Source organism: Rhinolophus hipposideros (assembly GCF_964194185.1).
Source record: "Rhinolophus hipposideros genome assembly, chromosome: 2".
In the NCBI taxonomy this organism is placed as follows: Eukaryota; Metazoa; Chordata; class Mammalia; order Chiroptera; family Rhinolophidae; genus Rhinolophus; species Rhinolophus hipposideros.
The window spans coordinates 105721252-105865430 of record NC_138048.1 but is presented as its reverse complement, the minus strand read 5'-3'; the positions used below and the strand labels follow the sequence as shown (position 1 = coordinate 105865430).

The following is a 144179-nucleotide window of genomic DNA, read 5'->3' as shown; positions in this document are numbered from 1 at the left end:
CAACTGACCTCACCCTCTTCTGTGAAAAACGCTCCCCCAGAGCTGCTTCAGCAGCACACACTCCTGTTCTCCACCCGCTTGCAGACTCTCCGTCTTAGCCTCCTTGGCTGGCCTCTCCCTGTCCTTGCTCCAGCTTTAACCTTGGAGCATGCCCCAGCCGGCCGCCTTGCTATCGACCCTCTCTCAGGATGTCATCTCACCACTTCCCACAACCTCCCGCTGGTGGCTTCCACGTATGCAGCTTCAACCAGACCTCAATGAGAGCAGATTAATCTGCCATTGCCTACCTCACTTCTTCATTTAGAGGTCTCATTAAAACTTACCGCCCCCTGTAAACATCATGCCCCATTAGAGCCAATGTCTACACCCAATGGCTAAAAATAATCATTCATTCCATCCTCACCCTCACTTTCAATCCATCAGCAAGTCTTATCAATTCTTCCTCCAAAATAGACCCCAAATTCTCCCACTTCTTACAGTTCTATCCCCACCATCCTGGTCTAAGACACGATGACATCTCATCTGTATTACTATCATAGTTTGCACTTCTTTAATCCATTCATCCCACAGTAGCCAAACTGAGTTTTTGGGGTTTTTTTAAGTAGTTATTCTTTTTTTTGTTGTTGTTTTTTTACTTTTATTTTAAGTGTGTTTTTACAGGACCCATCAGCTCCAAGTCAAGTAGCTGTTTCAATCTAGTTGTGGAGGGCACAGCTCACACTGGCCCATGAGGGGATCAAACCGGCAACCCTGATGTTATGAGCATTGCGCTCTAACCAACTAAGCTAACTGGTCGCCCCCAAAATGAGTTTTAAAGAAGGAAATCAGATTACTTTACTCCTCTGCTTAAAACCCTTACACTGTCTCCACTGTACCTAAGATAGAGTGCAGAGAACTGCTATGGCCCGTGGGCCAACCACCTGCTGCTCCCACCTCCCGTGGTGCCCCTTCCTCTCAGGCCAGCAATGCAGGTCTCATGGAAGGTCTTAGAACTCTCCAAGCTCTTTCCTGCTTCAGGGCCTCTACACTTTCTCTTCCCTTTACCTGAAACACTCTTCCCTCCACCTTTCCTTCCCATCTTCAGACACAAGTGTCTTGAGTGTCCTCACCAAGAAATGTATCTTAACACTAAGGCACCATCTCTTAAATGCAATAACTATACAAACATGACTCAGTTAAACTCCTCTACCAAATCAAACTCCTATACCACACTCCAATACCAAATTAAAAAGATTAAATTGCATGCAGTAGACTTCAGCACTTTTCTAAACTGTTAATAAAGTGTATGAACTATCTTGTATTTAAATTGACCAAAGCCAGAAAGGTATATCATTAAAAGGGAAGGTGTTTTCCTCCTGTAGAACCCTTAACCAACTGTGCGATCTGCATGTTCCCATTTGAGGAAGGCATTAGCGCTAGGCTTGCATGTGTTAGTCTAAGCATTAAGAAACCTCAGTGTCACTAACTGATGAATGCTGACATACATATAAGCAAGACAGCACACTCATATGCCTCTGAGACTAGCCCATCTCTACACGGTAGGATTTTGAGTTGTTCCTCCCGTACAGGAATTAATTTGGGCTCAGTCATCACAAATCTCTTTTGAAATGAAGCTGGGTACAACAAACAAACAAGTTAAATAAGAATCAAATGAATTCAACAAATGCGTCCTTGTCTTGTATCTACAGAGAGTCCTGAATAAGATTCTTGGTAGAAGTAAGGAATGCAGTGGCCATTGCATAGAGTAAAGCCAGGTGATCACCATTAGACAAAGTCAGGGTATTAGCTGTATTAGCATAATTCTTTATTTAATTGACACAATTACAGTGGTACCTCGGTTTTCATATGTAATCCACGAGTTCTGAAACGTTCGAAAACAGCCAACAGCTAGGCCTCAGGATCTTGCACTCAGCGGAAGCCGTGTGACATGTTCGACTTCTGAGTTGTGTTCGAAAACCGAAGCATTTACTTCCGGGTTTATGGTGTTCATAAACCAAAATGTTCGTCAACGAAGACGTTTGAAAACCAAGGTACTACTGTATATATAATCAAAGATGAAAAAACACCAGAGGGAAAAAATCTGACAAAATTTATCTTGCTCTTGAGTCTAGCTCTTACTTTTTCCCTCTTTATCAGACTAAAAAAGAAAAGTCTAAATTCATTTTAAATAAAAATAATCAAAATAGGGATATATTACTATAAAATTAACCAATATAAGCTATATAAGAAGTCAATTCATAACAAAATAATTTCATAAACACAACCTCAGAAGTCATGTTTTTACATATTTAATTAGCACACTTAAAGTTATTGGAGACAATGATATTTCTTAACAGGTATTATAAAACTTATTTTTTTATTTGTATTTATTTTATTGTATAATTTTATTGTATAAGTATAAAGAAGCAGAAGTTTTAAAAGCATATTTTTAGAACAAGTTTTAGTAAAAACCTTGCATTGTCTCTATGGATTTCATCAGAATAAGAAGTGTGTTCAAATCATGTTAATTTAAATATCGTAATTTATTAAACAGTCTTACATGCTGATTTCATTTATTATGACCTATATTAGGCCCCAATAAGGTGTTCAAGCTTACCTTTGAGCCTGGAGGGGGAGCCAAACCAAGGAATGAATAAATAATATTCTCTTCTTTTGCAGAGAAGAAAGAGTCAAAATCCTTGAAGCAAAGAAAAAAATGTTCAAACCCTTGCACTCTTGTGAACTGCTATATTTACCTAAGTTGATTTCATTATTATTATTCATATTTTGGTAGCTAACACAAAAGGTTACCCTAGTTTGCTTTCCCAAGAATGAGTAATCCCAAAAGTTCAGAAATCTAACCATGAATTTCATTTTTGTTTTTACATACTTTCATTGTACCTATTACAGTGCAATGAGAATTCACATACACACACACACACACACACACACACACACACTGTTCACGCTCAGGAATTGCTGACAAGACCCAGATATATACAGTCAAGTTTTCTCCAAGAGTTTCACATCTTCAGCTGGTTTCCTTATAATTGGACGTGATCAGCAGAGACTAAAACAACACAGGTTTCTCTCCTGTTATTATAGTAGCTTCCAAGGGCCCAGACCCAATTCAGGCCCTTTGGATACCAGGAGCCACAAGATTATGGAGGGCTTAGAGTGGAGCTTGTTTGGGCAAAATGGGAATACTGTGATCTGAAACCTGGTAATAGATTGAAATCTGAAGCTCAGTGAAGCTCCACACCTCCATTCCGGGATCCACCCAGAGGTCAGTCCTTCACCAGGGATGTCCAGCCCTGAACCAACTCTTCAGTAGGGTTGTCAAAAGCTCAGGAGAGTTTCATGTTTTTATCATTAACACATAAAAGACCTTCCCCCAGACTACTTTATTGCTACCAGTCTTTGTCATCAGGGTTGTAACTTCAACAGTGTGACAAAAAGGCTTATGCAGGAACAGGCCTCATACGAACAGGACAATACTCGAACCAATTCGGTTGTGTTACTGCCGACCCTACTCTTCTGGGTGTTACAAAGCTTAAAACCAAATACAGGCTGCTTATATTGGGAGGAACACGTTACACATTCCTGTGAGTTAAACTTATCCAAAGCTTTATTGTTTTCCTGCTTGTCGCCTCAATTTTCTCAGTGATTAATTTCATTCTCTTATATTGAATGCATTTTTTGTACACTGCCTCAAATCTTAGCAGAAACAAATTCCAGGCCTCAATGAGTAACCACAAATAAAATTTTAAAAACGAGCAGTTCAGAGTCAAAAATAGATAAGGAAATAAAAATAGACCATAAGTGAACACCAACAGAAATAACAAAAAGCAGAATCACATATCAGAATCAGATATCAGAATTATCAGGCAGAAAATATAAAATATTTACATTTAATATATTTAAAGAAATGAAAGAGAAGTTGAAAACACAAGACACAAACTAGAGAAAAGAATCAAGCAAATTTGGAAAAGAACCAAAAACTACTCCTAAAAATGAAAATGTAATAACTGAATTGTAAAATCCAACATCTGTGGATTAAATTGCTCATCAGACACATCAGAAGAGAAAATTAGCTAACAGGAAAATTTTTTAAAGAAATTATCTAGAGAGGGAAAAAAGAGATGAAAATGAGGAAGAAATATTATCATAGAAAAACAGTGAGAAGGTCTAAGAAACATAGGTGCTCTGGGAGAAGCTAACAGAGACATTGGGGGAAAACCATACTCAAACATAATGGCTAATAGGTCTCTCGACTTGTTAAAAGATATGAATTCTTAGACTCAGAAAGCTCAGTAGATAATCCTAAACTGGATAAATTAAAACAACTCTATTAGACACATCCTAGAGAAAGATTGTTAAAAGCAGCAAGGGAGAAGATGGGGTAGGGAGGGAGGGAGAGAATGAAACAGGAAGTGGGGGAGAGACAGTTTTCCCACAAAAGAATGGCTTAGATTGACAGCTGTCTTCCCAATTAGCAACACAGAAGTGAGAATAAAGTAAAATGATAATTTCAGCAAGCCTAGAAAAAATCATCATCAACTCAGAAATTTAGACCCAGTGAAACTATTTTTCAAACATGAGAGTGAAATAAAGACATTTGTCTGGAAAATGTCTTTTTTAAGCCAACAAAAGATTAGAGAATTTACCACCAATAGACTTTCATCAGGTGTATTTAGGCAGCAGGGAAATTGTTCCAGGTGGATTACCTAAGACACAAGATGGAATCATGAATAAAGACATTAATAACTATGTGACTAAATCTAATCTAAACAAATGTTGACTAAAACAATAGACATGTCTAATTTGTGGCAGAAGGCCAACAAACTAACATATTGAATAAACCAAATACATGTAAACAGGGAGAGGGTGATTTTAGTTAAAGTCAGTAAAAGCTATTTTAATGTTTGGGACAAGAGTAAAGACACTGATTATCTCTACCAAATTTAAATCAAGTATGCCTGTTAAAATAACTAAAACAACCACTAAAAGAACAGATAACTTCTATAAAGTAAAAAGGGAAATAAAACCAGAAAACAAAGCTTTAGTCAATAAAATAAAGTTGAGAAATCGTGAAAAAAGAAACTGCAAAAGTGGGAATATTAAAAAAAGAACATAAAATAATAGCAGAAACTCCAAATATATCCATAATCCCACTGCATGGGTCCAAAAAATCATATATGGCTCATAAGTGTTTTAGACATAACAATGAAAATACTTGTGAATGAAGTGAGCCTGTGCACCAACTGTTGTAGCATTTCTGTAAATACAAGTTTTGTACATCCTCTCAAAACCAAAAGATAGAAAGAACTAGAAAGCCTCAATAGTCCTTTATTATAAATTCCATTCATTAAATAAATCGGGTCATCAGTGAAACTCCCAGACCAAGCCCAGGGAGTTGCACAGGTAAATTCCAGCACACTTCCTAGGAAGAGATCATTCCAATTCCATACAAACTCTTCCAGGCTGTATTAGTTAGGGTCTAATTAAGAGATAGAAGTCATACAGTAATTTGAACATGAAACGTTTCATATAAAGAATTATTAGCTGTAACAGAGAACTAACTATAAAGGCATAGAGAGAACGCTACAGAACACTCTAGTCCTGGAAGAGTGTGCCTAAGAAAGGAGCAGGTTTAGAAGTGCAGGGACCCTGTCCCAAATCTAGGGTTCAAGCATCACAGGTGTAGTTGCATTCCATGGGTGGTGGAGAATTTCTCTGGGTGCCTTGTCAGAGCTGGTCCTAAGACACTGGGCAAGCTGGAAACACTCTTCTGGTGCCGGTGGGCCAAGGCTGGGGCTAGCACACAGTGGTGGCCAGCTTGGTGCGTGCATTGTCCCAGGCTAGGGCTAAGGTTGCAATCTCGATGAGGGGCTTTATGGTCTGGACATGTGAGGGAGGTAAAGCACCACCGGATATCTAACACACATGTGCGCACACACACACACATGCACACACGTGCGCACACGCACACACATGCACACACACGTGCGTGCAAGCGAGCATACATGAGAACCAGGAAGACGAGTCCATTTCTCCTACAATGCTCCTCCTGCATGCTCTGCTGACAAAGCTTGACACTGAGCTTCCTGCTTAAAGATCGAACTCCATTAGGTAATAACAGTTGGGTTTGGAGCCAAGAGGTAATAATTGATAAATGGCAGGAAAAAAACAGAAAAAGAGGGACTATTCCCCCAACTGATTTAACAAGGCCAGTCAACCTACTCTGGATACCGAAATTAGAAAAGGACAATATGATCTCATTCTCTCTCTTTCATGTACACACGTAAGAATCCTAAGGAAATATTAGCAGGCCAAGCCCAGCAACATATAAACAGTTAATACAATACAACTCATTGGGTTTTCCCAAAAACAAAATGGTAATTTAATACTAGGAAAATATTTAAATAATTTACTTATTCACAGGTTAAAGAAGCAGAACTTTACCTTAATAGGTGCAGAAAAAAATTTTCAATAAAATAAAACACTCATTCATATTTTTTAATGTTTTAGCAAACAAGGAAATTAACCTGATGAAGGGAAGCTACACAAAACTGTAGCAAATATCGGACCAAATAGGAAAATATTGAAAACTTTATCTTTAAGATGAGAAACAAGACAGGCAATGATCCCAGGAAGAGATGAGAAACAAGACAGGCAATGATCCCAGGAAGAGATCATTCCAATTCCACACAAACTCTTCCAGGCTGTATTAGTTAGGGTCTAACTAATAGGCATGCCTATTACCATCATTTCTGTTCAATATGTTCTAACAGCCCTCACCAGTGCAGTAAGTCAGAAAAGACAGGCATTATAAAAGAAGAAACAAGACTGTCCTTAATAAATTTTCATATGTATTATATATATACATATGTATCCCCAAATTGTCTACAGATAAATTATTTTAATTAATAAGCAAGATTGTTGGATACAAATATCAATATTAAATGTTATTTCTATATTAGCAACAATCAGGAAGAAAATATAATTTGAAAAAAAGATAGCATGAAAATATGAAATACCTCCAAAAACAATCTAACAAGATATATATGCATGGAGAAAATTTAAATATTACAGAAATCCTAAATAAATGATGCTATAGATCATATCCTTGGGCTGGACATCTTTATAAAAGAGTACTTGAAAGATGCCCATTTTTCCCAAGCTGATATATAGATGCAATACTTTTTCAATCCAATCCCAGCAGGGGTTTTTGTAGAGCTAAACAAGATAATCCAAAATGAAAAAGGGCTAAGAATAACAAGGAGACGCAGAAAGAGAAGCTCAGCAAGCCTCCTTATACAGCTGTGATCATAAAGACCTTGTGGTATCGTAGCATAAACAGAGGGCCAGATACACCATGTCAAGATAGAGACCCACACACAACACAGAGCTGGTCTTTCAGGTAGGTAGAGAAAGGATGGCCTTTTTAATACATGTGGATGAGACAACTGGATGAAATAACTGGTCATTTTTAAAAATTAAAGTTGTAAAAAAAATAATTGTGACGCTACCTCACACCATGCACTGGAAAAAACCAAAACTAATTTTAGGTCCATTAAAGAAGTAAATGTGAAGTCAAAATTACAAAAATTTTAGAAAACAATATAGGAGAATATCTGTATGATTTCAGGGTAGAGAAGAGTAAAAAGACAAGTCACGAACTGAGAAAAGATCCACAATACATATAATCAACAAAAGATGAGTCTCTTCTATGCTATATAAATAACTTCTATATAAATAACTCTTGGATAGTAACTCCTTATTGGAGGCATCATTTGCAAGTGGCTTCTCTCATTCAGTAGGTTAACTTTTCATTTTGTTGATAGTTTCCTTCAATATGGAAAATCTTTTTAGTTTGATGTTATCCTATTTTTTAATTTTATAATATCCAAAATGTATAAAGAACTCATATAACTGAATAATAAAACCAATCCAATTAAAAACTGGACCGAGGATCTGAATAGACATTTCTTCCAAGAAGACATGCAGATGGCCAACAAACATGAGAAAATACTCAATGTCACTAACCACCAAGGAAATGCAAATTAAAACCACAATGATAGATCACCTCACACCTGTCAAAATAGCTATCATCAACAAAGGATGTGGAGCAAAGGGAACACTTGTGCACTGTTGATGGGAATGTAAATTAGTGCAGCCACTATGTGAAACAGTGTGGAGGTTCCTCAAACAATTAAAAACAGAGCTGCCTTACAAACCAGCAATTCCACTTCTGGATATTTATCCAAAGAGGTCAAAAACACTAATTTGAAAAAATATATGCATCTTGATTTCATTGCATCATTACTTATAATAGCCAAGATATGGAAGCACTCTCGGTGTCCATTGATAGCTGAATGGATAAAGACATGGTACATATATATAAAACAATATTACTCAGCAATAAAAAAGAATGAAATCCTGCCACTTGCAATAACATGGATAAACACCTAAAGGGTATTACGCTAAATGAAATAAATCAGACAGACAAAGACAAGTACCATATGATCTCACTTACATGCAGAATCTAAAAAAGCAAAATAAATGAATAAACAAAACAGAAACAGACCCACAGATATAGAGAACAAGCTGATGGTTGCCAACAGGGAAGGGATAGGGGATGGGAATGTAAAATAAGTGAGAAAAAAACCTCTTTTCCATTGTAAGTAAAAGGCAAACATTCACTAGAAAAATGTTCAAAAGATATACAGAAGAGGACAAAGAGCTACTCGATCTCATTAACAATCAGAGAAATACAATTAAAGCCTAGAGTGAACATTTCACACCCACAAGGTTCACCAAAGTGTCAAAGATGGACAACGCCAAATGTTGGTGAAGACGTGAAACACTGAAAACTCTCACCTGCTACTGTTAGGACCATTCTTTCAAAAATACTTTTTATTACTTATTAAAGCTGATGGCTACAATCTGGCTATTCCCCTCCTACTTACAGAAACCAAGAGAAACTCGCATGACACCAGGAGACCTGTCGAGAACATTCATTTAGCAGCACTGTCTGTAACAGCCAAAACACCAGAAAGCACACTGCTATGGTCTGAATGTGTCCCCCCAAAATTCATAATTCCCAACGACAACAGTATTAGAAGATAAGGTCTCTGGGAGTGAACCCGGAAGAGGTCCTCACCAGAACTCAGTTGTTCCAGGAGACTTCTCAGCCTCCACAACGGTGAGAAACAAATTTCTGTTGCTTATAAACCACCCAGTCTGTGGTATTTTATTATAGCAGCCTGAACGGACTAAGACACACACCGACACACATTCGGGAGCAGTGAAGATGAACAAACTGCGAACAACACGAATCAACATGGATGTGTCTTTAAAACATGTCGGTGAAAGAAGCAAGTCCAATCAGAATGCGTATAGTGTGAGTCCGTTTACACAAAGCTCAAAAATAGGTGAAACAAAACAATGTATTGTTTAGGTACATATACATGGGAGATAAGAGAAAAGAAAGGGAATGGTAAACACAAAATTTACTACAATGGCTGCCTCTGGTACAGAGAAGGTGGGCATGACCAGGGAGAAGCACTCACGGACTTCCCAATTTCTGGTGATGTCATACTTCTACAACTGGGAAGTGTACACATGGTTGTTCATTTTATTATTCCTCTTTAAACTATATATTTTTATCATGTGTAACATATTTCATGATAAATTTTTAATGACATAAAATAGCTTTTCAGTAACATCAGTTGTGAGGAGAGCCCTTGACCTGCCCTCGCTGGGCTTGCAGCCCATCCTCCCTTTCAGCCCTGAGGACCCAGATATGTCATCTGTTCTGCACAGAGCAGCAGGTGTTCAGACTGGCAGGGACACGACGGTCCTCAGAACGACCCTGACATCCAGTCCTCTCAAAGGCCTGGTACACAGAAACCCACTGCTTGTCCCTGAGGTTCCTGTAACCACCACCATCATCAGGTACGCATGTAGGTGACATTTTGAGAATCCTCAGAAATTCCTACAGTACACATTTCAATCGTATGGAAAGACACTGACTGACCATCCAGATTTATGCCAGTTTAAACCCAACAGAGCCTTCAGATCCTTTAAGTCTCCCTTTTCAAATCTGAACCCACAGCCAAAATTATCATTTTTACCTGCTATCTGGAAACAAAGCCCTCTGCCTGATCAATGCACTTTTTGTTAAGTGTGAAAAGCAAATTTTAACAAAGGTATTAGTATGACAAACTACTACTACTTCCCTGAAGGCACAACTTTCTGAAATAACTTTTTTTTATTTTTTAGTTGCAGTTGACATTCAATATGAATTTTATATTACTTTTAAGAAACAATTATTTTGTAAACATAAAATAATTTGTATGCTTGTTTCATTAGATCCATACTTGTAATACAAACTATATTTTAAAAATAGAAGGTTTTTTTCTTACTTGGAAACCCTTTCTTTCTCTTCCACAATTAAAATGAAAATAAATTGCTAGATCACAGCAAAACAGGATAAGAAATGACTTTAAGATTTTATTTTTATAGCAGAAAATAATGGCAGAGCTTTTGCCCTATGCGTTAACATAGGGTGGAAGCCTACATACCTCAACACTGTCTCTACTGTAACTGGCCTCAATCCAAAAAGGCGGTTAAAATAAGCAAAAGTAAAAGATTTAAAATCCTACTCTCATTAGGAAAGTTCTAGAAGAAAACACGAAATTATTTTTTGATAATTTTAGAAAAGCTTTCTATGCAAGAATTTGGGTATAGGAGCCATAAAGAAAAAAGATTAATAAATTTGTCTACACACAAAAAAAATTTTTATTATTTTTACTTTTCAATTATAGTTGGCATTCAATATTATTTTATACTAGTTTCAGCTATACAGTGTAGTGGTTAGACATGTATATAATTTACGAAGAAATTCCCCCTGATTAGTACCCACCTACCACTACACATAGTTATTACAAAATTATTGACTATATTCCCTATGCTGTACTTTACATCCTTGTGACTATCCCAAAAAAAAGAAATTGAGTTCTGCATTCTAAAACACATCACCTTAAAAATTCAAAAGACAAATAAGAAACATGGGAAAATATCTGTAACATCTACAATAGTGAAAGGACTACTTTCCTTCATAAGTAAAGACTTTTACAACAAACATTACCTGTAACCCAATAGAAAAATAGCAAGTCATAGACTAAAGCACAGATAGCTTGTAAACATAGGAAAAGATGTTCAGCTTCACCCAGAAAGACAGAAACCCTAGTCAAATCAGTGAGAATACACTTTTCATCTCACTGGTGGCAAAGATCCACAAGTTTGCATACACAGGGTCATCAAAGTCACAGGGACTAGCCACTCTCAGACTAAGCTGCTGGAGATGTCAACTGGTGCGCAATTCAGGGCCATTTGCCAATATCAAAATGCATATGCGAAATGCATATATGCTTCAACTCAGCACATCTTCTAGGAATGTTTCCTTCATATACATATGCTCATACCGGATAGACATCTGTGTGTATAAAGAGGTTTGTAATATTGGAAGGCTCAAAACAACTTGAATACACCGCATTAGAGGATTGTGCCAATAAATTATGTCACATACAATAGAATGTTTTATAGCCATTAAAATAAGGAGTATGTGCAGCTATGCAAAGATCACTGACATACAGTTAAGTGATAAAAAAAAGGTATGTATAGCACACTCCCATTTTTAAGTAATATACAATTGTTAACATACATAGAAAATTTCTGGAAGGCCAAACAAGAAATTGCCAACATTGGTTGTTCAGAGCAGGACCCGCTACATAATTTGTGGGGCCTTGTGAAAAATAAAAATATGAGATCCTCGTTCAAAATTTGTTATGAATTTCAAGACAGCGACAGCAGAGCATCAACCCAAGTAGAGAGCTCTCTTGAGCATGGGACCCTGTGTGACTTCCCAGATCACAGGCCCCTGAAGCCAGGCCACTTCAGGGCAAGGAACTAGACTGACAGGGGTCTGAAATGAGAGGACAATAATTTTCACTGGAGGCTCTTTTGAACCATTTTAATTTTTCAGAGTGCACATGTATTAATGTTTCAATTACTTTTTAAAATTGTATTAAAAAATAAAATAAAAATTGCCTACCACCACCACCCCCAAAAACCCTTACTCTCCCTTTCCTTATCCAACAAGAGTCACAATTCTTAGAAATGTGGGTCTGGGGAGGTGGAGAGGGTCTGGGGAGGGCAGAAGCGAGGGGTAGAAGGCAGGGACTCTTCCTCACAGAGGAAATCCTCTTTACACTCTGGGAAGCCCCATTTTAAATCCACAGGAGAGTTGGATGGGACCACACATTCCACTAAATATGGAATTACCACACTAAGACTGTTTGAAAATATTCCCAGAGCCACAGGACTTTGAGCCAAGCCTCTGAAAAAAAGCTCACACAGCCATGTAAATTCACACAGCCCTGTACTGGGTCGAAAAGTGGCCCTCACAAATCCATGTCCATCCAGAACTGCAGAAAGCGACCTTATTTGGAAATAGGACAGTTACAGATGTAATTAATTACGATGAGGCCGTGTTAGATTAGGGTGGATTCCAGTGACTTTGTCTTTATAAGAAGGCCATGTGAAGACAAAGAGAGACACACAAGAGAACGCTATGTGAAGATGGAGGCAGAGATGAGAGTCATACGTCTACAAGCCAAGGAACGCTGAAAAGTACTGGCAACCACCAGAAGCTGGGAGAGAGGCCTGGAACACATTCTTCCTCAGAGCCTCCAGAAGAAACCAACCCTGACGACACCTTGATCTGAAACCTCTGGCCCCCAGAACTGTGACACACTCCATTTCTGTTGTTTTAAGCCTCAAAGTTTGTGGTGTTTTGTTACAGCAGACCTAGAAAACTAATGCAAGCCCCCAACACTAAGCAATTCATGTTCCAAATCAGAGTTCCTCAAGTTTTTCTGTAAATGGGCAGATAGTAAATATTTCTGGCTATGTGGGTCCCGTGGTCTCTGTTCCAATTCCTCACTCTGCCACAGTGAGTAACCAGCCACCGGCAGCAGCTGAGTGAGTCAGCACGGATGTGTTCCAATAAAACTTTATTTACTAAAATAGGTGGCTACACGATTTGGCCCTCAAATTATACAGTTTGACACTTGTTTTAGATGAGAAACAAAATAAGAAAAAGAAGCTAACCTAGAGGACCAGCTTTTGTGTAGGAAGAAGAGGTTAAATTACGGTTCCTACCCGACTCCAGCCTTCAGAAACCACACAACACTGATCAATTTCTCCTACCTTCCAGAGCCCTGATTGCTTCATCTGAAAAGTGACCTAGAAGGCTTACAAGGCCCCTAAGATAACTGAGTTCTCATGTTCTAAAGTCCTTTGAGTTTTTAAATGTTACTTTTCAACAACTTGATTTCCTAATTAGAATCTGTAAACTCTGAGGAAAAAGTGATTTTATAGTGAAATAAACTATTAAATGTATAAAGTAAAATTGCTGTTGCAATCAAAATGTCCAGAACAGTTTTTAAACTATTCAGATACATTTACATAAATTTATCTGACATCTGTAGTAAGACTTTACTTCTGCAAATCATTCTTTATAAAAGTGAAAACTTACCGGTGTTTGTGTGGGTGCACATATGCAAAGTAGATTAGAATTCCTTTCCAACTAAATGCATTTTTTGCTTGAACAAGTGACCCGAATTCTTCAAAATAAAATAAAGAACCTGACATAATTCCAAGAACTTCTGAATCATCATTTTATTGTTTCCATCATTTTGTAAATCTTAAATATTGCTTATTCACAATGGATCTACCATTAGCTATTGATTGGTAAACTAGATCATGACCTGAAAATTGTGAACAATTTCAAATGCTGCCTCAAAATTAATCCGCTGTCCACAATTTCTAACAAACACACATGCAGAAGAATTTTTCCAAGAAATCAAACACTCACCCCACAATACTGTTCTTCATTGAAGATCTGGGGAGGCAGAGGAATCCCATTTTGAGGTTTTTTTTCTCCAGGAACATTCTCTCTCATCCACTTCCGATTGTCTTCATCTCCAGCTATATCTAATTCCTTAAAGTCGATTTTATTAGCTTCCAAAAAGCCTACTACTTCTTGCTGTTTCTTCCTAATCTGGTCAAGAGTAGAGATAGAAAACTATTAGACTCGTTTTTTCAACTGTTTGGCTTATAGTTACATAAACTGAATTCTTTCTCCAACTATACAAGACAAATAATTTTGCATAGTGTTTAAACAAGGAAAACAATAAAACATACCTCTTCATCATAAAGGATCGACAGAGTGATTATTTAAATTCTGAAATTTTAATCTCATCTGTTTAAATCATTGTATAATCAACCTAATAACAGACATGCTCTCAGCATAGCTTTTGTGTGAGGTCTTCAAAAGACTTTTAATTATCTGCTAAACTTTAATGCTAAAATAAATAAATAAATAAGAATTGGTTGTAAAGAAAAAAGATGATTGGGAGGAAAGAAAGAAGAGAAAAAAGGCAATTTACTATGAAACTCAAATACCAACTATACCCATACTAAAATGCACTGTGGTCACAGTTATGAAAATAGGAACATGAGTCACACTGAACAAAAGTAGCTTTAGAAATAATACAGGAAATTGAAAGGCCCACATGGAGATTATTGGAAGGGGAAGGACAGAGAAAAAGACTAGAAAAAGCTGATGGATGTTTCTCCCAGCACATAAAAGCGTGATGCAGCAAAATAGCCCTGTTCTCCCACAGATTCCTCCTTTCCTGCTCATAACCAACTCCCAGAGAGAAAGCTCGAGCATCTTCTTCTCTACCCATAGGTCATGTGAATGACTGTATCCCCAACTGCTGTGTTTTGTGAAGATGCCCATCTTTAAAGCTTAGAACTCCTTCTCAGAGACGATTACAACAGCTTTCTCCCTTTGTTCAAAGAACTCACTTCCAGAAATGCGTGATGCCCTCCTTCTCTTACAAACACTAGTCTACAAGTTACAGCAGACTATAGAGCACATTTTTAGAACCTCTGGAAGAAGCTTCCAGAGTGATCGATGGAAAGATCAGTCAACACTTATTTATTGACTCTCTACTTTACACAAGACATCGTGCCAAGCTCTTCATGGGAACAGATTCACAAGCTGCTTATTCGGATGAAAAAAGTGTAAAGAACTCATTTCCACAATCTAGATATAGAACATGCTAAAGATAATAAAGAAGCAAAATATGGTCATTTATTAAAAATAAGATTACATTTTGGGGTGGCTGGATGGTTCAGTGGGTTAGAGTGTGAGCTCTCAACAAGGTTGCCAGTTCAACTCCTGCATAGGATGGTGGGCTGCGCCCCCTGCAACTAAAGATTGAAAATGACGATTGGACTTGGAGCTGAGCTGCGCCCTCCACAACTAGACTGAAGGACAACGACTTGACTTGGAGCTGATGGGCCCTGGAGAAACACACTGTTCTCCAATAAAATTTTTAAAAAGAAAAAAGTAAGACTAAATTTTTAAACAAGCATTTTCTTTGGCATGAAAATATCTAATATCTTAATTTTTAAGTCCTCTGAATAGAATATTACATCATTACAAAAACAAGTCATTAAAAATGGTTTATAAGGTATGAGACCCCTTGTCATTTTCATGTATCTTGTTTATCAGCAGAGGGACTAGACTGAGAATTCCAAATAAATGCTGTGGAAGGTATGTGCTTATCTCATACCTAATGTCTAGATTCAAACCCTCTTTTGGTTAAATCCAATTTTTTTCACAGAGACTTGTATATCAAAAAATAACTACATATATATTTCATTTTTGCCAAAATGAATGATTCTACCAGTGACGTGTGTATAGAGTGTTTAAACCAACGTAGAAACTGCATATTTCTCCACCAATGTGCCTTCCCCGCAACGCTATGCTGGGGTAGCCCTATACCTTTGTCCCTCCTCCAGGAAACTGTACTCCAAATCCCACAGCTTCATGGCTAAATTTCTGAATATTACAAAATACCATCAAACCCGATGGCAGCTTGTTGGACTACATTATTATCTTGATTTATTATGTTTTCTCTACATAATTTCCATAATTATTGTGGTCCATAATTATTTGTGGCACTTTATAAATTACTTACTCCTTTAGCTATTTTCAGAGATAACTTTGCTGTTTCAAAGGATAGAAGTGTCTTCATTTTAAGCAGGCTTACCTTTCATTAAATATTCAGAAGACAACATCCTTTATTCTATCCAAACTCGTCTTCCTTCCTTCTCAATTACCACCCCCCGCCCGGGAGTTGAATCAGCTTGGCCATGGTCCATTGCCATCTCACCAATATTATTTCCATCTCTATTAATCATCCCTCAGGACTTTAGGTGGGATGAAAGAGGGAGTTCATTTTATTCCATTTCTAAATACATGAGAAACATTTCCCAAAGTCCTGACATGTTTCTTCTGTGAGACAAAGAGAGATGCAGAAAACAGGACGGAAAATCTGTTTACTATTATTCTTTACAAGACAAGCAATTGCATCTTCATGATACTGTGTTAAAAACATTTCTCAACCCCACCCAAAGAAAGAGAAAAATCCAGTCTGCTTCTCTGTACTTCCCAAATGCCAGTAACTTAAACCGGGCCAAAGGCATCGCTGCTGGGCTGTTTGGAGCCCTTGAATTCTGCCTGTGGCTGGAGAGGATCTAACGATGGGCCCAGAGGGCAGGTGAGGGGAGCAAGCAGCACAGCTCACCTGGCTGGCATGGCTGCCTTCGCCCACATGGTGATGTCCACCCTGAGCGGGGGGCCTCTCCCCTGCTGTCCTCTCCCTTGTTCTTGGTGGCTCCCTATTCAAGAAGCTCCACTGGACTCCCCAGGTCAAAGTACAGCTCTTCTCCACGTGTCCTCCTGAGCTGACCCCCAGGGACAGGACATCAGCGCCCAGTGGAGCCGCCCCTTTATGGACTGAGGGGGAGTGGCGTGCACAACACCCCAATAGCTCTCACCACAGACACTCGCCCCCAGCCACCTCTCGTCCCTTCTCCCCCTCCAGGGCGCCATGGCCAATGCTGGCCCACAGGCTGTACCGCCTTTCTGAGCAGCCCCTCTGGAGGATGGGGGGGATGGAAGAGGGTCCTTGGGGCCAGTGTCATTGGGAGCCTTTAAGAGTTGTGTTGGCTCAGAGAGCTCTGTTCTCCTGTCCTGTTACACTCACTCAGAAGAAAGTGTTGCTCGCTGTCCTGAAGTCACCGGCCACTATCGGTCACTGCAATGTGTTGGAGAGATCTTTGGATCACTCACTTGACACCTCTTGTTTATTGTCTCATACAGTTAGGAGCCTTTCCAACTGAGGTCACTGTACTGTAATGAAAACCACACTGCCCTGGAGTGAGCAATGACCTGGCTCAGAAGGTCGCTGTCTGAGCAGGGACTCTGCGGTTCAATCGCCTCACCTGCAAATGGACAAAACGCACCCTCCTCACGCGTTTTGGTGAGACGTGAGGAAGGGCGATGCGAGGAGAAGCATTTTGTCCCACAAGCTGAGAACCTGCTCTGTCACACACACAGCAGCACAATTATCTCATCTACCTGTCTGGATTGCCAGGCCAGGTAAGTACTGTGACCACCATTTTAAAATAACAAAGCTCACAGACAATAGTTGAATGGTTACCAGAGGGTAAGGGGGTGGGGGGAGGGAGAAGAGGGTAAGGGGGATCAAATATATGGTGATGGAAGGAGAACTGACTCTGGGTGAACACACAATGGGATTTATAGACGTTGTAATACAAAATTGTACACCTGAAATCTATGTAATTTCACTAACAATTGTCACCCCAATAAATTTAAAAAAATAAAAAATAAGTAAAATAAAATAACAAAGCTGAGGCGCCAGTGAATTAAAGAAGTTTCCAAAGCTTCCACCCAGATCCACCTATTTCAAGAGCCACGTTTTTCCCACTGAATTACCCTCAATCAAGACTGGAGAGAGGACTGAGAAACCAAGGAGCTGTCACTAGGGTCTGTCCCAAAGATTGTGGCTCCAGATGCTGTGTATATTGGAAACAGGAGCACTGTCCTCTCCTCCTTTGTCCCCCAGCCCATGTGGCAATGGTCCGTAGGAAGAGAGGAGGGTCACACAGGCCACCTTCTGCTCCCAGGGTCTCTGCGTCCAAACCCTGCAGTCAAAACCTGAAACCTCGCTTTAGTGTCAACTGTTAAAATACAGATATGATACACAGTGAATGTGTGTGATCCCCATAGATTACAGTTTGTTTTTTCCTTTTGCATTTATTTCATCCACCCAACAGGAGTCACAGTGCCCTTGTTGACTATCGTGTTTCCCTGAAAATAAGACCTAGCCGGACAATCAGCTCTGACGCATCTTTTGAAGCAACAATTAATATAAAACCTAATATTATAATATTAGGTTATAATATAATATATAATATTATATTATATTATAATATATAATATAATACAATAATATTATATTATATTATTTTATACCTGGTCTTATAGTAAAATAAGACCGGGTCTTATATTAATTTTTGCTCCAAAAAACGCATCAGAGCTGAGTCCGGCTAGGTCTTATTTTCAGGGAAATATGGTAGGTCACAGGCAAGAATCCATTTTTAAAGCATACAGACTAAAGAAACGCATAGTAAAGATTTTACAGACCAGCATTGCACATACAGCATAAGTCCTGGCAGCTGCTCTGAGGTTCCCCTGCAAAGAAGCTTCTGGGTGAAATTCTCTTGCCCAGGAAAAATCATTAGCACTGACACCAAAGAAATACTCAGTTCTCATTCTTCAGGATAAGACAGAAATACTTCCATTTATGTGGCTTGGGACAATTCTTCTGAAACCTAATCATCACAGACTGAGATCTACTAATAATTATAACAACCACAATAATATTGATTAATATTAACTAACAATTATAATAACCACTAGTTATGACAATTATAATATTAACTAACCAGAGCTAATAATTACGACATTAACTACTAATTATAATATTTCCTAAGCAATGATTAAGCACTTGACACCAGGCCAGGCACCCACGCATGTTATTTACTAAGTCCTCATGACAACCTGTGAGACAAAGACTATCCTTATCCTCTATGTACAGATAAGGAAATTGAGGCTTAGCAAGGTGACATAACTTTCCCAAGGTCACACAGTTCCACGTGGCACCAAACCACTTGCTTAGGGAACCAGAACCGATCAGTTTTTCCAAGATTCTGGAATGAACCGTGCCCCTCCAGGTCCTCAGGATAACTAAATCAAGGTCCCAAACTTCAGGAAGGTGGGACATGAAACAATCCTAAGAAATCCGGAAGTTATTCCTTGTCTCCGGAAGGATGCATGGGACCACTCCAACCTGGTCTACAGAACATGTAGAAGACAAGCAGGTGAGTGGCAAAAGTTTCCAGCAACGAACATCAACAGCATACTTAGAGCCCACGAAAACCATTTTCCTCAAAAAGTTATTTTTTACGTAAAAAATCCAAAAATGTGTGCTTATTGTAGATCAACTAAAAGTTTCTGAGGTCATCGACAGCCACGAAAGATTTTGCAGAGTTTTTACATTTGGAATTTTTCTTCATCTTCTGCTAAGAGATGTTCTAGAAATCATCGGATGGTTGCTGATCCATTGGGCTCAGAAGGGACACCCAGTCTCTTTTGTCGTTTTCTTCTTGCTCTCTCTGGAAACCGTGAGAACTTTCAGGGCTGCGAGTGGTGGCATTCCAACAAACAACAGTTGGAACTGTCCCCTGGAGCGGCTCACCTAGGCTATCATCATCGCTGGCTGCGTGACGGCTGAAATCCTAGCCGCCACCTGAGGTGGTCCAGAACCTGGATATAAAAGGAAACAGCCCCCTCGCTGGTCTCCAACGCTCAGGATTCATACAACTGTTTTCTCTCCACAGCCTCCCTAACTTAGGGTAAAATGCTGCTCAAAAGTCAGTCCCAGACAAACAGTGCAGGTTCAAGCCTGAAATCAAAACCCGAGTCATCCCTCCAGTCCCCATTTTTTAAGTCAGATCTATTAAAGGCTGGAGTCTGGGCAAGAGAGAACTGACTTCAGAAACTTCGCAGAGGTGGATGGATAATTCCGAGCATGGTCCCAAGGAAATGAAAGCAATGTTAGGGGGGTGGCTTCTAGTGCCTATTTTTGGTCTGTTTGGATTCCTAGAGCGTTTCAAACTGTGGCCTGAGACATGTTTCTTTTTGTCATTGTGACATCATTTTCCTCAAATAATAGTATTACACACGCTAACTTTACACTTGTGGTATGGTTACATTGCATACACAAGTAATTACACCCTGGAGTCATTTTAGTAATCTGGTTTTTCTGTGCTCCAAACATTGTTACACAAAGTGTCATTTATTTGCAACTCTATCTAAATCTTGCAGAATGAATAATGGAAACACTCCACAAAATCTCTGATACTATAATGTAGGCGACACAACACGACACAAATCAGATGTTAAAAATTCTAGGATCACACACGCCCCCTTCCTCATGTCCCCTTTCACAGCCAGCTTACACACTCTATACACTTCTTCAATACCATGAAAACAAACGCAGAAAAGCAAAGGGCACACACACAGGCTCACCGCAGAGCCACGGTTTACTTACTTACACACTCCTCAAAAAGTAATTTAAAGCCAGCGCTGGGCCATACCCGCTCCTTCTACTTCCAAGTCTGAGTTACCAGAAAATTGTGTCGGAAGAAAGCCCACAGATTCCATCAGACACCTACCGCTATGGAACCAGAAGATGTGGCAACAAACACTTTGATAACCATTTTGATAGTCGGAAAGAGGGCTCCCCCTAACACACCCCAGTGAAGGAAGGAACGCAGCGCTAGACAAATCCTGACAGTGACACAGACGAGCTCGTGCCAGGCGGGGCTGGCGGGGCCCCAGGGCTCCTCTGAGCTCCTGCCCCTCCTGCTTCAACTTAAGCTCTGCCTCTCCCAGGAGCGGCCCAGGCATTTTGGGCAGTCCCCTCCATTGGCCCAGGAATATTTGGGGACCTGTCAGGAAAATATTTGATTGGTTGATAAAAGCAGTCCCTGGACCTTTTCCCTTATCACTTTAAATGCCCGACACCAGTCCCTAAAAGGCGAGGCTGCAGGGCGCACCAATCAGATCCCCGCAGAGAGATGCCTGGGGGTGGAGGGAGGTGGGGCGTGGCGGGAGGGGGGGTCGGGGGCGGACGGAGAGCAGTGGAGACGAGAAGGAGGGAAGAGCTCTTGGGAGCTGGAAAAGCCCAGAGCACACCATTCAGGCACAGAGGAGGCTGTGTTTACAGGGCTTCTGGCAAACAAGCAGGAAGCTGCAAAATACTCACAAAGGCCTTTAAATAAATAAAGAGTGGGTTCCTTACTTAAAAATTTTCTGGCAGATTTTTTTTTTAAATCAGTGAGCTGTCATACAACAGGTTCTTTTATGAGTGGCCTGCTCCCAGTTTCTCCCTTTATCATCTGTTTCTCTTAAGAAACATAAACTGACAGGTGCTGGATGCGTAAGGTTTCACTGACACTGGAGACAAGGCAGAGAGACCCGGCTGGCTTGTCAGTACAATGACTTCAACAAGCAAATTATCCTCACTGTTAGAGATGGGGGAAAAATGATCTGTTTGAAACAGGCTCTATCCATCTTATTTATATGGATAATTTGAATTGTGTTTAAAATCTAGTAAGAAGCCCAAATGCTAGGGCCCAACTCTTCTGACCAGTGTGAACATCAAGATCAAGGGCATTCGGGGCAAAGGCCCCTTGGGGGCATATTCAGTTCTCTTGGATAATTGAGTCTCTCTCCTATTTTTAAAGTCCCCAATTCATGGTAGAGGAGGTGGCACCGGCATCTGAAGCAGGGAGGGATCTGTCCAACTTGTCCACCAGCCCCTTCATCAGTCCCAGAGGCCTGGAGACCTGGTACCCTCCCACCCAAGCAGATGCCTTCGATGAGAAAGGACACCCTGTCCCTGGAATGCAGTTCAAATTCATTTACATCAAGAGGGATGACTCAGATGAGTCCCCCACAATGAAACTTAGACATCAGCATGAAAAGCTAACTACTCCCCAAAGAAGGCCCTTGGTGAAGACAATTAATGTTTCTCCAAAGTTATGCTGTGTTTAGGTTTACATAACTTCATGGGTAACCTAAAACGAGAAATAAAGGCATATTTATATTATGTGGAACGATAGTGGTGATGACCATTAGTAACTGCAGTGAGCGGAATAGCATCCCCCAAAAAATTTATGTCCACCCAAAACCTCAGAATGTGACCTTATTTGGAAACAGAGTCTTTGCAGATGAAATTAGTTGAGGATCTTGAGATGAAATCATCCTGGATTTCGGGCAATTGATGTCCTTGTAAGAGGAGAAGACACACGGAGAAAAACACCACATGAACAAAGGCAGAGGTTAGAGACGCTGCCACCAGCCAAGGAACCCCAGGAGCTGGAAGAGAAAGGAAGCATTCTCCCGGAGACGGCAGAGAAAGCAGGCAGAGTTCACACTTCTGGCCTCCAGGACTGTGTGAGAATGAATTTCGGTTGTTTGAAGCCGCCAAATCTGTGGTAATGTGTTACAGCAGCCTTAGAAAACTAATACAGAGAAAAAAGTGCATTATGTTTAGTATGTAGTATGATCGAGGTGACGCCCAGAACAACCAAAAGGCAGTTCTTCAACTGCGGACCGCAAGGGCCTCTCTCCCATATGAGAAGGAAGCACCCTTTTCAAGGCAGAAATAAAGGCTACAGACTGGGGAGAGCTAGGAAAAAAGAGAGGGAGAGATCATTCAGATGGGAAAGAAAGTTCTGAGGAACCTCCATCTTTCAGGTTCCTCCAGTCCTGAGAACCAGGGTTGGGATGGTCCCTTTACAATAAACTATGGATTTTGTTACTCTCCTGGGAGGACCGCCAGCCACGAACCAGCCACCTTTCCATAAATATCAAGTCTAGGGTGATAGTTGATGCTCCCCAACAAAAACAACCACCATCCATCCATCTGATAAGGATAAGTCACTACCGAAGGTTGTAGAAACACAAAGGCCACGAAACTGAGGGTGGACACTCTAAAGGGGGGTGATATAAAGGGAAAGCCTTGCCCTACCCATCCCTACAACGCTGGAATTAAACAGTCTGCTTGGAAATGAGCACTGCCCCTATTACATAAAAACAAATGTAAAAACTATAAAGGGAAACCACGATAAATTTAATTCTACACAAAAATCAAAATACAATGTAAACAAAATTAAAAGGTAATTGACAAACTGGAGGAACTATTTGCAACATACGTCACAGATAGTTTCACAGACAATCAAAACGTCTAAATCATTGTTTTTAATTGGGGAAGTGGAACAGGACTTTACTGGGGAACAGTGTATACTTCCAGGACTTTTTACCAAGTCAAGTTGTTGTCCTTTCAGTCTTAGTTGTGGAGGGCACAGCTCAGCTCCAGGTCCAGGTCCAGTTGCTGTTTTCTAGTTGCAGGCGGCACAGCCCACCATCCCTTGCGGGAGTCGAACCAGCAACCTTGTGGTTGAAAGGATTCACTCCAAGAAACTGGTTGGAACTGAGCAATCCCGGAGCTCAGCAGCAGCTCAGCTCAAGGTGCCGTGTTCAATCTTAGTTCCAGGGGGCGGAGCCCACCATCCCTTGGAGGACTCCAGGTGTTGAACCGGCAGCCTTGTGGTTGAGAGCCCACTGGCCCATGTGGGAATCGAACCGGCAGCCTTCGGAGTTAGGAGCATGGAGCTCTAACCGCCTGAGCCACTGGGCCGGCCCCTAAATCATTTTTTTACAGATGAACACCAAGAGAGAGAAGCAGGCAAAAGGCCAGAAAAGGCAAATCACAAAATAAGTACAAATGGTCACTAAAAATATGAAAAAATGTCTATCGTTCCTAGTAATCAAAGAAGTGAATAAAATGAAAGATGTCCATTTTTGACAATAAAATGGGCATTTTAAAAAGAAGTAAGATTATCCCCGACGTAGGTTAAGGATTGGAGACGTTTGACTAGAAGGCAAGCTTCAGAAAGCCTCCAAGTGGGCGTATCCTTTGATCCTTCAATTTCTCACGTAGGAATTTATCCTAAGAAACAGGCAAGGGTGACTTCAATATTCATCTACAAGGATACGAGGCACTGATACATTGTATCCTTGTATCGGAGGGATACAAGGAGGGAGGAGCCATGAAGGGTGGGAGGAACGGGAAGAAAAGAAGTAATACTACAAATGTTCCTTAATTATGCATCCCATCATCTAGGCGATTTGTGCTTCTCCTGGGCACTCTCCTGTTCAGTCTAAATTCTCGACACCAAACACGCATTGCTTTGTGATCAGATGCTCTTTCTCCAAAGAACAACTTTAGAAAGGAGAGGTTGACCAGCAGGGGGCCAGGGGCCCCCCTCCCCACGGGGCCCACTCCCTCCGAAGGAGCCTGGCGCCCACGCCTGCCCGCCGAGGTCCACGTCCTCCCGGGGAAATCTGCGGTCTACACCCGCCTGCCTAGCGCCCTCCAGGGAGCGCTCTGCTCTCGGTCCACGCCCCTCCCACCCGGCGGAGAACTAGACTCGCGCTGTCGACTCCGATTCAAAACACCCGGCGCGTGGGCCAGAGCGACCGAGCGCGGGACGGAACCGCGGGACCTTCGCGCCCACGGGAACGCCGCGCGGCCAGCTCGCCCGCCCCCCGGGCGGCCCGGGAGCCGAGGAGGGACAGCAGGCGGCCTCCTTACAGACGCCTGTAGACACAGCCCACTTCGCCCTCACGGAGAAAAGTGCGGCCGTTCTCACTCCGCGGTCCAGGACGCCCGGCCGCCGGCCCACGAGACGCGGCCGCGAGTGCGCACGCGCGAGGCCCTCGCAGCCCCGCCCCTTGCTCCTCCCTCCCCCCGCCCCCCGCCCCCCGGCCTCCAGTCCCAGGAGGCCCCGCGGGCAGGTTTCCAGGGCGACGCGTCTGCGTCCCGAGGCCGCGCGGTTGGCACTGGGGCGGAAGCCGCGCCGAGCAGGTAACGGCCCCGCCGCCGCAGCCGCCGCCCTGTGCAGCGCGAAGCCCCGGCCCAGCCCCAGCCCGAGCCTCCCGCCGAGCTTTCCGGGCCTTCGGGTACCGGCCCCGCGCATCTCGGGCCTCGGTGCCTCGCTCACTGTAGTCGGTAACGTAGCCGGGGGGCGGCCCCTTCGGCCTGCAAAGCGCCGCCTGGTGAAGAGCCGCCCTCGGCGCGCCCCTCCCCTGCTCACGGTGGCACACGCGCAGCACACTCGGCGCAACACACCCGCAAGCCCACGCTGCGCGCCGGGTCCCCGCCTGCACGCCGACTGGCCTCTGGGGACACTGAGGCGGGGGGGGGGGGGGGCTCCGAGCTGGCGCGGGTGTGGCCAGGGGACCCGGCCGGGCCCCCGGGCAGCGCCAGGCTCCCGGTCACACGAGGACCACTGCACCGCCTCCCCCCTTGTAGGCTGTCGCCTGTACTTTTATATCTGAGTCTGATACCTCCGATTTTGCACCTACCTACGCGCTTTGGCTTCGTTGTGTTTTCCTTCTAACCTTAGCGCTGACGTTTCCCCACCCCCAGCCCGTGGAAATCGGAATGCTTTGAAATGTCTGCTCGGTGTGTGTTCCTCACCCGCTCAGCCTTGGAACCTTTGGTCCACAATTTCCCTTTAGTGCTTTGACATTTCATTGCCAAACTTGTGCCAACAGGGAACTTGTTTCCGTCCAGTTTTTTGCTGCTGAACATAACCTTGAACATTTTTCCTGTCTACACTCACTCTCCATCTAAATGCCCGTGAGCCCCGAACACACCTCGGGCCCTGACCCTCCCTTGGACGGCTGAGGCATTTCCCACACAACAGGTCCACACCAGCTCCTGACATTACCCCAAACCTGCTCCTCCCACACTTTTACCCACTGCAGTTACTGGAAACCGTCCTCCCAGTTGTCCAGGCCTTGGTGTCCTCCTTGACTCCTGTTTTTCTTCCTCCGGGCATTCAGTCTGTCAACACATGCTTCGAATTGTACCCAGAATAGATGCGCAAACCTACCATTTCACCCAGCCCCCACTATCACCACCCTGTTCCACCATCAATCATCTGGTTCCTGGGTTATTCCAGTAGCCTCCTAATTGGTCTCCCTCCTTGCGCCCTCCCTGCCTGAGTACAAACAGTCTTACACTCTTTCCCCTTCCTCTGTTACTTTGAGTGAATAAGCTTAGTGGGAAAAAATGGACATGAATTTTATAAAGTACAATATTTTTAGTGCATACCCATTTTGAGCAATGCAAATTTTAAACCAGGTAGACAAAGCTACACAAGCACCTGACTATTAACAAGCTAAAAATTGTGCTTTAACTTTCTGATGTACATGACAATGTCCCTGGATAGAACTACGACAAAAAACTTTAAAACTGACTTACGGAAGAATCAAACATAATCCATAGACTTCTTCCCAGTGAGAAGAAGAAGTCATGTAGGAATTTAGGCTGTGTTTGTTCCCTGCTCTTTCTTGTTTCGTTTTTTAGAGAAGCACCAAAAGAGGCAAATTGAAATGGAGACCAATGCACGTCCCTCTGCTGATCATTGCGATAGTAAGTACCCGGGCACTGAGACTCTAGCCTGTCAGTCACAGAGTGAGGCAGTGCTGGCTATGACCAGGTCCCTGTCCTCAGGGAGCCAGTGGCCCACACACACCTGTACCCTTGCCAATCTCCCAGCTCCCATTTTTTCTTTTTCCATAAAGTGAAACCCCAGTTGACCAAAGTAACATGGTAGTATTACTGCAACGTGCAGAGGGTCTATGGGATGTAGCAGATTGTCAACCTCTACTTCACTCAAACTTGATCTCCCAGCTGCCCCTCATGCTGTCACTTCATAGAGGTGATGGGACTCTCCTCTTTTCCAGCTACCAGATCTGCAAGCCTTACCTACATTGTACGCATCTTACCTTTCTTCCTCCTGTCCCAGTCCACCCTGCCCTGTACTTTGATCTCATTCCCCTCCCGCTTGTCAAAAACCCTACCCTGTCACTGTCGACACTCCTCTCACTTATACAATCAGCTGTTCCATCTCAACTGACATTAGGCACAAATACATGCCCCCCCATCTATATGGTCTTTTTTTCTTTTTTTTAAATTAGTTTCAGGTGCAGAAGACAAAGTACTACTTAGACGTTTATCATTTATATCCCTCACACTGTGTGAACCCCCATCACCCCATCCACTACCCCTCTGACATCACACAGAGCCATTACATTTCCACTGTCTTTATTCCTAATGCTATGCTCTTGACTCCCACCTTTGTCTGTCCAGCCTGGCCTTGTTTTCTAAGCTAGACCCTTATGTCCAGCGAGCTGAATGGCATTGCCTCATATACCTCCAACCCAACACAAACAAGACCGAACAGTCTCCCACCACCCCACCCAACTGGGATCTGTACCACTGGAAACTGGGATTCCTCCTTGACCTCTTCCCTCACCCCAGCACCCAGTGGACCGCCACGCCCCAGCGTTGTTGTTTCCTGTACATCTTTCACGTCTCTCCATGGTCACTGGCACCTTAGTTCAAGCTACCGCCTTCCTCCTTCCAGCCTTCTGCAGTCCTCTACTGTCTTACTTTTCTCTGTGCTGTTCCCTACACTGCAACCAGAGTCAGCTCTTCAGCATGCAGAGCTGATCATGTCATGCCTTCCCCAGCCTCCCTCTTTTGCTTACTGCTAGCTTCCCATTGCTCATGGATTGATGATTCAAATCATAAAAATGCCATCCGGTGATGCTAGGGGTGCTCAGCCCACCTACGTCTGGAGACCCATCTGGACCCTCCGGCCCTTGTGACTGGGCCCCAGCACACCGGTTTCTTCGACCCACCAGGCCTTGGCACCGTCTTCTCTGTCCATCCGCAGTGTTCTTCCTTCCTACCCCCATTCCTCTGCCTGCTTAGTTCCCACTGACGCTTCATATCTCAATTCAGATGGTGCTTCCAAAGGAAAACTTATTTCCCAGGTCACTAGGCCAAATTTCTCTGCCATATGTCCTCAGAGACTTGTATCTCTTTCCATTACAACACTTACAACAGTCATTATTGTGATTTTATTCCCGACATAGAAGCTCCACAAAAACAGAAACATTTCTGTTTGTGTTCATCATATTCCCCCATACCTCCCACAGATCCTGGCACACGGTAAGCACCCAAATGTGTGTTGAAAAAAATGAATGAAATGAACATTCTAATGTGTGAGATCTATCAAATGGGGGGTATTTCAGTACAGTTTTACTAAAATAGAAAGAATGAAAATTCTAGTAAAAGTGATTAGGTTAACACTGAAAAGTAAAAAGAAATGTGGCAGTGGCCAGGAGGGGGCGCTAAAAGTTTACACTTGTATAAATTTCGCCCTAGAACGCAGTTAAATTTTCCTTTAGTGTGGGGCAGTACACTGCATTTGCCCCCACTTGCTGGAAGGAGGCACAGCTTCTGATCCTCAAGGCATTTCTTTGGGATGCTCAGTCTGGTAGTAAATTCAAGCATTTTGTCAAAAATAAATAAAATACATAATATTGTTAAATGACCAAAACCTACATAACCATCCAGACTTTGAATATGGCACATTTCCATATTATCAAATAAAGCTGGAGATTTCTGACGTATGTAGGCATATTTAATTTGTGGATTTTCATGCTAGACTGGACTTTAGAAGTCATGGAAAACAATCCGCTAATGTCACACATTAAACAGTTGAGGACAAACAGTTGAACGGGCAGAGCTGTCACTGTAACTCCCATGTGTTGCCACCAAGCGTTTTCTCTTCTGTAACATCCTCCCTCTCTTCTTACTCAGCTTTAACTCTTAACCTTCCCTCTCCAATATCAGTGACCCACTTTCTGAAGCAAAAAAATTGAGACACATAATCTTACAAGTGGATACATGTTTGAAACAGTGTTCCTGAATGCCCTAAAACAGGTGATCGTCTTACTATGCAGAATTTTCATTCTTACTATGTAACACTATTTGTATAAGCTGAGGGAGGTAGAGCTTTTCTATTCATTTAACATCCTGCTTCACTTTGCGTCAAAGTTTGTATAAAGAATTCAGGCCTTCTGTTCTGAAGGAAGACACACCCTCAGTTTGGGTCCTGCCGCGCTATTTCCTCACCACCCGATTCAGGCCAAGCTCCTGGCAGGAAGGCCACGGAATGACCTGGGCTCTTGTCAGTTACAAGGAGGTACCCGAGGTCCACCTGTCCCATCACTGGCGATGAACACTGATGACCTGGCCAGGGTGGTGTCTGCTAGGTTTCTCTGCAAGGTCACCATCTCTCCCTTTGTATTTGGTTAGTATTGTGCCAAATCCTGTTCCTTATCAAACTTGTTCCTTATCAAACTTGCATTCACTGGCCTTTAACATCCCTTGACAGCAACCTCCACAATAGTCGGTCAGACAGTCATTATCTACTTCTGCCATTCCGTGTACATTTACTAGTTATTATTCTCTTCCTTTCTCATTTATTTATTCATTTATATCAGTGTGGATTCATGGATTCCTAGTTCATTTAATAGGTTGTCATCTTACAATATATCTTCATGTATTTTGGTGCTCAAATGTCCTAGATTTAACCAGTGCAAACTTCAAGTTGGCTTCTGGGTCCTTTAACACATACCAGCCTTACCTTGTTGCCTGCCCCAGGCCTGGAACCATCCATGTCTCCAAGACACCCTGATTCCTTTAAGTGGGGAGTTTCCTCAGTCTGCTCATTGTTACTGTGGTATCATTGCTTCTAGAACCTCTCAGAGAGCAGAGATAGGAAAAATAGACACACACACACACACACACACACACACACACACACACACACAGATCTAGCTATATACCCGTATCTATACACTTATATATTCTTCATAGGTATATAGATATATATTAACTCAATATTTCCTATTCTAAGCCAACACCTCAGATTTCTTTCTAGCCTTCTCCATTTGCGTGTAAGTAAAACCCTTTCCAGCAGTAAGAAATTTGGCTCTCATGGTTCTAAATATATTTCCTTATTTCTTCAATTAACTTATTTGCCTGTGCAATTAATTCCTGACCTTGCCAGCTACCGGTCAGCTTTTGTCACCAACCCCTTGCCCTCCCCTCCCTGCTTTCTCAGCCTCCAGACATGCCTCCACCTAGCCTCTGCTCAAAGGCCAGCCTTCTTGTTTTCTCCTAAATCTCCATCCTGAATGCAGACGAGAGAGTCTGCTGTGTGTTCCCGCTGCTTTCACCAAAGCGGACAATCCCACAAGTTCCCAGGGTCAGTCAGTCACCTTCCTGGATATAGTCCAGAAGAGGTAAGGCAAGACAGTTTCTGGGAGCATAAAGTTACTTCCCCAAAGCATTGGAACTTACCCTCTTCTTGGACTTCTTGAAATTTATAATATTTTCGTTTACATTTTAATAGCTTGCTTTTAATCTCATTTTGATTCATTCTGTTTTTCAGTATAACCTGTATTAGTTTCCTAGGGCAGTTGTAAAAAGTTACCACATTCTCAGGAGCTTAAAACAAGATAAATTTATTGTCTTCCAGTTCTGGGGGCCAGACGTCTGAAATGAGTCTCATGGGTTAAAAATGAAGATGATGTCAGGACTGGTTTCTTCTGGAGGCTTCAGGGGAGAATCCAGGCCCTTGCCCTTGCTGATGTATAGAAAAGCCTGTATTTGGCCTGCGACCCCTTCCTCCATCTTCACAGCCAGCAGCAAAGCATCTCTGTCTGACTCTGCTTCCCTCATCACGGTGCCATCTTCTGATGCCTCCTGTCTCCCTTTTCTAAAGGCCTTTGTGGTTACATCAGGCCCAGGTGGATAATCCAAGATAACTCAGGATAATCTCCTCTCCGCAGAATCCTTCAGGCGATCAGACTCTGCAAAGTCCCTTTTGCTACATGTAAAGTGACAGATTATGTTCACAGAGTCTGGGGATTCAAAGAGTCTGGGGATTTGGATGTGGACATCCTTGCAGGGTGGTAATTAGCCTACCACAGGACCAAATGCAATCGTAAATCTTAAAACTGGGAGTACAACTCCTTTTATTATGGCAGAGAATGAGCTACATGCAGACACTGATTAGAAAATGAACATGACAGGGAGATCTTTACATGTCCATCCAACACCAGCAGAGAAGCACTTCCTTCTTCTCTTTTTCCAACTATGCAGTTTCATCCAATTCCTTAATTTCTGTCATTCTGATAGATGAAACTGGAATCTTAATTGTTTTAATGTGCATTTCATTAATTAAGAGCAAGTTTGAACATTTTTTTTATATATCTTGGTTGTCCATGTTTCTGTAATGTGCTTGTACTGTGATGTGTTCATGTCCTTTGCCCATTTTACTAATGGCTTATTATAAGAATTCTTTGTAAATTGAGGAAATTAGCTCTTTTCATATGTATTAAAAAGTTTTCTCAGTTTCTGATGTCCCTTTTGACTTGATGATTTTTTTCTGTTACACAGAAGTTTTAAATTTTTTTGCAACCATTTTACTAAATGTTTCCTTTGTGGTTCCTGGGCTTTATTTCTTGACACACTTCATGTTCTCTTTTAAGATTTGTTTTTAACATTTATATTTTTAATTCATCTAGTATTTATTTTACTGTGAGGAATGCAATAAGGATTCACTCTTGTTCTGAGTTCCAGACAGATTTTGAGCCAATTGCCCCCCGACCCCATCATTTATGGAATGTCACTTTTCTCCACCTTTATCTTACACCAGGTTTCCATTTGTATGTGTTTCTGTTTCTGAACTCTTTATTTCATTTTTCTCTCTCTATTCAAGCACTAGTGTCAGGGTGTGTTGATGACCAGCTTCATATCTCAGTATCTGAGAGAGGTAGTCCTTGGTCATCATTCTTTATCAAAATACTTTGTGTTCTCCCATATTGATTTTTCTGAATGAATTTGGTATCAATTTGTCAAATTAAAAAAAATATTCTTAGCATTATATTAGCACTTGGGGAGTATTTACATCTTTATCATCTTGGTCCCTCGTATATAACAAAACAATATGCCTTTCAACTTACATAAATCTTCTTTTCTTTCAGTAGTTTTAAAGTTTTCTTTACATTATATACCAGATGTCTTCAATTTGGGAGGCAATATTATAAGCAGGATATTTTCATCTGTTTTCTAAGTCATTTTAATTTGCATATAGAAAGGATTGATTTTTATATCAATTTAGTAACCTATAGTTTTATTGCTTTCTCTTTATAGTGTCATGTGGGGTTTTCTAAGTATACACTCATGTCATCTGCATATTATAAATAACTTGCCTTTTCTTTCCAATATTTATACCTCATTTCTTTCTCATGTCTATTTTCATTGGCTAGTACCCCCAGAAAACTATTAACTAACAGAAATGATAGTAGGTATCCTTATCTTAATCTTTACAGCAATATATATTAATGTTTCATTATTAAGCATGTGAGGTTAGCTCTTAGTTTGAGACATATTTCTTTATCATGTTAGGAAAGCATTCATTTAGAACATTTTGTGTTGGGTCAGCAGCAATGAGAAGTTTGTCAGGAGTAACAGATATGGAGACAGAAACTGAAGTAAGATCAAGGCACCTTGAACATTACATTTTTAAATCAATATTTATTGGACACTTATTATTTCCTAGGAACTCTTCTAGGCACTGGGAATACAGCAGTAGACAAAACAGTCAAGAATACTGCCATCATGAAGCATACAATTTAGTGGGGGAAGTCAGGCAACAAATGAGCTAAATAAGTAAAACATGTACTATGTTAGATAATGATATGTGTTAAGGGGGAAAAGTTAAGTGGGAAATGGAATAGGAAGTGTTGAGAATGAATGAGAAAAGAGGGGAAAATTGTATGTCAAGCTATTGTTTAACATAAAGCTGGTTAAGAATACAGTTACCTAGGAAGTCCTAGCCACAGCAATCAGAAAAGAAAAAGAAATAGAAGGCATCCAAATTGGAAAGGAAGAAGTAAAACTGTCACTATTTGTAGATGACATAATACTATATAGAGAGAACCCTAAAGATTCCACCAAAGAACTGTTAGAACTGATAAATGAATTCAGTAAAATAGCAGGATACAAAATGAATATTCAGAAATTGGTTGCATTTTTACACACCAATAATGAACTCTCAGAAACAGAAATTAAGAGAACAATCCCATTTATAATTGCATCCAAAATAAAAATAAAATAAAAATGCCAGGAATAAATTTAACCAAGGAGGTAAAAGATCTGTACTCAGAAAACTGTAAGACATTGAAGAAAGAAATTGAAGAAGATACAAATAAGTGGAAGCATATGCCATGCTCATGGATAGGAATAATTAACATAGTTAAAACGTTCATACTACCCAAAGCAATCTACAGATTCAATGCAATCCCTATCAAAATACCAATGGCGTTTTTCATAGAACTGGAACAAATTATCATAAAATTTATATGGAACCACAAAAGACCCAAATAGCGACAGGAATCTTGAAAAGGAAGAAGAAAGTTGGAGGTATCATGCTACCTCATGTCAAACTATACTATGTGGTCACACAATGGCCTAAACGTCTGTCCCCCCATGCCTTTCCCTAGGAAAGGAAGGATTTGTGGGACTGTGCCTCTTTGGGATTGAGTTTGTTACACCCTGTGTCTCTCCGCCTGGTCTTCAGATGAAGGGTTTGCAGTCAAAGACCGGTAAGATTTCTCACGGGAGAAACAACCTAAACCAGAAGGGACCCCGTTGAGTCCCCTGATGAGCTGTATGAAGATTAATGGGAAAAGGCTTTGTCATTCCTTCCCCCTGCTTGAGAAAAGCTGCTGCTGACTCTTGCCTCTCCCTCTCACCTAACTGTGAGAGAGGATCATTAGAGCGATAAGATCAAGCTCTTTCTGCTCAGCTCAAGGCGTTGTTTTACTTTCCCCACCCCAGGGAGGTACATACCACACCTTAGTTATCATAAGACTGGATGCCTCTGCTGTTTGGGGAAAAATAATTGGATTTTGAGATCATTCTTTCTATGTGGTATAAGAGTTTCACAGACCATGCCTTAAATCCTTAAATCCTTAAATCATGTGACTTCTTTGTCTAAAATCAATAAATACCAACAGTCGGCCCAATTAGGGGGCCCCAGTCTCCGATACTGTGGGTCCCCTGGTCCTCTGTAATTTAACTATATTGAGTCTCTGTCTCTTTATTATAGCTTAACCCAAAGCCGCCCCTTCTCGCCTCCCTACAGCCTTTGTTGCGCAGGACGCAACAATATTATAAGTTTATAGTAATCAAAACAGCATGGTACTGGCATAAAAACAAACACAGATCAATGGAACAGAATAGAGAGCCCAGAAATACTCATAATCCCACCCCTATATTGTCAATTAATATATGACAAAGGCAAGAATATAAAATGAGGGAAAAACAGACTCTTCAATATATGGTGTTGGGAAAACTGGATAGATACATGCAAAAAAAATGAAACTAGACCATTTTTTTTACACCATATACAAGAATTAACTCAAAATGGATTAAATACTTAAATGGAAGACCTGAAACCATAAAACTAGAAGAAAATATAGGCAATGAAGTCATTGACTTTGCTCTTAGTAATTTTTTTTTTTTTGAAATGTCTCCCCAGGCAAGGGAAGCCAAAGAAAAAATAAACAAATGGGACTACATCAGACTAAAAAGTTTGTGCACAGCAAACCATCAACAAAACGAAAAGACAACCTACTGAATAGAAGAAGATATTCACCAATGATACATCCAATAAGGGGTTAATATTCAAAATATATATATATATAACTCATACAACTTAACACCAAAAAACAAGATTAAAAATGGGCAGGGGACCTGACTAGACATTTCTCCAGAAAGGACATACAGATGGTCAATAGACATGAAAAGATGCTCAACTTCACTAAACATCAGAGAAATGCAAATTAAAGCCACAATAAGATATCACCTTACATCTATCACAGTGGTTGTCATCAATAAATCAAACAAATGTTGGCGAGGATGTGGAGGAAAAGGAACCCTTGTGCACTGTTGGTGGGATTGCAAATTGGTACAGCCACAATGGAAAACAGTATGGAGGTTCCTCAAAAAATTAAAAATAGAACTACCTTAGACCTAGCAATTCCACTCCTGGGTATTTATCCGAAGAAATCCAAAACACTTAACTCTAAAAGATATATGCACACCTATGTTTACTGCAGCATTATGTACAATAGCCAAGGTATGGAAACAACCTAAGGGTCCATTAATAGACGATCAAATAAAGAAGAAGTGGTACATATGTACAATGGAATATCACTAGGCCATAAAAACAAATGAAATCTTATCATTTGTGACAACATGGATGGACCTAGAAGGTCTTATGCTAAGCGAAATACATCACACTGAGAAAGACAAATACCATACAATCTCACTTACATGTGGAATATAAAGAAAATAAATAAAACAAAAAATAGAAACAGACCCATAGATACAGAGAACAAAGTGATGGTTGCCAGATGGGAGGTGGGTTGGGGGCTGGGTGAAAATGTGAAGGGAATAAAAAGTACAAATTGGCAGTTACACAATAGTCACAGGGATGTAAAGTACAGCATGGTCAGTAATATTGTAATGACTGTATATTGTCAGGTGGGTGCTAGACATTGCGGGGGTCACGTAAGTAATGTAATTGTCTAAGCAGTATGTTGTACACCTGAAACTAATATACTATTGAATGTCAACTGTCATAGAAACTTAATAAATTACTAAATTAATTAATATAAAAAAATACAGTTACCTACCCATAAAATAATTTGGGTTGGGAAACATAGTTGTAACCATTTGAAAACTAAATCGTCCTTATGAATTGATTATAATTTCACTACAGAACATTCACCTTTAAGAATTAGGATTTTTTGATTGTAGTAATAATCAAGAATCTGATAATTTGTGAGGCTAATTGTTGAGCCAGAAGGATGAATTTTAGTATACAAATGATACTAAGTCTATCAATATCACTGCTTAAGACCCAGTGCCCACCAGTAGTACCAGCTTCCTGGTACTTTTCTTCCTTTCGTTATTTTCTGTCGTTTACAGTCAAGTAACACATAATCCGAAAACTTTCATTATTTATGTTCAACTTTGCACTGGAAAGAACAGGCAAGTGACTTAGACCAGCTTAAATCTGCCCCCAACACTTTGTAAAGCACTGCTCTATTGTGGCCCCTTTAAATTTTATTTCAGCAGGACTGTTTTAGAACTGCAACCAAGAACTTCCCTCACAACTGCCAATAGTCAACTCACCCTGACAGAGAAGAAGCCTCAGTGTGTGAAATACACTGCAATGCATATGCAAATGATATATATGTAAATTAATACTGGTTCAAAACTTTTAATTTCTTATATAAATATTTATTTGTGAGATCTTAACATTTTCTTTTTGCACTATCATCCTAGGTCTTTTGAAATATATTCTTTGCTTAACAAGAGACCAAAACGTGTCAAAAAACATTACCCTAGAAACCTCCTAAGTCCTACTACAGTGTGAAGAACCCTCGGCTCAGAACATACAGCTGACCTTCATACATCTTCGGCAAGTGTAATAAAGAATAGCAAGTATGCATTCATTCATTTTAAAACATTTTAGCCTATGTTTACTTTTTGTCTGCCTTGCTGCCAGAGCAGGAGGAAGTCAACTGAGTGTAGTATTCTGAATGATGCAGATGTATTTCTTGATCCTGAACATTCTTATTTCTAATTCTGTAATTAAATGAACATGACATACAAATATATTGTTCTTGTAGGCAGCCACACCTTTTCACCATGGCACATTCCAGAAAAACTGGATCACAATTTTCCATTTAGTGCTCTAAATGGAAAGTGTTTTTAATTGTGAGCTGTATTCCTGAGTCATAACAGCACAAAAACTACAATAAGCCCTACCCACGATGACAGAGACAGTGAAATTATGCCTCAAGTGCAATAAAACAGGGATCACGATACTGTAAACACCATGCAGAACATAAATGCTGCAAAAATCTGAACTGTATATTACCATAAATTTCCCATATCAAAAACTAGTGTGCTAATTCTAGTAAGCATTAATTACATGATTACTAACTTTGCCTATTTTCACATGCTTGAAGGCAGAAGTTTGCCTTCTCCATAACCCCCGTGCCCAGCAGACACTAAATGTTCTTTCATTTAACATTTTAATTAATTAATTAGCCAATTAAGAACATGAGGCATTTGGCCAAAGACCTGGATTTTTCAATAATGTGCCACATCATCAGAAATCTGTATATGTGGAGCCTGCATACATTTTTTATTGATAACAGTGGTGAGATGTGGCTTATTTATGTTAATATAAAGAGACTCCAAAAGAATCAGAATCAACTTATAAGTGTAGTTACAGGGCTGGCACTAGTCACCAATCAATTACTACCAGATCAATGAGAAGGTTGGTACTTACCAGACTGAATATTCAGACAGCTGCTTGGTATGTACACGTATTCCTGGCGCATCTCACTGCCAACTGTAGTAATAGCCCATATTCAAACTTGGTGTTCCATTGCTGAAGGCGGCTGGCAGGCTCAGCTTCATGAAAAAGTGTGGAACTTGCAGTCTCAGGGGAATCCAGACAGACCCATATTCAGGTCATCCAGGTAGAAAGTTTAGAACAGGTCTGGGGCCATGGGAATTCCAGAATTCTAGGAATGTTTGGTCTCTTTGATGGGTGTAACTTATGTTAACTTGAAGTAATTGTTTTGGAAATTGAACTGCCCTGATAAGACACATCTGAGTGTATTAGTCATCTATGCCTGTGCAACAAGTTACCCCAAAAGTAACAGCCTAAAACAATAGTGTGATTGGCCACCACTCGAAAACAGTCCTTTGATAAGATCATGATTTGATTAAAATTAATGGATTAGAGAGAGAAAATATGACATTATGTAGATTTTTTAAAACCAGGTAGATAAACATTCCAGCAAGTATCCATTCACCTAAATAAAAGAAGTCATTTAGCATAAAATCCTGTTCTTCCAGGTTACTTTGTAACCTCCTCTGCTAGATTCACAGTTTTCTATAAGTCTCTCTCCAGTTTCCAAATTAACTCCAGTTTACTCACTGGAAAAACAACAACATTGAGTATCCTGAGGGGTCAGGAGTCTGTCTGGTCACAGCTGGGTCCTGTGGCTCGAAATGTCTCTCAAGGCTGCCATCCTCTCAGGACTCACCGGGGGAAGGTCCAACCCCACGCTCACTCTGGCGGTGGGTGTAGGATTCCGTTCCTCACCGGCTGTTGGTCTGAGGCCTCAGTTCCTGCCACGCGTGCCCCTCCGTGGGTCGGCCTACAACATGGCAGCTGGCTTCCACCAGTTTGAGCAAGTGAGAGAAAGAGAGGGTGACAGAAGCCAGAGTCTTTTAGTCACCTCATCTTGGAAGTGACATCCGGGTCACACTAAAGGAGAGGGGATCACACAGGGTATGAACACTGGGAAGTGGGGTCAGGGGGCCATCCCAGAAGCCACCTACCACCCTGAGAGTAGTTCCACAGACAGCCTCAGGAAGGTAAAGCCAGCGGGACTTATACGCTAGCCTCCCCCCCCCACTCCATCACTAGAGTGCGCCAATGCTCTCTGGGAAGAGGTGACTGTATGTGGAGGAGTCACCTACTGGTTCCCGGCTGAATGGAGGTCTACAGTCAGGTGATTCTTGGCATCCAGCATCAACACTGAGGGTGCTGCTGCTGCCCTGGATGGCCAACAAGGAGCCCTTCACCTTTCTAGGTAGCGCTGGACCCCCTCCTAAAATCACACGGTGCAGACTGAGTCCATGGGAGCTCACAGTGGTTCTTACGGAAAGATTCAGGAATAGAGCTATTTGGGCAATTGAAGCATTGTTTCTGTGTTCTAGCATGTAGTATTATACAAGGGGCATGTCCACTGCCTCGGCCTGGAGGGGGCAAAGGCTTTCCCGGTAGATGGTCCCTGGGCCTTCAGCAGAAGCCCCAAATGGACTTCCCTCATTTCCTCTCATTCTGTCTTCTTCCTTTTCGCGCGCTCTCTCTCTCTCTCTCTCTCTCTCTCTCTCTTTCTCTCTCTCTTCTCTGCTCCCACTTTTGCCCCAAGATTTGCCTTACTTCCCTAGATAAATAATGAATAGAAGGGAACGTCACAGTCTGACAAAGGAAATACCTACAGATAACATCATACTTAATGGTGAAAGACTGGATGCTTTCTTCCCAAGATCCAACACAAAACAAGGACTCCACCATCACCACCACTTCTGTTCGACATTGTACTGGAGAGTCGAAAAGGTCCATGTTAGAAAAGGTCCATATTATTTACAGATGGCATGATCATCTATGTAGAAAGTCTGATGGGATCTACAAAAAAGTTACTGGAGTTAATAAGTGAATTCACCAAGGTTGCCGGATCCAAGATCAACATGCAAATATCAATTGTATTTCTACACACTAGCAGCAAACAATTGGAAGTTGAAATTAAAAGATAATAGCACTTATAATAGCAGCACAATACCAGTTACCATGCAAAAGCATGAAATACTTAGGGATGACCCTAACAAAAGATGTTAGAGCTTTGTGTACTGAAAACTACAAAACACTGCTGACAGAAATTAAAGGAGACCTACTAAATGGCAGGGGTGTCTTATCCGTGATGGAAAGGCTCAGTTTTGTCAGGGTGTCAGTTCTCCATGCACCTATCTATAGACTCAGCACAATCCCAACCATAATCCCATTGGGCTTTTTCATAGGAATTGACAAGCTGATGCTCAAATTCCCGTGGAAACTCCAAGGACCTGAAATAGCTAAAACAACTCTGAAACGGAAGAACAGACCTGGAGGACGCATTTCCCACCACCTCATTTCCAGGTCAATTATAAACCTGCAGTAACCAAAACGTGTGGTATTGGTGTAAAGGTTGAGGACTAGACCACTGGAGCAGAACAGGGAACCCAGAAATAGATCCACTTGTGGACATCTGAGTTTTCACAAAGGTGCAAAGGCCATTCAGGGGGCAAAAAATGGTCTTTTCAAGAAATGATACTGGAACAATGATGTCCTTACACCAAAAAAAAAAAAAATAGAACTTTGATCCATAATAATTAACTCGAAACGGATCAAAGTAAACTTAAAACTATAACACTGCTAGAAGAAAATAAGGAGAAAACCTTTGTCACCGTAGGTTATACAAAATTTCTTAGATGTGACACCAAAAGGATCATTGAAAAAGAACAAATTGATAATTGCATTTCATCAAAATTGAAAATGCCTGCAGACTCTTTTTTTTTTTTTTTAAATATGGAACGCTTCACGAATTTGCGTGTCATCCTTGCACAGGGGCCATGCTAATCTTCTCTGTATCGTTCCAATTTTAGTATATGTGCTGCCGAAGCGAGCACCTGCAGACACTGTTAAGCAAACGAAAACACAAGCCACAGACTGGGAGAAAATATTTGCAAGCATATCTGAAAAAGGACTTACGTCCAGAATATACAAGAGCTCTGAAAACTGAACAATAAGAAAACAGTTTAAAAAATGGACAAGAGATTTAACATTTATTTCATCAAAGAAGATATAAGGATGACAAATAAGCACATATCAATGTTTACTAAGAAACCAGATGACTAATTCTTGTAGTGTGTCACACATGGGTGATCAAAGCTCCTCTTAGCCCTCTGTGAGTTAGTGATTCAGAGAGAATCTTTAAAAATATTGTAGATGGGGCACAGCCATGTCCTCAAGCCTCAGTATTCTAACTTAGAAATGGGGGAGAATACCACTGCATCCTAATCTGGTCTTCTTCATCTCACCGTCTACCACGCGATCACAGTGAGTTATGATTCATCTGAAAGGTTAAGGGCTAAGTAGTCATTTTCAACATAGACTAGTATTTTATAACTCTCGAGTAGAGGTAAAATGATGAAAAGCTAAATAGCAAGTAGTTCCCGTAGGCTTATCACAAGTTTTGACAAAACAGGTTGTAGGGCAGCACTGTGTTAGGCCTGAGGTTACAGCCAGCACAAAACAGTCCCCAGGGAGTTTTCAGGCGAATGAGATTAGTCAAGTGGTTGTTCCAGGTGAAACAGTTGACGTGGAAATGGACTGACTTTTGGGTTGCATCTCTTACATGAAGACACCGGCAGTTCACTTGACAGTCCTGCTGTTTGTCCCAGAATTCCTCTTCCAAGAGGGGAAACTACCATTTGTTGATTGCTTACTATGCGACAGGAACAGTGACAGGCCTTTACAGTCTCATTTCCCCCTATAATAACCCGGTGAAATCTGTGGCCTTATTCACATTTCACAAATGGCCAAGGTCACTGAAGTGAATGACAGACCCAAGTTCAAACCCAAATCAGTCGGCCTGTAAATTGTCACTCTGTTGCACTCCCATGACTGTAGTAGCTGAACAATTTGTGACTAACATGAAAAACACTCTCGAATTAAGCCTTAATCCTGCAAGCCAGCATGAGGAGATTTCTCAAAGGCATGTTCCGAGGTGGGGTAGGAGGGACTTTTTACAGGAGAGGTCAGCCAAGGTTTAGCTTGTGTCAGGAACAGCTGGTTGAGAAGCAACTTATCCTGTGGACTAGGAACCATTGTTCAGGCAATTTGGATTTATCAAGATGGGTGGGGAGGAAATTAGGGGCTAAGATCATGAGCAAGAAGAGGTGAGGAGGGGCAGCTCTCAGGGACAAGGACAGGTGGGGCTCTGAGGGCTGCAGCGGAACATTTTTGGTCCTTCGGAGTCTCTTGCACCAGCATCTGAGTCTCTTAATCCAGATGCAAAGGGTCAAAACTAAGGGTCTTTGCCTGTGCTTCTGTCCTTTGCTACATGGCAGAATGAGTCTGGGAAGATCAGTGCTTTACTTAGGATTGTGTAATGTTACTACCTGTATGTTGTTTGCAGTTATGATGCTTCATGAAAAAAGTCCTGACCTTGAAGCTAGAAAACATGGACAATCACATAACCTGTCTGAGCCTGTCCCCTTTATGTGGCTGGGATTAGATGTCGAGAACACAGTTTGTAGGAAGTAAAAGCACTAAATATTAAATACAATGCTAATACTACTAAGACGATGATTTGGGCTAAGATTCCTGCAGTAGGGAGATTATGAACTGCCTTTATGTATTTCTTCAGAAGAGGAGAAGGCTAGAGAGTCAGGCAGGTACAGAAAGTGGCAGAAACTTATTTAGAGGGGAAAAAAAACCTCTCAGTAGAGAGAGTGGTGTCAGGAAGGACCTGATAGCCACTAATTTCTCTTTGCTTTCTTGATAAAACAGAAGAATTGAGAATATTCGATGAAAACAACAATCCTTTTAGAGACCCCAAGAGATGGATTCCTTTGTTTCAAACTGCCATTGAAGTAGGCAGATATGACAGAGATTCCAGTGGCATTACTGTGCCTTAATACAGTAGCATTATAGATATATAGAGCAATCTGGTTTGTAATGGAAGTTAGTGTTATTGAGTGAATACGTTTGAGGTCCTTCTTGTGTTTGATTTCCTACTCTCTAAAATATTTGTGATCTATTAATGAAGAACTACTCTGTTTAAATTACTGCAAGTTGTACTTAATTTGAATTAAATCCACCCTAAATTTTAAAAGTGTGATTCTCTGTAAGTCTTAGTTTTTCAGTTGTGCCCTTTGATTACAAGGACTTTACAACTCTGTGGTATCATTTGCCCCTGGTATCCTAACACACCATCAAATTCCATTTTTTTTTAAAGATTTTATTGGGGAAGGGGAACAGGACTTTATTGGGGAACAGTTTGTGTACTTCCAGGACTTTTTTTTTTTTTTCCAAGACAAGTTGTTGTCCTTTCAATCTTAGTTGTGGAGGGTGCTGTTCAGCTTCAAGTTGTCCTTTCAGTCTTAGTTGTGGAGGGCGCAGCTCAGCTCCAGGTCCAGTTGCCTGTTGCTAGTTGCAGGGGGCTCAGCCCACCATCCCTTGCGGGACTCGAGGAGTTGAACTGGGAACCTTGTGATTGAGAGCCCACTGGCCCATGTGGGAATCGAACCGGCAGCCTTCAGAGTTAGGAGCACGGAGCTCCAACCGCCTGAGCCACCGGGCCGGCCCTCAAATTCCATTTTTGTTTTTAGCTTTTAAACATATTTCTTTGAAGTCTAAATTACTATTGTTTAGTTTCCAAGTAAGATTTTGATTTTTCACATTGAATAGGTAAATATATACCCTGTTTCCCCGAAAATAAGACGTACTCGGACAATCAGTGCTAATGCATCTTTTGGAGCAATAATTAATATAAGACCCAGTCTTATATTATATGAGACCCGGTATATATTAATTATATTATATTATATTATATTATATTATATTATTATACCCAGTCTTATATTATAGTAAAATAAGACCGGGTCTTATATTAATTTCTGCTCCAAAAGACGCATTAGAGCTGATTGTCTAGCTAGGTCTTATTTTCAGGGAAACACGGTAGTAACTAAACAAACTTAGTTTTGATTTTTCCAAATCCACTATTCATAAAAGTTTGGTTTCTGTGTAGCTGGAAATATAGTAATTATTTACTAAACAAATGTAAATTTTCCATTTGGTAGATTTTCTTCAAAAGGGTTCCAACCACTGGATGATTTTCTTATGCAAATCACCATGTTTTTATGAATTGCTCCTTCTGTCATCAAGTAGTATATAATCAGGGAAATCATGTTATAGTAGTCTAAATAAAGCATAGAAAACTGCAAATTTCCTATATTACAGTAAAAAAACCTTGTAATCATGAATCAAGTAGATTAATTCTATTCTATGTTTGATCTCAAAAGTATGTGATTTGATCATTAGTAAATAAAAATGTGTACCTCTCCACAGATATGTCTGAGTTTTCTGAGTGTTGCACTTCATTCCAGTCATCCAGACTTAGCAAGCATGGTCATTTCTTCATCTCTGATCAAGGCCAAAAAATTCCAACAAACAGCTAGCCTTATAGAATAAGAGTGGAATGCACTAATTCATAAATTGTTGTCATCGTTGTTATCTACTCTGAACTTTATCTTATGTTACCTGTGAATATAATCTCACCAAAGTATGGTCTCAGGAGACTTAGATTTTATGTAGAGAAAAATACGAAAACCAAACTGAAATCTTTCCAGAAAAATACTGCAAAAGAATGTGTTGTTTCATGTTCTTAATTATCCATGTGTAGTTACATATAATAAAGCACAGGTTTGTTTTAATGTCAATAGCTATCAATCTAAAGCGACATTTCTTCTGTTAGGTTTACTATGTCTTTGGCTGATACAACAGAAACCTATGTAGATGAGTATTTTCCCAGCGTGGCCTTAGAAAACCACAGGACATCAGCAGACTACAAGAGCAACCCAAGCACAGCTGATTTTCCAAGGAACAGTAATGCTTCCAATGGGAGTGTCGATTACAGCAAATCTCAGTGTTCCTGTGGGAGTTTCAATTCTCACTATGATTATTCAGAAGACTTTGTTTCCGAGTGTTCAGCAACAGCTGTTAATAGAAGTTATTTAGAGAAACCTGTGGTGAAAGAAAACAAGGAGGAGAAGAAAAAATACAATGTTCATAAAATCTCCCAACCTAAAGGTAAGAAACAAAATTTCCCACGCAAGACCAAATTTCTGGTTACGGTGACTTTATTATTTAGCACACGAGTATTTGAAAGGGTCCATATTCAGTTCTATTATTTTTCCTTCTCGTAAATGTGTATTATAAGTGAAATTTTCTAGAAGGGGTTAGGAAATAGAGAAATTGAGAATAATTACAAGATAACAGAAAGTTAGGCTTAAAATGTAAAGCCTAGCCGTCTTGCATGGCTTCACCTGCTGGAGCCTACTAGTGAGGTCGGTTCCATTTTTTAGTTAACAGGTGGCCTTGTTACAGAGTACCACAATGCTTGGATCTCATGGGCTTCTTGCCTTTCATCCCAGCTGAGGAATCATGGTTTGGATCATCAATGAAATGTAAATTCCTGTCTCAACACCCCAAGAAGATGGTCTCCAAGTCTGGTGAGGCATATCGGCAAAGATAATCTTCTGAAACAGAGATGGTTCAAAAGGCTGTGGATGTCATTTCCTTGGAGATTTTTAGATGTATTAACACCATCACCTCCTACTGTCCAAACTGGAATTAGCTTTGTGATGGCCTTGATCTCCTCTCTCTCTGCCTCCCGCCCAGACTGTGATGACCTCCTCCCGTTTCAGGCAATCCTGGGTTTCTGAAGACTCCTTATGTTAGAACAGCTGACGCTGTTTTCCACTGTGACCTGCCATGAGTCACCAGTTGGAGAATAATTAAGAGCTTGTGTATGTGGGGCACATCTAACTGTCACTCTCACCCACTATCTCTCACCCCCAGCCACTTGTGGATCATCTAGAATCTTCCGTTTCCAGTCTTCCTAGCTGTAGAGCAGGGATTCTGAATCTAAGACCCATGTCTGTGAAGCCCATGAAATTTATGCATTTTTTGTGTGTCGATTTGCATTTGGGAACTTTTCTAGGGAGACGGACCCCATAGCTTTCACCAAATTCTCAAAGGTTAGAGGCCCCCTTTGTAGAAGCAGGGAGCCCTACACCCACTGGCAAGGCCCATAACAGACAATGAAAAGTCCAGTGCCTTCTCTCCAAGCGGGACTCTGTCAAAGGAAGTCCGTTCGTGGCATTTGGAAGCGGTCATCACAATAGAATATACATCCGGGTTGGGTTCTACACTTACACAATCCCTTAACTGCACTTGAACCCTGAAAACCAAACGTTTTCTATATCTTTGCCACCACAACTGATTTGGCAACAAAAATCTGACTTGAGCTGACATGACACTGATCTTTATTTATTTCCCTTAGTTTGAACAGTCATATCTATTTTGCTACAAAAATATTCTTTGATTCAAGTGTGCTGTCCCCAACCCTAATGGGATGGGAATACTGTGGAAAATACCATATATGCTCCATAAAAAATAAACCCCAAATTCAGAAACAGTGTGGCCCCAAGGGTTTATGATACAGGACCATGGAGCTCTCTGTATACATTTTATGTTGAGTCTAGGCTTTTGTGGGACTGTGTGAGAAGGCAGTTAGCATTTATAAAACGATTTCGACAAGAAATGAACTGCATTGTGAGTTCTAAGCACCTTATAATTTAACTTTTTAAAACTGAGTGCTCATTTATTTGTTCCACAGATTTGGGTTTTTTATGCAAGATCATGTTCATCAATTAGGAGCAATCTAAATTAATTCAGCCATTTCACAGTGCACTAGATTTCTAAAGGATGCTCTGTTTGTATGAACACTGAAATTATTTTAAACCAATCTTGGGTGCATCTTCCACTCAAATTTTATGTCCCTGAGGATCCTTGCACCAGTGTATCAAGAACTTAAAACAGTAGTTGTAACATCAAACTTTGTCACAGGATGATAAAGTATTTTCTTGGGCTTACCCTTTTATTCTTTTGTTCCCTCACAGTTCATGTTTTGCAAACATTTCCCAAAGAAATTTAAGTAGCAAGTACTTAGTATAATTCGAATTCAAAGCAAACAGGCTTAATATTTTAGCCAGCATAGCCCTTCTCAAATGAATGTTCAATGTCTGTTCAGCTTTCTCGTCTACTGAAAGCAGATCTCTGACCTCAGGGGCTGGGAACACTGGATCAGAAATTACCAATACACATCCAGGATTCACTAAAGAATAATAACATCAGAGATCATTTTCCGTTCCCATCTTAGAAAAGCAAATTTATGGCAGAAAACTATTTCATAGAGAAAAAGTATGAGGAGGAAATGAGGACTTCAATTAGATAGGATTTTTGCTTTATCAAGTATTAGAGATTAAATCAATGTAAACATCAAGCAATTTATTTCTACAATTTGATTGTCAAATATTGGTCATTTCCCTCTTTTGTAGAAAAATGTACTTTCAGAATTCTTTCAATCATATATCCTTCTTTGATGTGTTTTATCAACACAATGCCAAAACATGTGATAGTCATTCAAAAAATTGGTATACCAGAAGAGAAGATGGTTTACTGCCTTCAATTGCTGGGACAACCTTTTGCCCTGCTGCCTTTAGTTGGTGGAGGTGGAAGAGGTGGAAGACCTAAATTAGTGTTGAGATACCCTCTCCAACAGACAGGCGTGGGAACTGTGGAGAACAGGAAGGGAAAAGGCCCTTTCTTTGACCTTCTTCTTACCCTGGTCCTCCGAGGAAGTGGGTCTTTATCTATTAAGGTGAAATACAGTGTAAACCTGGAAGAGAGAGAGAGAGAGAGGAAAGAGGAGAGAGGAGAGAGAGAGGAGAGAGGAGAGAGAGAGAGAGGAGACAGGAGAGAGAAAGGAGAGAGAGGAGAGAGAGAGAGGAGAGAGAGAGAGAGGAGAAAGAGAGGAGAGAGAGAGAGGAGAGAGAGAGAGGAGAGAGAGAGAGGAGAGAGAGAGGAGAGATAACGAACCTGGTGGAGGGCAGAGCCAGCAGGAACAAGTGAGAACATGGAGCAGGAGCCGAACCAGACTGAGGGCGTGAAGGGTGCAGGAATGGAACAGGACAGTGAAACCAAAGAGGAAGCCGACCAGGACAGGGGACTTGATGAGTCCTGGGAGGATGAGGAAGGAAACCACATGGGCAGAGAAGTGCGCTAGGAGGACAGGAATGCTTTCAAAATGAGGGATCGGGGAGGGCAACCCTGGGAGAAGGGACCTAGGAAGGAGGGAGCTGGGGCCTGTGAAATGTGAGCGCAGTGAGCACGCTGCATTCTAAGCCATGAGAAGCGTGCCTTTTTAGTTAACTATGGACTTACGTGTACATGTTTTTGGTGAATTAACTTAATTTGAGGAAGTGTTTTAGCTCTGTGGTTTAAAAATTAAGAGTGGTTTAATCATTCAGCTAAATTTGCCTTAATTGTGTGAAATGGGATAGAAATTGTAAGTTTTATCATTCTTATTATGTGTAGGTTAGGATAATGAAGTATAAAACCATTAGAGATTAAACCCTATTTCAGTTTTCTATAAGCTTCATAGTTATACAAGTATGCATGATGTATATAGTAGGAATTTGTTCTCTACCACTCAAATGCCAAGTGGTATATATACTTTTCTGAAGCAAACTGGCTCTCCTCTCCCACCGACCCACTAAACTAGACAAGAAATTCCATCTCAGGTGTGTTTGAGGGATGGAGGACAAATGGAGACAAGAACATGTGAGGAAGGGTTTCTGGTCCTTCCTTTCCATCACTTACGTGTTCCTTGTCCAAGCCCACGTGATGTTTAGAAGGCTAATGCCTCCTCTTTTCAAAGCACCCACGCCCTCTGGGCACATGCCTTCCTGGGACCTTGGCCAGTGCTCCTGTGGCCGTGAGGTTCAGTCTCCAGGCCCCAACCATGCTGACTCTGCCCACCCTCCCATCACTGGAACACACACGAGACAAAGACACAAGCCTCCACTGGCCACGTGACCCACCACCCGTCATCCTTCTGGTCTCAGGGAACTCCCTCTCCTCTCCAGGGGTCACACCACCGAAGAGCTAGTAGACATTACAAATTAGAGGTCAAGTTCAGTCATGCTAGGCAAGGCATAGCACGTGACAGCCACCACCCACTCATTTTAATACAGCCTGATCCACATCACCTGTGTTTAGGGCTACTCTAGCCAGTGCCCAAGCTGTTCAAGTGGGCTTGACACAACCACTGGCACCTCTTCACTGGCCTTCTAGTAGGTGTCACAGAGTCTGGCCTGTTCTGCTTTCCAATTTTCAATGTGCACAAAAGCCAATACCAAAATACTCCAACATTCAAACATAGCCCCTACTGAATTGTTACGGCGGGAAGTTAAATAAATACCATTGGAAGCACAGTTGCAAAGGCGGCGTCAATTATTGGTGTGATTCTGTGATGACACTCAAATCCATGTGGTCGGTCATAGCCAAGAGTCCCGTGCTTTGTCCCCAGAAAGCACCCTGTTTCTTCCGTCCCAGGCAGAATCGCCTTTCCCATTCCAAATATATTAAGCCGTGTCCCAGAGAATGTGTCCACACTTTGCCAGTAGCTTAAGATTAGGACCCCAGTGATGCTGGGCATGACGTTCCTTTCTCTCTCCAGGGTGAGGACTACATAGTTTAGATTCTAGAATCCAGATTCAGTCTCTCTTTCTCAGAATACAGACATTCTACTATGTACACATGCACACACAGATGTGCACATATACGTACATACATATCACACAAATGCACGTAGACATAAGGCCGTAGTGTAGGCACACAGACCTGGGTTCTGTCTCACCACTTACTAGCTCTGTGCCCACTGACCAGTGACATTACTAAGCATCAGTTTGTTCATCTTTAAAATGGGATAATAAAACAGTGATGTTATACATACATTTGACATACTCAATTTCAATTACACAATCTTGCTGTAATATTGTTTAGATACTTTTTATTTAAAATGCCCTGCTCATAAGCCCCCTAACTATATTCAGTGTCCAGCAAAAGTAATGCAGGAAAAATTGTCTGTGTTGGATTTACTGAGAAATGGAATATCTAGATATATACTCCAAGTATTTGAATGTCTTTTTAAAAAGGTATTTTTGAATATATGAGCTCTTCATATATACCGTTGGGCTCTAATGTTACACTCTACCCCATAATAACATAATTGTTAGAAGGATTAAATCAGATAATCCATCTAAAGTATTTAGTTCAATGTCTGCTATATGGTAATAAATGCCATTATCATGATTTTCAATTTAGCTTTTATAAAAGAAATTAGTACAGCTTTCGAAGTCAAAGAAGACCTGGTTTTCAATCCACTATGTCACTTTGTGGTTATGTAACCATGGACAAACAACTTGAAGTGTCTTAACTATAAAATAGACTACCACTGACCATAAAGAATTAGGTTAAATGACATATCTATATATGAGCCTGTATATAAAGTACCTGGCTTAAGCATACATATTCATTAAATGTTAGTTCTTTTCCCTTTTAGTTTTCGTTCAGTATGTAGATGTGTGTAGGGGGGTGTTATACATACATTGATATTTGCATGTCTGTCTATCTATCTATCTATCTATCTATCTATCTATCTATCTATCTATATATATATATACTAGTAAACTGGATTATCTGCTTACACAGGCCAGAAGGAAATCTCAGTTGGAAAAAAGCAGAACTGGAACGCACCATTTTTAAATCCTAAAATCAATATGATTCCCCAAAGAAGAGATGCTGTGACTCATCGCATCCTCTCAGCAAGGCTTAATAAGATTAAAGAACTAAAAAATGAATTAGCTGATATACATCGTAAATGGGAAGCCACAGTCATAGAAAACCAACTTTTGAAACAACTTCAGATTAGACACTTGAAAGCTATAGGAAAATATGAGAATTCACAAAATAATGTACCTCAGATTGTGGTTAAACATCAGAGTGAAGTAAAAACTTTAAGGAAGCTACTTAGGAAATCCAAGGAAGAGGAAAGAACTGTATCTAGGAAACTTAGAGAAACGGACAGCAAATTAATGAAGACTAAGGACGCCTTGCAGGCACTGCAGAAACTTTCTGAAGACAAAAATCTTGCAGAGAGGGAAGAACTTACTCAAAGATTGGCTACTCTTACAACAAAAATGGAGGCAAATGACAAAACAATACAGGTCTGTATTTCAGAGGCTTACAAATGTTAAGGTCTCAAAAATTAAGACGGAGAGGGTGCACGTCCCTCCTGTGCCTGTGTGATGAAGCCCCGCAGGCCACCCTGACGCAGTTGTCCCCTGGGGGGCACGGAGCGGGGAGGTGGAGGCTTGAAGGAAAGACAGAAACAGCGCAGCACTGGAAAGGTTCCTTCAGTTGCAGGGCGCAGGTACTCATTCTATGGATAGGCTCTGTATCTGAAGGTGATCCTTCTCTAAGACCAGCTACTGGTGTTAGGGGAGACATTTCCCCATGTTGGGTTGGGCTGGGTTGGGTTGGGTTGGGTTGGGTTGTGTTGTGTTGTGTTGTGTTGTGTTGTGTTGGGTTGGGTTGAGTTGGGTTGGGTTGGGTTGGGTTGGGTTGAGCTGGCTTAGATTGGGTGAAATCTGTCTTAGAAACTAACCCTCTACTTCAAACTGTTTACTGAAAGGCTACTTCCCTAAAAACCTAATGGCGCATCTCTTCAGTCCCTCCCCTTGTATTCTCCTTCACCAGTTTGTCCAGTCACTACCACATAGACATTTCTGGTATTTTAGAAATAGTGATTTCCCCCAGATAACACTCCTGGGAGCAGAGAGCGGGGCAGGAGCTAAAATAATTGAAGACATAAGTGGACTGATTTTCCTCAATGGTGCACGGTTGTCCAAAGCTTGGGGATTCTATTCTAAGGTATGATTTGGGAGAACATCTTGATTATATTCAGAATTCCGTTTATTTTCTGACATTTAGTTTTTGGTCTCTATAGACATAAACATATGAATGGAATTAATTTGCTATTTAATTCCTTAATACATGATGGCGAAAGGAGTATTTTCTATAATCGTGAAATAAGAAAATATCAAGTTCATTTCATCCACTTTTTTATGTTATTTCTTCTTTGGTAAAATCCTCTTCTATTTGCAAAGAGAAATTTCTCACATAAAATGGATATGTGAGCTACAGAAAATAATCAGGAATCTTGTTTGCACTGGTGTGAGCAGCACACCAAGTTTCCATTATTTGAGCCTTTAGGTAGTTAGCATATATTTGTCATGCAAAAGGAAATACATTTTTATCTCATCTACATATTTTTACGTCTACATGTTTAAGTAGTTCATGTTTCTATATAAGGAAAACCAAAAAGAATTCAAGAACTAATTGACTATTTTCTTATCAGAAGCACTTGGTTCCATGGGAAATTCCGTTTGATTGTAGGGCAATTTGGTTAAGGGCAAAATGTTGGTGTGCCAAAACATGTAGGTACTTTTTTAACATTAATATTTTATAGGGAGTGGGATTTTTAGTGATTATTTTATCCTTTTTGCTTACCATACTTCCCACTTTTCTTTAATGAGAAATTATTAATGTTATAATGGGGAAACCACATTTTATGAAGAAAAAAAAGAAAAAAGAAAGAAACGGGCTTTAGCCAAGCCTCTGTCAAAGTCCAAATCAAACAGTTCTCCAATGAACTAGTTCTCATTCTGGAGAGAAGGCGATTATGCAACAAACAGCAAGTCCTCTGTGTAGAGGGTGGTCCTGCTAAATCAGCCCTCACACTAGCTTATAACTCGTCTGTGTGGGTGCAGCTCTGCGAGTCCCTATTATAACTTCCAGTCTCAGTTACCAGAATCGCAGTCCACAGTGGTCTGCACTGGTGCTGGACAGCCCTTTAGAAAGAGAGGTGTGAGAGATTTTTAAAGAATGCAGCAGGTTATCATCAAGTACCGCCATTTCGTTCACCATCATTTCCTTACAATGATGATGACAAAAACAACATCGATTCCCAGCTGGGGCCCCATGTCTGCCTGGGTTTTCTCCAGGGACTCCGGTTTCCCCACACATTCCAAAGCTGTGCACATTAAATGAATGAGTGTGTCTGCCTTGTCCCAGTGAGAGGGTATGGGTGTGTGTGAGTGGCCCTGCGATGGAAGGGCGTCCTGTCCCCTGAGCTGCCGGGAGAGGCGCCGGCCACCCACCACCCTGAACTGGCATAAGCAGGTTGGGAAAGAATTCTCTTACTTATTTTTTTATCTTTCTTCAATGTATGTATAAGTAACATGTATTTCAATGTTTAATATTGGAAGTGTTTTGGATCTTTATTTAGAAGTTTGGTGATGTTTTTATGACCAGAAATATGCCATAGGAACTTAACTCTAATTTATAGTTTATATCAATTAGCCTGGGGTACATTGGCTTTATTATATGTCACAGTTTCCGAGAACCTAGGCAAGACATTAAGTGAGGACTTACTGTACACTCTGCCAAGTTAGCAGAATACTTCATTTCAACAGAACTGCTTAGGTTTAAAGTATGACATTGATGCTATTTATTAATTCTCAGGATCTGTTCAAAAAAGATTTTTTATAGCAAATTCTAAACTGTGAAAATCATTAGGTTCAAACGTATATTTATTCTCTCGAATTTGAGTCTGGGATGTTTTTTGGCTTTTTGTGTGTGTGTAGTATATTATATTTAGTTCTAATATGTCCCCTATGCAGACCATCCACTAAAATTGTATTAAACATTTGTACTTTTGTAATTAGTTCCATTACAACTGAAGTGTTTAATAAAACTACACTGGTTACAGACTAGTTGAAATATATACTGATTTCAGAGCTTGGAGAAACAACTGAGGATGAACAAGAAAGCCTTCCATCGGCAGCTGGCCATCGAGAGCCAGAAGACGTTAGCAGCTCAAACAGCTAAGAACACCCTCCAAATGGAAGTGAAACACCTTCACCAAAAACTTAAGGTACTTCTTTTAAAGCAAAATATAACAAAATTTGTGAAATTCTGCTTCCCAAAATATCAGAGCTACTTATGCCTATTATATCTTTTCATTATTTAACTTGAGGAATATGTTTCTCGTTACCTTTTTTCCCTACAATCATATGAACAGATTGAGTATCTGAAATTACTATTAATAAAATACGTTAACAGCCTGGTGAATGTGTACCGTAATTAGAAAAATTAAAGCTCTATTCTATTTATTAGTAGGACTTCTTGTTATTTTTATTTCATCACATGAAGTAATATTACTGTTACTGTTTAATATTACTGTTAAAATATTAACATTTTAATGGAACCCAAAATAACTTTTTAAACTTAAAAATTAACTTATAACATTAAAATATTTAGAGCAATCTTAGTGTCCCATAAATTTATTTTAAAGTCTCACTTGCAAATATTCTTGTCAAACTGTCCTTTAAAGTGTGCTTTAGGGGAGCGTTTGAGAGCTGCTCTCTGGCATATACCGTCAATTTGGCTCAACTAAACTTATAAAAATTCAGAAATAAATAAAAATAAGTGTGCTTTAAAAATGAAAATTAAAGATATTTTTTCAGACTTCTGCTATCTTTCTGCCTTCAAGATTTCTAAAATGTCCAACAAGTTGGAAAAGCTAGATAAATAAGATACTTAAGAAATATAGCTCTGCAAAGCCTCAACTAGTAAATCTAAGCTTGATTCTTTAAGACATGAACTTTATTACTGTAGGTGGGGAATTCAGATTTCCCAGGAGCCTTGAGAGCACTCAGGAGCAAGGGAAGCATGTTAGGGAGAACATACAAATTCTCCCTTCGTAAAGTGGGGAAAGAGTTGTTTCTTTCTCATCTGGAGTCTCAGGAAACTACAGAGAGAAGAATATGGCAGAAAATGGACATGACTGTAGCAACCAGCTTAGCAACTGAACAGAAGAGGCTTCGAGACCCACTGGTCGAGGCAAACACACACACACATCTGGAGATGCTATCAGGGAATTTTGAAATCAATGTTGTGCTTTCATATGCAGCCATAGGCATATGAATAGTTTGCAGTCATTAAAAAGCAATTTTGACAGGAGAAATGCTTAATACTTAATGAAATACTTACAGAAAAGAAAGATACATAATTCTATATATACAGTAAGATCCAAATTTATTTTTTAAAAGAAGCGTAGATACACCTTCACATGATGGATTTCTGTAGCTCTGTAAGAAGGAATGAGAAATCTATAGAGTAAAAGGGAATAATGTGCAGGATATTTTGATAAATGAAAAAAAGGAAGGCAGAGGAAAGTGTGTGGTATGCTACTATTTAAGAAAAGGGGGCAATACAAATATATCCACATATTTGCTTAGAGTTTTAAAAGAAAAACAAAAGTAGGATCACAATGGAAGTAGGAGGAGAATAGAGTAGAAGGGACAGTTACAGAACCTAGAGTTCTTGAATATCTTTTTGGTAGATTTAACTTTGGAACTATGTAAATGTCTTTGCACAGTTATGAAGCACAATGAAATGTAAAAAGAAATAGAAAAGCATTCCCTAAAAATAGGAAGTAAAATGAAAAATATGAGCCCACTGTGTGCATTCCAGTTGTGACATAATGTCACAGAGACACCATTCCAAGCGACTTAAAACACATTAATTTTACTGCAGATGCCTAGAGAAATGCATTCTTGGTGGTAGTGTTGTTATGTTATTTGGAGCCTGTTGTGTGTATCTTCCGGGATATGGCACATGATGAATGATGTTGGTGTCATCGAGAACGGGGATTTGGGGAACGAAAGAAAGAAAATACGGAAGAAAGAAAAGGTCAAATAAAAATCCAGTAGTCCTGATTGTGAATTAAAGTGCAAATATGAGTTTATGATATATGTTATCTTTAAAAATACATACACATTTCTTAATGTGACCAACTCAGTAGCAATACGTACCCCTTGTACCCAGATTATGGTCTTCAAATTCCATACCCCACTAAAAAGAACCAAGGCGCCTTACAAAAATTCTAGGTCTGGAGCATGAAATGTACTGCATGAGCTGGGACATACTGTCATCCAAAAGCAAGGAAACTATGAAGAACTATTAGTGTGATACCAAGGAGACTCAGGAGCCATTTAGAATAGATTATTACTGGTCCAAGATGGGGCATTCTGAGCATCAGTAACCTAACTGCATGGATTGAAACTTATCAAATACATATAAATCCAAAAGTTCATAATGATACTTTAAAAAAAAAATCTCAGTGATTAGTCACCTTTAGAAGATACCAGGGAACCAGCGCACACTATTTCAGAAACTGGTAATAGAGGGAAAAAAACAATTATTTTTACCTTTCCTATACTCAGAGTAATCAAATAGTTGTGAGGCGGGAACAGCCTCCTTATAAAAGCGGTTCATGTGGGTGGTGAACATACAATGTGGTATGTAGATGATGTATTACAGAATTGTACACCTGAAAGCTTGTAACTTGACTAACAATTGTCACCCCAATAAACTTTAATTTAAAAAAATAAAAGCATTTCAATTAATAATGAAGAAGGAACGATAGCATTAGAATATCACTATTTTGGAACTCCTAATGAATGAATGGATCGAAGCAATGATCATCAATGGCTGCGAGCATCACAAAAGAGAAACCATCAGCTATGTACTTCCTGACTTATGTACACACCACCACCTGTGGAGTCCTCTTGCCCCCAAAACTGTACCTACATCTGCCTCAATATGTAGACCTAACTACCAACTTAAAAGAAACACAGGAGGCAGGGGAACCTGATAAACAACATCTTAGGGATCCAATCAGCAACATCAGATTGTGGGGAACTCTACAACACAAACAACCCAGTTTCCACAACAAATAAATAGCAAAGAGAAACAAATCAAAGTTGAGGATGGAAACTTATAGATTAAAAGAAGCTATGAGAAAAATTCAACTAAAAAACAACCTAATTCAAAAATTGTGAAAGGACCTAAATATACATTTTTCCAAAGAAAATATATGAACAGCCAATGAGCACATGAAAAGATGCTCAACTGATCATTCGAGAAATACAAATCAAAACTGCAGTGAGATACCAGCTCAGACCTATTAGAATGGCTACTATATATTTAAAAAAAAAGTGTTGGCAAGGATGTGGAGAAATTGTAGCCCTTACAAACTGTTGGTGAGAATGTAAAGTGGTATAGCCACTATGGAAAACAGTATGGCAGTTCCTCGAAAAATTAAAAATGCATGTGATCCAGCAATCCCACTTCTAGGCATATACCCAAAAGAACTGAAAACAGGGTCGCAAAGATATTTGTGCACCCATGTTCATAGCAGCATTATTCACAATAGCCAAAAAGTGGAAGCAACCCAAGTGTCCACAACAAATGGATAAGTGAAATGTGGTACACACACACACACACACACATACACACACACACTCACACAAACACACACACAGTGGAATTTTAGTCTTAAAAAGGAAGGAGATTCTGACACATGCTACAACATGGATGAACCTGGAGGACATTATGAAATAAGCCAGTCACAGAAGAACAAATACTGTATGACTCCACTTAAATGAAGTAACTAGAGTGGTCAAATTCATCAAAATACAAAGTGGAATGGAGGTTACCAGGGAACAGTGGGAGAGAGAGAAGAGGAGTTGTTTAATGGCACAGAGTTTCAGTTTTCCAAGATGAAAAGAGTTACGGGGATGGATGGTGGTGATGGTGGCACAATAATGTCAGTCTTTAATACCACTTAATTGTACACTTAAAAATAATTAAAATAGTGAATTTTATGTTACATGCATTTTACCACAATAAAAAAAAAACACACCAATGGATTGTACACTTTGAAAGGGTGAATTGTATGGTACATGAATTATATCAATAAAGCTGTAAACAAAGTTTTAAAAGACAAAGAGACATTAATCTCAGTGTTCTGGACCTTGTTTGAATCTTGATTCAAACTTTTTAAAAACCCTTATAGGACATTTGGAAAAATGTGAAACAAACTGGATGTTTGACGATATTAAGGAATTATTATTGATTTTTTTTGGTAAGCGTGATGTTGCTATTGTGGTTAGGTTTTAAAAGGGGTGCCCTTGTCTGTTACAGATGCACACTGAAGTATTTACAGATTAAACGATATGATGTCTAGGATTTGCCTCAAAACAATCCACAGCTAGGGAGTGAACTCAGAGAGGCTGGGCGTGTGGAGGGAAACCAACGGGCATGAACTGTTCATTAGCAAAGCTGGTTCATTGGTTCTGTACCATTCTCTCTACTTTTGTATATTTCTGGTATTTTTTATAAAATTTTTCAAAGAGAAAAATTATGTTCTGTGCTTTAAGAAGGAGTTGAAATGAGATCAAGAAGATGGGCTAAATGCACGCTTTTCATCCCTTCCTGCCAAAAGTCATGGAAATGACAGAAAACATACATTTAAAGTAACAACCCATATCCCCAGGAAGGATACCACGATTGTGCCAGAACTGCCCAAGAATTTCTGGAAGATGAAAAGCAGGGTTTTTTCATTTTTTGTTTTTGTTTTTGTTTGGATTGATAGAGAAACGAGACAGAGATAATCACAACACAGAAAAAAGTGCTGAACAGGTAATAGGAACAGGGAGAAACCATGCTCAGAATCAAGGCAGGTGACCAGCAGAGCTTGGGGCAGCCATCCTTGGGTTTGATGGAAGCAATGTCCTCAGACCCAACAGAGCGTTAGTCATTTAGGGAACTGTGAAAACTCCACTGCCCCGCCACACCCAAACCTATGAAATAGCGTCTCAGGGGTGGCCCAGGCATCGGCCCATCTACTGTAGTCACGAGAGGTAGTTGCCTGAAACTACATTCACCCATAGGTAAATAAGGTTTCTGACTTGGGCTAAGAAAGACATTGTTCCCTCTGGCCTCAACTGTTAGCGATGACAGACTGCATCGAACTTTCTTCCCTTGGAAAGCCCCCATGGAAGTCATCAGGAAAAGACTCCTAGAGAAAATTGACATACAATAGCGGAGAGAATTAGGGCAAGTTATCAGCAGACGGTAGAACGCTGGGTACATTTACTGCAGACGGACAGAGGGTACAGGCATTCTATGGATGCGCCAGAGCAGAGGCCACAGCAGGAGGTGCTTGGAGAGGCCTTTGTCCTGCAGTAGGCAGGTCTGGAGGACCGGAGGCGCTTGAGCCCTAGGGACCCGCCCCTCAACTTCACCTGCCCGCCCTCCTCAATGGGCTCGCACAGCATCTGGCAACCCAGCATTGGCCACCAGGCTAAAAGTCTGTGGTTCCTCCCCTGGAAAGTGAAAGAAGTGCTTGAGAAGAAATAGGGCAACTGGTGTAAATGCCAGTATCCCAGGGTAAAGCCCTTTAAATAAACTCTGGAATTTGGGAGCCACTCCGTCAAATGACTCCCCTCAAAGTGAAGCCTGACAATCATCAAGTCCCTCTGATTTCCCCTAGCCAGCCTGCCTTCCCATTCAAGAATGAAGCCCCCCAAGGAAATGAGCTCCCACACAACACAGCAGATAATTAATCCAGCTTTTCCTTCTTCGTTATGTCCAGGCAACCAGATCTACGAAGAAAGCACAAGAATAATAAGAGGAACGGCTGACCCCAGGGGTTTCGTTTACTATCCCAGGACAGAAGACATTCATCCATAAAATAAGAATGTTATGAAAATGGAAAAAAATCAGAAAACAAGTGAAAATTAAATGATGATTGCCAGCATACAAAATTCAACAGTTACAACATAAAGAAAATCTAGGGATATTGAGGAAATCTCCCAAAAACAAAGAGCCAAAAGACAGATGAAAAATATACAGAAGAAATGCTCGTATTTCATTTTTCCAGCTATGCTTAGACTTCATGTGCGGGTTTTTGTTAAACCAGGCTGTCTAAATCACATTTGGGAGGGATAGCTATTTTAATAAGTATTGTAATTAGAAAGTTGAATTCTTATCAAATGAATTTCAAGGACTGACCTGAAAGAAAAAAAAAGGAAAAAAACGTGGAAGATAAATCAGACACACTGGGAGTGTGTTATACAGAGTAACTGAAAACAACCCATTTTCATTTCCCACCATTCAGTCCGCAAAGCGATAGTTGCTTCCTGCGTTCAGGAAATCCTCCTGCCTTCCACCAGTCCTGTTCCATCTGGAAAGATGAGATCGCCTTTTATGCTTCGTGGTCATCCCTCGTACTGACCCAAGCGGAAGAGGAATAGAAACATTAAGGATGTTTCAGAATCTTGACTGTTCTAGTTACTGTGGCTGCAAAGCATATAACTCTGCAGTTTAGTGACCTCAGAATGACATCAGTGATGCTGTTCATGAACCTACAGTTTGGGCGGGGCTTGTTCATCAGGGATGGTTCGTCTCTGCTGCCCCAGGCTGGGATAATCTCTAGTGTCATTCATATGTCTGCAGTTGGTGCCAACTGACAGCGGAGATCTTAGCTGGGGTATTGGCCAGAGGTGTCCTACACACAGCACAGTCTTCATGTGGTGTGGGCTTCCTCACACCATGCCATGGGGCCGAGTTCCAAGGAGAAGAGAGACAGAGGAGAGACTCCATCACACAGCATCACTCCCGCCTCCATGTGTCAAGACAGCACGAGGGGAAGAGCATAGACGTCATAGATGTCACCTCCGGACGGGAGTCACAAGGTTCTGGAAGAGCGTAGGGAACCAGAAATACTGCTGTAGCAATTTGAGGAAATCACCACGTGTCACATAAACACTGTCATTAACACTTGAGCTTGGGAGGGTATGGTCCCAAAGATCCCAATATCTCTGTACCATGAAACTCATTTTAAAGTCATCCAACCCCACGTCTCGGCCCTGCTCCATTTCTAGAGTGTAGATGGATGTCAGCCTTCCGCAGCTCCCAGCTGACATCCAGGCGGCCAGCCTGCCAAAGAAGCGGTGTCTATCAGACGTTGTTCCCTATCTACCCTTTTGGACGCCATCCACACTGACCTCAATATGGGTCCACACCAAACTCAACCCCCCTTTAACTCTGGCCTGATACCCTCAGAGCTTGTAAGTCGTCTTTCCTACATTCCACAAACATTCCATGAGCATTCCCACATGTGGGTTTTCTTTCTTATTGTTCCTCTTGATTATTGATTGAACTTAACCACACCAGAATCCTAGGTTGTGCTCTGAACCTGTTGTCTTCCACTGTGGGCGCAGCTCTGTGGTGGGTTCCCAGACTTACACCTCCGTTCCCAGCATGAAGAACTGTCCTTCCTGGTCTTTCCTCTTGAGCCTGGCCATCCCTGCACCAGCCACCTTAGTCAGCACTTGTGGGTCTGCCTCCTTCCTGCTCTCGGCTGCTGAAGTACACACTGACTGAGGAGCCAGACCAAATCAGAAGATGTAGCTGAATTTTCCAGATAACCAAAACTTGGCCCTCTAAAACATCAGAACCTTGTCTCTCCCCCACCATTCACCCCTGCCCCCACCTCCACCCCTACCTGAGGCCCCTTCCTTCTGGGCCTTCCTCTCTTATCAGACAGTGGGAGACGCCCTTAATTCATATGCCCATCTCTCTTTGACTATGGTTTTGACTAAATCTCAGTGGTCTTGAGTCTCACAGACTTGCCTCTTGATGTACATGTAAGAAGGGGTGTTTGGTATTTAATTAAATCTTTCTTTTCCCCCTCATCAAGCCACCAGGATTTCAAATCTTTTGTGTTGCCAAGACTTCAGAAAGTTGCTCATGAGACTGAAAGCTGAACAATGATGTCTTTGTCCGTAGACTCTCCCCACCCTGCACGGCTGTCTAAATGCTACCCTGCCTGGTAGAATGTTCTGTGCGGATGGAAACATCTGTGTTTACTGTCCAGCACTGTGGTCACCAGTCACATGTAAAATGGGTAGTGTGACTGAGGACTGAATTTTTCATTTTACTTTAATTAGTTTAAATCACAACATGGCTAGTGGCCAGTATATTGTACCATGCAAAAGTATGATGAAGTTCATGGCACAGGCCCCGGGGAGAGAAAAAAGTAAAAGAAGCTGGCTTGGAACCTTTTCAAAAATATCGTCCCCATCACAATAACATTCTGTTAAAATGTACTTTTTGATGTCAGGAATCATATGTAATGATATGCTCTACTTCTGTTTCTACTAGAATTATAAATTTTATTCAAAGAGTGCTGAACTCACTTAAATCGCTTTTTAGAAGAAATCAAGGTGGTTAAAAGCAAATATTTATAGAAAAATCGGTATTGTGGTTCTCTTTAGGAGAAGGATCGAGAGCTTGAAATTAAAAACATCTATGCTAATCGGATACTTAGAAATTTACATGACAAAGAAGATTATCCCAAAGGTATGTTTTTGTTATTTTTGCTCAAAATCTATTAAGCATCTAGTCAGATTTTCCTAACTTATATCACCAAAATAATGGATATTCTAAAAAATCATTTTCTCAGGAGTTGGAACACATTTTGTGATTCTAAGGAGAATAATAAAACTGTGCTATGGCTGAAGCAGCCAGAAAAAAAATAGAAATTCTTTCCCATCTTTCCATCTTCTGCTCAGTCCTGTACGTTCTTTCTTCTGGAGGAATGAGAGAATGGTTCAGGTTGAAGCAAATGTCTGCCAAATACTGAACTTCCTAAGAATTTGTACTAGTCAGTGCGTGGATTTTAAATCCACTTCATTTAGGTAGAGTTTACCTCACTACAATGCGCCCATTTCAAGTGTGCAAGCCAATGGGTTTTGACGAAGGCTCACAGCCAGGTACCCACCCACCCACCCAATGACCTGTTCCATCTCCTCGGAAGCTCCCTCGTGCCCCCTTGGCAGTCAGTAGTCTCCATCCCTGGCCTGAGGCAATCACCAAGTCCCTTCTGTCCCAGCAGCTTAGTCTGCCTGTGCTAGAATTTCCTTTCAGTGGAATCCTAAGTGGCTCTTCTTTTGCATCGGGCTTCTTGTGTCCAGCACGATGTTTTTGCGATTCACCCACATCGCTGTCAATAGTTTGTACCTTTCTATTGCCGAGTAGCGTTTCTTCCTCCAAAACAGGATGTATGGATTTTCCGCCCCACAAGATCTCCCAGCAAAACATTCTGCTCAGAACAGGGACAATAGGAACACTCACCCTTATTTAGTAGAAGTAACGATGTGTTTACTTTTAAACACAACCATCTCACGTCCTTGCCTTCCTTTGTTTGTCTCTGGTTTGTTATCCAGAATAACAGCCAGCAGAGATGATGACATGATGAAATCAACTATGGGGTCACTTAAATGGGATAGTACTTCAGGGAAGGGGTCCTCTGGATTTCACAGCCATGCCCCCAGCCCGGGCCACCTAACCGTCAGTGAGCAGGGGCTCCCACAGGCGATGACGGCGGCGCCTGCTGTCACACAGGGGCTCCCACAGGTGATGACAGTGGCGCTAGCTGTCACACAGGGGCTCCCACACAGGTGAGGGGGGTGCTTGCTGTCACACAGGGGCTCCCACAGGCGATGACAGTGGCACTAGCTGTCACACAGGGGCTCCCACAGGCGATAACCTTGGTGGCCCCAAAATAAGACAAAACACGTGAAATGGGGAGGGGGGCTGAAAGTGACAAATGTTATACACAGATTGAAAATTTTTAGAAAATACCTACTGTACTTTGTTTTACTACATTGTAGACCAAATCAACATTGCTTCCAAATGTATGTTTCTTATATAAAATGTGTCTGTTCTGTAGTTTCTTCAACAAAATCAGTACAAGCAGACAGGAAAAGTGTTTTATTTACGACTATGAGACACCAGGAAACCCAAAAACCAGAAGACGGTCCATGTTTGACAACTAAGGTACAGCAAACTTGAAACCTTGCCATATCTAATTAAACATATCTTTACAGAAATAAACTAGGCTATAAACAGTCACTTGTTCTATACAAAAAGTGTATTCATTGAATAGAACACAATTTAAAATAATCTGTACCCCCCAAAAAATGTGTTTTGCCGCTTTTCTAAATTATAGGGTAAAAAGACAAAAGGAAACACTGGTCATAAAGAAAAATCAACTGACATCGTCCATGCGATTCCTCACTATGTCAGTAACCCACCAAACCAAGAGGATTCCAAGAGAAAATATGAAAGTAACTTTAACAACTTTTATAATTCTTTATTCTTACTTGATTTTTGTAAGTTGCGAATTACTATACGCGTGTATAAAAGTATACGTAATGTCCCATTAGGGAGACCACCTCAGGGATGATGTAGATGCCTGATCACTGCACTGGACACCTGAAGCTGAACAATAATGAATGCCAACTATAATTTTATATATATGTACATATATGTATGTATATACTTACAGGAAGTGGAGTACAGCATTAGGAATAGAGACAGTGGAAATGTAATGGCTGTGTGCGATGTCAGAGGGATAGTGGATGGGGGGAGGGGGGTTCACACAGTATGAGGGATACAAATGATAAACGTCTAAGTATTACTTTGTCTTGTGCACCTGAAACTAATTTTTAAAAAAGTATACATAAAACACATATACAGTTTAAAGAATGATTATACAACCAACACGTGTAGCCCCTCCCCTGCTTAGGAAACAGGACATCAGTGTCCCCTAGAACACGTTATGGGCCCTTCGTAAGCACATTCCCTCCCTGCCCACCAGAAACATCCACAATCTTCAATTTCCCGCCAGTCATTCCCTTGCTTTCCCCACAACTCCTATCCTTGTATGTACCCTTACACGTGTGCAGTTCTGAAAACCTGAGGAGCAAACCCAAACCCACTGAGTAAGGGGCAGCATTGCCACCAGTGAAAACTAACTGCAGATGACCAGGCAGAGAAAAGCTGAGAGGCCCCAGCTTCAGCTCCCCAGAATGGAAAGGGGCCCGGTCAGGCCGGGGTCCTGCACCATCCTTGGCGTACAGAAGCCATCCGCCCAGCACCTGACTGGGGAACTCTGTGAGTCCAAGTCCAGGAAAGGGTTTCTGGGGGAGTGAGCTGCTCAGCGATCCTGTTCTGAGATCACCTGAGCTCACCTCCAGCTCTCAGAATGCTTCTGTGGGGTGAAGCATACAACACATCCGACCCAAGTAGCATTGGTGACAAGGAGGGCAAACCTTCACCAGGATGGGCCCAGGGCCCAGTCACTTGGCATTCGGTGCCAGGATCTCGGTACTGCCAGCCCTAATCCTTAAGGCTCTTCGCCTCTGGTCTGGTGGCTCTCTGCCTCTGGTGCACAGCTGTCATACTGGTAGCTCCTTCACCACTTCCCTGCAGGTTCCTGCCACACCCCAACCCCTCAGTCTTCTGGGCCTTCTGTTTCCTAAACCATGTCCTCTTCTTTCTTGGTAAATGCTATCATGTCTACCAGCTTCTTAAGAATGGGTCCGTGTAAGGTAAATTTGTGTACCTTTCATCTCGAAACTATCATTAGTCTACCCTTCTATGTAATAATTGGCTAGAAAGAAATTATAGGTTGGAGACCATTTTCCTTCATAATTTTTAAGACATTGCCTCATTGTCTTCATGTTCAATTATTGCTAAATAATTGTATGGATGGAACCTCATACGGCTGCTAGGAAAGAACAGTCACTTAAGAATATTTTCCCTGTCAGGGCATTTCATCTACCTCATTCTTTACTACAACTGTCCAGAATTCCACAGGCTACACACACCATCATTTATTTACCTATGACCCCTCTGGCAGACATTTGGAATGTTCGCTGTTACTAAACCATGCTGCAGTAATCATCCTCGTACTACATATCTTTGTGGGGCTTGGTCCTAGAGGTGTGGAGTTGAGTCTAAGAGCGTGTTTGCCTACAATTTTGACAGATAGTGCCAAACTGCTATCCAAATAAAGCTATACCAATTTACACACCCACCAATGTGGAACAAAAGTTCCAATTTCCCCATATTCTCTCCAGCTTTGGAAATCACTTGCCAATTGGATGGACAAAAAATATTCTAATTGTTTTGACTGGCTCTACATCCAGTTAGTGGTGTTTGAACATCTATTAATAATGTGTTACCAAATTTTAGTTTTTTTATGAATGTCATTTTTCTTTTGGTTTCTTAAGTCTCATTTATTTGGTATGTTCTAGTAGAATATAACATTTTATGCTTGTTAATAGCACCTTTTCTATATGGCAGTGTTGCTTGCATTTATTTTCTTACCTTGTTTGTCTTTTTAATGTGCTTGTCAGGCAGAGAAAAGCTGAGAGGCCCCAGCTTTGTGTGTGTGTGTGTGTTCAGTAAGTAAGTATAGTAAACATGCATGCCATCCTGAAATAAAAGTCCATTTTAAAGATCGCTAAACTGAGTATTTTTCTAATATAGATTTATCAAAGGAAGAGGATAAATCTTTGGAAGTACAGCCACCTCTGGAGAATACTGGAAGACAAGGAGACAAAAAAGAAGATCAAGAAAAGAAAAACACTTTAGCAAAAGAAGAACAGGAAGTACCACCAAAAAGAATTCAAGTCATTCATCCTGAAAGGGAAGGCCACCAGGAACATGATATAGTAAGAGAACAGTTTAAAAGAAGCCTACAAATAAATGACATGGATGAGATACCTAATAAAAATGCTGCTCCAAATACCAAAATACTCCCCAAACAAAGAAAGCATTATTCATTCACAGAAGCTATTGAAAATTTGCATAATGGTCTTCCTGCTTCCGGGGGACCAGCCAATCACAGTACTTCCAAAAGCAATCACCTGCCAGGCAAACATCGCAGGGACAGGGAAGACCTGAAGCCAGAGCACACTGTTAGCAGGTACGAGCCCTCTTTCGGTAAGCCTTCCCGAACAAAGGCAAAGGATAGCACTTTCAGAGACAAGAAAAGCAGTCTAATGGAAGAGCTCTTTGGATCAGGTTGTGTCTTTAAAGGTGACCAAACAAGTACTGCGATCATTAAAGGGTCTGAAGAGACTTTGAAAAGTAAGAGGCTGCATCATCTATCTCCTAATCAGGCCTCCTCCATCCATGCTTTTGGAGATTCTAAAGTAACTGTGGTAAATTCTATTACGTCATCTTCACCTACAGAAGAAAAAACCAAAATAATTATTTGAATAAAATCAATATTCTAATACATTCTGGTTTGATATTCTGGTTCTTTTGCTCCTTTAATCTCATAATTTTAATTTGTGTGTGTGTGTGTGTGTTCAGTACTTAAATTGACTGGATAATTAAGGCTTTGTTTTATTGCTAATCTAATTCTTAAAATCCATTGTATATTAGACAATGACATTTCAAATACAAAATTATATATTTTTCATACAACTGAAACATGTCCATTATTTTTGGAAAAGCGATTTATTATATGCCTTTAATCTTCTGTGCTACTCTGTAGCTCGTTAGTCTATGCTTGTCAACCCAAGATATACAAATCTCATACATATAAGAATTTTATCAGCAATCAAATTGTGTTCTAACTTAAAAACATGGAGGCAGCTTGGAAAGGGTGATCAGAAGACAATTTGAAAAAATAAATGACAAAAAACTGATTATGAAGCTTGGTTTTATGAAAATTATTTTTGTGTTCTCTTATTCAGCTAAACTGGGCATCTAATATCCTGCCTTTGTGGGTGACACCTCGTGTACACCTAAGATTCAATATTTTTTAATTTGTATTTGTTGCATACATGTACCTTGACCTTTTTCTGTTAATCTTTTTCTTTAAAAAAAAGCATATACCGTATTTCCCCCAAAATAAGACCTACCCGTACAATCAGCTGTAATGCATCTTTTGGAGCAAAAATTAATATAAGACCCAGTCTTATTTTAATATAAGACCTGGCCTAATAAATATATATAACATAACATAATATAATACAATACAATACAATGTAACATAATATAATATTAGTACCAGGTCTTATATAAGACTAGGTCTTATATTAATTTTTGCTCCAAAAGACACATTAGAGCTGTTTGTCCAGCTAGGTCTTACTTTCAGGGAAACACGGTAGGTATAATTAGCGTCCACTCAAGTTAGCTGCTTAGTCCCAAATAATATATTAATTATACTTAGAATATTTTATTTAGGACTATACAAAGGGGCTTTGTATAGTCCTAAATAAAACAGGGATATTAAAATATTCCCAATGTTAATCAGTTAACTTACTTTCATTTATTTATAAAAGCAAATTATTTATAATTTAGATAATACTATCCAAAGATGTTTATGGGTTGGTGTATAATATTAACACACTTTTAAAAACCGAGAATAGAAAATAAACTTTAAAAAGGGACTACAGGTCATGGTGGGAAAAGAACTGTATTAAAACCAAAGAGGAGATCAATACTACAATTGCCATAAACTTTTAATCTTTATAAAAACTACAGTGGAAAAAAAGAGAGAAGGAAGGAGAGTAGGGGGCAAGAGGGTGGAGAGTTAGAATTCTCATAGGCTTATACAGGGAAATACACAGATGAACATGAAATGACAAGTGCCTAGCCCTACATTCTGGAAAAATTTACTGAAAGGATTCTTCAAAATGGTATAATATTCCAACGTCTATTCCTGCTTTACAGCAGATGGAGGATTTTTCAAGGGATCTTTTCTTATGCCGGCCCCACAACAAAAACACAAATCATAACATTAAATCAGAGCTATCGAAAAGTGCTTCTGTAGGAAACTATTCAATAAAAATATTATCTAAGCCTGCTACTTTCTACTCAACTAATTAATATTATTTTTTAAATTGTAGCTTAGGAAAAGTTACAGGGTAATAAATGTAAATGCTGACTTTTTCTCCGAGGAAGGAGACTGTGGCCAACTTTTCATTTAGTGGTTTGTTTTTTTAATTTATTGGGGTGACAATTATTAGTAAAATTACATAGATTTCAGGTGTACAATTCTGCATTACCTCATCTATAAATCCCATTGTGTGTTCACCACCCAGAGTCAGTTCTCCTTCCATCACCATATATTTGATCCCCCTTACCCTCATCTCCCTCACCCCACAACCCTTACCCTGTGGTAACCACTAAATTACTGTCTGTGTCTATGAGTTTTTGTTTCTCATTTGTTTGTCTTGTTCTTTTGTTGTTTTTGGTTTATATACCACATATCAGTGAAATCATGTGGTTCTCTGCTTTTTCTGTCTGACTTATTTCACTTAGCATTATACTCTCAAGATCCATCCATGTTGTCACAAATGTTCCTATGTCATTTTTCTTACCGCCGAATAGTATTCCATTGTGTATATACACCACAACTTCTTTATCCATTCATCTATCGATGGACATTTTGGTTGTTTCCATGGCTTGGCCACCATAAACAAACCTGCAATGAACATTGGAGCACACGTGTCTTTATGGATAAAGGTTTTCAGATTTTTGGGGTAGATACCCAGGAGAGGGATTCCTGGGCCATATGGTAATTCTATTCGTAATTTTCTGAGGAACCTCCACACTGCCTTCCATAACGGCTGAACCAGTCTGAATTCCCACCAACAGTGTATGAGGGCTCCTTTTTCTCCACAGCCTCTCCAACACTGGTTACTATTTGTCTTGATGATGAAAGCCATTCTGACTGGGGTGAGGTGATATCTCATTGTGGTTTTCATTTGCATTTCTCTGATGATTAGCGATGTTGAGCATTTTTTCATATGTCTATTTGCCATTTGTATCTCCTCTTTGGAGAAATGTCTCTTCAGGTCGTCTGCCCATTTTTCAGTTGGGTTGTTTGTTTTTTTGTTGTTGACTTGCATAAGTTCCTTGTATATTTTGGATATTAGCCCCTTATCGGAGGCACTGTTTGCAAAAATCTTTTCCCATTCAGTTGGTTGCCTTTTTTTGGCGATGGTTTCTTTCGCTGTGCAGCTTTTAAGTTTCACATAGTGTCATTCGTTTATTTTAGCTTTGACTTCCCTTGCCTTTGGAGTCAAATTCATATAATGCTCTTTGAACCCAAGGTCCATTAGTTTAGTAACTATGTTTTCTTCTATGCAGTTTATTGTGTCAGGTCTTATACTTAAGTCTTTGATTCATTTAGTTTTAGTGTATTTTCTACTTTGATTTTCTATAATGAACATAACTTCATAATCAAGAGGAAACAAGTTTTTAAAGTAAAAAAAGATCCATTTCCTATAGTCTGGAAGGCTAAAAATACTGTATTAACTCTGACAAACATGTTTTTAACCAATTGTTCAGTGGTAAACACTGAGTGAAAGGAGGCACCCAGGAAGGCGGGTAAGCAGAGCTCTGAAGTCAGCTTTTCCTTAAGGGGTGTTTGCAAAAACTGGAGAACTGAATATCCAAAAAGAGTCCAGGACAAAACCCAGAGGACAAAATCAGTCAGCCCAAGTAGGGGCTTAGTAGAAGGCCCCTCCTACAGAATATGGGACACCCAGGGCCTCCAGCCACAACAAGCTAAGAAAGTTTGTCTTCAACTCTGAGACTCTGTAGCCGGTCAGCCCTCACTCACAGCCTGAAACTGGATGACCTAGGTGGTGTCTATAACCTAAAACTAAAGTTTAAAGTATCCCCAGAGCAGGAGCAATGCAAATCCTCTCTGGAAGAATCTATCTTTAACCCAAGCCTCAGAAAATTCCCATAGATGAAGAAGAAGAAAAAAACAAAACAAAACAAAACCTTAGAGTCCAAAAAAAAAAATCACAAAACGCAAGAAAAGGTGCGAATAGAACCAAGAGGAGCAACAGATATCACGACCAGATCTGCAAAGCCTCTCTCCACATATTGGAATTATTATACACAGAAAATAAAATCAATGTTTAAAAAAAAAGAACTTTTTGAAAATATGAATACAAAAGAACTTCAGCATATGTGACAAAGAACTCAGAAAACATACAATAATTTAAATTAACTCAATAAACAGGCTTAACAGCAGATGAGACCAGAATGGAGAGAGTAAAATCCATTTTACTGATCAATATCACAGCAGAGAGACACAAAGAGGAAATAGCAGACAGAGGAAGGAGGTTAACAGACATGAACAGAGTGAAAAGGTCTAACACTTATTCAGTTTGTGACAAAGATGGAAGAGAGACTGAAGCAGGGCTAAATATCTAAGATAAGGCTGAAAACTTTCCAGAACTGACAAAAGATACCAACCCACTGATTTTACAAAGCCCAAGAAATTCCCAGGAAAATAAACAGAAATTGAAAGAAAAAGAAATTCTCCCTTCACTAGATCATGATGAAACTGCAGCGCCACCAAAGGCAAAGAGAAAATCTTAAAAGTAGCCACATAATGACAGGCAGCTTAGCAGCAAAGGAATAACCACACTTCTCAGTACCAATGGAAGGTGGAAAACAGTGGAACAGTTAGTGCTTTCCATATGCTGATATTCTAGAATTGCATACCCTCTAAAACTATCAGTAAGGAAGAAACATACACATTTTCAGAGAACGGAACAGTTTGCCACACCAGAACTTCACTAAAGGAAATTCGAAGGCAGAGGTCAGCAAACCTTTTCCATAAAGGACCAGATAATAAATATTTTAGGTTTTACAGGCCATATACCCTCTGTCACAACTACTCCACCACTGTAACATGAAAACAGCCATATGTAATACGTAAACGAATGAGCATGGCTGTGTTCCAGTAAACAAGCAACAGCCTATAATCCCAGTCTAACCCCTGTTCCAACAGGTAAACTTCAGGCTGAAGGAAAGTGATTTGAGATAAAAGGTCTCATATGCGAGAGCGGTAAATACAACTCTAAACAAACATCATTGTTTTATGCAATGATCCGTGGGGTTACAAAACAGTAAGATACAGCCAAAGTATCATATATGTCACATAAATAAGACAAGAGTAGCATATATTATACATTAGGAGGGAGGCACTGAAGTTCAAGTGTTATGAGTCTTACACCGCTGAAGAGAGTAAAATATTAACCTTGAGCATTGATAAATTTTCTAGTGTAAGCACTAAAACAAAAAGCAAATAACTTCAAAATGTAAGGGGGAGACGGATGTGAGAAAACAAGGCAGTTGTGACATAATAGAAAGTATATATTGGTCTCTGCCCCCAGCTCCTGGCACAAAGCTCCTGAAACCTCATCATTTCCTAAGTGATTAGATCACTAGGAGCACTTTTGGTTCTGTTTGGTCTTTGACCCCAGTTCCTGGCACAGGGCTCCTGAAACCCTGGTCATTCCCTGGGTGAGGAGTGTCTGTTCTGCTGAGGTGACTCTGGGAGGGCACCAGGATGGCTCCTGGATGAGGGCTGGTCACCAGAAAGGACAAGCTACGGTCAGAGGCTGGGAATTTTTTGTCCCACCCAGGAGAGAGGAGGGTTCACCATGGCGTTGATGATCGAACCTGCCTACGTGAGGAACCTCCATGAACCCCAAAGGCGTAAGGGTCGGGGAGCTTCCAGGCGGGTGAGCATGCGGGGAACTGGGAGGTGGCACTTCCATGGGCCCCACCCTACGCATCTCTCCATCTGCGTGTTCATCTGGGTCCTTTGTCTCATCCTTTGCTAATAAGCCCATAAACAGTGAGTAAACAGTTTTCTTGAGATCTTATTTGCTCTAGTAAATTAATCAAACCTGAGGAAAGAGTCGTGGGAACCTGATTTATAGCCAGGCAGTCAGAAGCACAGGTGACAACCTGAATTGCAACTGACCTCTGAAGTGGAGTGGGAGCAGTCCTGTGGGACTGAGCCCTTTCCCTATGGGATATGACACTATCTCGAGGTAGGCAGTATCAGAATTGAGTTAAGTCGTTGGATACCCAGCAGGTGTAGCAGAGACTTGCTTATTATGGGGTAAAAGCCCCACACATCTGGTGACAAGAAGTGTCAGAAGCGAAATGTTCTGTGTGAGTGTGGTAGTGTAATAAAGGACACACGCAGGAAAAACACGGGAGGAGGAAAGAACTGTAGGTTTTCCTAAAACAGCAAGAAAGGAGGAAAAACAGAAAAGTGGAACAGATAAAAGCACAAAGTAAGACGACGTAAATAAACCCAAACATATCAGTAATTTCAATAACTTTAAATGGACTATATTTTCCGATTAAAAGACAACATAGGTTGGATTTTTAAAATACAGCTATGTACTATTTATACACATATCTAAGCCACTGAGATACAGAAAGCTAAAGGATGAGAAAAGGTATGCCACGCAAAATACTAGCCAAATGAAAGCTGGTGTTGCTCTATAAGTATCTGTATTGAGAGAGAGAGAGAGAGAGAACCCAGACCTGAAGGCAAAAATTATGACTAGAGATAACACAGGCTGCTGCAAGGCAATAAAGAATTAATCCCCCAGGATATGCGTTCTAGACATAATACATTTAACAGTAACTTGAAAACATAAGGCAAAAATTGACAGAACTGCCAGTCAGCATCATGGTCTGAGGTTTTACATACACGGCCCTAATGGAAAACCACTGTGTGATTTTTTTTTTTTTAGTTAAATATTCCTGGATTCTGACTTAAGACACTCAGGGAGGAGTATAAAAAGCCTAAGGAACCGTCTCTGGCCCTGATGGCACTGGCGGCGTCACTGGAAAGGAAACCCTTTATCACATACACACACAAAAAAACTAAAACACTGGGAAAAATCAACACAACAGCAGACACCACAAAGCAGTTGACAAATCAGTCACACAGGTAATACTTACAACGTTCAGACAAGGAAAAAGAATTTCTGTCATGTAAGGTGCTCAGAGAAGGCTTCATATATAATCTCAAAGTCCACTAAAGTACAAATAGATTGGAAGGGAAGGTCAGCACGTGCACACACAAGCACACACACACACAGTTGAGAATGTGTAAGATAAACTATACAAGGCTAGTTTGACTAGCATTTCAGCAAACTTGTGCCAGCAACCAGAGTGTCCTATTAACCCCATACAAAAATGATTGTGGATTTGTACATAAAGATTTTCTTGCTTGATTTACTGTAAGTATAAAGCAAACACAAATGGCCTGAAGAGAGCCTTACATATTTTAAATCAAATAGATGTCTATCTTCACATAAAGCTATACCCAGTATTTTTAACCAGCACACAAACCTACTGCTATCCATAAACATACAGAAAAAAGGAAAAGCACAAATGCTACCAGCAATCTCAGCTCTCAAGGTAGAATGTGCTTCCTTACTCCTTTTCTGTACTTTCCAAGTAGGATTAAAAAAAAAAAAAAAAAAGCAGGAAAGTTATTCTTTTAGGTACTACTTTTATAATTTTAAAAGATTTTATTTTAAAAGTACACATCAATATTCATCAATGTATGGAATATCACTGGAAGAATCATAAGAAACTGGTAACAGTGGGAAACTTTGTAGAATTGGGTAACATAACAATAAAGGGTCAGAAGATATTTTCATTGTACCCGTTTCTGTATCTTTTGACTTCAGTACCATGTTTATTATCTATTTAAAATCAAATACAGTTTTTGAGGAACCACAATCATGTGAAACAGGATGGACATTTAACCCTATTGTGTAGTCGCACAACAGCCTAGCCCACTGTCCCTCCATGTCTTAAGGAAAGAGTCTGTGAGATCGTGCCTTTCTGGGACTCTGTTCCATCCTTATATTTACACCTTATGTCTCTCTCTCTGATCCCCAAAAGATGGTTTGCAGCCAAAGACGGGTAAGATATCTCACGGGAGATACAACCTAAGCCAGGCGGAACTAAGTGGAGACCCCCAATAAGCTGCCTTAAACAAATATGGGAAAGGGCCTTGCCTCCTCTTCCCCCTGCTTGGGAAAGTCTATTGCGGGCTCTGGCTTTTCCCTAACAGCTGTCAGTTAGAAAAGTAATGAGGAGAACGAAGACCAGTTATCTCTAATATCTGAGAGACTTAACACTGAGAAGATATTTACCTTAAATAAGATATAGTGGGACCTTGTACCTCGGCTGTTTAAAGACTAAGATAAATTGGCTTGGGATGTTTATAAGATAAATGAGTCTCACAGACCGTGCCATAAAACACTGTTGCTCCCTTCCATACTGGTCAATAAAAGCCTCCAGTCGGCTTTGTTCGGGGCTCCAGTCCTCTGAGGCCTTCTGAGAGATTTAACAGCATTAAGTCTCTGTTTGTTTCTTTCTTACAAACTTAACCCAAACCGCCCCTTCTCACACCCTCACTGCCCGTGTTGCGCTGGACGCGACACTATTGAATCTTCACAAACTATTCATGTACATGGAAGGGGGTAATAGCTGTGAACTGTACATCTTTTCCTCTGGCCTCAGTAGATTTCTCAAAATTTTAGCAGCATTAACTGAAAGAGTAGATCCTTAGGAGATAAATAAGAGTCTTGTCGGGGAGGCTGTGCCGATCCGTGTCCACGGACGTCCCTGGGCGTGCTGCACGTGGCCGCCCACTGCAGACTGCACCACCTGCCATTTTTGCCTGCAGCTCCTGACAATGGGTGCAGGCCTGGGACCTGTCACAGACCCCAGACCCCGCAGCTGCCTTGGGCTGCTGTCAACTCCCGCTCAGGCTGGCATCTCATTCCTCTTGGTCAGAATGTACAATGTGTGGAGACTGAGACGGCGGAAGCTGGTGGCTGAGTCCTCTGTGGTGTCATCTGCTATATACGGCTGTTTCCTGTCCTTCATCCTTTCTTCAAGCCACGTCATCTTGGTGCCCGGTGAGTCTGAATGACCCGGAGCACCTGAACCCCACTCTGTGGACGACACACTAAGGGAGCGCAGCACTTTGTGTTTCGTAGTACAATTAGAGAAATAATGAGCTACGTATTAGATCATTGGGGAACACAGGAATACAAGTAGGGTATTTTAAACACTAGTCGTGGAATTTAGCTTTCCAGCTAAGTGTGGCCCATTCAGTTAGCGGTTAAAGCCCTCTGCCACTTGTCACAGTTATACATTGGTCACAGCAAATAAGTGGCTGTAAGGAAGGAAGGCACACAAGCACATGCAAAGATTTTAACTAGAAAAAAGTGTTTAAAAAATATTTAGCAGAATTATATTTTATGGGCCAAACATGTATCCATTTAAATTAATCCTAGTTTGTTTTTAAACTTTGTCCCATTTTATGGAGCATAAATATTAAATGCTTATAAAATACACTTCATTTGAAATGCTTTAAATACAAAACACACAATTCAAGCACAAAACAATGCATTGTGATCTCATGAATACATTTATAAAACACAGTAATGAAAGATCAACAGCTTCATATAAGTAGATAACACTACGCAAAAGCTCGCCCAACAAACGACATTTAAACAGAAGGAAAAAGCACAGACAATGTCAGCTAGTGTTATTCTTCGAGTAATACTGCATGAGATTAAAAAATGTATTTTCAAATCCTTGTACTGAGATTAAGTTGCTGTCTAATCTGTATTAAAAAGAGCATGAAGTCTTTAAGGTACTTAAGTTAATTAAAAATTGTGACTTTCTACCTGCCATTGTGACCTTTAAAAGATGCCCCAAGTGCAAATCACAAGTGACAACATGGAGATGCCCATGTCACACATTTCTCATCACACATCTACTACTATGTTGGCCGTTCACAGGCGTGACAGGCTGACCTTTCTGGCTCAATGACAAGGGTACAAATCGTAATTCTTACAAGAATCTCACAAAGTCCAAGAACAAACAGGTTCAAGAAAGAACTAACCTGTGCACTTTTGTTTCGTTAAAAAAAAAAAAAAAAAAAGAGTGTAAATCAGATTTGTAACCGAAGTGAAAATTCCTTTTAAAAAGGGTCATAGCTGTATTCATCTTCTTTCTCAGCTGAAAGGGTGAAGCACAATAGCCACAACTTTGTTACAGACTAAAATCCAACAGGTAATTCCAACACCACCTGAAAATACAGAAATTCAGCCAGAGAGCATACCGAGCGTTCTGCCTACATGCCCTGCCTCTGTCTGCCATCTTTAACTCAGAGGAAATAAGAGCATTGCAATGCTTTTTGAGCAGTGCTGGGCTAAGAGTTTGTATTTAGTGAGTTCAAATTCATCAGCCTTTCCATGGACTCACCGGGCTGCGTTCTCTACTAAGGAGGACTTATACAGACCAGCAAGCACTGGTCTGCGTTTCTTTCCTGCGTTATTCTTTATGTTAATAGACCGTAAAACCACCCTGGGAGACTGTTTTCCCTTCTCAATAACACTTTGTAAGGAACCAGTGTTTACCCACAGCTTTTTGCCCCACTGAGAAAGGAGAGAGGGATGAGGCTGAGAGGTGACCAACGGCCTGCTGGCTGCCTGGTGGGGCGGCCTGTGACTCCTCTGCTCCTCACCACTGAGGGCCCACCCGAACTGCCCTCTGGCTGTGTCCAATGAGGAGACAGGAGAGGGGCGGGGAGGGAAGGGGGCGTGGCTAAACTGGAAATCTTGGAAACAGTCATCCCTTTTAACTTAGTAATTCACCTCCAGTATTATCACAAATGACAACCGAAACCTGACTGCTGCATTACTCTTGATAAAAAATTAGGACCTAAATAAATATCCTTTAATAGGGAAATTAGTAAATTATGACACATCCAAACGATGAACAGCTATTCAAAATTCCTTACTAAAGTTTGTTTATGTGGGAAAAGGATTACAATATTAAGTAAAACAGGGCAAAAAAATTGTATGTGCCAGGTTACCTTAACTATATAAAGATGATAAATAGAAGAAAAACTGGAAAAAACATACCACAATGTTAAGAGGGGCAACCATAGCTGAGATTCTTTTCATTGTTCTTATGTCTAGTCATTCTACAATGACATGCACTACTTCTAACTCTCAAAAATAAAAGAATGGCCAATGGCCGTAAATAGTGTAGTGGTGAGCGGTCCCGAAATGTGGGGACTGGAAGCGGTGTCAGACTCCAGGTGTTGGGCTTAGATTCCAGAAGCAGACCTGGGTTCAAGTCCAGCTCTGCTACTAACATTTTGGCGACACCACGCAAGTCAAGTAGCTTCTCTAGTTCTCAGTTTCTTCCCTGCCAGCCTTGCTTGAGGCTGAGACACAGAGCACAGCTCCCTGCTGAAATGGAGGCTGAGGATGACGTCAGGTTGACCTAGTCTTCTAACACTGGCGTCTACAGAAGCCTATCCACATTCTTCCACCATGTTTTCCAGAAAACTCTTACCTGCTACTCTAGTAGGAAATGCTACCAGGCGGTCTAGCGGAGTGATCCATCTACTTGGCACCACAGCCACAGGGACAGAATAATACTTCCAAATGAGCGAGACCATCAGGGCAGCCTGCAAAAGACACTGCTGGTGAGTGCAAACTACCCCCAGACACGCAACCAATCACAAAGAAAGATGGGGAAATCTGGGAACAAACTAAGGCAGCCCTCCTCATTGATGACCTCAAGCCCTATCAATCCAGTCCTTGCAGTCAACAGCCACCAATAACATATACAGTTAACCCCCAGGAGACAAGGAGGTTAGGGACGCTGATCCCCCCCACAGCCAAAATTCCAGTATAACTTGTGACTCCCCCAAAACTTAACTACTAATAGCCTACTGTTGACCGGAAGCCTTACCAATCACATAAACAGTTGATTAACACAGATTTTCATGTTATATGCATTATACACTGCATTCTTAAAGTGAGCGAGAGAAAATATTCTCAAGAAAATGATAAGGAACAGAAAATACGTACACGTTTTATGTACTCATCACACAGCTAACTGTCATAATATTGGTGGGCTACTTGGTTCATCTGCAAGTTTCTTCAAATTATCTCAAATCTCCAAAAAATGTTCCAACTATTTACTGAAAAAAATCCACGTATAAGTGGATCCGCACAGTTCAAACCCATGTTGTTCGAAGGTCAACTGTATACACTATTAAATTAGCCTGTAAATTCCCCAAGGTCTCCCATAACGCAGGTGTTCCTTTCTCATTGAATGTCTCCTTTAAGTAGCCAGGCTATGCCTAACATACCTTATGTTTGACAAAAGCAATCTTATGCTTCTAAGATCCTGGAAAACCTCTTTAATTCTCCCGTCCATACTGGAGGGTTGGCACCCGTGTGCAGAGCTGTGCCCTCTGTAAGTGTAAATGGTGGGTAGAGAAATGATGCTTTCCTTTCCTTCCTTTCCCTAGTAGCCTGCCTTCCGTTGACTTTTGTCCCCTTGGTGACCCTGAATATGCCACTCAGATGAGGAGATCTAAAACAGGGCCCCTGGGAAAGCCATCTCGTATCAGTGGCAGGCCACAGAATCAGTGTACGTACTGTACCCAACTACCTGGGCTCTGGGGTGTTGGGCTTGCATCTTTGACCCCAGAAAAGGTCACTCAGTGAGCTCTCAAAGCAGCATTACAGTGTGTCCACAGCCTCAGGGCAAAGCAGCAGCAGAAGCAGTAAGTTCCTCAGGAAGTAGCATGAGCACAAGAAAGTTGTGAATCAGTGAGAACAATGGGTTCCCTATCTGGAGAGCAGATGGTCGCATCATGGGAGGAGCAATGGCCCAAATCACTGGCCATCTCAGAAAACAAAACGTCTGATTAAGATCCTGTCACTTCATCCCCCAGCCTCCCAAACCTGCACTGGAACAGAGGCCATATAAGGCACTCCAGAGAAGTTACCTCAGTGCTCATTTGCTTAATCGCGGTATTTCCCAACTCTAACCCAGGGAAAGGCTTTCTTTTAGCCTAAGTAACTTAGTCTAACAGTGTTCAGTCACGTGCTGGTAGGACGACAACACAGCAGCTGAATGTGGAAGAGCCTGAATCCCCCGACCTGGATTCTGGGGGCTGCATGGTTCCGGAGTGCAGTCCATTATCAACTTTAATGACCCCAGGTGACACAATAGGACACTTACTTGCAATATGTAGAAGGCAACACTTATAACCCATTTTATCTTGGCCAACTGAGCTGTCCGTGCTTTCACTGAAAGGAAAAGCAGGATGAAATGATTATGTCAGTCCTGAAAAATAAAGGAAATATTGAAATACACAAAGTGACATTTCCTCTCACAAAATATTTTCTAATTCTGTATGTAAATACAAAATCAAATTTCTTAAACGTCACCCACTATGCCATTATTTAAAATAAAACCACACACAGATGGTGAGATGTGGAGCTTTAATTTTGAAAACCCTTAGGGCTATTCATCTAAATCAGAGATTCTTTTTACAATGCACTTACCAACAGGACTAAATGTTCTCTGATTTCCCAGTCTACACTGCACACTAATCCATAAGGGGAGTCTAGTTTGTCTCCGGCCTGGGCACACCCCACCCTGCCTGTTTTACCAGCCATGGAGACAACTGTCTCACCGGGCACGGTCCCAGCACCCTGGCTGCCCAGTGAAAATCGTCTTCATCACAGCAGACTGTTAGGGACGTTGACGAACATAATGATGAGTAAGACCTGGGCCCTACCCCAAAGTCTACACTCAGATAAAGACACTGCTGGGCATTTTCTAGACAGTGGAACAAAAGTCCCTGAGGAGCCACTATGACATTCTTTCTAGGCTTCTCTCAGAAAAGTGCTGAATTTGAAAATGACAACCGAACAAGCTGGCTCAGAAGAAACTCTGAGAGGATCCTGGATGTTTCTGTGTTCAGAAAGCAAAGGTTCACCAGCAAACAAAGAGAAAGTAATAATTATTATTGGGTTTCTTTTAGACAACTTAAAAGTTTACATCAACATTTAGAACATCCAAGAATCAATGCATGTATTCTACAACTCTTCCTACAAAGATTTCTCTATGGATCAGCTCTTACGAAGCTTTACATGCTACAACTGAAAACAGTACCATGAGTTTTCAGCTTATCTGTCATCTTGTTGATCTTTCTTTCCAGCCTGGCATATCTGGCGAACTCGTCCATCATGTTGACAGTGGAGAGCTCTTGCTTCATGTCCTGAATCTCAGCTCTCATGTGAGACTCCTGCTCGGCATCCTTCTGCAGCAACCTGGACATCTGGGGGTGGACAGCTGGCGTCAGTGCCTTTCCACGTGGGGCACTCATTCTCCCCCACCTCCTCCACCATCCTACCTGCTGTCTCTTTCAAGTGGGCAAGCTGCCCTTTACCTAGATAGCCAGCCTCGGCTGCCTTATCCTGGGAACGCTCCCTACAACAACCACAAAAACAAAAACTCCCCCCGATCTGAATTGTATTCACATTACATTTTTCCATTTGCAGACATCACTATGGATTGCTATGGTTCATATTCATGTACCTTTCACTATAACTGTAAAATTGTAATTAGAAAATAAACCCATTTCCATGCCCAGAGCTGTCATTCAGGTACAAGGAACACACATTTTCTTCCCTCCCTGAAGAATTCAGTCCTAAATTAGGTGGGCAGAGCAGGGTAGGGATGCAGGGAGCCAGTGACAGGTAGCGGCCCCGCCTGGGGACTCAGGGCCCAAGTACGGAGAGGAGGGCATTCCCGCAGAGGGAAACCCTGGTGGTGGGCGGTGGGGCGTCCGAGCCAAGCACAGTGATGTGGAGGACTAAGGAAAGGGCAGCCTGGCACGGAGTCGGAGCCGGAGCAGGCTGAGCGACGTGACCGACATAAGAGGAAGTCATCCCGCCAAACACGTATCTTAGCCCAAGTCGGACAGGAGGGCATCCACCCTGGAGAGGGTGCGGCGGAGGAGACGAGAGCTTAGTTATAAATGACTGATCAAATAAAGCAAACAGACTGGGGAAGCTAGGAGCCACTTTTCTCACTGAAAGTCCTGGGGCGCCTGCAAAGCGCACCCCGCTGACCAGGATGCTCTCCAGACCCTCTGCAGCACGAGGCCTCAGACACCTGCGCAGTACTCCTCCCTGCACCCCAAACAGAGAGGGCTCTCCCCGATGGGAGTCTTTGCCCCCCTCCTCTGGCTAAAGAAAGTCCCGGATTGCCTACTAAATGGACATGGCTCTCTTATCTGTGTGTCCTGTGACCAGCTTGAAAAGAAAAAAGAACTCTCAGGAAAATTCCAAGTCAACACCAGGGACTGTGGTGTCCTTATCCAGGCACTCACCCCCACTCCAGTGGGGTGAGATCCCCTCCCAGGACCTTGCGAGGCTTTGCTGGGCTGAGGACTCCAGATGCGTCAAAGTCTTCCTCAAGGGCCTCAGGCCAGGGGACCAGCTGCCCCACTAGTGGGGTGCTGCACCCCTCTCTTAGTACGTCTAGACTGCAGCAGTAGCCTCTTGTGACAGTGGACTAGCTGCAGAGCATGGGTTTGGTGTGGGCTTGGGGAAGACGCCTGAGATGATCACAGGTCTCATTTACAGCTGCTGCAAATCCCAAACACACACTCCAACTTCCCCTCTGCTAATGAGAAATTAGCACAATTCATAGAGGAATATAAAATTAATAGCCCCTTTGTGCAATTGAGGTTAGCTGTGTGTGACTCCAACATGAGGTGAAATGGGATGGGGTACACAGGAAGGATGGAGGTGATACCGCAAGAAAGATGGACAGGAAACCGACAAAATGGGAGAAAACAACTGCAATCAGCCAACAAAGAATTAGTATCCAGAATATAAAAAGAACTCCCAACTCAAGAACAAAAACCAAACAGCCCCTCACTCCTGCTGTGGGCATACAGAGGGCGCCCTTCCCCTGGAGACAGCTCCTTATGCCCAATTTAAAAAGGGGCAAAGTTCTTGAATAGACGTTTCTCTAAAGAAGAGGCACAGATGGCCAATAAGCACACGAAATGATGTTCAACATCATCAGTCATTAGGAAAAATGAAAATCAAAGCCACAATGATATACTACTTTGCACCTATTGGGAGGGCTAGCCTCAAAACAACAACCTACAATAAGCGTGGAGAACGTGGAGAAACTGCATCTCTTGTGCACTGCTGGTGAGAATGTAAAATGGTGCAGCTGCTGTGGAAAATTGTATGGCAGTTTCTCAAGACAATTAAATGTAGAATTAGCATATGATCCAGCAATTCCATTTCTGGGTCTAATTCCATTTACCCAAAAGAACTGAAAACAGACTCAAATGGGTATCTGCACACCAATGGCCTAGCAGCATTAGTCACAATTGTCAAAAGGGGGAAACAACCCAAATATCCGTCAAAAGTTGGAGAGAGAAACAAAACGTGGTCTAGCCATACAATGAAATAACATTTAGTCTTAAAAAGGAATAAAGTGCTCTGACGGCTTGCTTTCTCTTCTGGGCCAATCCAAGTGGCAAGTACTCCCAGCTTTTTCCAGAGAAACTTATCGCAGGTAAATTTTTTGTGTAAAAAAAAAAAAAAGGAAATAAATCTTAACACATGCTACTAGAGAGATGAACCCTAAAGACATTATACTGAGTGAAATAAGCCAGACATAAGAACAAACACTATATGATTTCACTTATTTTGAGGTACTTAGAATAGTCAAATTCATATAAACAAAAAGTAGAATGGTGGTTGCTGGGAAGAGGGAGAATGGGGAGTTCGTGTGTAATGGGTACAGTTTCAGTTCAGGAAGATGGAAAACGTCTGGAGATGGATGGTGGTGAAGGCTGCACAACAATGTGAATGAACTTAATGCCACTGACCTGTACACCTAATAATGGTTAAAATGGTAGACGTTTGTTACCTATATTTTATCACAATTTTTTACAAAGAAGAAAGACGGGCAGGGGCCAGCTCTCCAAGGGTCTTTTATGCAACACAACGGACTTGGGACATCATCTTAAAGACTCCTGCTGTGGGCATCGAGGCCTCAGGATGGCACCAGGAAAGATCTGAAAAGGGCGGGGGCGTTAAGAGAGAAGTCCCTATGCCTCTGAATAGGGGGAGTAAGGCCCTAAAATAGAACTTGACACAAAACAGGCACTCAACGAATACTGACGGAATAAGACTAAAGACGTAGAAGTCCTGCTTAGTCTTAAATACCACCCCCACCGTGAGCAATGGTATCAGGAGAAAAAGCAGGGAGAGCGGAGTTTCCCAGAATACTCCTCCAACACGCGCGCCCCGTTTTTCAGTCTGTCGGGCTCCGCCTCGCACCCCCGCTGTGCGCCAACAGAGGGCGCCCTTCCCCCGGGAGCAGCTCCCTGTTTCTCCCACACACGCCCCCGTGGAATGTGCCACCCAACCCCCCATTCCTGCTGCAGCAGCAGAGGAGCAGAACGAGGAGAATCGCACATCGAGGGTCAAGTCTCCAGCCCGACGGCCCCTTGGCTGGATGAATGTCTGAGTCAGACTCCGCTGGGAGGTGAAGGAAGAAGGGACGGCCTTCACTCCTCACAGCAGCGTGACAGCTGGACACGCGGTGACGCCCTCCGGCGCGCCCTCCGCCGCGCAGACGCCGCCGCTCCCCCGGGCGCGGGAAGCACCCACGCACCACGGTCCTGACACTGACAACTTCCCCGCCCCGCCCCCCAGAACCGGGGCTCCTGCACCCTGACCTCTCCGGGTCCGGGCAACGCTGCCACCACTCGCGAGGAAGCCCGAGGCTTGTGGACGCCGGACGCCATGCTGCGCCCGCCGCGGGCTGCTCGACGCCCCCGAAGAGCAGGAAACAACGGAAATCGGGGCGCGGGGCGCAGACATGTCCCGGCCTCCAGCTGCCGCCCCGTGAAAACGCGACCACGTGTTACCACGCGTGTCTTTCCTAAAACGCACAGCAGCTCCCTCCCCAGGCCTCTGGCGGCCCTCACGCGGCCCGTCGGCGAGCCCTGCGTCCCCGCCCGCCTGCCGGGGACGGATGCGGCGACCCCGGCCCCCGGAACACCCAGCAGCCGCTTACAAAGGAGGAGAAGGAAGGGAGAAGGATCCTGAGGACATTGCAGCCAAACACGAAGCTGAGCACGAGCAGCCACGCCCAGCGGTCGGCCTCCGCCGCGCTCATCCCCGACGCTCCGGGCCGCGCGAGCCCCGCTACGGCAGCTCCATGGGGACCACGCCGGCGTTCGCTCTCGCGCCTGCGCAGCGAGGCCTCGCGCGCCGCCGAGCCGCGCCCGCCGCGCCTGCGCACTGCGCCGCCCTGGTGGGAAGGCGGGGCCTCCTTCTCCGCCCCTCCCGGCTAATTCCTCGGGCTTCCGGACTTGCGCAGCCTGTAGGTTGACCCACTCTTATTCCTAAATAAATTTATTTTAAAATAAACGTTTCTAGAAATAGAAAACTACTGTAATTCATTATAGTGGCAGGTAACCATCAAAACTGTTTCCTTAGTAATTATGTAAGATATATTAAGTTTACATTGGAAAAATAAACACTAATAAATCTACACAATTTACAAAACCCAACACCTGAAAAATTTAACTATGAATTAGAAAGCACTGTTTATGATAAAATAGTTAACCTACATTTGGGTTGGTGACGTAAGAAACGTCCAAACCTGTAGAGAATTGTAATGAGTTTATTTGAGCCAAACTGACAATTGCTGGTGTGGGGACAGAGCCCCAGAGAGCAGTTTCCAGGCTCTCGGCCTCGTGTGAAAGGTGCTGCCTGCGGTAGTAGGTGGCCGTCAGCTGTGACTACTTGGCCACATTTAGCTGTAACCAGTGAGCCATTACCCACTGATAGAACTGCCATGGCTACGTTGGTTGTTGGTTGGCAGAGACGTGGAGGGCAGATTGCAGATCGTGTGGCCCCAGCTTCCTGTGTCTCCAGCCCAGCAGCCAGCCAGAATATAGTGGTATGAGTCCCCTGTCTATGGCTCCATGGGTGTTTCTTTTTGGCCTCACCATGTCCTGCGTTCTTATGCCGGGAGTGGGACCAGAGGCCCTGCATTACAACTGGGAAGCAAAATCTCAACAAATTGAGAAAATGCTCCGGAGAATGGCAGTTTTGCAGCTTATTTTATACATTAGAATCTAAGGAGGAGACATAAGGAAGGTTACATGAAATCCATGGGTGGTAGATTAAGGGGGTGGGAGAAAACAGAGGGGGAATCTCTGGGATTGGATAATAAGTAAAAAGGAAAGACAGACTCTTTAACCTTGGTGGGTATAGGATAGTTAATAATTGACGTTGACAACACATGGGGGTGGTATTCGGGGGACAAGATAACAATGAGGGGGTGCTGTGGTCTCATGCTCTGGTGTGGTGGGTTGTGCCCTGAGGGATCCTGAAAAAGGGGATTACTCTGGACATTCCAAGGGTATGCTATCTTAGATGGATGCAAAAAGACAATGGACAGGCTTACTTAAGGTAAAGATTAACCTTTGTCAAGGAAGCTACAGGTCTAGGACGTGAGTGCCTGACATGACCTGCTTTCAATTAGGAATTTTTGTGTTGAAACCATCCTGTGTGCTTGATTTCAGTCTCTGAGTTTGTAGGGCCCTCCATGCTGGCCTCCCCTGAGCTTGTCAGGTTTAGTATGTGGCCCATTTTTTGTCCACAAGATGAAGATGAGGTTTTACAGCAAAATAATCCCAATTCATATTTATATATGACTAGCCATCGTATTGCTCATTAGCTGGCAGTCCTGGACTTGTCCTGTATGTTGGCAGCCTGTTTTAGGATCCAGGATGGCTAACGATGAATGAAGTGCGAAGATCTCTTGGAGACTTTCATTTTATTAGAGCTTAATATACAAGCATTCTTTTTTTTTTTCAATTACAGTTGGCATTTAAAGTTGTATTAGTTTCAGGTGTACAGCATAGTGGTTAGACATTTACATAATTTACAAAGTGCTCCCCCATTACTCTAGTGCCCACCTGGCACCATACATAATTATTACAATATTATTGACTATATTTCCTATGCTATACTTTACATCCCTGTGTCTGTTTCGTAACTGTCAATTTGTACTTCTTAATCCCTTCACTTTGTCCACCCATTCCCCCACTCCCCTCCCATTTGGCAATCATCAGTTTGTTCTCTGTGTCTGAGTTTGCTTTCGTTTTGATTGTTTGTTTATTTTGATTTTAGATTCCACATATAAATGAGATCATATGGCATTTGTCTTTCTTAGCCTGAGTTATTTCACTTAGCGTAATACCCTCTAGTGAAGCATTCTGTGTGTGTGTGTGTGTACCTGTGTCTCTGTGTGTGAGATGATAATCAGAAAGAAAATATAACTGATTGGAATTTTACTTACTTTCCTGTGTTTTTTTTAACTTGTTAAAAAAGGATATATGCAAAATTTTTTACTGCAAGTGTTAAATTATCCTCAAAGACAGCACTGTTAAGATTGGTAGGTAGTGGCTGAACAACATTGTGAATATACTAAATGCCCCTGAATTGTACACTTTAAAATGATTCATTGCATTTTATGTGAATTTCACCTCAATTAAAAACTATATTGGATGGATCTTGAGAGTATAATGCTAAGTGAAATAAGTCAGACAGACAAAGCAGAGAACCCTATGATTTCACTGATATGTGGTATATAAACCAAAAAGAACAAGACAAACAAATGAGAAACAAAAACTCATAGACACAGACAATATTTTAGTGGTTACCAGAGGGTAAGGGGGTGGGGGGTGGGTGATGAGGGTAAAGGGGATCAAATATATGGTGATGGAAGGAGAACTGACTCTGGGTGGTGAACACACAATGGGATTTATAGATGATGTAATACAGAATTGTACACCTGAAATCTATGTAATTTTACTAACAATTGTCACCCCAATAAATTTAATAATAAAAAAAAAAACACTATATTGTGGGGCCGACATGGTGGTGGCTCAGGTGGTTGGAGCGCTGTGCTCCTAACGCCAAGCTCTCCAGTTCGATTCCCACATGGGCCAGTGAACTGCGCCCTCTACAGCTGAGATTGTGAACAGCTCTTCCTGGAGCTGGGCTGCTGTGAGCAGCCGGTGGCTAGCAGTCATCGTGGGTTACTGTGGGCTACCGTGGGCTGCTGTGTGCTGCTCTGGGGGCTGCCATGTGCTGCCATGAGTGGCCGGTGGCCAGTGAGAGCGGCCGGCAGATGGCAAGAGCTGCTGTGAGCTGCTGTGAGCCTCTGACTGACTGCCTCAACTGGGAGATTGGGGAGGGGAGTGCAAGGCTCATAATACCAGCATGGGCCAGGGAGCTGTGTCCTATACAACTAGACTGAGAAACAACGGCTTGAACCGGAGTGGGGGCGAGGCGGAAGAAGGGGGAAAAATATATTGCTAGAACCTAATTCCCTTTAAAATGTTATTTTAGTCTTTTTGTTATGCTAAGCCTTCTGAATATGCAAATTCAGTATGTTAACAATTAATCTTATTGGTATTAGTGTAGTAGACTTCATTTAAACATCAAATTTTCACAAGCTTTGTATTATTTGCCCAAAACTGTATCTCTAAATAAACCTTCCATTAGCTATAAAAAAATAATTTCAGACATATGGAAAAGTTGCAAAAAGTAAAAACGGTGTCAAGAACACCCAATACCCTTTACTTAGATTCACTTACTTTAACATTTTACCCATTTGCTTTATCATGTTCTCTCTCACTCTTTCAGTATATCACTAAGAATAGTCTCCAATATAATCACAGTACATTTATCAACTTCATTAAAGTTAAAATTGATACAATACTTTTATCTATCTGCCATTCGTGTTCTTTTTTTTTTTTTTTTTGAAAAGTTAAAAATTCCTTAATTTTGTATTCCTGGTACCACTACCACAATTTACAGGGCAATATACCTGATGTAATGAAAAGAAAAAGAAAAAGACAAAGCTACAACAGACAAAAGACCTCAGGAATGTACATCTAATTGACACTACATTGCATTAATCAATAGCTGCACTTTTCGCAAACTGTGGCTATGACAGTCCTGAACAAGAAGGGTTTCCTGTTTAAGCTGCAGTAACTTTTCTGACTATGGATCATCGTTCCTTCTGTGGCAGATTTTTACAGTTCCTCTAATGCATTTGGGACGACTGTCTCAAAGTAACCTGCAGCTTTCCTGACAACTCCTCGCTCTCTCTCCTGCTAAGAACTGTAGCCCTTTTCTGCTGAGTTTTTAGAACCTTCTGCTACCATATCCACCACTTCCACCACCATAGAGACTGCCCGAGCTTCTTCCACCAAAACTGCCCCCCTTTATGGGTCCATAATTTGATTGTTGTTGTCCACTATAATTTCCAAAATCATTGTAGTTCCCACCACCACCATAGTTACCGCCAAAATTCCCTTCATTGTAACCGTCATATCCTCCTCCACCACCACCGCCACCATTGTGTTCTTGTTTTGTCAGTTGATCAAATAATGCCCTTTGTAGCATCTTCCTCTCCAGTACAAGGTCCAGTCCAGGGTCAGATATTGCATGTAATTGACATGCCTCTTTCACCTCCTTTAATCTGGAATATTCCTATAGTCTATCTTTGACTTTATTACATTGATATTTTTGATGGTATAGTTCCCCTTAAAAAAAAAAAGAAAGAAAGAAAAGAAAAAGCTTTTAAGAAACTACTAAACTAGTTTCCAAAGTGATTGTACCATTTTACATTCCAACCAGCAGGATTTGAGTCAGTTCCTTCACATCCTTTCCAATAGTTGGTATGGTCGGTCTTCTAAAAATTTAGTCATCCCCTTACGTGTAGCAGTATCTCATTGGAGTTTTTTGCTATATTTGCATTTCCCTAATGACTACTTATATTGAGCAGGTTTTCATGTGCTTTTTTGACATTCTTGTATCTTCCTTGATGAAGAATTTGTTCAACTCTTTTGCCCCCTCTTTTTACTGAGTTGTTTATTTTCTTAGAACTGCATAGAATTTTGAGTTTATTCTGGATACAATTCCTTTAACTGATATATGCTTTGCAAATATTTCCTCCCAGTTTAGTGACAGAAACCTGATCAGTGATTGCCTGGGCAGCTGAGGGTGGAACCAAGATTGGCTGAAAATGGACAGAAGGGATCTTTTCCGTGGGTGTTTTGTATGTTCTAAAGCTGGATTGTGGTGATGATTGTACAACTCTGTGGATTTACTAAGAATCATTGAATTTAACACTTAAAGCAAGTGAGTTTTATGCAATGGTTTTTCATTACAATTTTTAAAAATTGTATAAAATAATTGTACAGGGTGTAAAATGATGGTGAACGAAACATCCTCAGTCTTTATTCTCCTTTGAATTTAGCTAAACAAATAACTACAAGTGCCATAAATAATTGCCAGCATACAAAGTATTTAAAAGGGACACAGAGGTTTATCTAGGTAATGATCTATGTAGTTTCAAAGTTGGATGATGGGTTGATGGGTTCTCATTCGATTGCTAGTAAATAATGTAAAGTAAAAGAGTGTTATGCATGAAATAATGATGGTATATGCACCACTTAAAACGTTTTTCAAAAAGGTAGTGCAAGACGGGATTAAATACAGAGGGGCCTCGTCTAAGGTGGGGGTTGAGCATGCAAGGGTTAACAAAGGATTTCATATAGCTTTCTTTTCATCTCACACCCATGGAAAAATACACTCGATAGATTAATGAATCTGTGTAAGAAATTTCCAAAAGAAAAAGGGAAAAATGCAACCTTATCCCCCTGACTCCCTCACACCGTGAACTTACTAGCATTGTACGGGAAGTTTCTCATCAAGTGTCACCCAGATTATGAGATGAGGGAGTACAAGACAAGCAAACAAGTAAAACAGACTCATCTACAAGTCTGAGATCGCTCACCTCATTTGGGCTTATTGATGGCAAAAATAACTTTACCAGCCTATCCAACAGGACAGATACAATTTGATGATGAGAAATCTCTTTTTAGATCAAACCTACACTTAAGGTATTTCACACAGAATGATCGGCTGAGCTGATTACATAACCTGGCACCACTAAACGGAGCAAAGAGCATCTTACAATGTGAAATATGATCAATAGGAGAAACAGGAAGATGATGCGAAATCATGTGACAAGCCCATAAATCACAAAATAAAATGAGATTACACGTACGAGTAGGCTCAACAAGCAGGAAAAACTTGTGAGACTTAACTAAGCTGTGTCTGGTTTCTCTGAACAGAAAGGAAAATGGAAGTCATTCACGTGGGAATAACATTTATATCATTTAACTACAATGAAATGTTACATTATGTTCCCTCTCTTCCCATTTTGTCCTGAAAGAAAATAACACCCAAGTGAATTTTACATCAATTACAATGCTTCTGAGAAAGGATTCAGGGAGAAATCTCTTTTTTATTTGGAAAATACAAGACTAGCATTAAGGGAACATTTTTTTTCCTGCTTTTATTTGTCATTCTGGCCAACACTCCAAAGCTCAGTTGTGGAACAACACCTAACCGGACTTGAGACAGCTTCCTCCTGTCTCTTTATGAATGACGCATCCCTCAACCATGTCAGCTGAACACAGCTCTACCAGTGCCTCTGCTTTTAGAGTTCACACAAGCCAATGAAACCTTGAACGCTTTCATGTGATTTCAAGAGTCAGGTGGAAAAGTGCCCCTTTCCAGTAGAATGTTGTTGCTCCAGTCTCAAATACGATGGAGTGGGTGCCCATTGAAGGGTGATTCTCTTCTGAAGCCCCAGAAGCTGAGTAACCTGGAAAAGGTGCAGAGTGTTCCTGCGATAGACTGAATATCTGTGTTCCCCCAAAATTCAAAAGTTGAAACCTAACTCTCAATACGATGGTGTTTGGAGGTGGGCTTTTGGGGTGACTAGGTCATAGGTGTGGAGCCTTCACAAATGGGATGAATACTCTTATAAAAGAGACCTCAGAAAGCTGCTTCCACTTCCCTCCACATGAAGACACAGCAAAAAGGCAGGCGTTTATGAACTAGGAATCATGCTTTCACCAGACACCAGATCTGCCAGCACCTTGATCTTGGCCTTCTCGGCCTCCTGAACTGTGAGAAGTAAATGTCTGTTGTTTGTAAACAGACATCGATGGTATCTTTGTGACAGTAGCCCAAACGGACAAAGACATTTCCTTTCTGTATTTGGAGAGCCAAGCTGCTTCACTCAAGAGCAGGAAAGAATAATGCGACCAATTTCTAACTAGCTTAATGTTCTTTCTAAAATAACAACCAGTGCTATGGACTGCTGGAAGGGAAAGCCTGTAATAATAATAATTCCAGTGATTTTATCAAACAATTACTTCTATAGACATGCATCCATAAGTATGCAGTCAGCCTAGAAACACACACTGCATGGTGAGTTCTACGTCTACCGGTCACTTTTGAGCTTTCTTTGTGTTCTGGTGTTTCTGACCGATTCATTCATCACAGTGAACGTGGAGCTCCCGCATCGGGGCTGTGTTTGTTCTCTCATTTGCATCACTTGGCGAACAGTAGGCATTCAGTTCTGACCATCACTTCCCCTCATACCTTTTGCTCACAAGTTTGTCACATGCCTATGCTAGTTTGTCTTCCACACGACAGACTGGTGTTGGGAGACACAGTATGGCACGGCACAGCTCAGTGGGACCTGGAACTGTCTCTACGCCTTCCTTTTCCTTCTTCGCTCTAACTCAGTCTGGTTTCAGCACTACCACTCTCTGAAATTGCTCCATCAGGACAATGGGTGACATCCTTAGTTGTTAAATAGTAGGCACTGTACAATCCCTATTTGACCTATCCACATCCCTTGGTTTCAGCCCTCACTCACACATCTCTTTCAGCTACACCCTTCTCTGAAGCTCTAAGCCCATAGATCCAACTGCCTGCTGGACACTCAATGTTCTCCAACACCTGGAACTCAATGTGTTGACACCAAACCCACCTTCTTCCCTTCAAACCCCCTGTATGCCTAACAGGTGAATGGCTCCCCATCCACATGGACGGGACACACATGATGACCAGCCCATTCCCTCTTTGTCCTTCCCGACAGAGCACCCTCTTTCTCCACTCCTGCCCCTACCACACCCCCAACCCCAGGAATGGGCTTGGTTTCGTCCAAGGGTAACCCAATTCTGACCAAAGAGCAAAGGCAATTGAGGGCTTTTAAGAAAAGAGACGTTCTTTTTCTGGATGCTATACATCTGGATGGGACATCTGGAATTGCATTTCCAGACTGAGGATGAAACCAACTCAGAAAGAGGCACAACAAAAAGGAGAAAAGAACCTGAGACCTTGAAAACACATTAAGCTGCTGAATCTGGCAGTCTGGAACATTCCATAGTGAGAGAGCATCCATTTTCTTATTGCTTATGTTAATTTGGCTTTCTGTTGCTCAAAGCCAAAAGTCTCTCTCCTCTCCCCACGGAAGAGTCCCGTCAGTTCCTGTTGGAGCTCATCGAGAGGATGTGACCACCAGTTGACAGGCAAGCCGCATCTGGGCATCCTCACCCCCTCCTTTGTCCTTGGACTGTACGTTCTGCCCACCATTCCCACAGTGGGAGCTGTTCTAAGGAAGTAATCTTGAGAGTGAGGTGTTGTTGAGGCCGTCTGGATAGTGTACATGACTGAACCCAGTTAAGGCCTTTCTATAAACTTTTAAGAGTCTGGCGGGCAGATGTGAAGATCTACTTGTTTTGCAGTCACCCAAGACAAGCCTCGTAAGTAAGTTTCCTGGCTTATTAAACCTGCCACCTACCCATCTGGAGTGGCCTGCCTCTTTGTTCAGTGTCTCTTCGCTCTCTGTGAATGGGGGCCGGTGTGCAAATCCACAGTTCCCCCACCAAAACATATCCCAAATCCCTTCTTCCACTAATCTCCTTCCCCACAGCCAACATCCTAGTCCATCGTTGCCTACACAACTTTAAAATATCCCTTCTGGTCTCTTATGATTCCTCCCAACAGCCTGACTTTACATCCCAACCTGTTAGCCTGACCTGTAGTCCTGACCAATTACAACAGTTCCCCGATACAACTTGTCATTGCTTTCTCATTTTCTCTCTTTTCTAAGCAGAGCACATTTCCCCTCTTCAAATACACCAAAGGGATCCTACCTCTGGCCCTTCGTATTAGCTTTTCCCTCTGTCCAGAAGGCTCCTCCCTCAGATCCCCCAAAGGCCACTGACCCTTCACTTCTCACCTCAGAGCTCTCCCTGACTACCCCACCCACAGCAGCCCCATTCAGCATGCCTCCAGCACGCTCTAATTATGACACTTTTTCTTCCTTCAAGGCACTGTCACTATGTGAAAGTACCTTGTTTACTTGGTTACTGTCTGCCTTCTCCCAGTAGAATGAAAGCCCCATGAAGCCAGGTAGCTTGACTTATGTTCACCACCATATCCCCAGCACTTAGGGACAGTGCCTGACACGAGACAGGCCAACTGATTCCACTTCCTCAGTTTCCCTCAGAACTCCATCACCACCAGCCAGTCCTTCTCTAAATGAAGCTTGTAATTCTCCCCTCTAGAATTCCTGCAATTGCCTCTTCATCAGTCAACCAGCCTTAATCAAAACATGATTTTCCAAAGTGGAGTGTGCGGAGCCCCAGGGGGAGTAGTGATGATGATACTTCTGTGTAGGTATCTGAAGGTCCCGAGGGTTCTTTGGGGAATTTAAAAACGTTGGTGTTGTCATGTGATCATCCAGCTTTCCTTCCCACGACCTCCCTCCCTTCCAGCGCCCGCGTCCCAAGACCCGCCTCCCGCAGGCCTGCGAAGCTGGGGATGCTGAGGGCTTTTCCTGCCGCCGAGGTGGGAGAGCTAGGCTGTACCTGACTCCACTGTCTCTCCCTTCCCAGCCTACCAGACTATAAATGTTCCACCGCAAGTCACCCTAGAACGGAGGGACTTGATCCTTGAGGATTTCAGGAAACTGGCATGCGCCCACGTAGCCCGGAGAGTTGTGGGTGTGTGTGTGTGTGTTGGGGGGGGTCACCCAGCGGCTCCGCTTCAAATTACCCTGAGGCGAGAGCTGCCAGTGGGGCCCCGCCCCCCTCGTGTGGGTCTGGGGCCCCGCGAGACAGCGGGCAGGAGTGGGGGCACCGAGAGCGGGGGCGGGGCGCAGTGGCCGAGTGACAGTAATTCTCACCTATACCAGGCGCGGACCGCGGCGGAGTGGGCCCGGCAGCCAATGGAAAGCGGCGAGGGGCGGGGGGCGGCCCGCCCAGCGGGGAGGGGGCGCCCACGCGGGGGACGCGGGGGGAGGAGGGGGCGGGCTCCCGATCCGGTTCCATCCGGTTCTCCCACCGCCCCCGTCGCGAGTCCCAGCAGCTCGGGCGCGGGAGGAGCGGCCGCTGCCAAGCCACCCAGCTTCGCGAAGGCTCTCGGCGCCTGCGGCCCGCAGGCTTCCGGCACGCGCCCGCCCCGCTGCCACGAAGCCCGAGAAGGTGAGTGGGGCCCGCCGCCCGCACACGCCCCCTCCGCGGCCGGGCCGACCGCGGCTCCCCGCGAGGGCCGGGCCTGCGGCGTCCACGGCGGCGCCGGGCCCTGCAGGGACGAGCGGCGGGCAGCACGGCGCGCAGCACCGGGGCTCGGGGTCGGGAAGGTTCGGCGGCCGCGGGATCCCGGTGGGAGATTCGAACGCGGCGGCGGGAAGCCGCTGACGTCACGCGCCGGGCATTGTTCTCGGGCGGCGGGCGGGCGCGGGGCGCCGGCACGTGTGTGTGTGCGGGCTGCGCGCATTGGCCCGTCTGCTTCCTTCCGCAGGTCGGCTCCGCCGAGGGCGCAGCGAAGGAGGAGGTAAGGGCCCCGCTCTTCGGCCTTGGGGTGGGTGCGATCGGAACGGCCTCATTCATTTTGCTCATGTTCCTTTTCTCTTCTGAAGCCCAAGAGGAGGTCGGCGCGGTTGTCAGCGGTGAGTAAAGCGAGCCCCTCGCCCGGGTCTCGAACGTGGGGTCGTGCCCAGGGGAGAAACTCAGTGCTGCTGAAGCAGGGCCCAGCTGGGCCCCCGGACTCAATGCCTCCGGGTGCCCTGCCCCCATCCTGGCTGGCTTTGTTCTGTGGCTAGAGCTCAGAACGCCTCTGGGATGCCCTGCCCCAACCCAGGTGGGCTTCACACCCTTGTGGCTGAGCTCAGTGCCTCTGGGATGCCCTCTCCCGGTTCAGGATTCTTATCGTAGAAGATCACCGTAGCTTGCTAATTACAAACTATCCGCGTAGCATTTTCCCAGGTTACTCCCCCAGGGTTCCTGGACCGCTGGCTCCACAAGAGCTAGATGACACAGGGACATCATGAAAGGAGAACAGACATGAAGCCTCTGGGAGAGTGTTGTGATTTTCCCTTAAATACCCCCAGCTGGTCAGAGAATGGAAGGCAGTGTCTTGTTGTTGTTGTTTTGTTTTGTTTTAAGATTTTTATTGGGGAAGGGGAACAGGACTTTATTGGGGAACAGTGTGTACTTCCAGGACTTTTTTCCAAGTCAAGTTGTTGTCCTTTCAGTCTTAGTTGTGGAGGGCGCAGCTCAGCTCCAGGTCCAGTTCCCATTGCTAGTTGCAGGGGGCACAGCCTTGTGGTTGAGAGCCCATGCTCTGACCAGCTGAGCCATCCGGGAGCTCAGTGGCAGCTCAGCTCAAGGTGCCATATTCAGTCTTAGTTGCAGGGGTGCTACCCACCGTCCCTTGCGGGACTCTAGTAGTTGCACCAGCAACCTTGTGCTTGAGAGCCCACTGGCCCATGTGGGAATCGACCCAGCAGCCTTCCGAGTTAGGAGCACGGAGCTCCAACCGCCTTGGCCACCGGGCCGGCCCTAGAAGGCAGTTTTTGGAGATATTAACCCGCTGCGTTCTCAGACCACTGGTGCTCTGATAATAAACGCTTATTCTATGACTCAACTCTTGTGTTGATCTATTGGCCGAGCAGTGCAGGCAGCACGAGCCTCCAGTTACAGTTTCTGGCGACCCAGATGGGACAGCCTTGGGGCACCTCCAGTAAGTCTTTTGGCTTGCAGAGGGTCTCGGGGGCTACCTGGACTGGGCCCATTCCTTGGTGCAAGACCAACCTCTGGAAGCAGCTGCAGAGCGATTTTGCTTACCATAGGGGGCTAGCGCCAGGGTCCACCCATCACGAATGCCTTTCTGCTCAGTTTGAATAGAATAAGCATTTGCTTTGTTTTCCTGCATCCAGTAACTGGTTCTGGAAGTGGGTGGCCCAAGCATGCGCAGCTGGAGGATTTTGCACTCACCATGTGGGGCTCTTCTCTAAGGGCCATCTGGGGGTCATACTGCCCATTGGCGCCAAATAGGTGATGCTGCAATACCCAGCAAGGCATAATGCTCCCACCACTAAAAGGTTCTGTTTGCAAGCTTGCTCTGGTTCTGGAAGCACACCTGTGTTTGGCAACTTTGTTCCCTGGGAAGCAGGCCCATCTGTCGCACTGTAAAAGCCACCACGTCTGGGTTCGGCCTTTGGGCATCTGGTGGTCTTAAGGCCACATCTGTTTCTGGTTTAGCCCACTGGCTGACTGTGTGATGGCGTCTGGGTTCGGCCTTTGGGCATCTGGTGGTCTTAAGGCCACATCTGTTTCTGGTTTAGCCCACTGGCTGACTGTGTGATGGTCGACGGGCCATATGTATATGGAGTAAGACGATGTCACGTCCAAAACTGTGATCTAGCTAGGTCTGTTTTCTGTAACTGGTGTTCAGATCCGAATCTGATTCTATTTTTTCCGCGTATTTGTCTGGGTTTTGTTTGTCTGATCCAGGGAATATTTAGGTCTGTGTGTCAAGTGTGATTGCCTTTGTTCCAACTCAGTAAGGGATCTAAAGTTTCAGTCCCTACCGGGAGCCCACTGGGCAGAATATTAGGCCATTGGCAAGATTACAGCTATAAGCCGTTGACCAAAAAGAAATTAGTATTCTGTTGCAATACTACTTTGCCAGTGTGTATATTAGATTCTGGGGAGCACTCGTCACTCAGTAGTTCCCTGAATTACTACTCGTATACTATTTTGTAACTGGAATCTTTCTGTTAGAGGTCTGGGAAACAGGATGAAATTGCTTATGTACAAGCCCAATGGTCAAGGGTGTGTTGGGATAGTCCATGCAAAGGAAAAGATAAATGATTGCTTGAAAAAGAAAGCATAACCCCTGGTGGTCCTGTCTAGTAGCAGCATGATGGCTTAGCATGATGGCTGCAAAAACCAAAACAAACAAACAAAAAGTTTGGAATTGGTATGGATTAGACACCAACTCTATATTCAGAAACTTGGCAGAAGTGGAGATCTTACAAGTTTTTTTTTCTCTCAGTGACTCAAGATCTGGCAAATAACCTGAAGGGTAAACCACAGCTAACTACTACTGCCTGAGGCTGAAGTAACTGAAGGAAAAAAGGTGGCATTTTAAAAAATAAGTCGCTAGTCAGTCTCTCAATCCAGACCTCCACTCTTTTGTTCCAGCCTATTTGAAATTGTACAGGGCAATTGTAAGATCTTAGGTCTTCTCTGCAATTGGCAATAGTTCTGTTTCTGTGTGTATAATCTCTGATCTCTGTGCTTGTCTGTGTTTTACATATATAATGCAGTGTTTTTGCCTCCGGATGGTATCAATTTATGATATTTGATTGGCTTAAAGAAAAAGGTTAAGCGGTCATATAAATTACAAACTAATAAAAAACTAACCCAAGTACTTTTTAGGATCATGTGATATAAGAAAATATTTGATACTAAGGCTAGTTTAACTCTTGACTGAATGTCTTTTAAGGTCATTAATATTAAATATAGCATCTTTTTACCTAGGTTTACAAAAATAAATTCATGTTACAGAATTTGTCAAGAAAATAGCTTGGGTAATAATTAACTTTGAAATCTCATAGAGTTAAGAACTAATAAAATGTTAACTGAAATAAGATTTTAGATGAAACTTTTTAGTAATAATTATATAGTGTGGATGTCTGGATGTGGTTTCTCAGCATCTGTTGGTAGCTTAAGATTTCAGGTTTACTAAGTTGTGTTAAATGATAAAAATTATTAAATATCTAGGTATTTCAAAATAACAAACTGCTGAGATATTAATTATTGGATGAATCTAAGTTCATCTATTTCTGGCTCCTTGTCACAAGAATGTTGACAGATAGATTAAAGTCTGTTAATAAATATATCTTATAGTTTATTACAAAAGCCTATGCTTTTGAGGTTTGCCAAATATGCTTCTGGGTTTGTCAGTGGAAATACTAATTGTTTGCTTTTAGTTGTCAGTAAAATTAAGGTTGTGAAGGTTATGGATTCCAATTAATACGAAGGAAATATGATGTGTTTTCATGGAAGGTATGTGGTGTGGAATTACGTGTTTGAAGAAACTGAAAGAACGTAGTTTGTCCTAAAGATGGTTATTTCTAAATGAGTGAAAAGAGACAAACTAAGAGGAACTGGGAAAGTTATAGAAGGTTTGTAAAGGAAAAATCTTGAAAGAATTTTATGTGTGATTAAGCTAAATGCGATTAATTAAGTAAATTTAAATATCAAAAGTAAGCTGGTGCAAAATTAGTTTTCTCTCTCTGCTAAACAAGACTAAGTTTGTTACAAGACTATTGGTCTGCTGCTGATACTATGAAAAAGTTTTCTGCCTGAAAAGCAAAAATTATGTGTCATCTAAATATTTTTCTGTTTGATATTGTCTTTGTTAGGTCTTTAGTGACTCAAGAGAACTAAATCTAAGAATTAAGTTTTGCTAATAGTTATGTAAACTTCTGTATTTTTAGGACTGCTGGAGTTCATGTGCCCTCCTCGGCATCAGAACATAGGCCAGTGTGAGGAAGCTTAGCTTAATGGGTATTGCAATGGTTCTGGCCCACTGTCACATCCCTGATAAAGAGGCTCAGATCCTGGAAAAGGCCAGAAAATTTGCTAACATGTTTTTAACAATCGAGACAGGGAAAACGAGGAAAGAAAGGAACAGTAAGACTGGAGATGAGGCCAGAGATGGGCCAGATTTTTGGCTGCAGTTAAAAGACAGGCCAACTCCAGGGCCACCTCAGGGTCACCCCACGAACCCCAGAAGAGGAAGCGCCAGATAAAGGAGACTACTTTGGCTATAAAAGCCCAGATCACTGGAATGAGGACTGTTCTGATCCTCCGAACTAGAAGGGCACTAGAGGAGGGAGTGTCTCCTGCTCTGAAGTGAGTGGGGATCAACTCCGTCCCCAAAATGGCTGTGATCACAGTTGGGCCTGAAGTTCCCAGAGGCTCCCAAGCTGTTCTCATCACAGGGGAGGAACTGCGGGTGACCCTTGATGTGGCAGGTAAGCCTGTTGATTTCCTGATTCATATGGAAGCCATTTATTCTTTCCTGACCACTCGCTCTGGACCTATTTGTTTCCTTTAAAACCTACTTGGTTGTAAAGAGAAAAAGCCCCTAGATTTGGGCTCATTTTAGTCAGCCTGTTCCTTACCTTGGACCTATACCTTAGGGGAAATGTAAAACGGGCAAATCGACACTTAAGAAGCACCCTGGAAAGGTTTTGTCAGGAGATCTCTAAGCCCTGGCTCTAACTGCTGCTCATTTAGATTCTGACCTCAAATTCTATTATTTCCTATGTTATTAACTTGAGAAAGGTTCAGCAGGCACATATATATACATATATACATGTATATATATACATATATATACACACATATATACACATATATATGTGTGTATATATATGTATATATCCGAAACCTCCCCCAGGTCTCTACATATTTTAACCCCGGAAAGTCAGGGGACCAAGTACAATTGGAAGCCTAGAGAGGGAGGGGTCTCTAACAGATCAATTAGCTCCTAAATGGAAGGGACCCTTTGCAGATTTCCCCGAGCACCCCACCTGTTGTCGGGCTTCAGAGAGTTGGTGGCTGGGTCCACTTCCCTCAAACGAAACTGATTTCATTTAAGTCTCCACAGGATGCCCCCAGAAGGAAGGCTGTCACTCCGGTTCCTGTGAGCCAATTGAAGACCTGCAGCTCCTCTTCATACATAACTGCGGGAGCTACCCATTATTGCCTCTCTACTTGTGCCCCACTTGGGATACCCATTGAATGCCTTTCGGCTCTCCTTTTCCCCGGCCTTCTCTAGGGAGAATAAGAAAACTAATGTCTTTGTAAAAGTTTTCTGACATAATAGCTAGGTTCAATAGCCTCTCTGACTGCTGGACATGCCATAAATAGCCCCCTTCCCCACTATGATAGATTCACAAGAAACTCTAGTGCCCATAGGCAGGGACAATGCTCATGATCAGCAGGAGCAGCCAAGAACAGTCATCGTCCCCTTGCAACCATACTAATTTTATAGACATAAAAGGAATAAAGCACGGGGCCCAGCTGGGCCCCCTGACTCAGAATGCCTCCGGGTGCCCTGCCCCCATCCTGGCTGGCTTTATTCTGTGGCTAGAGCTCAGAACACCTCTGGGATGCCCTGCCCCAACCCAGGTGGGCTTAATACCTTTGTGGCTGAGCTCAATGCCTCTGGGATGCCCTCTCCCGGTTCAGGATTCTTACCTTAGAAGATCACCTTGTAAATACTTGTTAATTACAAACTATTGCTTAGCATTTTCCCAGGTTACTCCCCCACGGTTCCTGGACCTCTGGCACCACAAGAGCTAAGATGGGGTGGGGTGGGGGGTGGAGTGCATCATGAAAGGAGAACAGACGTGCAGCCTCTGGGAGAGTGCCCTGATTGTCCCTTAAATACTCCCAGCTGGTCTGAGAATGTTACAGCAGCTTTTGGATGTGTTAACCCGCTGCGTTCTCAGACCACTGGTGCTCTGATAATAAACGCTTATTCAATGAGTCAACTCTTGTGTTGGCCTATTGGCTGAGCGGCATAGGCAGCACGAGCCCCGGACTTGGTTGGCCTCTGGTTACACTACCTTTGCCTTTCAGAAACCTGCTCCTGCAAAACTGGAAACGAAGCCCAAAAAGGCATCAGGAAAGGTGGGTTTCAAACTTACAATAAGAGTCTGTGGTGTCTTCGAAATGCAGCAGTGCTACACAACGTGTGACTTTCCTTAATAAAGCCATTGCCGACCCCTAAGATTTTGTGATAATGACTAAGATCTTGACTTTGAATCTGTCACAATAATTAAGAGATGTCAGTCTCCTGAAGTCGAAATTTTATCATACTTATCTACTTAAACTTTGTATTTTAATAAATAGACTTTTTTTCTTCTGATCTGGGTAAAATATAACAGATATAGTTATCCTTACTTATGGGAATGTGTGTCACATTAATGCTGCTGCAGAATTTAGGACACTTAAGATGGCTAGAAATATTAAATATCGGCTTACAAAGGAAACTCATTCTTTGTGTTGTGTACGTTTTGGGATCAGTGGTTGTCTAGTTGTCCATTGGTTGCATGCCTGTACTTTTTTTTTTTAATTTTTATTGGGAAATATTGTGTTTCTCCAGTGCCCATCAGCTCCAAGTCATTGTCCTTCAATCTTAGTTGCAGGGGGCGCAGCCCACCATCCCATGTGGGAATTGAACCGGCAACCCTGTTCAGAGCTCGCGCTATAACAAACTGAGCCATCTGGCCACCCCCATACTTGTAATTTTGACAATAACAGCAAAGCTAGGACTGAGGCCAGGAGAAAGGGAATGTGTTAAGTTTTTGCATGTAAAGTTTGCAGGCCAAGTTAGAGGGGATCACATGTGTGAGTAGATCAAAAGTAGGGTTCTCCAAGAACATAACTATTCTAAAAGTATTTTATTTGCATTTATGTGTTAAGGAGTTCACTAAATCATTTTTTCCTAACAAAGTAAGTTAATCATAAATAACGTGATGCTTGTCGCTCTGGAATAGATTGGTGATTGCGTTGTTCACATTGCAGCTTTTGGAATAAAGTTCTTGGGGATATGTACTTTTGGAAACTTAAGTTGGACGAGTCAAATATGTGTAAATCATTTGTTACTGTGAATTTGGAGATAGCATTGAAACCTCCCTTTGCAAAGCTCACCATGTTCTTGAGAGGAATTCATGGTGTGATTAATTTCTGTTCACTCAAAACTTAAGTGAGAGCTTGCTATTTGAAATCTCCAAACAAATTCTGAACTACCATCACCCCTTTCCTAAAAGCATAGGTGGAAGCTTAGCACTGCATAACCAAAGGGTTTTGTTTCATCTCTTTATTTAAACATTGTACAGAGCTGAGTGTAAAATTTTAATTTATCTTCAATAGTAGGTCTGTTTTGTGATCTTTTTAAAAGGATGTTGGAAGAAGGTATAAGCATAATACGTCAGCTTAGAATTTCTCACAGCAGAAAATAATGCAGTAATTCTCTACACAAAGTTAGACTATCCCAGAAACTTTTGAAGGCTTAAAAAAAATAGCAGATCTTGTTGCAAAATGTTGGCTGGAACAGTGTTCTATTATTATCTATCTTTTTTTCTTTGCTTTTTTAAAATAAACCCATTGGCTGAAATACTATACCTATTTCCCTCTTAAATTGTTCTTCCTTTCCTTGTTGATTTCTGTCTATATTTTGATCTGCCCTAAAATTTGTTAATGAAAACAGTTCAGATTTTAACTCGTTTGGGACATCAAATGTAATCAATATTTTTCTTCCTCTCTGAGAGGCTAACAGCTTGAGTCTTCATGTTAGTGTTCCTTGAGGACCAAGCCTGTCAGTTCAGTTTTCCCAAAGGAAAAGGGGTTTGGGGTGGCTTTTTGTCCCCCTTTAGTTTATGTAATGCATCTTTGTCTTCATAATTGATCCACTTAAAGCCTTAAACGGAAGGTACAGCTTTTGATGTATAGGTTACCGTACGGCAGGATAGACATGCCTTTTTGAAAACATGTATTCCAGTGTGTGCTTCTGACTTGTACAATTTCCTTAGAAGTGAATCTTTTTAAGGTTGAAACTTACATTAGGAAAACATTGATTTATTTTGTTTCTGGGGTGGCCGGTTAGCTCAGTTGGTTAGAGCTCAGTGCCGGTAGCACCAAAGTTGCCAGTTCAGTCCCCACATGGGCCGCTGAGAGCTGTGCCCTCCTTAGAAAAAAAAAATAATTGTTACTTTGTTTCATCTAGCTTTCTAGCTATTAATAGTGAAAACTATTATTTTAGTCCAGGCTATTGCATATTCTATTTTCACTCTTAAGGCTTTACATATTTAAGTTACTGTGGTAGTGGTTATGAAATTAATAAAAAATTTGATTGCAGAAGGATAGTCTTTAAGTATAGAAGCGATTGTGACATTTCCTGGTGGCAATGTGTATAGCAGTATTATCCTAAATATTTGTTTACATAATTTATTATTCTAAAGCTATTAAATTAATAGTCATCATGCTGTCTTTATGCATGGAGTGCCGCCATTGGTACAGACTGTGTCACACTGACTTTTCCCCCTTAGCATTGAAGTCTGAAGTCTACCTGCATGTCTCTGAGGCCGTGTAACTCAAGTATTGGTCACTACTGATAGGGGTCTTTTACGCAACTTACTAGCGACCTAACTTAATTCAATTTAGGTGTTGCTACTTTGTTTACATGAAATAAATATTTGTTAAGCTTCTTCCCCACTGATGGATGGTATCCAAAAATATTGTTTTATGTTGCTTTAAAATGCCTCAAATTTTGAACCTATTTTTGTCATCATACTAGTATATATGTTTTCAGATTCCTCAAACACCTAAATGAAAATGATAAACTCAAAATTGATCCTTTTGGCTACTCATTATATTAGTTTGGTGCCAAAGTAATTGCGGTTTTTGCATTGTTGAAATTTGCCGTTTGATATTGGAATACATTCTTAAATAAATGTGGTTGTATTATACATTATTTTAATGTGCATTTCTCACTTTATGTTTTTTTGCTAATGATTTATTGCTTTTTATTTTATGTTTATTTTAGACTATGGAAATGATGTTAGACAAAAAGCAAATTCGTGCGATTTTCTTATTCGAGTTCAAAATGGGTCGTAAAGCAGCAGAAACAACTCGCAACATAAACAACGCATTTGGCCCAGGAACTGCTAACGAACGTACAGTGCAGTGGTGGTTCAAGAAGTTTTGCAAAGGGGACGAGAGCCTTGAAGATGAGGAGCATAGTGGCCGGCGATCGGAAGTGGACAACGACCAACTGAGAGCAATCATCGAAGCTGATCCTCTCACAACTACACGAGAAGTTGCCGAAGAACTCAACGTCGACCATTCTACAGTTGTTCGGCATTTGAAGCAAATTGGAAAGGTGAAAAGGCTCGATAAGTGTGTGCCTCATGAGCTGACCGAAAATCAAAAAAACTGTCGTTTTGAAGTGTCATCTTCTCTTATTCTACGCAACAACAACGAACCATTTCTCGATCGGATTGTGACATGCAACGAAAAGTGGATTTTGTACGACAACCGACGTCGACCAGCTCAGTGGTTGGACCGCGAAGAAGCTCCAAAGCACTTCCCAAAGCCAAACTTGCACCAAATAAAAATCATGGTCACTGTGTGGTGGTCTGCTGCCGGTCTGATCCACTACAGCTTTCTGAATCCCGGCGAAATCATTACATCTGAGAAGTACGCTCAGCAAATCGATGAGATGCACCGAAAACTGCAACACCTGCAGCCGGCATTGGTCAACAGAAAAGGTCCAATTCTTCTCCATGACAACGCCCGACTGCACATCACACTACCAACGCTTCAAAAGTTGAACGAATTGGGCTACGAAGTTTTGCCTCATCCGCCATATTCACCTGACCTCTCACCAACCGACTACCACTTCTTCAAGCATCTCGACAACTTTCTGGAGGGAAAACGCTTCCACAACCAGCAGGATGCACAAAATGCTTTCCAAGAGTTCGTGGAATCCCGAAGCATGGAGTTTTACGCTACGGGAATAAACAAACTCATTTCTCGTTGGCAAAAATGTGTTGATTGTAATGGTTCCTATTTTGATTAATAAAGATGTCTTTGAGCCTCGTTATAATGATTTAAATTCACAGTCAGAATTATCATTAGAAAATGAAAACCGTTTCCACGCCCAGAGCTGTCATTCAGGTACAAGGAACACACATTTTCTTCCCTCCCTGAAGAATTCAGTCCTAAATTAGGTGGGCAGAGCAGGGTAGGGATGCAGGGAGCCAGTGACAGGTAGCGGCCCCGCCTGGGGACTCAGGGCCCAAGTGCGGAGAGGAGGGCATTCCCGCAGAGGGAAACCCTGGTGGTGGGCGGTGGGGCGACAGAGCCAAGCACAGTGATGTGGAGGACTAAGGAAAGGGCAGCCTGGCACGGAGTCGGAGCCGGAGCAGGCTGAGCGGCGCGACCGAGATAAGAGGAAGCCATCCCGCCAAACACGTATCTTAGCCCAAGTCGGACAGGAGGGCATCCACCCTGGAGAGGGTGCGGCGGAGGAGACGAGAGCTTAGTTATAAATGACTGATCAAATAAAGCAAACAGACTGGGGAAACTAGGAGCCACTTTTCTCACTGAAAGTCCTGGGGCGCCTGCAAAGCGCACCCCACTGACCAGGACGCTCTCCAGACCCTCTGCAGCACGAGGCCTCAGACGCCTGCGCAGTACTCCTCCCTGCACCCCAAACAGAGAGGGCTCTCCCCGATGGGAGTCTTTGCCCCCCTCCTCTGGCTAAAGAAAGTCCCGGATTGCCTACTAAAGGAACATGGCTCTCTTATCTGTGTGTCCTGTGACCAGCTTGAAAAGAAAAAAGAACTCTCAGGAAAATTCCAAGTCAACACCAGGGACTGCGGTGTCCTTATCCAGGCACTCACCCCCACTCCAGTGGGGTGAGATCCCCTCCCAGGACCTTGCGAGGCTTTGCTGGGTTGAGGACTCCAGATGCGCCAAAGTCTTCCTCAAGGGCCTCAGGCCAGGGGACCAGCTGCCCCACTAGTGGGGTGCTGCACCCCTCTATTAGTACGTCTAGACTGCAGCAGTAGCCTCTTGTGACAGTGGACTAGCTGCAGAGCATGCGTTTGGTGTGGGCTTGGGGAAGGCGCCTGAGATGATCACAGGTCTCATTTACAGCTGCTGCAAATCCCAAACACACACTCCAACTTCCCCTCTGCTAATGAGAAATTAGCACAATTCAGAGGAATATAAAATTAATAGCCCCTTTGTGCAATTGAGTTTAGCTGTGTGTGACTCCAACATGAGGTGAAATGGGATGGGGTACACAGGAAGGATGGAGGTGATACCGCAAGAAAGATGGACAGGAAGGAAACCGACAAAATGGGAGAAAACAACTGCAATCAGCCAACAAAGAATTAGTATCGAGAATATAAAAAGAACTCCCAACTCAAGAACAAAAACCAAACAGCCCCTCACTCCTGCTGTGGGCATACAGAGGGCACCCTTCCCCTGGAGACAGCTCCTTATGCCCAATTTAAAAAGGGGCAAAGGTCTTGAATAGATGTTTCTCTAAAGAAGAGGCACAGATGGTCAATAAGCACACGAAATGATGTTCAACATCATCAATCATTAGGAAAAATGAAAATCAAAGCCACAATGATGTACTACTTTGCACCTATTGGGAGGGCTAGCCTCAAAACAACAACCTACAATAAGCATTGGAGAACGTGGAGAAACTGCATCTCTTGTGCACTGCTGGTGAGAATGTAAAATGGTGCAGCTGCTGTGGAAAATTGTATGGCAGTTTCTCAAGACAATTAAATGTAGAATTAGCATATGATCTGGCAATTCCATTTCTGGGTCTAATTCCATTTACCCAAAAGAACTGAAAACAGACTCAAATGGGTATCTGCACACCAATGGCCTAGCAGCATTAGTCACAATTGTCAAAAGGTGGAAACAACCCAAATGTCCGTCAAAAGTTGAAGAGAGAAACAAAACGTGGTCTAGCCATACAATGAAATAACATTTAGTCTTAAAAAGGAATAAAATGCTCTGACGGCTTGCTTTCTCTTCTGGGCCAATCCAAGTGGCAAGTACTCCCAGCTTTTTTCCAGAGAAACTTATCGCAGGTAAATTTTTTGTGTAAAAAAAAAAGAAATCTTAACACATGCTACTAGAGAGATGAACCCTAAAGACATTATACTGAGTGAAATAAGCCAGACATAAGAATAAACGCTATATGATTTCACTTATTTTGAGGTACTTAGAATAGTCAAATTCATATAAACAAAAAGTAGAATGGTGGTTGCTGGGAAGAGGGAGAATGGGGAGTTAGTGTGTAATGGGTACAGTTTCAGTTCAGGAAGATGGAAAACGTCTGGAGATGGATGGTGGTGAAGGCTGCACAACAGTGTGAATGAACTTAATGCCACTGACCTGTACACCTAATAATGGTTAAAATGGTAGACTTTTGTTACCTATATTTTATCACAATTTTTTACAAAGAAGAAAGACGGGCAGGGGCCAGCTCTCCAAGGGTCTTTTATGCAACACAACGGACTTGGGACATCATCTTAAAGACTCCTGCTGTGGGCATCGAGGCCTCAGGATGGCACCAGGAAAGATCTGAAAAGGGCGGGGGCGTTAAGAGAGAAGTCCCTATGCCTCTGAATAGGGGGAGTAAGGCCCTAAAATAGAACTTGACACAAAACAGGCACTCAACGAATACTGACGGAATAAGACTAAAGACGTAGAAGTCCTGCTTAGTCTTAAATACCACCCCCACCGTGAGCAATGGTATCAGGAGAAAAAGCAGGGAGAGCGGAGTTTCCCAGAATACTCCTCCAACACGCGCGCCCCGTTTTTCAGTCTGTCGGGCTCTGCCTCGCACCCCCGCTGTGCGCCAACAGAGGGCGCCCTTCCCCGGGAGCAGCTCCCTGTTTCTCCCACACACGCCCCCGTGGAATGTGCCACCCAACCCCCCATTCCTGCTGCAGCAGCAGAGGAGCAGAACGAGGAGAATCGCACATCGAGGGTCAAGTCTCCAGCCTGATGGTCACTTAGATGGATGAATTTCTGGGCTGCACCAGTAGGAAGGCGGGGCCATCCTTTCCATCCGGTCCTGGCTAATTTCTTGCTCTTCCAGGCTTCCCTAGCCTTCTTGTACCCACTCCACCACTCCTGCCCGTGGCACCAGTTATCCAAATTGGTGATTTGTCTCCTACCATCTCTCTAGTTTTGTTGTGTCAGCAAATCACTTGTGTTGTTATTTAATTGTTTAAATTGAGTCACTTTTTTTACTACATAAATACTTATGTAAACAATTAACAAAACTAAACACCTGAAAAATAAGTATTAATTAAAAAGCACTGTTTATAATAAAATAGTTAACCTACATTTAGGTTGTTGACGTAAGGAACGTCCACACCTGTAGAGAATTTTAATGAGTTTATTTTAGCCAAATTGACAATAGCTGGGAAGCAATATCGCAACAAATTGAGAAAATGCTCCGGACAATGGCACTTTTGCAGCTTCTTTTATACATTAGAATTCAAGAAGGAGACATAAGGAGGGTTACATGAAATCCTCTTGTGGTAGATTAAGAGGGTGTTAGAAAACAAAGAGGGGGCATCTCTGAGATTGGATATAAAGTAAAAAGGAGAGACGGATTTCTTTTACACTGGGGGGTACAGGATAGTTAATAACATTTACAGCATATAGAGATGGTATTTGGGGGACATTGAGGAGGTGCTGTGGTCTCATGCTCTGGTGTGGTGGGTTGTGCCCTGAGGGATCCTGAAAAAGGGGATTACTCTGACATTCCAAGGGTATGCTATCTTAGATGGATGCAAAAAGACAATGGACAGGCTTACTTAAGGTAAAGATTAACCTTTGTCAAGGAAGCTACAGGTCTAGGACGTGAGTGCCTGACATGACCTGCTTTCAGTTAGGAATTTTTGCATTGAAACCATCCTGTGTGCTTGATTTCAGTCTCTGAGTTTGTAGGGCCCTCCATGCTGGCCTCCCCTGAGCTTCTCAGGTTTAGTATGTGGCCCATTTTTCGTCCACAAGATGAAGATGAGGTTTTACAGCAAAATAATCCCAATTCACACATATGTATAGTAAATAAAGCAAAAGATGTCTAGCTGTGTCCTCGGCCTTGGTTGGTGTCTGAGAACTAATACCTAATTAAAATGAATCAAGGAGCTGTGGTGCTACAAATATCTGTTTCAAGAAAACATGTGAAGCGAAGTTATTTAATAGATTTTAGGGTTTCCAGGAGGGAATACCTGCCCATTCTCAGGAATTTTTTTCGCTTTCCTGTTCCTGAATCGTGAGAAAAATTGGGAAATCGGGAAAATCGGCTCTTTGAACCCAGGTGGTTGGTAGTATCAGCCGTCACTTTGTGGAAACAGTTCATCGTGGAGAACAGAAAACAGTTTATGTCTCAGGATTCGGGAAGGGGAAAGCGAAAAAAAAATTCCTGTGAATGGGCGGGAATTCCCACCTGGAAACCCCAATAGCAGTAAAGTGAATTCTTTCCATGGAAAGGCATCTTGGTGGGTAGGTGATGCTGAACTAACCAAAAACAAAAGACAGGCTGGGGGCCTGCCTCTCCTCCAGAGCCTTCCCCTTCAGCTGGACTATCCAAAGCTGTAGCCAGACTACTGGCTCCTCTACTCATGAGACTTAGAAGAATTTAGAGGGAAAAACAACCTAGTGAAAAGTGATGGCAGCTCCTCTTCTGCCTCCGCGTTTAGGATGAAGAGGAGAGTATCAGCTCTTCCCACACTTCCACACCCCACCCCACTATTATATACCCCTATGAGGACAATCACCAACTCCTGGTGAGGCAAGAATTTGACAAAAGACACCAGAGAATGTCCTTGATTGTGCAGCAGTGGTGGGAGAGGACTGGCCTTCAGAGGTGACCCAATTTGGGTAACTCAGCTCTCTCCTATTGCTTCATTTGGGCAGCTCTCAAAAAGAGCACTAACAATTGAAGGCTGCATTTTTCTACTAACATGTGGAAAGAAAATATGAAAGCCAAGACATCTCAATATAAATCAGTCTACATCTAGTAACCAGAGATGTGCTCAGAGATGTGCCAGAGTAACTGAGTGACAGGCACAGTAACTGAGAGCGGCCAACACCAAGTGGATTCCTCTCTACAGGCACACCCAGGTGGCAGCACTGAAATGCAAGGTAAGACAAAATGACCTCAACTAGTCCCAAAACCGTGAGGGAACAAAGAGAAGAGACGAATTACTGGGGACTGAATTTACTTATTCTTAGCTTTGCCCACTTGGTCTTACTAAATGAAAATGATGATGGTGGTGGTGGTGGTGTCACATACAGGGTTGAATCAAAGTGCAGACTGACCATCCTTGCACTGGAAACGAGGGGTGCATCAATATTCAGAGTGAATTAGGTAAAATCTGCAGTGTTCGTTTTGGTCACTGGCACAAATTTAGCTCAGGCAGTGTCCTTGAATGCGCAAATTTTATAACCATCGCATTGCTCATTAGCTGTCAGTCCTGGACTTGTATATGTTGGCAGCCTGTTTTTGGATCCAGGATGGCTAACAATGAATGAAATGTGAGCATCTGTTGGAGACATGCATTTTGTTAGAGCTGAATGTAGAAGCATTCTCTTTTTTTCAATTATACTTAACATTCAACTTTGTATTAGTTTCAGGCATACAACATCATGGGTAGACATTTACATAATTTACGAAGTGTCACCCATAAGTCTAGTGCCCACCTGGCACCACACATAATTATTACAATATTATTGACTATGTTCCCTGCTATACTTTACATCCCTGTGTCTGTTCCGTAACTGTCAATTTCTACTTTTAATCCCTTCACCTTTCCCACCCATCCCTCCACCTCCCTCCCCTCTGGCAACCATCAGTTTGTTCTCTGTATCTATGAGTTTGTTTCTGTTTTGACTGTTCGTTTATTTTGTTTTTAGATCTACACATAAATGAGATCGTGTGGCATTTCTTTCTCAGCCTGAATTATTTCACTTAGCCTAATACCCTCTAGTCAAGCATTTTCTGTGTGTGCGCACATGCGTGCACGCGTTATGTGTGTGTGTACATGTGTCTGTGTGTGAGGAGTTAGTCAGAAAGAAAAACGTAAGATTGGAATTTGAGCTATTTTCCTGTGTTTTTTAACTTGTTTAAAAAGCATTTATGTAAAATTTTTTAACGCAAATCTCAAATTATCCTCAGACAGCACTGTTAATATTGGTCGGTAGTGGTTGAACAACATTGTGAATATACTAAATGCCACTGAGTTGTACACTTCAAAACATTAATTGACTTTGTGTGAATTTCACCTCAATTAAAATTACTTGCCTATTTGAGGCTCAGAAAGTGAAACAGGGCGAGCAGCAGGGAAATCTCGCAAGGGGGCAGGACCGCAGGGGGCTTTCTAGGCCGCTCTAAGACTTCAGGCTTCCTGACCGGGAGGGAAGGCACTACAACTACTGGTCAGGCGTCCCGCAGTCGGACTGGGGCTTTCCAAAGTGCACTCCCTCCGTGAGATGTTCCTCTTTTCTGCAGCCGTGTGTCCCGCTACGCGAAGGTGCCAGTTTATCCAGGCCTCCCGCATGACCGGCCGATGGTCTACTCCAATCTGTGGGATTCAGAGTACTCCCACGTTTCCTCCTCTCCAGGAATTCCAGATGATAATTCTCCGAGTACATGTTTTTCTATAGCGACCCAATTCCGTTCGGTCTTTTACACGTGATTTTCTCCTTCATTAAAAAGACAGGGTCGTGCGCAGTTTCACCGCTTCCGGGGTTCCCAGCTCAGACCCCGGTCTGAAGCCCTTTTCTCCCCAAATGGTGCCTACTGAGCAACTGGTTAAAAGGGGCAGGAACTGGCGGGCACGCTTCCCGCTTCTCTCCAGCCCAGGAAACTGCCAGCCAGGGGGCGGCCAGTGGACACGGCCTGGGGACGCCGGGGGCCCGGACTGAGACACCCACTAGGTTCCCGAGTCGCCCCGCCTGCACCCCGGCACCTCAAGGAACGGTAGTCAACGGTACTTCCTCAGGAAGAGAGAACCCCGGTCACCCGCACGGGGGCAGCGCCGCACACCAGCCGCACACCAGCCGCACACCAGCCGCCCGCCCCCGGCCGGCGCTAAGGCGCGCGCCTGCGCAGTGGCGCCTCGCCAGCTAGCCTTCCCACGACCTCCCTTCCAGCGCCCGCGTCCCAAGACCCGCCTCCCGCAGGCCTGCGAAGCTGGGGATGCTGAGGGCTTTTCCTGCCGCCGAGGTGGGAGAGCTAGGCTGTACCTGACTCCACTGTCTCTCCCTTCCCAGCCTACCAGGCTATAAATGTTCCATCGCAAGTCACCCTAGAACGGAGGGACTTGATCCTTGAGGATTTCAGGAAACTGGCATGCGCCCACGTAGCCCGGAGAGTTGTGGGTGGGGTCACCAAAGGACCACGTGGCGGGCGCCCGCCAATCAGCGCATAGACCGCACTTTGCGGCTCCGCTTCAAACTACCGTGAGGCGAGAGCTGCCAGTGGGGCCCCGCCCTCCTCGTGTGGGTCTGGGGCCCGACAGGACGCGGGCGGGGGTGGGGGCGCCGAGAGCGGGGGCGGGGCGCAGTGGCCGAGTGACAGTCAGCCTCACCTATTTCGGGCGCGGACCGCGGCGGAGTGGGCCCGGCAGCCAATGGAAAGCGGCGGGGGGCGGCCCGCCCAGCGGGGAGGGGGAGCCGCGGCCGGGGGACGCGGGGGGAGGAGGGGGCGGGCTCCCGATCCGGTTCCATCCGGTTCTCCCACCGCCCCCGTCGCGAGTCCCAGCAGCTCGGGCGCGGGAGGAGCGGCCGCTGCCAAGCCACCCAGCTTCGCGAAGGCTCTCGGCGCCTGCGGCCCGCAGGCTTCCGGCACGCGCCCGCCCCGCTGCCACGATGCCCAAAAGGAAGGTGAGTGGGGCCCGCCGCCCGCACACGCCCCCTCCGCGGCCGGGCCGACCGCGGCTCCCCGCGAGGGCCGGGCCTGCGGCGTCCACGGCGGCGCCGGGCCCTGCAGGGACGAGCGGCGGGCAGCACGGCGCGCAGCACCGGGGCTCGGGGTCGGGAAGGTTCGGCGGCCGCGGGATCCCGGTGGGAGATTCGAACGCGGCGGCGGGAAGCCGCTGACGTCACGCGCCGGGCATTGTTCTCGGGCGGCGGGCGGGCGCGGGGCGCCGGCACGTGTGTGTGTGCGGGCTGCGCGCATTGGCCCGTCTGCTTCCTTCCGCAGGTCGGCTCCGCCGAGGGCGCAGCGAAGGAGGAGGTAAGGGCCCCGCTCTTCGGCCTTGGGGTGGGTGCGATCGGAACGGCCTCATTCATTTTGCTCATGTTCCTTTTCTCTTCTGAAGCCCAAGAGGAGGTCGGCGCGGTTGTCAGCGGTGAGTAAGGCGAGCCCCTCGCCCGGGTCTCGAACGTGGGGTCGTGCCCAGGGGAGAAACTCAGTGCTGTCTTTGCCTTTCAGAAACCTCCTCCTGCAAAAGTGGAAACGAAGCCCAAAAAGGCGTCCGGAAAGGTGGGTGTCAAACTTACCAGTCAGAGACCCGGGTGTCTTGGAAACGCAGCAGTGCTGCGCGACGCGCGACTTTCCCTACTAATAAGGCCATTCGGGCCCCTGAGAACTTGTGATACTGTTAATGACTAATATCTTGATTTTGAATCTGTCACAATAATTAACAGATGTCAGTCTCCTGAAGTCGAAATTTTATCGTATTTACTACTTACATTTTACATTTTAATAACTTAAGTAGACTTTTTTGTCTTCTTTGGGTAAAATATAACAGATACAGTGATTCTGGCTTATGGAAAGATATGTCACATTAACGTTTCTGCACAATGTAGGACACTTAAGATGGCTAGAAATATTAAATATTGCCTTAGGAAGGAAACTCATTGTTTGTGTTGTACACGTTGTGGGGTCAGTGGTGCTTCATTGGTTGCATGCTTGTACTTTTGACAATAACAGCAAAGCTAGGACTGAGGCCAGGAGAAAGGGAGTGTGTTAAGTTTTTGCATGTAAAGTTTGCAGGCCAAGTTAGAGGGGATCACGTGTGTGAGTAGATCAAAAGTAGTGTTCTCCAAGAACATAACTATTCTAAAAGTATTTTATTTGCGTTTATGTGTTAAGGAGTTCACTAAATCATTTTTTGCTAACAGAGTAAGTTAATCATAAATAACGTGATGCTTGTCGCTCTGGAATAGATTGGTGATTGCGTTGTTCACATTGCAGCTTTTGGAATAAAGTTCTTGGGGATATGTACTTTTGGAAACTTAAGTTGGACGAGTCGAATATGTGTAAATCATTTGTTACTGTGAATTTGGATATAGCATTGAAACCTCCCTTTGCAAAGCTCACCATGTTCTTGAGGGGAATTCATGGTGTGATTAATTTCTGTTCACTCAAAACTTAAGTGAGAGCTTGCTATTTGAAATCTCCAAACAAATTCTGAACTACCATCACCCCTTTCCTAAAAGCATAGGTGGAAGCTTAGCACTGCATAACCAAAGGGTTTTGTTTCATCTCTTTATTTAAACATTGTACAGAGCTGAGTGTAAAATTTTAATTTATCTTCAATAGTAGGTCTGTTTTGTGATCTTTTTAAAAGGATGTTGGAAGAAGGTACAAGCATAATACATCAGCTTAGAATTTCTCACAGCAGAAAATAATGCAGTAATTCTCTACACAAAGTTAGACTATCCCAGAAACTTTTGAAGGCTTAAAAAAAAATAGCAGATCTTGTTGCAAAATGTTGGCTGGAACAGTGTTCTATTGTTATCCATCTTTTTTTCTTTGCTTTTTTTAAATAAACCAATTGGCTGAAATACTATACCTATTTCCCTCTTAAATTGTTCTTCCTTTCCTTGTTGATTTCTGTCTATATTTTTCTTTTTATTTCTGTCTATATTTTGATCTGCCCTAAAATTTGTTAATGAAAACAGTTCAGATTTTAACTCGTTTGGGACATCAAATGTAATCAATATTTTTCTTCCTCTCTGAGAGGCTAACAGCTTGAGTCTTCATGTTAGTGTTCCTTGAGGAGCTAGTCTGTCAGTTCAGTTTTCCCAAAGGAAAAGGGGTTTGGGGTGGCTTTTTGTCCCCCTTTAGTTTATGTAATGCATCTTTGTCTTCATAATTGATCCACTTAAAGCCTTAAACGGAAGGTACAGCTTTTGATGTATAGGTTACGGTACTGCAGGATAGACATGCTGTTTTCAAAACATGTATTCCAGTGTGTGCTTCTGACTTGTACGATTTCCTTAGAAGTGAATCTTTTTAAGGTTGAAACATACATTAGGAAAACATGTTGATTTGTTTCATCTAGCTTTCTAGCTATTAATAGTGAAAAGTATTATTTTAGTCCAGGCTATTGCATATTCTATTTTCACTTTTAAGGCTTTACATATTTAAGTTACTGTGATAGTGGTTATAAAATTTATAAAAACTTTGATTGCAGAAGGATAGTCTTTAAGTATGGAAGCTATTGTGACAATTCCTGGTGGCAATGTGTATAGCAGTATTATCCTAAATATTTGTTTACATAATTTATTATTCTAAAGCTATTAAATTAATAGTCATCATGCTGTTTTTATGTATGGAGTGCCGCCATTGGTACAGACTGTTGCACTGATTTTTCCCCCTTAGCATTGAAGTCTGAGGTCTACCTGCATGTCTCTGAGGCCGTGTAACTCAAGTATTGGTCACTACTGATAGGGGTTTTTTACGCAACTTACTGGCGACCTAACTTAATTCAATTTAGCTGTTGCTACTTTCTTTACATGAAATAAATATTTGTTAAGCTTCTTCCCCATTGATGAATGGTATCCAAAAATATTGTTTTATGTTGCTTTAAAATGCCTCAAATTTTAAATCTATTTTGTCACTCATAGTAATTAACACGTGTTTTCAGATTCCTCAAACACCTAAATGAAAATCATAAACTCAAAATTGATCCTTTTAACTTCTCATTATATGATTGATATCAAGGTATTAAGTGTAGCGGGATATTCAACCTGACCATAGAACATGGTGCTTTTTTCAGGTGAATGGTCTTACTGTGAGGATAAACGTCTTGTCAAAACAGTAGATGTTCAATAATTTGATTATTGTTCATGCTTAAAAGAAGGTTGGGACTTACAGTGGGAAGAGCTATTCCTCTAACTGCTCTTGTTCTCGTTTGTTCTGTCAAGTGCAACTTCAGAGAATGGTGGGTGATTGAGGAGGTGAAGAAGTAGTATAGCTCAGGCTTTAGGTTTAATCACGAGAGGCTTGATAGGCAAGCACAGTTACTGTTTTCCATACTTGGTCCTGGTTCCTGGGTGTGGGCCTTAAGGAGGCTCCTGTAAAAGGTGTGTCATGTGACTCAGGCTGGACATGTGACGACAGCATTAACATTGCAACTATTGTGGATTTGATCTCTACAGCATGTCAGTAATGTTAGTCGTGTAAAATTTGTGCTTAAAATATACTCTTGTTCTATCATAGGATAAATCTGCAGACAAAAAAGTGCAAACAAAAGGGAAAAGGGGAGCAAAGGGAAAGCAGGCCGAAGTGGCTAACCAAGAAACTAAAGAAGATTTACCTGCAGAAAACGGAGAAACTAAAAATGAGGAGGTTGGGCATGTTTGTATGTTGTTGATTTTTGACTCTAAACAGTAGATAATAAATTGTATGCTTTTATGTGGCAGATAAGACCGTTTTTATTTTTTATAACATGGAATGTTTTATACCATAACCCCAAATGAATGGACATAACTTTTATGAATTAGGTCATATTTGAAAATATATATAAATGACTTCTTTTTTGAGTGAACAAAAAATTTTAATGGACTCAAAATTTTACCAGTAACAGATTTCACCATCTATGTTGTAGATGGGGTTCATTAATATAAAAAAGATTTAATCTACTAAGTGGTTTAACACTCATTTTTCTTCCACATGACTTTAGGGCTTTGTTTAAACAAATATTCTAGTTTCTCTTTCATATCGCCTCCTATAGAACCAGTGTGATTGTGTGTTTATATTCCAATATATTTATCAAGCCGCAGTTAGTTCCTGTTACTTGTGTGGCTGTGTTCTGTAAGGCTGCTGTGAATGCATGGGGAAATGCAGGGTTAGATTCCTGCAATGCTCTGTTCACATTTCTATCTATTGATCAGTACATACGAGTAACTTTATTTTATGTGTGTTTATGTTTAATACATGTCAATAACATAAGCATTGAATTCAGGGCCAACAGAAACAGCTCTGTAACTCATGCCTAAATGAAGTTATCCAGCCTGTGTATGTTCTCCATAAGGCACAACACAGCATTCTTGCACTTGGCAATACTAGACAACACTACACTTGTTGCCATTGTCCAAAAAAGGCAGGAAAAAAATGTGAAACGTGTGGTACTAAATAAACTGAAAAAGATGCTTGTTTACAGTATTAGTGCTGAAACAAGGCAGAGCAACCTCAGCTGAGAATGGCTTATTGGACGACTCATTGTGTCTGCATGTGACCATGACAATGCCATGAGTAATAATTTTCGAGTTACAAATAAATTTTAATGAGTAAGTGAATTTACAAATACACCATCTGCAAATAATGAGGCTCTGCTATTTTTCAGGACTATTAGTTATATATAAGTGAAATGTATGTTGTGTTACATGCTAAAGGTCTCAAAGGTTATTGCAGTACCACAGAAACCAAAAGTTTGATCATTATTTTTGCTTTGATTTGCAGAGTCCAGCCTCTGATGAAGCAGGAGAGAAAGAAGCCAAGTCTGATTAGTATCATACCATGTCTTATCAGTGGTCCCTGTCTCCCTTCTTGTACAATCCAGAGGAATATTTTTATCAACTATTTTGTAAATGCAAGTTTTTTAGTAGCTCTAGAAACATTTTTAAGGAGGGAATTCCACCTCATCCCATTTTTTAAGTGTAAATGCTTTTTTTTAAGAGGTGAAATCATTTGCTGGTTGTTTATTTTTTCGTACAACCAGAAAATAGTGGGATATTGAATATGGGAAGATTTGATTGTCTTGGGTGTCAGCTTAACATTCCATAGATGGGGGTAGTTTTTATATCCTATAATACAGAGCATATTAAATGGCCATTTAGAGTCAGTTGCGCATTTAATAGGTCTTGAACATTTTGAATTCTGTTCCCATTTTTGGTAGACTTGTTCCCTAAACAAAACCACTTCTTGATCTTGACTCTCCCTGTCAGGATTTTGTGCACTCTGTACCATCTTTGGTCGTGGTAGTCCAGTTTTCCTAGTCATTTTGTTAATGTGCTGTGAAAGATTGAAAATTTGAGTATGTAGTATATATGATATTAAATTGTGAATTAGCGGGACTTTGATGTAACAGCGTATCAACATTTGAAGATATTGGTACTTGATATTCTGTTAAGGAAAATTAGCCTCCAAATTGTAAGCTGGAAAGTCACAAATAACTAGAAAAGAATCACAACTACATGACTTTTTAGGTTTTTGGTACGTACTTTAAGAATTGTGTACAAATTGAAATATCTGTGTACTTATCCTCAAAACAACCAATAAAATTTTGGTTATGAAAGAATTTTTTGAAGCACGTGAATTAAATTCTGGACTTAAATTTTAAGATTTGAAAGTGAAATATTTCATTTTTCTGTAGTACTGCAACATCTACAATGTACTTTGAAGACGTTCGTGACTAAATTGGTTTAATAATGGGGAAATAGTCTAGTGCCTCTGAAGCAAGGGAAAGAGATCATTGTTCACTCATACGAAGTAAGCTTATAAGTAGTGACTGCTAGAGCGAGACCTAGTGTGGTTTGTTATTTGCATATTTTCGAGATTTGCTTTCTCGCATGTTGTACTTCTGTTTTGCCATCTAAATAGTCTTTAGAGGTGGTGGACACCTGTGCTGATTTGGCAACTGCAAAAACTACATGCCAGAGAAAGCACCTTGCTGAGGTTACCACTAAAGTGGGGAGACAGTGGAAGGCAAGAATGCTTTAAAAGCAGACGTTCCGGAGGATCACAGCTCTGCAGGGACTACACGCGGGTGACTTTCTGAGCAGAGTTCAGAGGCAGTGATGAGGTGTGACGTCGGAGAAGTATGGAGACTACAGAAAAAACTCATAAGTACAGGCTGGGATGAACCGACACAAAGGGCTCTGGCAATCCCTGGGGGTAGAAGAGGAAACCAGGTTCCCCAATTCTTGGTCTGAAACTGTGGTAAATAACATTTGCATTTAATTTGTAAGTATATAGAGAACAGGTTAACATTTGAACTGGACTCAATTTTTTTGTGTGTGACAGAATCTAGCTCCTATCCTTGGCAGTTAAAGGGATATCTAAAAAAAAGCAGTGAATTTTAACCCATCCAGCAGTGTACTATTACTATTACCCAACCCTCCCTACTCCTAGGAATGCTGGGAAATGTTTACAGTAACAAAAATTTTCTCAGTTCTGAACTCGTTACTAGTATATGTAAAAATTTATTTTCCTAAAAACAGGATTGATACCTAAAAAATTCTCTAGAAAATTGGAAGTACTTTCAGAGCTACTTCCCTTGAGCATTATCTTTTCGTGATAAACCCTCAACCAAATGTTCTCTGCTGTCAAAGGAAAGAAATTATACTTTTTTTTAAAAAAAATTGACTTTGAGGCACAATGTCTGGGATCAGTACTTAGAAAAAATTAATCTCTTGCCCTTTCAACAACTAGTTCTAAACAATGAGAACTGAGTCATAGGAACAGGTGACTGGACGTTGATTCAGGCATCCTGAAAGGACAAAGATGATAACTTTTTAATAATGTTACTAACAATCCTTAATTTGTTAACTAGAAAAACCCAGTAATAAGAACCATGCATCCTCTTGGCCTGTCAGAGGTTGACTTGGACCTTTCCATTGTGGTTATTACTCAGGGTTTAAGGCACAACCAACCCCAGTACTAGCGGGTGGGGACAGGAGTTGAGGATATTGGGCAGGTGTAGGGAGGAACGTGTGTGTGTGTGTGTGTGTGTGTGTGTGTGTGAGAGATTTAACTACAGGAGAAACACGGAAAAAACTCAGAAAATGCTGATGAACTAAACAACTTACTAAACAACTAAAATGCATTTTTCTCAGATTCCTTTCCATGCTCGTGAATTTACAAAGTTGGTGCTGTTATACTATTTTGTAATCTTTCTCAACCTGTGAACTTCCCCCTATGCTACTGAATATACTATAGCATTTGTAAGTGCTGCATAGTATTTTATTTCAAGAACGTAGTTTGTCAGATTTAGACATTTTTCCCAGGAAAAGAAGCATTGTGAAACTAAAATCTGGGTAATTTCTATTAATCCTTACAGGTCCTAAAGAGATATCTGCCTATCCCAATCCACAGTTACTCTGAGTTTGCAGTAAAAATACTTAAATTGCAAGACAGTTGAAAGTTTCATGACATTAGGTTTTAGATAAGTGAGGAAGAATGTTAAATAGATGATGGGAAGCCGCTCAATAACAAATTGGTTTATATTACAGGAGTAATAAGATTTTTTTAAAAAACTGAAAAATGAAAGTAAAATCATTTAATCCCAGAAGCTAAAAGTAATTATTTCAGACATGTTGGTGAATTTTCTTATATGTTTGGGTTTTTCTTCTTGTGTAAGATATTTTAATATTTGCTTAATATTTCATCATGTGGCTGTGACATAATTTGGCAGTAACAGTTTTCTTTTTAATGAGGGATAATTTCACCCCTACTCAAAAGCAGTGCAGTATACGGAACCCGCGTGTACGAGGCAACAAGTTCCAGTAGCCATCACACCATTGCCAATCCTGCCCGTCCAGATTATGTTGAAGCAAATAAAGATGGATATTTTTTCAATATCTGTAAATAGGAAATTGAAAGTGAAAAAAGCACGCAAAGCAAATATTTACATTAGTAGTAAAACTTGTGAATTTAGCTGAAGTTTTACACGTTTTGTCAGGGATGCAGTGAAGTTTTTTTTTAAATCCAATGTGGCTAGTTTCACCTTTAGAAGCAGCGTAGGACTTTCTAGATGCTGATTCGACATTGATTAAAAACAAGTGGGTGTTTTGAAATTTTCTGAGGCCATGGAAATGTAAAGTGACGTGATCAATGAAAGAAAGGCATTGGAGAGAAGGGAGGCAACCTAGAGACGCAAGCGATAACAGCGCCGTGCAAACTCTGATCAGTTAGGGGCGGGCGCTGCGGCTGCAGCTCCGATCCCGCAGCCTTGGATGTAGACGAAAGGAACCCCACAATGGAAGGGGCTCAAGATAGGTAACGGCCTAACCGAACTGCTGATGGCAATGCCTGTCTCCGAGGGTCGGATGAGTTCCTGCAGTGCCTGGCACCCATTGCCCAGTAACGGTCTGATGTTACTGCTCCGTGATTTTCAGAGCTCGCAATAACTAGATTCCTGGTGGATTTTTCCCTCTTCATGAGACTATGTTATTGAGTAAAGCTTTAGAAAATACGTTTGATTTAACTAACTTTAAGTTGAGCATTATAATTGAGGAGATCTGGCTGTGGTATACTACTAGAATATGGAATTTAAGTGCTTCAGTGTTTTCTTACAGCCTTAACTGTAAAGATTACTATTGTGTTTTAGGTTTAATTTATAACAGTAAATACTGTTTAAAAATAATTTTATCTCTGAAAGCACTTTATATTACCCATAGAAAATAATAGTTGAAAAATGTATGAAAGCTAATGATAAATTCACGTTATGTATGAAAAATTTTAAATACACTGATCTGTTATGCATGATTCATAGAGAGGAGAAGTTGAAAGTCATGCTTGGTTGTATGTGTCTGTATAGGGATGTGATTGCATATGAAAATGTGCAAGATTATAATTTTTACCAGTGCTGATTTGGGTTTTCACAAGAAATATATTTAAAGACAGTCTTAACTGTTGGAGCATGATTTCTCACTTTTGCTTCACTTCTTATTTCATTTATCTTTGACACCAAAGTGAACTAAATATTAAATTCAACAAATTGAATTGAGCTCACATGAATAAAGTGGTCTGTCAGATATCAGGAGAAACAGATAATGGGTACTTGGCAAGGGAGCTCCCTGCTCTCCTGAACTTCCCGGACTCAAAATGGGTCGTCGTCAGTATCAAGTGTACAGTTCAGTGGTATTAAATACACTCATCACGCACAACCATCACCACAGTCCATCGCCATAGCTGTTTTCTTCTTGGAAAACTGAAACTCTGTCCCCATTAAACACCAACTCCCCCTTCCCCTACTCCTGGCAACCACCATTCTACTTTCTTCCTCTATGATTTTTGACTAAGTCAGTTGAAGCATACAAGTTGTTATGTAACTGGCTTATTTCACTTACTATAATGTCCTCAAGGTTCATCCCTGTTGGAGCCTATGGCAGAAATGACCTTCCTTTTTTAAGGCTGAATAATCTTCCATTGTGTATATAGACCACATTTCATTTATCCATTCATCTGTTCATGGACACTTGGGTTGCTTTTTTTGACTTTTGAATAATGCTGCTATGAACATGAGTGTATAAATATCTTTTCATGTGCCTGCTTTCAGTTCTTTTGGGTGTATACCCAGAAGTAGAATTGCTGAATTGTATGGTGATTCTATATTTTTTGAGGATCCCCCATACTGTTTTCCATAGTGGCTGCACCATTTTACATTCCCACCAAAAATGCACAAGTTTCCAATTTCTCCATCTCCTCGTGATACTTGCTATTTTCTGATTTTTAAAATAGTAGCCAGCCTGATGGGTATGATTTGCATTTCCCTAATGATCAGTGATGGTGAATATCTTATGTGTTTTTTTTGGCTAATTGTATATCTTCTTGGGAAAAAATGTCTATTGCAGTCTTTTGCCCATTTTTTGAATTGGGGTTGTTTTTTATTGTCGAGTTTTAAAAGTTCTCTCTATATTTTGGATATTCCTTATCAGATATATAATATTTCCTTCTCTTCTCCCACTGGGATTTTCATTAAGAAAAACTCGGGCCAGGTTGGGAGGATGTGCTTGTCTTAGTCCATCTGAGCTGCTGCACTAAAAATAACAGGGCCTGGGCGGCTCACACAGCAAACATTTATTTCTCACATGAATGCACTGAACTTTGAATATGGACTGCATAGCAGATAACCTTGCCAGATTATTGTTCATTTTCTTGAGTGTGGTAATGGTAGGATAATGTCCTCAGTTTTACTAGGTACATATTGAATTGTTTGAGGTGAAAAGTCATGATGTATGTGATTTAATTCAAATGGTTCAGTAAAATAGGCAAACAAATGTGACAAAAAGTTAACGAATGATGAACATGAAGGATATAGAAGACTTCTTCATGCCATTTCTATAGAGAATGTTCAAGATAAAAATTTGAGAGGAATAAAAGCGAAACAACAGGAAAAAAAGAACACCACTTGGTTAATAAAACACTGTGATGCTTGTGCTCTGACGTTGCTAAACTTGGCATTGCATTTACTTGGAATCTTGAAATAAATATTTTTAAAATGTGGATACTTTTCTGAGGCCTCTATATTTAGATTACAGGGTAGCCATGGAGAAGTATTTGCCCCTTGAATCAGACGTTGAAAAGGTAGAGTTGATTTTGGCAGGGTATACCCTACGGACTGGCTAGAAGAAAATGTTCTCCCTATGCTAATCATATTTGAATTTTACAGTACAACCATTCAGAAGATGCACTTACTGTTTACCCAACAGGCGTTAGAACAGAAGTTGTCGCTCTTCTAGAACGAAAGAGCTAGAGGAGTCGAAACTATGCAATATTGATAGAAAACTATATAGAGAGGGTGAGATGCATGCTTGGTCTTGGGAACACAGAAAGGATCTAATTCTAAATATTTATTTGTGTGTGGAGGAGCAGAAGGTAGAATGAGGACTGTGTGAATAGAGTCAAAAGACAGGACTTGTGAAAAAAGACGAAGAATTTTACTGGTGGGGGTGAGTGTCTCAAAGGTACCGTGTAAGTTTATTGTAGATGATTTTGAAGACGTAGAAAAGCACAAAGGAGAAAACAAAACCACTGACACTCCCCCACAGAGGTTAGCCTTTAGGTGTGTGTATGCTTCCAGGATGTTTCCTACACATTAATAATCATGATGATGATGACGAAGAAACGTGTATTTTGTGCACTTGCTACATGCCAGGTACTATTTTAAGCAGGTCCTCACATTTTCTAAATTAGTAAGATGGCTCTGTGAGGTAAGTAAGAACTATTATTCTCCTCTTTTGCTAACAGCACAGTCAGCGTGTACATTTAAGCAGCCCACATGACTAGCGCGAGGGGGAGCCCAGAGTCAAGTTGTGTTTTCTGACCGCAGAGCCATTTTGTATCAAACACTTTTTCTTTTTACAAAAAAGGAACTGTACGTTGAACAGTTCTGTAACATGCTTTTTAAAAAAGCAGTTAACATAAGGCGGGGGATGAAATTTAAGTAAGTGTATATATGGCATCAGGCTTTTTGTTTTATAGAAATGAATAAAAGATTTATGATGTTATCACTAATCTTAAATTTGTGTGTAATAATTCTCTTTTACCATTTCATAGGGTTAATTATCCTGATGAGTGACATTTAAACCAAAAGCATATTCTTTGAGCATCTAAGTTAGTAATGGGATCGATGAACTAATTCAGCAAAAATTTGAGTGTCTTAGATTCTAGGCATGGTGCCTAGAACATATGTTATTTCAGTTAATGCTTATGCAAATCCATGCGTAATTATTATTGTTTACATTTTTCAGGTGAAGTGAAGGGATTTTCCCCCAGGTATGCCAGCTAATCAGGTACAACCATGTGATGGGCCCACTTGGTGAGTTGAGCTGCGTTTCCCAGCGTCCTCTTGTCTATGTTTCACGCAGAGTGGGCTACAAAGGCTGTGCTGCACCAGATGGAGGCAGGAGTGGAGCCAGAGCCCTGTGGATTTTTACACTCAGCAGGCCTGTGCAGGGTATCCTGGAGCGTTCACAGTCATTGTGCTTACGTGCAGGCACAGCCTCTCTCGAGCTGCTCATATCTGTCCCTGGACTTGCCAGGTGTGACAAAGGGTGCCACCTTCTCTCACAGGACACTCACATCTTCAAAGGTGGAGGTGGGCAGTGAGATACCAACAGGGGCTCCCATTGGTCTTTGTGGATTCCAGGCTCTCCTTGTTCTTCCCCCTTTTAGGTCCATCTTCTCTTCCTGACTGCCTGCCCTGTGAACTTCAGGCTCCAGCATTAGAAAGGAAAACTATTGCCTTCCAGAGATGTTTAACCAACTTCCACAACTGCAGCTCAAATCCTTGTCATAAACCCAGGGACCTGCTTTCTGTGGTTGAACCCCAATTACTGATAGAAGCCAGAATTTAAAAAGAAAATTTAGGTGGACAGCTGGAAATAACTTAGATCACTCATATTTTAGTAGCATGGAGTCACATCTGAACCTACTTTTGAGAATGATATAATTAAGCTAAGAAGGAAGAGAGAGGTATCTTTTCTAGTGTCTGGAGGTTTTGTTTTTTTGGGGGGGAGTTCTTTTTTTTTAATCTATTGGGGTGACAATTGACAATTGTTAATGAAATTACATAATTTCAGGTGTACAATTCCGTATTACATCATCTATAAATCCCATTGTGTGTTCACCACCCAGAGTCAGTTCTCCTTCCATCACCATATATTTGATCTCCTTTACCCTCATCTCCCTCCCCCCATGTCTGGAGTTTTTGAATGATGAATTAAATCGTTTCACGAAACTTGGCAAATTATTAATAAAATTCTTGGAGTAGGCTTTTAGGATCTTAAAAGTTACTTCTGGCACCTCTTGCTGCTGTAACAAATTACCACACACTTAGTGGCTTAACACAAATTTATGATTTCACAGTTGTGGAGGTCATAAGTCAAAAATGGGTTTCAGTGGGTCACAAAGGGCGGGCAGGGCTGGTTCCTCCTGAAGGCTCTAGGGATATCTGTTTACTTCCTGTTCCAGCTTCTAGAAGCCATCCTATTCCTTGGCTTGTGGCTCCTTTCTCCACCTTTTTAAGTGCATCTCTAACCCCTGCTGTCCTTCTCACATCTCCTCTTGGATTCTGACTCTTCTTCTTATAAGGATCCTTGTGATGACATTGAGGCACATGGATCATCCAGGACGGTCTACCCATCTCAAGATCTTCAACTAAATCATGTCTGCAAAGTCCTTTCTGCCATATAACAATATAGTCACAAATTCTGGGCATTAAGATGTGGACATTTTGGGGGAGCCATTATTCTGACTTTCAGAGCTTTCACTGTTCCCACACCAAGGGCAGCCACTGTCCCACTATTCCAACTTCTAATGCCACACGCTAGTTTTGTCTGGGTTTGAACTACCCATCAATAGAATCACACAGAATGTAGTCTTTTGTGTCTGACTTCTTTTGCTCAATCCTTATGTTTATGACAATCATTTATGTTCCACCAACTTCTGTATAGTTCACCAGTATTATAAATAAACTCCAATTTATCCACCCATTCTACAGTTGATGGCATGTGGTCCTGCCTCCATCTGGTGCAGCACGGCCTTTGTAGCCCACTCTGCGTGAAACATACAGAGAGGAGGACGCTAGTAAATGCAGCTCAACTCACCAATTGGGCCCATCACACAGCCGTCACATGGCTGTACCTGATTAGCTGGCATACCTGGGGGAAAATCTCTCCACTTCACCTGAAAACTGTAAACAATAATAATTACGTATGGATTTTCATAAGAATTAAATGAAATAATATATGTCCTAGGCACCATGCCTAGAATCTAAGATACTCAAATTTTTGTTAAATTAGTTCATCAATTCCATTACTAACTTAGATGCTCAAAGAATATGCTTTTGGTTTAAATGTTTCCAGTTTGGGGCTATTATAAGTGGATCTGCTATGAACATATTTGCACACACCTTTTGAATCCAAGTAGGCATTTCTGTTGTGTATAACCTGAGAAGTGGAACTCTGGGTCATGAGGTTGGCATACATTCAGCTTAAGTAGGTATTGGAGAAACTGCTGTCCTGCTCCATTGGCAGCCCTGCCATTCCTGAGCCTGCCCCTTACCCCTGCCTCCCTGTTATTCTCCCTCCACCAATCTCCCACGCTCCAGGAATGGGTGATAGGCTGAAGGTCAGTACTGGAATGAAGTTGAGGGATCAGATGAATATGTCTGCTTCATACATGATGTGGTTGATTTTTTAAATAATGCAATTGTAATGGTCTATTTTGTTTTAGGCCGTGACATAACATCCCTTGGGGCAAAATCGTATGTTAACATTCACTGGATGCATTCAGAAAAATACCGGGGTGTTTTCTATGCAGTGGCAGGACAAGAAAGCCTCTAGAAGTGGCAGGTGGGAAACAGCACCAAGCAGATTGAAAAAACAAAAACAGGAGAAGGGCCAAAAAAAGAGCTTCTTCCAGGCGATGGCATGTTTGCTGGTTGTGGGTTCTTGTGTGGAATATAGGAGGCTCTGAAAGACTACACATACTGGGAGCAATCAGGCAGGAGAAGTGTCTCAGCTGTATGTAACTGTCAAAATTTACATCTGTGTCCTGTGCCACTGAGGAAAGGTTGTACCTACGGGTCAGTCCATCTCCATCTTAATGAGACAACCGTGCAATCAGAATCCTTGAGAAATTGTAAGAGTATGGAGACTTCAAAATCACAGGGGGGTCATTCTTTTTTTATAAAGACAAAAGAGAAAGTTGAAGCAATCCCAAAGTTATAATTAGGAAGCATTAGCCCTGTGGGACCAAATCTGGTTCAAGGTAAATCTATGTATATTATATATCTTGTCATCACAAAATTGAGTTTCTGAATTATTTACTGCAAAGAGCAACATGTTCTCTTGTCATATTCTGCTCTCTGCAAAAGCTTTAAAATTAAATTTGGTGGAATATGCAACCTCTGCGAGGGTAGATTTTGGCATAGTTTCATTGCAGGAAATCATGTTTTTTGGTTATTGTTGTTATGGAAAATGAATTGGCTCACAAAATTGTAATAAACACAGCCACTTTGTGATAATTCTTGCATTACCTAAGGCTGCATTAATTTTGTTTTGTTGTCTCCTCTGTGTAAGTAGCATGCGTCCACTGACTGGTCAATATGCTGGTCTCTGCTGTCTGGCAGGCCTGTGGGAAACAAATCAAGCCATGTCTAACCCCACGCAGAGCCCCCTTCTTCCAGGACAGGCTGGGTAACATGTGAGATGTGCTGATCAAGTGTTTTGCTCTCACGTCGCTGGAAAGACCTGTTGGTCACAAAAGCTATGCTTAGAAGTCCTAGCTTTAGCAGGCATGGGCCTGTCCAAGCCTTGGGTGTACACTCTGTCTATTGGGACCCCTTCTGCGCTGCTTTGTCTTGGTCTCCCAAGACTGCCTGGCCTAAACAAACAGCTCTCCATGCCATCTCCATAGGTCACCAGGGGATGGGCTCAGGGTTAATAAAGTGCCCCTTGAAGCCAATGTCCAACACGCGTGTGCTTTCCTCAGAGACCTTGCGGGAGAAAGTGGCTGGTTAAGGAGGTTTGTTGTCATGCAGGGTGTCATGCGGGGTCTCAGCTCCTGCTCCCCACATAAGAACGCAGGATATGGTGAGGCCAAAAAGAAACACCCATGGAGCCATAGATGAGGGAGTCGTACCACTATATTCTCTCTGCGGCTGGGTTGGAGACACAGGAGGCAGGAGCCACATGATCCGCAATCTGCCATCCACTTTTCTGCCAACCAATAACCCCACTTGCTAGCTGCAATCCGCCATGGTAACTGCAATCCGCTCTTGCTGGCTCAGACACCATCTTCTTGCTAGCCCCCCCATTTTCTGCTAGCGTAGCCACGGCAGTTATATTAGTGGCCAATGGCTCACTGGTTACAGCTGACAGCCAACTAGCCACAGCTGATGGCCATTTAGTACCTGAGCCAGCACCTTTCCACGTGAAGCCGAGCGCCTTGAAACTGCACTCCTGGCTCTGTCCCACATTTGGGATTCTGGATTCTCGAGGTAAAAAAAATCATCTTCACCTCATCTCATTACCAATATGTACATCTTAAACCTTTGGATGTACCGATATCTACATCTTAATTTTAAAACCAATATTTTAAAATTAAGATTATTTTGTGTTAGACTGTGGGTTTCTTTACCTTGCCCTTTACGTCAGACCTGTCCATAAGTGAAAAAGAGGGACCAAGAAGCATTCTTCAGTTTGCAGACAGATGTCAAATGTCATACCAGAAAATGGGAAGGCCTTGCCTTAGGCAGCTGGCTTACACTGAGCCACTGTTTCAACAGTCACAGGGAAATATTCCCCAGCGAGGTGCCCCAGTGACCTTGGACTGTTCCCTTGTTCCCCAGCGCCCCACCTAGAACTTCACCAGTTGTCCTTTCCCCTTTGCAGACTTCCTCTTGGGCGCACTGGGGTTTCCCCTCCCTCCCAGCAGCTGCAAAGGCTCACTTTGGGAGCAGGTGAGTCTGGTTTTCTCCGTCCCCTCATCTTTGCCATCACTGAGGCCCTAAGGAAACCACAGAAGGCTGTGCTGTGCTGGAGGGGGAGGCGGGGGGAGCCAGGGGTGTGTGCTCTCTTCTGTGGGGGCTCAGAACAGAGGCTGGGGCAGTCCAGATGAAGAGGGTACAGAAGGTAGAGGCCGTGCTGTGTCCATGGAAAGGCCTAACAGGATGTCCCACCCCTGTGGCACTCTAGTCCCCCCAAAGCAGCCCCCATCCTGCTCCTGAGCATGCTCTCTTTCCACTCACCCTTCCTCTCTCAAGACGTTACTTCCCTCCTGCCTTTGAGAAACCAGGAGGCCCTTCCCCCATGGGGCCTCTGTAGGGGAAAGTTGTGGAAAAGGACAAGGCAATCCTGACCTTCCAAGTTCTACTCCGCTGGCCTTGTCTTCATGGCAGCGGGGGGAGCTGCGTGGGGCCATCTTCAGGTACGCGATGGGCCATCAGGTTTGTGTGGGCTGTTCTCAGATTAAACTACTACACTGACCAAAAGATTTCTGAGGAAATGCTGAGAACAGAACTATCTCATATTTGAGGGCCTGTCTTGTTGAGGAATTTTTCTCTAAATATTCAACAAATGTTTGTTGTGCACCTACCATATGTCAGGCTTTGCTGTGGCTCTAGAGATATATCAGAGAGCAAAACAGACATACATCTCTGCCTGCTTTCAGAGCGGGAGGAGACAGGCAAGAAACAAAAATGACGGGCACACTTTCCAGCAGGTTAGAACGTCAAAGGTGCTATGGAGAAAAAGGAAGCGGAAAGGAGAAAAGGGAAATGGGAATACAGAGTGAGGGTAAGCTGTACTTTTATTTAGGGTATTTTGGGGAGTCAGGGAGGGTCTCACTGAAAATGTGATGTTTGAGGCTAGAGTTGAAGGAGGTGAGGGACCGAGCCCCGTGGTATTCTAGGGGGAGAGCATGCTCCAGGTACAAAGGCCCTGAGGCCGGCGTGCCTAGCTTAAAGGAGGACCCTCAAGGTGGCCAGTGTGGCTGCAGCAGTGTGAGAGGAGGGCAGACTTGTGGACAAGAGGCAGAGAAGGACGAGGCCAGCTCCCTGGGGCCTACTAGGACTTGGGCTTCTCTTCTGGGTCAGATGGGAGCTATCGGAGGGTTCTGACAGAGAACTGATGAGACATTGGTTTTAACAGGATCCCTCCAGCTGCCTGGTGAGCACAGGTGGTAGGTAGCAGGATGAGGACAGAAGCAGGAAGACTTTTAGAAAGTTGCTGTGCTCATCCAGGTGCGAAGTGCTGAAATTCTAGATATATTTTAAGGTGGGCTCATCAGGGCTTACTGACCAATTGCATGTGTGATTAAAAGAGAGTTAGATGGGGCCAGCCCCGTAGCTTAGGCGGTTAGAGCTCCGTGCTCCTAACTCTGAAGGCTGCCGGTTCGATTCCCACATGGGCCAGTGGGCTCTCAACCACAAGGTTGCCAGTTCAACTCCTCGAGTCCTGCAAGGGATGGTGGGCTCCGCCCCCTGCAACTAAGATTGAACAAGGCACCTTGAGCTGAGCTGCCTCCCGGATGGCTCAGTTGGTTGGAGCGCGTCCTCTCAACCACAAGGTTGCTGGTTCGACTCCCAGAAGGGATGGTGGGCTGCGCCCCCTGCAACTAGCAAAGGCAACTGGACCTGGAGCTGAGCTGTGCCCTCCACAACTAAGACTGAAAGGACAACTTGAAGCTGAACGGCACCCTCCACAACTAAGACTGAAAGGACAACAACTTGACTTGGAAAAAAGGCCTGGAAGTACACACTGCCCCCCCCCCGAAGAAAAAGTCCTGCTCCCCTTCCCCAATAAAATCTTTAAAAAAAAAAAAAAAAGTTAGATGATTCTAAAATTTTTGAAAAGAGACCAGCAAGGGCCAAAACGACTTAGGAAAGGTTTTGTGAAGGAAGGCGTTTAGGGATCTATGTGGGTCCTTTCAAGCTAGAGGAGGAGATGTATGTAGACGAGGAAGACATACGAGAGCAGAGGGAGAGAGAACTGGAGAGGGGATTCTGGAGAACCACAGGGGACACTGAGAGTGGAGGTTCTTACCGAGAGTTTTAGCACCCGCCAGAGTTCTGGAGGGAAACAGAAAGCACACCCCCTGGGGTCGCTGAGGAGCGTTGACCATGCTATTTGCGAGGGTGGGCGGAGTTACAAGGGTGGGCTCTTGTAACTGACTCTGAAGAGAAGCTCAAGACCTGCGGGGCCTGGGGATGTAGGGCTATTGAAACCCAGAGAGGGTCTCTGTTTGGAGACAGAGTTGTCCCTCGTGAACTGTGGCCTTCAGTAGAGGAACAGCAGCCACCACCAACTGTGGCTGGGCAGGAAGGGATCTGGGAAAAGAGAAATCCACCCTCCCATCTCCTGCTGGGGCCTCCTGCTGGATGAAGCGGGAGGGCAAGGGAGCCCTTAGTGGTTGGCTTACCTGGGGATGCAGCAGGGGTGCATGGCTTTTAAAAAAAACAAAGCCAGGAGGTAGTGTTTAGGTGATAGGGAAAGAGGAGGGCTTGGATAGAGAACTGTTAAGTTGTACTTAGGGAAATTTCAAAGTGATAGGATTAACTGGGTAGGGAGCCAAGGAGACCTCTGAGAAGGCTCTTTGGTGCCTAAGGGAACTGAGAAAAACAATCATTCTTATGGAACAGTATCATTGAGAGCTAGGCTTTGTTCGAGGAGTTTTATAGGCATTCTCTCTGGAAATGCTCACAAACTCATGTATCTAGCTCTCTCATGAGCATTAAATAATACACGTAAGTGGTTTAGCATTGTGTCCAGGATATAGAAACATTCACTATATTGGTTGTTACTCCCACTTTAACGATTATCGGTAAAAACCAAAAACACTGAGCCACAGAGAGGTTGCTCAACTAGTAAGTGGTGACAGATATGTTCTGATTCCAGCTTCCACGTTCCCAACGTTTTGTCCACCACACTGTTTTTTCCAAAGCCCCGAGAAACACTGCAAAGGAACAACTGGTAAGGCTTGGAGCTAGACACGGGCCAATGCCTGCGATGTGGGAGCACACAGAGACAGAAGCCAGGGACGAGGGAGACCCAGAAGCTCGAGAGGGAGAGATAAATGAGGAAACAATTTGCCGAGGGAGGCAGGGACAAGTAGCATTAAGGAGACAGCTGGCTGGGTTAGACTGAAAGGGGAAACAAAGGTCCTGAGGCCAGGTCTACCCTGACTGAGGCCTTAAAAATCAGATACCTCTTTCCTTCTTTTCTCTCAAAGTCCTCTGGAAATCTAGCAAGATGTTAACTCTACTTTTTCGGGGGTGTTTATCTGGCAGAAACCAGTGCACTACCACGGTTGCCTGCCTTAGAGAAGGCTTTCAGTACAATTTTTGCTTAATGAATGAAATGACGGTTTTGTGTGCACTTAATTTCACCTCCATGTACTACTGATTCAGTTTTGTGGCATCATTCTTCTGTAGGTCCAACGTCGTCTACTTTGTTATGTCCCTCAAAACTATGCCGTATTGTGCATGCATGAACGCCTGCTGCAGGAACCTAAATTCAGTCAACGGACATTTGCATAAACATATGGATACTAGAATTTGAATTATGTATATAATCTTCTCTGCATGATCTCCACTACTCATACATTTATTTTATTTTTCAAACTCTTTCAAAACTAGCCCTAATCTACTCTTTAATCCTCATTTTTGACCACTCTCCTATGTGAATTGTTGGAAACAGACTGTTTTGCTCACCATTTTCCACATATGTTTTTCACATTTAATGCTTTTGTGCCTCCTAAGTGGTGACCTGGAAGGCCCCAGTGAATTTTTTCCCCCTAGAGATTTTTCATCCTTAGGCAACTTCTTAAACTTCCTGAGCCTGTTTCCTCATCCTTAAAATGAGAACAACAGGATCTAAGTCAGAGTTGCCTGTGATAAGTGAGATCACACATGTATTTACGACGTACATTTACAAATTTCAGCTTTCTCTTGTATTAGCCGTGTGATCTTGTTGATGTCCCCTACTTTTCAGGCCCTGATTTCCTCCTTAATGAAATGTGGTGACGGGAGAAAGAATTTTGCAGTGTTTGTTTCAGTCTAAAGTAGCATATCCCACCTGGGCTTGCGGGTTGGCCAGGTGCCCATGGGCCTGCTGGGTCTCAGCTTCCTCAGTTGTGACGTGAGCATATTAAGGACACTGGACCAAGAGCTGTTGTGAGGATCAGGGATGTTTGTCCAGAAGAGGGGTTGCTTGCTAAGTACTAAAACATCGTAGTTCTTTTACACTGAAGATGGGTGACAACATTCTAGCTGATGTCACCAGCCGTGAAGATCTTCCAACCCTTGCTCACCAAGCAACTTTTTGATAACTTAGCTCCCCATATAGCTTTCCTGTGGTGAAATTAAAGTCATTCCATTTACCCAAATGCAAACCTTAATTTGTGCATTTGGAATGGCTTGGGTTCAATCGTGTGAGGGACATGATTGTTGCCTTGTTGGAGACGTCTGGTGGGTCCTCATTATGCAGTTCTGATGGATAGTATATCCCCCTTTCCTCCTTTTCACTGGCATAAGTGCAAGTCACGTCTGGCTCTCTGTCACTTGAGAATTGAATGGGGAAGATATTCTGCCTTGTCAGAAATCTCTGAGTCTGTATTTCAAATGTAGGAACAGTATTTGTCATGGATGTTAGAGTAAGTTATGAAGGAACCAGTAGGGCTCTTGCAAAGGAAAACTGTCATCACTCCCGATCTCTTGTAACGGTTACCATGCGGCCCACACTAGAATTGTAGTTTGGGACAATGACCAGTGCTTGGGATATACATTTTTGTAACACATTTGGGAGCTATCTTTTATTTTTATTTTGTTACATAATGAAACATGCCACTTCTCATTTAATCTTCGAAAGTTTAAGTTCTCCCCTTTTCGTCTTTGTCATTTAATAACTTTGGTAATCTTGTTGGACCAGATCAGATTGTCTCATAGGAATAAACACCTGTAACTGCAAATAATCAAGTTGCTCCAAGTAGTTATCTGAACAATTTAGCTACAGCCTATATGCCTTATCTCAAGCTTGTGATACAACCCTCACTGACTAAGCCCCAAACTGAGATTTTTGTGACTCTTCTCATTCCACTCCAACCGGATCTGGCTGATTTAACCCCCTACATATTTCTGGACTTGTTTCTTCCTCTCCCTCCTTATAACTATTGCCCTAATGCATCTATATTTTTTTACTATTTCAGGGGCCTACTAAGTGGTTTTCCTGCCTCTTGGTTTTAACCTTCTCAAATCTATCCTGAAACGAAGAACTTTGAACCTTTCAATTGTTTCCAATTGGAAACAATTGAAAGGTTAACTCCCTCCCCCCCTCAATTTTCAACTTCTGATTTATTGAGGGTCATCCACACTTACAAAGTCACCTCCAGTTGTCATACTAAACTTGAAGTTCCTTACACTTGAAATGTTATCTCTTGGCCCTTTGTTGTTCATTTGCCTGGAATCCCTTTCCACACATGTAAGTCTGGAAACTTCAAACTTTTCTAATCTCTCCCTCCCACCGGGAGGTTGATCTCTCTTCTACCTCTACCTTAGATCTTATCATTATTTGCTTATATCTGTTTCTCCTAAAAAACAAGAAGTCTTTGATGGCACAGTTGCGGCTCATTCCTTCATGTTTTTGTCTCCATCACTTGATAAATTGTGTTTGCTGAATTAACAGTTAAAAGAACCAATTACTGATGTATACACACGTTGGGATTGTTCACTCACAAACTTTTGCTATTTAGTGTAAATAATGATAAAAGCAAATATGGTGCTTATTATACTGCAGGAACACTATTAACCCACTAAATCCTCACAACCCTGTGGAGGCACAAATATTATCTACAGTTTACAGGTGATAAAAAAACAATTGAGGCTCAGAGCTCAAAGCAAACACATCTAATAGGTGGACAAGCCCCAGGGTCCTGTCCCCAACCGGGTGTGATGTGAACCACCGCATTTAAGTTCTAGACGCTCTGGAGGTTATTACACTCAGTAGGAATCAGAATGACAAAAGCGCTCCTTGAAGGCCAGGGTATTTGTTTTGCTCCCTGCTGCGCTTTAGGGCTCAGAACAGGACCCCTGGCTACGCCGAGCGAACGAAGCCTGGCGTGCCAGCTAAGGGGATGCTTCTGGCCCTCGTGCACTGCTCCGACCTCACGTCCTGCCTCCCGAGGGCATCCCACTGACACACGGTTCCTCGTCCCTCGCAGGCGCCCGTCCGCAGGCGCGCGTCCTCCCTCCGCCTTTCCCACCCGGCGGAGGCGACGCTCCGGCTGCTCTCCCCGACTCGCGAGCTTCCCGTCCCCCGCGAGGTGCTCGTTTTCTTTAACCCTTTCCACTTCCAGGACTGCGGCTCGGGCTCCTTTATTACATTTTCCGCCCAATGCTCGTGGGAACGGAGACTCTCGCCAAAGGTTCGCTGGGCCCCGTGCGCCCCCGGCGGTCCGTGTCCGCGGCCCCGCGGCGCCCTCCCCCGCGGCGCCCCCGCATCCTCCCCCCTGGCCCGCCCCCGGAAAGGCTGCTCGGGCCGTTCTCCTCTTTGCCGGCGGCGTGATTTGCAGTTTTAAGGGTTTCGAGTGTGCAAAGCGAGCGATGTTCTCGGGGGCGGGGGCGCACACGCGGGCCCCAGCTACCCGTCCGTGACATGTCCCTTCCGAGAGGCCGAAGCGGCGACCCCATGGGGCCCGCTGCGTGTCTCGAGCCCCTACAGCCCGGCGTGGAGGGGCTCAGTTCCGGCCGCGGCGTGGGGACCCGTCGCCACCCCCCCGCCCCCCGTCGCCACCCCCCGCGGCCCCCGCCCCGGCCCCCGCCCGACCTCCGCCCCCGGCGCCCGCCCCGCGGCGCAGCTGGGCCGTCGCGCCGCCGCCGCACAATGGCCGGCCCCGCCTCGCCACGCGCAGGGATACGGCCACGCGCCGCCCCTCCCCCGCTGCCGCCTGCCCGGGCCGGGCCTCCGCTCGCGAGCCTCCTGCCCTGCGCCCCCGACGCAGACGCGGGGAGGCAGGGCGTGCGCCGTGGGGTGGGGCCCGGCCGCCGGTTGCTCCGGGCCCGCGGCGCCCCGCGGAGGACTACTTTTCCGCCCGCGGAGGGACTACGCCCGCGGACGCGTCGGCGCTGGCGGCGCGCACGGCATGGCGGCGGCGGCGGCGCGCCTGCGGTAGAGGGACGCCGGCCCGGTCAGGCCTCGGCGCGGCCTACACGCTTCGCTCGCCCGCTCCCGCTCCTCGCCCCGCGCCCGGCCATGGCGGAGCCCTCCCCCGCCCGACGCCCGGTGCCCCTCATCGAGTCGGGTAAGATGCGCCGCCCGCTGCCCCGCGTCGCCCCCGGCCCCCGCCCCGGCCCCGCCGCGGGCGCGCGGGCTCTTGACCCGAGTCTCCGTCTTCCCGCAGAGCTGTACTTCCTCATCGCCCGGTACCTGTCGGCCGGCCCGTGTCGGAGAGCGGCCCAGGTGAGTGCGGGCCCCACGGGCGGCGGCGGCCGTGGCAGTGGCGCGCGCGTCCCGGCCCCGCCGCCGCGGGGGTCGCGGGAGGAGGGCGCGGGGGGGACCGGTGCGGCCGCGGCGCCCTAACCGCGCGTCTCGTCCGCCGCAGGTGCTGGTGCAGGAGCTGGAGCAGTACCAGGTCTGTGCTTCGCGGCGCCCCCGCCCCGGCCCCGGCCCCTCCGCTCCCCGCGCGACCGTGGGCGGCGCCGCCCGCCCGGCGCCGCCGCTCCCACGCGCGCCCCTTCCCCCGCCGCCCGCCACCCGGACCCGCGCGCTGCTCATTCGTGCGCGTCTCGTGTCTTTGCAGTTGCTGCCGAAGAGGTTGGATTGGGAAGGCAACGAGCACAACAGGAGCTACGAGGAATTGGTGAGACTGTTGACATTTCCGGCCCGGGTTTCCCAGCACCTGCCCCCCGCCCCCTTGTCGGGGCTCCTGCTCGTGGGGCGCAGCGACCGAGCTCGGAGGCGGGTGGGCGGGCGGCCAGGGCGTCGCCGGGACCGTGGGACTTCCCCGGGGCGGGTTTGTTGTGCATTGGGGTGGCTGGGTTTGCTTTGGTAGGAAATGGCCCTGGGGGGCTGCGGGGCGGCGGCGGGGGGCCACTCGGCGGCGGTTGGCGGCGGGCTGGCTCCCCAGGTGCGATTGCTTATGATGAGAGCCCCGGTCACGCGTGCGCGCGGGTTGAGGCGCGCCAGCCACTTGGCGAGCTGCTCTCATCCGTAACCCGACTTGTAAATCGCGCTCTGATTGGCCTTCTTACTTTGGCCCCGCCCAGGTCTTACGACCACTTGTTCCCTGGGAAGAGCATCGTGGGTGTTGGAAAGGTGAAGTGTTGGTGGTTATTATTGTCTTTCTTTTCTCTCACCGGCTTAATAAAAACATTGCTGCCAGGCCTCCATTTCTTTTGCCGCTCTCAATGGTACCCTTGTTGAGTGCCTTAAAAAACGGATTTATTTTGATGAATTTTTCCAGTGATCTTGCTGTACGTGTTAATCCAGGCCCTAAGTGTGCAGGTGTGTTTCTCAGGCATCATTAACGTAGATTGTAGTTCCTTTTTTTTTAAGGGGAGCAAGGACTTTATGGGGGAACAGTGTGTACTTCCAGGACGTTTTTTCCCAAGTCAAGTTGTCCTTTCAGTCCTAGTTGTGGAGGGCGCAGCTCAGCTCCAGGTCCAGTTGCCATTAGTTGCAGGGGGTGCAGCCCACCATCCCTTGTGGGAGTGGAACCGGCCACCTGGTGGCTGAGAGCCCCCTGGCCCACGTGGGAATGGAACCTGCAGCCTTCGGAGTTAGGAGCCCGGGGCTCTAACCTCCGGAGCCACCAGGCGGCCCCTATGGTTCCCTTTTTGATGTACTTTGTCAACTTGTTCACTTGCTCTCACCATGTTTTTGTACATTTGTGTATTAGGACAAAGAATTTCTGTAGTTGCTAGGCCATCTTCAGCACCTTGTATGAGCAAAACAACTGAATAAGCAGCTCTTGAATGGTCTTTCACCACAGTTCTACAGCCTATGTAGGAACAGTTGAAGTCCGGTGAAAGTAACGGATTCTAGTTCAATAGTCAGTTTTAATGTTTGTGTTATTAGACAGGTTTTGTTTTTTTTTTACTTAGACGTTCATTTATATCCCTCACACCGTGAACCCCCCTCCCCCCATCCACTATCCCTCCGACCTCACACTGAACCATCACATTATATATATAAAATTAATGTTGGCATTCATTAATGTTTAGCTTCTGGTGTACAATGCCATGATCAGGCATCCACAGTATCCCTGAGGTGGTCTCCCAAATAGGACGCATGTCCATCGGATACCCAACAAGATCTTTACAACATTATTGAATACCTTCCCCAAATTAATTTTCAAAAAAAACCCTGAGGCTATCTTGTGGTTACCAGCTGCTTCCAAATCCCTTCACCTTTCCCCTTATCCCCAACCCCCCCCCCACACCCATCTAACAACCCTCAGTTTTTCCTCTTTGTCCCCAAAACTGTCTCTGATTAGTTCATTCACATATTCTTTTCTTTAGATTCCACATATAAGTGAGATCATATGGTACTTGTCTTTCTCTTTCTGACTTATTTTACTTAATGTTCTCTAGGTCCATCCGTGTTGTTGCAAATGATAAGATTTCTTTCTTTATGGCTGCGTAATACTCCATTGTATAAATGTACCACAGCTGCTTAATCCAGTCGTCTACCGATGGGCATTTTGGTTGTTTCCATGTCTTGGCTGTTGTGTATAGTGCTACACTGTTTTTTTTTGATGCAAACATTTAAAAGCAAAAATTTTCAAGAGAGTTCTAAAAATTCTGCACGAAAGCAGTTTTTATATGTTATTGAGTTTGATTTTTTTTTTTAAGTCCAATGGACCCATCTGTTGTATGTTATTCTTGATGAGAGAAAGTAGGGTTTTCAGTGAAGCAGAGCACTTTGTGACATGAATCCATTTGCATACATTTGGCTTTACAAACTTCTAGAGGCCATTTGGGCTCTAAAATTCTTATTGTGCTGCCTGATTATCTCATTACTGGCCGTTTTTATCAAGATGCAGTGCAGCTGATTACATCGGCCCAGTGGTGGAGAGTCGCAGGACGAGACAGCCTGGGTTCATGTGTTTAGCCCTTTGATTCTGGGCAGTTTATTTAATGCCTGTGCCTATGTTTTCCTATCTGTAAAATGAGGAAAAATAGTTGGGAGGGGTAGTAAGTTAGTGTATATACAGTTCTTAGACCAGTGTTTGCCAGGTAATCACTATGTAAGTCTTAGGAATTATAAATGTAGTGCGGAATTAGTCAGAACCTTAAAATACGTAGATGTGTAGCTTGTACATTATAAGTGCATAATTTTACCTATTTACGTAAGAATTTGAAGTCTTAGAAAGTACCTTGTGTGAGATTCCATAACTAGTTAGATGGAGGGCGAGGACTGTTAACCACGTCTTCTGTGGTCAGGAGAGTCTCCTACCACTATTCTGGTATTTGGTGGTTATATTATCATTGGTGTGTTTGAAGCTGGTTCCAAATTGAGAGACTTTTGCTTGAAAAAGAGCTTATGGTAGAGTCAATTTAAAGTCTTTAGATTTGCCTATATTTACGTGTACATGTTTGAAGATGTTGGTAGTGGCCTTTCTATAGGGGTGTAACTAAAAAATGATACTTGCAGTTCCCTTGAAAAGAATGGGTTTGAAATGTGCAAGTCCACTTATACATGGATTTTTTTTAGTTAATATGTACATTAATGCAAATGTATTTTCTCTTATTGTCTTAATATTTTCTTTTACTTTATTGTAACAATATAGTAAATAATGTATAATGTACAAAATAGGTGTTAATTGACTGTTATCTGTAAGGCTTCCTGTCAGCAGTAGGCTATTAGTAAAGTTTTTGGGGAGTCAAAGTTGTACTCGGATTTTTGTCTGCATGGGGTTTGTTTGGCACCTTATTCCCCTTGTTGTTAAGTGTCAAGTGTAATTATTTCATTAGTCTTTTCCTCTGTAAAGTGACTAAAAAATTGTCTTAACGTTAAATAAAAATTGCTTATGTTCATTGTAGAATATTTAGAAAGTGCAGAAGCGAAGAGAAACTAGAAAAACCACTAAAGTGAGAAGTGCTTGTTTTTCTTTATGCGTATACTCTAACAAAAATAAGATCTGTAAAAAAAAAAAAAAAAAGGATTCTTTTCCATTTCTCTGGAAGAGTTGAATCATTTGCTTGTTGGGCATTTGGTTGATTTCCAGTTTTTTTCTGTTAGTGATTATAAGAGCTACATATCCGCATTTATTTATATCATATAATTGTCACCTAATAAATTCCTAGCAACAATGAATAAAATGGTTTACATGTTTTTAATGTTTATTGTAAATTTGCTGTCTTTAAGGCTGCCAGTTTAAACTCTTGACAACCGTATGATAGTATGTTGATTTCTTACCCAGATAACGTTTTTAATGTTTGTCAGTGTGATGGATGAAACAGTTAATGTTTGAGTCATTTTTAATAAGTACTGCACAAAATAACCTTAACCTATATAATCTCATTTAATTGTATTAAGAATTATTTAAGACATTTTAGGGCTCAGCAGTTGAACCTAGAATCTGTATCAAATACAGTGCTTTTATTTGGCTCTTCTAAAATATTAAGATCGTAACGTTTCTTGAAAATTTTTATAAACTCTTGTTTTATGTTTGTATTGAGTTTTTTGAATTTATTTTAAAGATACAACTAAAATGAATAGGTTTTATTTCTTTGGGTCAGGCTTCTTGATGAAATAATGAACTAAATGTACATTAATGTTGAAATCTATGGTCTTGAACAGTTTATGTGGCTGAAATTATTTTACCAAATACTTTACTATTTCATGTTCTGTAGGTTGTTGCATGTTAAAAATCCATGCATGTTGAAGTGTTCCTGTCTCTTTCTGTTTTAATACATCTTGTGAAACAGTATTTTTTAAAAACAAAGTTTGACTTTTGGGGGAATAGTTGACTCTTACGTTAAGTTCCATATAGGACCCAGACTTTAGTTAGGCTTTGCACAGGTCTTATTTTGATCATACTCTGCTTAGAAAATTGTATTTTGATTTGATACAACATGAAGAATCTCAACTTCAGTATTTTTTTTCCAAATGTTAGTTGATTTATGGATAAAGCCTCTGAGAATTTTTGCATTCTGTATTTTATTTTTTTCAGATGGTCTGATGGTAGGTCTAGAAACAGCTGGAGAACACCATATCAAGAATATCAGAAACCTTAGATAATTTTTCTTTTGAATAATTTGTAATTTGGAAAAGCTTTTGTAGTCTAGAAATAGGGCTCATTGTTTTGCCAAGGGAGGAAGAAAATTACATTAGTAGATTGCATAGAAATGCTAACTTGGGATATATCCCCATTTAATATTGGAGTCAACATTAATAGCGTTTTCCAAGTACGTTTCACGTTACTGGGTTAGTTGGTGGGCGACTTTGCTACAGATATTCAGCATGCTGTTATGATTTGTGTGATTACATAGCACATGAAAGTAGTTTTGTGGTATGCTTCCATTTGCTTAGGAGCAGGGGTTTAACTAATAAAGATATATAATGATGTCTTCCAAGTCTGCAGATGGAATTCCTGCAGTAATTAATGGTGTCTTTCTGCTTGGGCAGCCTCTACATTTTGGCTTTTTTCCCCTCAAACTTTCAGTCTTACAGTTGCCAAATGGCTCTTGCAGTGACCTACTAGAAATGATGGGAGGGAAGGGTTCTTTATTCCTGGGACTCTTACTAGGGAGGAGAGTTTTTTTAGGGACATTCTCCTGCATTAGGAGATTTCTCAGTTTCATTAGCCAGAACTAAACCACGTGACCTAATTATGAAAAAGTCTTAAAGTGAGGTTCTGCCCAAGTGGGGAGGGAGGTAATGGCTGTTGGGTAAGCAATTGCTGTCTGCTCCCAGAAGCTAAGAACTGGTTAATGTTTCTGAATTAAAATAAAATTAATGCTTTTAAATGAATGATCTTCACACTAACACTAGGACATTTCCCTGCCTAGGTCGTTTTGTATCAACTGAGTGTTAAGCTCTTTTTGTCTTATTTCTATGGGAATATTTTTTTTCTGCAACTGATTGCTAAACTTTCACGTTTTTATAAACTTAGAAAAGAGGCCAAGAAAATGCATCCATCTCTTCAGAAGCTGAGGGAAATTATTTAAGCAAGGAAGACACTAAATTTTTTAATTTGTATAAAAGACAGTGCTCTGTCACTTCTTTCGATTGTTGTACTGTACTTTTTATTATATACGAATTGTGATAGGATAATTATATGTTCCCCATTGCTAGGTTTCTAGTTGTATTTTAAAATAATATGATGGAAAGCTAAAGGCCAGATAGGCACATATTAAAGATATTAACTATTTTCTAGATTTTGATTAGATCACAGCATTCCAAACTACAGAAAAAGCTACTTTGTCCCATAACTTTTCAATTAAGTTATGTAGACCCTATTGCCACTTTCTATAACTGCTGCCCTGGGCTTGAAGAGGCTCATTCTCACAACAGTATTTGGCGACAGTGATCCTAGGATTGACCCTAGGGTGATCAACTTGGAGACTGAATATGGCTATAAACAAGATGGTAGAGAGATTGGCTATTTGACTATTGTAGGGACTTAGTTCTGGCTTGACTCTTGGGGACCTTGCGTAACTGACTTATTCGTCAGGGTTCCTGATAGACTTCTAACGTTGATGTCTAGGACTTAAAAATGTTGAAGGAACGTTATATTAATTTGGTCAAATGCTATTAAATTTTTAATAATCCAGAACCATTATCTATTTATTATTTTTATTGCCTATATTTAGGGAGTAGAACCACATTATTTTCCGGATGTACTTTGTTTTGTACAAAAACAGTATGATCCTCCTCCACACCCACCCATCTTTTTTTTTTTTTTTTAATTTTTATTGGGGAATATTGGGGAACAGTGTGTCTCCCCAGGGCCCATCAGCTCCAAGTCGTTGTCCTTCAGTCTAGTTGTGGAGGGTGCAGCTCACTGGCCCATGTGGGAATCAAACGAGCAACCCTGTTCAGAGCTGGCACTCTAACCCACTGAGCTGTCTGGCTGCCACACCCACCCATCTTTGATGGTTTTGTTAGACTTCTCAGAAATGCAAGGAATCTATAATTTTCTTCCTGGGAACTACAGCTGCTGCATGGGATTCATGTTCCTATAATACCTGGACTTTTCCCAAATATGCCTATGTTGAAGCCTCCTGCAACGATTAGTTATATTGCTTAGTTGACCAAGACAGTATAATCTGCATGTTTGTAAAGTTCTTCTGGGTCGTTTAAGAGAGAAAGTAAGATCGTGTCTAACCCTGAGAAGCAACCTTTTTAAAATTTTTTATCCATACCTTTTCTAGTTAGACAAGTTCTTTTTATCCATAAGTTTTATATTTGATCTTCAGAAATACATCTCTGTTCCTAGATGGGCTTGGTTGTATAACCTCTTAAAGTCAGTTGTCTATCGACCTGAATAGTGGAAATCTCAAAGAAAACTATTAATGTTATTTTGGAGAAGAGTGATTGTTCTTACAGAAGCCGTGTTGCCATTGCCCAAAGTCTTTTTACCTTAAGTACTCAACGCCTTTTGGATGTATTGTGTAGGTCAATCAGTGCAATTAATTTAGTGGGGTTTTTGTTTTTCAGATTTGCATTACTGACAGTTCTTATATCTGTGAGTTTCTTGGTTCCTGTTGGAATTAACTTCTAGTTTCTCCTGTCTTCCTTTCCTTTCCTGTGATGAGCTAATTATCTACAATAGTTTTTGGACTTCTACATATTGACACTTTGAAGCACAGAGTGCTAATTAGTAGTAAATGCTTTTTTTTAAAAGTAAATTTTTATTGGGGAATATTGGGGAACAGTGTGTTTCTCCAGGGCCCATCAGCTCCAAGTAGTTGTCCTTCAACCAATTGTAGAGGGTACAGCT

The 144179-nt window shown here is 42.5% G+C and overlaps 6 protein-coding genes across 26 annotated transcripts in view; 4 read left to right on the top strand and 2 right to left on the bottom strand.

Moving 5' to 3' along the window:
• SH3BGR (SH3 domain binding glutamate rich protein) overlaps nt 1-26082 on the bottom strand; it is a 53065-nt gene extending 26983 nt beyond the window's left edge. Inside the window, exons 1-4 of one of the 12 annotated variants that reach the window (XM_081080416.1) lie at nt 24720-24811; nt 13925-14110; nt 4647-4706; nt 2597-2677 (exon numbers count right to left, since the gene is read on the bottom strand). In XM_081080416.1, the coding sequence (XP_080936542.1) occupies nt 2597-2677; nt 4647-4706; nt 13925-14011 (228 nt within the window). In that variant the 5' untranslated portion in view covers nt 14012-14110; nt 24720-24811. Of the gene's footprint in view, nt 1-2596; nt 2678-4646; nt 4707-13924; nt 14111-18637; nt 19973-20606; nt 21074-23385; nt 23976-24719; nt 24812-25256; nt 25424-26025 lie in introns of those variants that run through there. The other 11 variants (XM_081080417.1, XM_081080410.1, XM_081080407.1 and 8 more) reach the window with 11 other exon arrangements.
• A 10337-nt stretch (nt 26083-36419) lies between these two features.
• LCA5L (lebercilin LCA5 like) lies at nt 36420-66585 on the top strand. The gene is made up of 10 exons (XM_081024584.1): nt 36420-36578; nt 39741-39858; nt 44240-44574; nt 44850-44996; nt 50104-50618; nt 53252-53389; nt 61644-61728; nt 63101-63207; nt 63380-63497; nt 65707-66585. Exons 2-10 carry the CDS (start codon nt 39755-39757, stop codon nt 66438-66440), a joined length of 2283 nt encoding a protein of 760 aa, XP_080880710.1. The 5' UTR covers nt 36420-36578; nt 39741-39754; the 3' UTR covers nt 66441-66585.
• On the bottom strand, nt 44376-84213 carry LOC308510741 (guided entry of tail-anchored proteins factor 1). 5 transcript variants are annotated; one of them, XR_013995406.1, is made up of 6 exons: nt 83974-84203; nt 80032-80197; nt 79093-79160; nt 77407-77521; nt 75944-76129; nt 63127-66408 (listed from the first exon to the last, which is right to left on the bottom strand). XR_013995406.1 is itself a non-coding variant. In XM_081080521.1 (5 exons), the coding sequence occupies exons 1-5, from the start codon at nt 84073-84075 to the stop codon at nt 44495-44497; spliced, it is 465 nt and encodes a 154-aa protein (XP_080936647.1). In that variant the 5' UTR covers nt 84076-84210; the 3' UTR covers nt 44376-44494. The 5 variants fall into 5 exon arrangements, 4 of the variants coding, with proteins under 4 accessions (XP_080936647.1, XP_080936644.1, XP_080936646.1 ...); XM_081080521.1 differs by lacking the exons at nt 63127-66408; nt 75944-76129 and adding an exon at nt 44376-44508 and having other exon boundaries at nt 83974-84210; XM_081080518.1 differs by lacking the exon at nt 63127-66408 and having other exon boundaries at nt 75968-76129; nt 83974-84213.
• LOC308510337 (histone-lysine N-methyltransferase SETMAR-like) lies at nt 84118-104844 on the top strand (the record flags this gene model as incomplete). The annotated part of the gene is made up of 7 exons (XM_081079560.1): nt 84118-84282; nt 92296-92426; nt 94051-94339; nt 94659-94691; nt 94777-94806; nt 100802-100852; nt 103770-104844. 7 exons carry the CDS (start codon nt 84118-84120, stop codon nt 104802-104804), a joined length of 1734 nt encoding a protein of 577 aa, XP_080935686.1. The 3' UTR covers nt 104805-104844.
• Nucleotides 104845-112467: 7623 nt separating this feature from the next.
• HMGN1 (high mobility group nucleosome binding domain 1) lies at nt 112468-118348 on the top strand. 5 transcript variants are annotated; one of them, XM_081066026.1, is made up of 6 exons: nt 112474-112660; nt 112980-113012; nt 113098-113127; nt 113211-113261; nt 116229-116370; nt 117471-118302. In XM_081066026.1, coding segments are annotated over exons 1-6 (273 nt in total). In that variant the 5' UTR covers nt 112474-112645; the 3' UTR covers nt 117473-118302. The 5 variants fall into 5 exon arrangements, with proteins under 5 accessions (XP_080922153.1, XP_080922152.1, XP_080922151.1 ...); XM_081066025.1 differs by having other exon boundaries at nt 112476-112660; nt 116229-116357; nt 117471-118348; XM_081066027.1 differs by lacking the exon at nt 112980-113012 and having other exon boundaries at nt 112468-112660; nt 116229-116357.
• Nucleotides 118349-135761: 17413 nt separating this feature from the next.
• Nucleotides 135762-144179, top strand: part of BRWD1 (bromodomain and WD repeat domain containing 1) — a 100282-nt gene continuing 91864 nt past the window's right edge. For both annotated transcript variants that reach the window (XM_081070985.1, XM_081070984.1), the window contains exons 1-4: nt 135762-136532; nt 136632-136690; nt 136833-136862; nt 137031-137090. In XM_081070985.1, coding sequence (XP_080927111.1) covers nt 135887-136532; nt 136632-136690; nt 136833-136862; nt 137031-137090 — 795 coding nt within the window. In that variant the 5' untranslated portion in view covers nt 135762-135886. The remainder of the gene's footprint in view (nt 136533-136631; nt 136691-136832; nt 136863-137030; nt 137091-144179) is intronic.

What these genes read in the sequence shown, in the direction of transcription:
- LCA5L (XM_081024584.1), top strand. Translation starts at nt 39,755, where the DNA reads ATGCTCAAATTCCCGTGGAAACTCCAAGGACCTGAAATAGCTAAAACA. An exon ending in TCCCACCACCTCATTTCCAG is followed by an intron (nt 39,859 to 44,239) that starts GTCAATTATAAA and finishes TTCTTCTGTTAG; the next exon opens with GTTTACTATGTCTTTGGCTG. An exon ending in GAAGATGGTCTCCAAGTCTG is followed by an intron (nt 44,997 to 50,103) that starts GTGAGGCATATC and finishes CTGCTTACACAG; the next exon opens with GCCAGAAGGAAATCTCAGTT.
- LOC308510741 (XM_081080518.1), bottom strand. Translation starts at nt 84,075, where the DNA reads ATGAGCGCGGCGGAGGCCGACCGCTGGGCGTGGCTGCTCGTGCTCAGC. An exon ending in TCCCTTCCTTCTCCTCCTTT is followed by an intron (nt 80,198 to 83,973) that starts GTAAGCGGCTGC and finishes GTCCACCCCCAG; the next exon opens with ATGTCCAGGTTGCTGCAGAA. An exon ending in ATTTCCTACTAGAGTAGCAG is followed by an intron (nt 76,130 to 77,406) that starts GTAAGAGTTTTC and finishes CTGTATTTTCAG; the next exon opens with GTGGTGTTGGAATTACCTGT.
- HMGN1 (XM_081066023.1), top strand. An exon ending in CCAAAAAGGCGTCCGGAAAG is followed by an intron (nt 113,262 to 116,228) that starts GTGGGTGTCAAA and finishes GTTCTATCATAG; the next exon opens with GATAAATCTGCAGACAAAAA. An exon ending in GAGAAACTAAAAATGAGGAG is followed by an intron (nt 116,358 to 117,470) that starts GTTGGGCATGTT and finishes TTTGATTTGCAG; the next exon opens with AGTCCAGCCTCTGATGAAGC.